Source organism: Brassica napus, chromosome C1 (assembly GCF_020379485.1).
Source record: "Brassica napus cultivar Da-Ae chromosome C1, Da-Ae, whole genome shotgun sequence".
NCBI classification, from domain to species: domain Eukaryota; kingdom Viridiplantae; phylum Streptophyta; class Magnoliopsida; order Brassicales; family Brassicaceae; genus Brassica; species Brassica napus.
The window spans coordinates 17,760,918-17,900,513 of record NC_063444.1 but is presented as its reverse complement, the minus strand read 5'-3'; the positions used below and the strand labels follow the sequence as shown (position 1 = coordinate 17,900,513).

Sequence of the window (139,596 nt, the reverse complement as noted above, 5' to 3'; positions counted from 1 at the left end):
CATTGTTTAGTGTTTTAAATCTACCAGAAATATAGAGCATAGAGGAAATCTTGAACTTCATATTCTGCCTTACTAGTTGTATACGTTTCCGTTATAATATGCAGCCTACATGCCTTAGAACATTGTGTTTCTTTCAGATTACGTATTCTAAACCGCCGTAGATGGCAGATATGGTTAACTAGCACATTTAGCTAAATTTTCAAATTATTATGTAAACATCTTTTGATGTCAAAAATATTTTTCTCACATGCACATAACTATTTTTCCATATTTTTTTCCTTTGTGAATTTTTATATACAAAAAAAGTAGTCACTATCCAAATGTATGAAAAGTTAATTTAGTTCTAAGGAGACAATATTTTATAGATTTAATTTCATATTGGCAAATGTCCTTTAAATGTAAAAAAGGGGACTATATTAGACTGAAGTAATAACTAATTAATTAGTAAAATAGCATAATAGCTTGGGCTACAAAAAAAACAATTCCGACAGGATTGATTACATATTTATATTATGTTAAATTTCTCTCATTCCTCATTTCATCACTAACTTATTTTCCCTAATCTCTCTCAAACACCATTCAGACAAAAAAAAAAAAAAAAAAAGAGAGAGTTGAGAAACAAAACTCAACCACAAGAAAGAGTCATGAGAAGTACTGCAGCTCGTTCCTCTTCACCGAGTTTCCTCCATAGCCTCTTCTTCTCCACCACCGATCTCTTCATCGCCGGTACTTTGAACCCTAAATCCAAAAATCGACTTGCCCTTTCCAAACTCTTCTTGTTAACTCTACTGATGAAATTCTCACTCTCTGTTGTCTTGATCTTGTTCTTGACATTTCCTGACTCGCCTTTTCTATTCTTGATCGTCTGGTGGTCGAGAGGAAGACTGTTGTTGGTTTTGTTCTTGATCTTATTATTATTATCCTCTTGTCTGATTCCAAGAGCTGCTTGCCTCTTCTTCCTGCTCTTGATCCCACACGCATTGCACAATGACTGCAGAAAATAACAAAACTTGATCAGACCAGAGAAAACAAAGTGATATCATCAAGCAAATCACCATTTATACTTCTTCTATGAGCAGACCAAAGAACCAACGATCAAGTAGCTCTGTTTTTTTTTGTCTATGATCAACACATTTCAGAATCTTAAAAGAGCCCTACACAATCCACACCTACTTAAATTGATCTGGTCACACTTATACAGTAAAACCTATACTTAAACCCACTTGAAACAGAGCTAATAACACAAGATCAACCAACATTTTTGAGTGTAGTGAAGTACACCTATGACTAGATCTACAGTTAGAAAGATCAAAAGGTTGATCTTACTTTAGGACCAGCAGGGCCACCACGCCAAAGTGGAGTCTTGTTTGTCCCGCAATCAACGCATGTCTTCTTCGTGTCGCCTCCACTTCCGCTACTGCTACAGTTTCCACTTTCCACATCGGAGGAATCTCCCGCCGTTTCGAGCTTCGTCGTCGTCTTTGTTTCTTCCGTCATTGACATCTATCAGATCAAAAGCAAACAAGACAACTTCAGTACAACAAACAACGCGATCGACCTGTAAGAAAGGATCAAGCGATCAAAGAAAACTCACATTGATTCACCTCGAGAATGGAAGCTCTTTGGCTCTAGGTGAAGAATCACAGAAAACGATAGAAATCGTCAGAGAAACGAGAAATCTCTGGCTTGTGAAGAAGAGAGAGAGTGTGATGGTGATGACGATAAGGAAGAGAGAGAAAGATGCCGCTGAGGAATAACGAATTAACCAAACGGAGATGGTTTTTATAACAATGGAGGAGGCGGGGACTATAAAACCCTAGATTTCCTTCTTCTAATTACTTCATCGCCCTCGCGCGCGGGATTTTATTACCACTGCGCCCACCCGCCAAAAATTAAACTAACAAGAAAAGAAGAGGGAAAATTGAATTTTACAACATTTATTATTAACTTTTTCAAAATTAAATCAAATTTACATTATTTTCAAATGTGGCGCTCAAATTTATTACAAAATTTACAGTTGTTTATGCAAATTGCCAAGTTGGGCTTCGAGATACATGCCTTCTCATCACCTGTCTTTTACACATTCTGTGTAAAATTCTTCACACGAAATGTAAGAATTCTTACAACTTGGTACAATTTTATATAAAAATAAACATTGGACACACCATATTCGATCAGTTTTTAAATATTTCAATTCAAATATAAGTATATATATATACACTTAAAAGTAGGATCTTTTTAATAATGCCTATAATCCCAGACTTTCCACTTTGAACAAAAAATATTGGAATACATATTTAACCCCTACTTAATCGAAGTTGACGATAAGCATTAATAACATCGATTTATGGGACATAATACTTTGAAAAAAAAAAAAGACATTAGTAATATAACATACAGAAAAGCGTGCTTATGCAGACAACAATAGCCCAACATGACTTGGACCGCACTGGAAAACAGATACATAAAAAAATATTAACAAAATAAAGAGACGCACCAAGTGGGCTTTTTTTGCCACCAATAAGACCAGAAAATGTTTGACCAACTTTTTTATGTTTTTTGACTTTGCAATGAGTGTTGTGTAGTAACTAATATAACAAAGCCCCCAGAGAGACACCAAACAACAAAACCAGACCACCCAAATTTTCCCATTTAGAGTTCATAAAATATACCCCCTCTCATTGACTCCTTACCCAACTCCCCAACAAAGCTTATTTTATGACTCAATCCCACCACCTGACCATACAAGATCAGGACAGACCAAGGCACCCCATCTGACTTTTAAACACAAGACCAGACTCTAATCAGACCCCATTTAAAACCAGTGCCCCCAAGACTCTTGACCTCCTTTGACTCTTCAATCATCATGCTTAGCTCCTGTTTAAACAAAACCAGACTCAAAGAATTACACACATGATTCACTCTACTCCCACCTACTCTATGCTTTGAGAAGCTCAGACATCTGGACAGTATTAGTTTAATCCTACAGTTAATTGAGTATTATTATACCTTCACTTGAAGTTGAATCCACCTGGAGGTGCGGCTGCATCGCTACCCCCAAACTGGAATCCCTGAGCAGATTCATCACCAGGTGGTAAAGTCTCGTCTTCCTCCTCCAACCAGTATGTTTCAAGAATCTTCACTGCCTTCTCATAAATCTCGCTGTTGTCATGACTCTGCAGATTCTCAATCTTTTCTAGTCCCTCAGCATCATCGATTAGCTGTGCATAATAGTTTGCATCCCCTGTGTTTCCCGTCACCTTCTCAGCTTCCCCGACTTTCAGAATGTTCTCTAGTCCTTCTAGACACACGGTGATAATCCTTGGATCCGGGCATACCAAAAGATCGCACAGTGGTTTCACGACTCCCTGATCCACCATGTACCTAAACGCACGCAACAAAGAGAATATTTAAGGGATCGTTTGAAAGAGAGCTAGCGAAGATTTTTAAAGGACGCGAGATCAACCAAAGATGGGGATGGTATCAAATAAGCTTACTTGATCTGGTCAGCAGAACCGCCCGAAGTGGCATTTGAGACTGCCCATGCAGCTTCTTTCTTTATATCGAACTCAGCATTTTGAAGCAGATTGACGAGAGGAGCAATCAAACCAGCTTCACATACAGCCTAAATTGCAGAAACGAAAAAATAGAGCAAGATAAACATACAGAAACTCTTTCTTCAAACAACCAAACCTCTCAAACTAATAATATTATTAAGCTGAACAAAAAAGTCAATTTTTCAGAAATGGATTACCTGAATCTGGTCCCTGTTTCCAGCAGTGATGTTTGAGATTGTCCAGCATGCTTCCTTTTTAATGCTCTTCTTATGGTTCTGAGTCAGAAGGCTCAGAAGACAAAGGAGTGCACCATGACTAATTACACACTGCAACAGACATTCTCATCAGCTCAGAATCAGCAAAAAGAAAAGAACTATCAAAGTAATCGTTATATATTTGAGTCACGAGAGCATTATACATCTAAATGTTTGAGAGTAACGAGAGCATTATAGGCAGGACACCAGAAATCGTGTGCACTATTTCAGAGATGCTTTGTGCTAAAGTAGCTATGTGAAAAGATGCATGATACTAGCGTCGACCAAATATTAAAAGAAAGATAGATATCATTCCAGAGTTACACCTAATATTCTCAATGTGATTTATCTGATTAGCAGGAAGCTATGCAAGTAACTTTTGACAGCCAATAGTCATTTATCATTATCATACTGTTCAAAATTTGGTTGCGAAGCTAGTGGTGTCACATTCTTCACATTACTGTTCTAGGAAGAGTGGAACATGCATGCTGGATATATATGAATGAAACTACAGAAGAGTAAGTCTACCTGCGTCTGCGCATCATCTCCAGTGACGATGTTACCAATACTCCGAAGAGCGGGTATAAGCACAGACGGTGACGGATGCCTACAGCAAGCCAAAAGTCAATGATATTCATTAACACATAATCATGTCCAAAGCGATGTAAATGAAAAGACTTACTGGAGAAGCTCGACAAGTCGAGGAACAACACCTGCCTCGATGACAGATTGGATTTTGTCGTTGGTGCCATCAGAAAGATAGGAGAGAGCCCAACAGGCATCCGTTAACACTTCCTCATCAGTCGAATGAATCAGGCGCTCAAGGGCTGGAAGTGCTGGACGGACCTGTTAGAGAAGCACAGATGTTAAAAATAATCTTCCTCGATCAAATAAGGAAGAGAATAAGACTGAAATGAGAAACAAACCTGGTCAAAAGGAGGCTGTGGCTTGCCCCTGCAGAAATTAGAGAGGGTCCAAGTAGCATTTCTGAGCATGGAGAGTTTAGCATGCTCATTCAACTGAGAGAGCAGCGGTAACAAAGCTCCCTTACTCAGTACAAGATCTCTGCACTGTGGAGAATCACCAGCAACGTTCCCTAATGCCCAAACAGCCTGACACAAGAACAGGTTAAGAAAATAAACTTTAAGAACATACTCTGCCTCGAGTATTAAAACCATGGAAACATATTTATACCTGCTCACGGACATCATCACTCTGGGAAGCCAAGAGCTGAACAAAAATGGGAACAGCATCATGTTGAATGACAACCTTCGTATGCTCAGAAGTCCCAGAAGCAATGTTCGTCAGTGCCCAAGCAGCTTCAAACTGAAACCACAACCACACACAAAAAGTATAAAGAATCTGATAATAAATGTAGTCAAATTTAAGAGATATACAAAAAGGATCCAAAAAACCTGAAGCTGTGGATAATCCTCCCTCATGAGAAAGTCCACAAACCTTGGCACAACACCAGCACCAATCACCTCTTCTATCGGAGGACTACGCTCTGCCAAAGCAAATCAAAAACCATGAATTCAATTCAACAACTTGTAGACTCGAATCAAGACTTTAGAGCTCAAAAGGTATATACCTATGGAAAGCAATTTACGGAACTGAGTAGTCGCTTCAAGCTGCAAGCTCCTATCATCTGACCAAACTCCACCGACCATAGAAGGCAAGCTCTCCAACTTAATCAAACCAATCGAAACGAATCTAATTAGTTCCCAATACAAACAAAAAAAAAATAAAAAAACCAAGAAATCGATTCCAGATCCGTGTAGATTATACCTTTTTCTCGACGGACGAAGCAGCAGAAGTGACTTGAGGCAGCTGCGTGGCTTGAAGACCCTCGCGACGCTTCTTCAGCAAGCTCTCTTCACGCTTGGTCTTGCGGATCTCCACCATGTTGTCTTCTCTCCTCCTGCGTCCTTCCTCTGCGTCCACCGCCACTTTGTAGCGGTTACGGCGAACCTCGGTCCTGGCGTTGGGTCTCAGAGACATGGCTACAACAAATCGGAATCTTCTTCTTCTTCTTCTTCTTCTTGCTCTGCGCGGGTGAATGAAAGTCACTAGCAGATAAGCCGCCGAGAGACTTTGTGTGTGTGTATATGTGAAAAAAAGTGTATGTATAGGATCGGCGGATAGAGAGAGAGCGTAAACCCTAGACGAAGTGGAGGGGTACGAGAAAAGAGGAAAATTATTGAATTTCCTCTGCTTCATTCATTGATTTGTAAATAATGATTCAATTTCGTTGCTTTATTCATTTGTTATTATAAATAACTTTCAGATTTTTAATAATTTTTGAATCTTACAAGTAAATTTTAATTAATATTTATAAATTTATAGATTTTCTTTTAAATTTGTGTATTTTATATTTTAACAAAAAAAATCTAAATGTACTAAAATTTACAATAAAGTAAATTAAATGAATAACATGTAATTTTAAGGGGTTTTTGCTAAAACTAACCCACAACTTGATTTTAACCTCAAACTTATACCCAAACTTGAATCAAATGCAAAACTAACCTAAAAGCCTAGTGAAATTACAGCTCAGCCCCTTGTGACCAAACAAAAAAACAGAAGTCATTTTTACGAATATAGCCCTAGTAAATCGTCTTAGTCGTCTGAGATGTTGGAAGTCGTCTGGACGACTGAAGTGTAAGTCGTCTGGTACCGGTTTATTTTAAAAATAATTTATAAATCTTGTAAAAAAATATTTTGATGCGTGAAAAATAAAAATCAAGTAATTATAAACAGTTTTAAGTGATATAAATTAAGATATGATAAAATTGATTTGTTTTGAAGATAGATGAGTGAAAGTAGTGAATCATGAAATACTTTGGTTTAGGAGTTTGGCAAACATATGTTGTAGTATTGTATGTATTGTTAGGGTTAGATTTTGGAAAACTAAAATGTTTTTTTCAAAAATTAGTTTTCACCTATATGTGTTTATTTATGTGTATAGTAAACACTTTTCAAGTTTGATTTGATTTTATGAAGTCTTTAATTAGATAATTAAGTTTAGGGGTTATGTTTAGGGCGTGGACGACTTATATTTCAGTCGTCTATTGAATAATTTACTCGGACGACGTATATTTTAGTCGTCTGTTGAATAATTTACTCGGACGACTTACATTTCAGTCGTCTGGTGAAGAAATTAAAACAGATGACTTACATGTAAGTCGTCCAAATATTTCTGCCTAAAATTTTTTTAAAAAATTATTTTCCCGCTTAAATAATTTAAACCAGACGACTTACTTGTAAGTCGTCTGGAAAGTCTTCTATTTTAGTTTCCCGCTAAAAATATTTAATTTCCCGCTAAAAATATTAAACTCTTCTGGACGACTTACATGTAAGTCGTCTGTTTTAATTTCTTCACCAGACGACTGAAATTTAAGTCGTCCAGGAAGTCGTCTAAGTAAAAAATATTTAATCTAATTGGATTTTTTGTCTCCCTATATAAAGAAAAATTTACACATTCTCTCTCCTCCTCTCAAATGGCTGCAACAAAAATGTAATGTTCATCATTCTAAAACTCTCCAACCTCTCTCTAATCTCTTAGACTTGAAAACACCAAACTTTATATGAATTTTTCAGTTTTGTCTCATGTATTTCTTACTAATCTATCTCTTTTACAGGTTTTTAATCAAATGGTACTCATCTTCCATTAATTTAAAGGTAAATCTATTAATTTTAGATATGTATTTTTGTGTGTTCTATAAATGTAGATTTATCTAATATTCCACTCATTTTCTCTATTTTTAAGTCATTTGAACGTTTTTGGATATGCAGGTTTTTCAGATCTGGATTTGATATGCAGGTTTTTCAGATCTGGAAGACTTCTTGGACGACTTACCTGTTAGTCGTCTGGAAGTCGTCTGGACTTCTTGGAAGTCTTCTGACAAAGTCGTCTGGACTTCCAGGAAGTCGTCTGGACTTCCAGGAAGTCGTCTGGACTTCCAGGAAGTCGTCTGGACTTCAGGGAAGTCGTCTGGACTTCCAGGAAGTCGTCTGAACTTCATGGAAGTCTTCTGACGAAGTCTCCCTTTCATAATAGATCTGAGCGTTTTGGTAAGTTCTTATGTCTGATTTTTCTTCATTTGGGAACTTCTTGTTGTATAAAGTTCTTACTTTTTTCCCAAACTAAAACTCTCCAAACCCACTCTAATCTCTTTGACTTGAAAACACCAAACTTTATATGAATTTTCCAGTTTTGTCTCATGTCTTTCTTACTAATCTATCTTTTTTGCAGGTTTTTAATTAGATGGTACTCATCTTCCACTAATTTAAAGGTAGATCTATTATTTTTAGATATGTATTTTTGTGTGTTCTGTAAAGATAGATTTATCTAATCTTTCACTCATTTTTTTCTGTTTTTAAGCCATTTGAACGTTTTTGGATATGCAGGTTTTTCAGATCTGGATTTAATATGCAGGTTTTTCAGATCTGGAAGACTTCTGGGACGACTTACCTGTTAGTCGTCTGGAAGTCGTCTGGAAGTCGTCTGGACTTCTTGGAAGTCTTCTGACAAAGTCGTCTGGACTTCCTGTAAAGTCGTCTGGACTTCCTGTAAAGTCGTCTGGAAGTCGTCTGAACTTCCTAAAAGTCTTCTGACAAAGTCGTCTGAACTTCTTGGAAGTCGTCTGGACTTCTTAGAAGTCGTCTGGATTCTTAAAAGTCGTGTGGTCTTGTCTACTCAAGTGGAATCTAAGCTTGTCTTTGTAGAGGAATGATCTATAATAGTTTTGTTTGTGGTCTGTTTTGTGAATTGCATGTCTACTCTTTTAGTTGTGAATTTTTTGTAAAATCAGTAATAATGTTTTCCAAGATTTATTAAATGTGCTAACAATGTGTTTACACATTTACAAATCAATGAAATAATAGACTTCAGTAGCATTTTTCTTATCTTTGGATCTCTCATATGCAATAATAAACTCCAATGGCCTTTTTCTCATCTTAATAAACAAGAATGTTGGTAGCTTTATATTGATACAACATTTTAAGAAGTATTTTAACCCTTTTTCCAACTCATAACAATAGTCATCATTATTGTCTATAACAATAATACTTAAGAGATGGAAACAAACAATAGTAACTAGTCAAAGCATATCATATTTTATTATAAGTTTGCGTTGAAAAACTTAGTCAAATTTAGTAAAACTAAGGGAGAGAACATATTTTGTAAATATGAGTTTTACATATCTTGAAGTTACTTATCACTCTTAAAAATACAAGTTATTCAAAAACTAACGTAGAAGACTTAAAAACTAGCGGAGAAGACGCGGACGACTTCAATCTAAGTTGTCCAGACGACTAAACTATACGTCGTCTGGTCAACACAGAGGTTATTTTTGCAATTGACTTTGAAATCTGTTATTTCGGACGACTGAAAAATAAGTCGTCTACTATTGTTTGGCTAAAAAAAAAACTCCAAAAAAGCTAGACGACTTACATTTCAGTCGTCATAGGTTAGTTTTGCATTTGACTGGATGATTTCAGAAGTTTGACTTTTCTGGACGACTTACATTTCAGTCGTCTAGTGAAAATTAAAATAATAATATTTTTTTAAAAGTAGACGACTTAAAGTTAAGTCGTCATAGGTTAGTTTTGCAATTGAAAAAAAAAACTTCAAGATTTAATTATATACAGACGACTTATAATTCAGTCGTCCACGAGACGACTGAAATGTAAGTCGTCCAGGATTTACGAGGTTTGACCAGAATCTCAGAAAAAAATCCTGGACGACTTACAAGTAAGTCGTCTCGTGGACGACTGAAGTATAAGTCATCTGTGTATAATTAAATTTTGAAGTTTTTTTTTTCAATTGCAAAACTAACCTATGACGACTTAACTTTAAGTCGTCTACTTTTAAAAAAATATTATTATTTTAATTTTCACTAGACGACTGAAATGTAAGTCGTCCAGAAAAGTCAAACTTCTGAAATCATCCAGTCAAATGCAAAACTAACCTATGACGACTGAAATGTAAGTCGTCTAGGTTCTTTGGAATTTTTTTTGAAACCAAACAAAAACAGACGACTTAACTTTCAGTCGTCTCAGGTTACAGATTTCAAAGTCAATTGCAAAAATAACCTCTGCGTTGACCAGACGACTTCCAGGTAAGTTGTCTATATCCAGACGACTTCCCAAGTAAGTCGTCTGACGAACAGATCTGGAAAAAAACTCGATGTCATACCTTTAATTGGTGAGATAAGTTCCTTAGCATACATAAGGCTTCTCCAAGCACACAAAATCACAAACGAAAGTAACCCACCCAGAATCGTTAGCTTCTATGACTCTATGAACCATAAAAAATTTAGAATCAAAATCTTGGGTTTTTTTAGCTCATTGTGGAGAGAAAGTGAGAGATATGTTGTGTTTAGTTCACAAGAATGGAAAAAGAAGAAGGGTAAATCGATTTTGGGAGCATTAAAAGCTTCAAATTGGTTGTTCATGGTGGTTGTGGTATTGATGACAATGGCAATCTTGTAATTACATGAAGATGATGAGGGTGAGAGAGTAAAAATGTCATTTTCGAAAAAAAAAGAAAAAAAAAATTGATGGCATTTTCGTAAATTATATAAACTTGTGGGGTGAATAGGGCAAAACCAATTTTCAAAAAAAAAGGAGGTTAGTTTTGTGTTTGACTTTAAGTTATAGGTCAATTCTGCAAAAAGCACTAATTTTAATATATAAAATAATAATAATCCATGTTGTTTAAATTTATATAATTTGAAATTAAAATAATAATCCATTTAGTTTAATCTTTTTGATTCTTAAAAATATAAAATTTCTAGCCAGCTTGGTTTTGCTTGGTATATAATAAGAATTTAAAAGTATATTCGTTTTTGGAGTAGATAATAAAACACAATCATTAGTAGCCGTAGGTTTTGAAGAAGTGTACACACATAATATTATGTACGGCTCAGACATCTGAAAGGAAAAAAAAAACATGGTTCTGATTGGGTTGGGGATATGGTCTTAGCGGAGGTCGAGGACTTCGTATTTGAGTTTGGCGTTGAGGAAGACGTGTGAGCAATGCTCATAGATTGGGTTACCGTCTTCTGATTCTTCGTGCGGGTGGAAGCCTCGCTGCTGGCAGTTTCGGATCACGGATACACCTGATGGGTCCGAGAGATGGAATATCCCGTGAGGTGTTGTTTCGTCTGTCGGAGCCATCACGATTGCTACTGCTTCCGGTAGCATTATCTGTCAGAGGGACAAACCCATATGGTTAGACATCATAAGTGAACATGTATATAGATATTGTAATGGGAAGTCTGTAACCTGATACGAGTAGTGTGTATGAAGATCAACTGATGACATGAAGCAAGTTTGTGTAGGGTGTGTCTGAAAACAATATGTAATTAGCCACCAGAATATTAACAACTAATCTCTGAAGACAATGATAGTGAATGAGAATTGCTGCTTGACGAGGCTAAGAGAACTTACATGAATCCAACCCAAGGGAAATAAAGAGAGTCTGTCCTGAACTTCGAATATTTCCTCTTCGTTTAGTGTTTGACACTGTACATTAAAAAATAAATAAAGATAGTCGGAATGTGAAAAGGCTGTCACTAATTGTTATTGATGTAAATGGTTAAGAAGGAACATACAGAATCTGAGGTTGACTCCTGCTTTGGGATTATGAGAGTAGTGATATGAAAAACCCTGTTTTTCTACAAGTGATGACAAGATAATCTCAGCTGATCATGAACGCGAGCACAATATAATATATGAATGCAAAGGTGTGTTCCGTCTATACTCACCAGAGAGCCAGCAAGCACTCCACAAGTTTCTAGATTCTTTTCTGTGTTTGACCGAGCTAGCCTTAAGAAATCTTCCATTATCCGCACAGGCTTCAACAGCAGATTTTAAAAAGGGAGTCGAAATTAGTAATGGTTTAACAAGACAAAAAAAAGAGAGCAGAAAAACAAGAGCGCCAATTGTAGCAAGTATATGAGATTTAATGGGCATGGATCCACTTCTTTTACTTAAAAATATATTCATATCCCAATGTTCCGTTCAATAGTTTCTGGATTAATCAATGAACTGATCCTTGAGCTCATACAGAGTTAGAATAATCATGGATATCGTCTCAATGTTTTCAACTTGAAATGCATGTCTTTTCTATTTTTCTCTCACAGACACCAATTGATGGAAATTGCAAAAGAAATAAAATAAGAAATATCTACAACATACCACATGCAAATGCTGATAAGCATTGCTGCCTTCTTTTTCTTCTAATGAAGGAAGTGCAGGTCCTGGTCTAGGATCAGCTACTTTAGATGGGCAGATTTGGGCAAACTCTTGATGCACTTGGGCAAGCACAGGAGGTGGGGTAGGTTGCTTCATACCCACAAACTGAAAGGGGTCTTCAGTTGCGTCACTGACAAACTGGGAAGTAACCGCCTCAGAATGTCGCTGCCATCGACCATCATCCAAGGAGAGCACAGAGTTCAACGTTTGGGAATCACTATTTAGTGATGTTGAGGAAATGCCAGGTCCAGCGTCAATCACACTGTAGATATACGTGGACATGGTCAAAAATAGGCATGACTTCTATAACGAAATTCTTAAAAGGTAACACAAGATCAGTATTTACCCTGAATTTTCAGCAGAAACCCAATCGGTATTACTCGGATACTGAACCTGTCATTCCATACAAGTTAAAGATTTTTCAGATCCTTTAGAACTAAAACTCAAATTAACATTGGATTATACCCACAAGGAAAAATAAAGGCTAAGAATATGAGAGGATAACAAATATCAGCACTTTCCACCTTTATCTCCGACTTGGGTGCAACCCATTGACTTTTAAGACCATTTGGACCTAGAAATGAATGTCTAGATAAGGTTGCTTGGTTTGCAGGCAGAAAATCAAAAGATCTGCAGGTTCAGGAAAACAATTAAAGTCTCAGTTACAATCTCGGATTGACACGGGCAAACACGTTAGTCTTCTATACTCATACATCTTCAAAATTATTATGATTGCACAAACAGACAGAGGTCATGCAAGAAAACCAGTAACATATATTGTCTTGCATGCCCCTATTTCTCAAGGTTTCCAAAAAAATAATAGCAAATGAGAATACTCACAACTTCTGGAATTGCTGATCAATCGGTGTACGATTTGAAGATGAAGTCAGACTATTGTTATACGTCGAGGATGGTTGAGATGTTGTCTGCATTCAAGGAAGGAAGAAAAGAAAATAGATTTGAAGTTTGAAGAGCATGGTTATTAAAGATGCAGATTGAGTCAACAAAATCTTATGTACTAAATGCAAATTTTAAAGTCTTGAACCTTGTTAATATCAGGTCTAGAGTATGGATCTCTGTGGACAGGAGGCCATTCAACAGCATCTGAACTATATGATACGACAGGGAAATCACTTCCAACCCGATGCAATTCATCGTCTTCTCGGTTCAGCTCATCCACTCGCCGGTCAAATTCCGGTTTCAGAGTCTCGAGCTCATTGATTACAGACCGCAACCTCTGTTGTACAAAACAAAAAGTTTGGCTCTTGAGAATTTTACAATGCCTGTCGAGATTAAAACAACACTTGAAGGCTAAAAATAAAGATACCTGACCTTCCTACTCCCAAGTCTTGCTTGTGGAAGCGATGCCTGGTAATCTTGATGGAAAGGAACGGTTTCAGAAATCAAACTGTAATTAAAAAAAAAAAAAAACTTTTAGCTAGAAGTCTAAAAAGTAGACATAGTGATCCATTTATCCTCACCTTGAATATCTAAGAAGCATGATATACAAATCAACAACATTCTTCTCTTCGCGATATATGCTGGCCTGAGCAATGAACAATCAATTAGCTGCTTTGCAAAAAGAGAATCATACAATTGTAACGCTTCATTACAACATATCTCTCTCTCTACAAGATCATTCCTGTTTTTCTTCTAATGACTAGGTTAAAATTGAAGTATGCCGATTCGAACTTGTGATCTTTTAGATCCAGTCCTAGAGTTTTAACCACTAGGCCAACTCCTTTGAAACAAAACACTTAGGACGATTACTTCGAGATATCCTAAGAAAACCACATCCTAGAGACGGTTAACACTGAACTCCGATGGGGATTGGAATCATCGGTTGCGATTATCGGGGCATACCTGACGGAGAAGATTATCGGCGATGCGGTAGTAGTTACGGAGAGGAATACGGTTATCCACCTCGATCTTACGAGCCACCTTGTTCAGATCAATCTTCATCTTCACCCGTAGCTGATTTGATTTCAATCACTTCTCCAGCTTAGGATCAAAGAAAGAAAGCATGAGTTATAGAAAATAATCAAACGGTGTCCTCTTAAAACACATGTCGACATGATTACCAACGAAAATAAAAATCCGTCTAGGAAACTTATTGGGCAATTTCCATGTTTGACTGAATTTCCAGGGGTGTAATCTTATTTTATTTTTGCTGTTATATTATTCATATTCAAGGTGGTAAAGGAAGAATGAAATAAAACAACCAACATAATATAATTTTCTACGAAATGATCAGAGCAGTTTCAACTAGAAAATCAGAAATTATATATTTGCCTTCGTGAAACATATGAAATCTTGAATGTCTGTAATCAATTTTGAAGAGTCTTTGTATCTTTCAGCCCAGTCAAAAAGTTTAGGTATGTACGAACTTCTTTAATCATTGTGATCAGGTTTTTACAATATGTCTATAAATTTTGGCAAGTCAAATGTTGCAGCATATTCTCCATCTCCCAAATAAATGCTTCTAATTCTGAATACAAAACTGATTTCGGCATCGAAGGTTCCTTGTCCCCAATAGTTGGTTTTGTCCAGAGATATCTTTTAAAACTTAACTGCAGCCACTGAATTGAAAGGTTTGATTCCATGATCCATCAACCAAACAAAGGTTCTCCAAGCATATGGCTTGTGAGTCAGTGTTACTTAATGGATGTGATGTGCAGGAACATGGAGAAATAGAAGCACTTATTTGGGAGATAGAGAATATGCTTCAACATTTGACTTGCCAAAATTTATAGACATCGAGAAATAGAACCTTTGTTTGGATGTGATGTGCAGGAACAATCACATTCGCTGAGAACCAAGCTTGACACTCTCCTTCTGCGTGTCTGGTTAGATCTTGGGGATCACTGTCTATCCCCTGAATAGTTTATCATTCCTACCTTTCTAAAGATACCAAATTATCGAAGGGCAAGGATCCATATCCAGCTCAGAATCCTCGAAACTGTTTTTCTCCAGAAAAATAATTCATATTGGCATAAATACTCGAAAGATGTCTGGTATTGATGGAGTTGCTGATATTTCCCATGCCTGTAGGGCCGGTGAACACTCAAAGATTTCATAAGTTACTGACTCATCTGAATCCCCAGATCTAGAGGAATAGTATCACAACGCATATGACGACGTGTCAGATTCCTCATTACCGCTACATGGCCGGTAATCAGCTGCAAAATAAGATGGCACATCTTTTGAGGAGCCTTTATTTTCCAAGTAAAAGCTTGTAGCGCGGTGATACTAGGTTCTGTATAGACTTCCTCTATCTCAAATTTTAAGACATGCCTTGCCACTCAATATCCAGACTTAACAATATATTGACCACTCTTTGTGTACCATCTTGGTGAGTGGTTCGACTTATGGCCAAACTACGAATTAGCGCTATATCCTCTTGAACAACAAAATTTTCAAGCATCTTAAAGTCCCTTCCTTAAAATCCCCATTGGTAAGATCACTGACAATCAATATCGGATGAACTAACGAGACATTAGGCTGTTATCTAGCTGGTATTGTAGGTATCCAAAAATCGTTCCACAATTTAACTTCATATCCATAATGAGTCTTCTGCCGAATCCCCATCAATAGTATTTTTCTTGCCGTTGAAATACTTGTCCATATCGAGGAAGGATCGTAGAAATTACTCGCAATGGCGAGCTAAGTCTGAAATATTTTTCACCCAGAACCCGAACTAAGAAAGAGTTTGGAAAATGTACCAATCGCCATAACTATTTTGCCAAAAAGCAAGACTGAATTTATGGATCATACATAATCTAATTCTACCCCCTTCTCTCGATAGACACAGGTTCTCCCATTTTGCCTAATGGATTTCTCTTTTAGGTGGATTCGAACTCCACCAAAATTATAAAATGGCACTTGCAAGACTCTCACATATCTCCAAAGGAACCAAGAAACTAGACATAACATATGTCGGAAAAACTAATAAAATGGATGTAATTAGGACTTTTTTTCCTCTTGATAACCACCTGCCTATCCGACCATTGACTTTGTTTCGTAATATGTCCTTTAGATGTACAAACAACTTGCATTTAGATCCGGTAATATATTCTGGTACCCCTAAGTAGGAACCCATTCCTCCCTCATTCTGAATCTTAAGTGTATCTTGTATTGTTTGCCTCACATTCCCAAGAACTCTCTTACCAAAGAGTAGAGAAAAGTTTTTGATGCGTTGTCTTGAAGCTTTCTCATATTTTCTTACTATTTTCATAACTTTTTCACATTTACGGGGCTCCGCCTTATAAAAAAAAAGGCTATCATAAAAAATAGAAGGTAAGATACCAAGGGACTAGCACGTGAAACACGCATCCCCGTTATCTTTCCTTGATTCTTTGCATGACTGAGAAGGCTGATGGGCGAATTCGTGCATAAAATAAATATGAAAGGAGACAAATGATTTCTTTGACGTAATCTTCTTTCAAAAACATTATTCTCTCTTGGTTGGCCATACATAAGGACTTTGTACTTAACCGATGATATGCACCGCATAATCCAATTTATACATGTGGACGAGAATCCCATTTTTTTCATTACTGCTCTAATAAAGTCTTATTCCATCCGTACGCTTTTCTCATATCTGTATTTATTGCCATCCTCGTGTTCCTTCTACCTGGTTTGTTCTTAGCGCATGAAACATCTCATGCAATCAATATATTGTATGTAATCTGTCTTCTAAGAACACAGTCTCACTAGGTTTCAGAGTTACGGTATGGTAGGACTTTTTTTTTTAATCTCTTACATAAGACCTTTGAAATTATCTTATAGCTAACATTACACAAGGTGATCGACATGAATTGAGTAATCTCATTAGGCTTGTCCTTCTTTGGGATGAGACAAATATTTGTATCATTAGTCCTTGTACCATAGTACCATCAAAAAAGAACTGATTAACGATAAAAGTTAAATCCTCTTTAAATATATCAAGAACTTCTGATAAAAAAAATTGCCATCCCATGAGGTCCCGGAGTTTTCTCCGAGTGCATTGCAAAAAGCGTTAGCTTTACCTTACATTATGTAACGAGTATGTCAGTTCTTCATTTATCGATTCAATGATGGTAGTCGATACATCGGCTAGAGCTTCATCAACTTCCTCCAGATTGGACGATTCGAAGATTTGTTTGTAATAACTGGTAGCCATTGCTATCAGACCCTCCTTATCATCTACCGTGTTTTCCTAGTTATCTAGTAAGCATGTAATTTGATTTTTGGCTCTTCGTTGCTTTGTTACGGCATGGAAAAACTTAGTTTTTATCCCTTTTCCATAGCCAAAAAAATCTATTATTTTGTCTCCAGAACATTTCTTCAGTCTTAACAGCCTCAGATAGTTATTTCAACGCCTCTGTTATCTCCTAAGTTATGGCCTCATCATTTGAATACAAAGTCTCAACTTTTTCTTTAAGTTCCTTCACATGTTTTCAGAATTTATGTCATTAAGCCTTCTCCACTGATTCAAAGCTTTACGGCAACTTGAGATATACTCCATAATATTCGCCTATGAGGGGATGTTATTATAAATGACACTTAATAAGTTGGTATAATCAACATTTTTTGTATATTGGTCTAGCACATTAATAAGCGCTTATCTGTGTTTTTTTTGGGGCTTAGTAGGCCGGTGTTCAATTAGTTTCTTAGCATGATCCAAAACCGATCCATACCATTTTTTCGGATTAGATCGAATTATTGGATTTGGTTTGTTTGCGCAAGCGTAGCTTAGTTTACTTAACTTGTGGGCCGGCTTGTTTTATTGTAATAAAGTTAATTAAGTTTGTTTTGTTAAGAAATAACTTTATAATTTATAGTATCGAAAAATTTAAATAAGAGTAGAATTTGATACCCGTAGAAAGCAAATAACACTAGTATAAGGGAGAGAGTTTATTATAAGGAAGAAGAAGAAGATGTAATGGTTCTTTGATTATAAACTCTTGTTCTTGTTTATGGTGTACAAAAGAGTGAGATGAGTGATGATATTTATAGTGAACAACAATACATAAAATAACAAAAATGGTGCTTAATTTGGTAAATGAGTGGGTGATCATAGTGTTTGATGAGTAGATGATCATAGTGCTTGAGTTGGTAAAGGAGTGGATGATCATAGTGCTTGAGTTTGGTAAAGAAGTGGATGATCATTTCAATGCTTATCTTATAACACTCCCCCTTGATCATCCATCTTGTATTACGTGGTGCCTCGTTAAAAACCTAGTCATGGAAAACCCAATGGGAAAAACCGTAGTAAAAGTAAAAAGAGTACAACTACGTAAGCTCCCCCTCGAATGAGTAGTCATAGACCTTTAGAACAATGATAGATTTTCATCTCTCAAATTGTAACATTCTCTTTGGGTGTCTATCTTTTGTATGTTCTTTGTTGCCTCGTTAAAACCTTGTCATGGAAAAACCCAATGGGAAAAAAAAACCATGATAAAGAAAAAGAGTACAACCACACTTACTATCATATTTCTTTCTCTGGAAATAATATCTTCAGGATATGCATTCCAATCAACTCTCTTCAGAGAATTAAGCTTAAGATAATAAACTCTATTCATTTCTATTATGATATCTAGGGCCTTTAGACTTCTTGTCCATAATTCTCTTTTGACTTAGACAATAGTTTATTGGTCTATTTGGATTTCAAACCAAATTTCTTACATATAATCGTATAGAAATTCGTCTCGTACATACGAATTATTCATTTGTAACTATAGAAGTTACTATTATGATTTTCTTTCTTTTCACATAAAATTACATCTTTTAGTAATGAAAAAGATTAATAATTTTCTTAAATAACACTCTTACGTATGATATTTCAGGACCAAACATATACGAGCATCTTAAATAAAATACTTTAAGGATCTTTATGATAACATCTCAGTTTTAGATCTCCAGTTTAGAATACATAAAAATAATATAGTATTGTCAAGAGTTTTCTTCCAAAATATAATTTTTTCTATAACTCTTCAGGAGTTTTGATTATATTCAAATCATAATTCTATTGATTTATAATCTCTTGATAAATACAAATGGATACATTTGTTAACCTTATAATATTTCATATATCCCATAAAATAGTTTGTTTCAATTCGATCGAATATGCAGAGTTCCCGGGAACATGATTTTGATATCATCAATACTTCATGGATTATACTTTCAGGGATTAACATTTTTCAAGTGGATTGTTTCATTCAAGTTCTTCCTTTATTACCAGACTATAAGGAACTTGAAACTAGTTGCATCTACCACATGAAATTATGTCTCTTCACAATTAATTTCATATTGATCCTTCTTTGTGTGCAACGGTTCATTTACATCTCACTTGTTTTACACCTTTTAGTGTATGGACTACTGGTCCAAATACTTCTCTATTTCACAAGAAGTTTATATCTTTGTCTATTGCATCTTTCTGATTTGGCCAATCATTTCTTTGTGTACACTTTTTTAATAGACTTTCTTTCATGATCCTCTTTCTCATTTATTATATCAACTGCTACTTTGCATGTATAATATCATCGACGTCAATTTTCTTATCGGTTCCATTTTGTTTCATACATGACATAACTTATTGAGATCTCTTCATTTGTCTCAGGTACCTGAATTTTCGTCAGTCATGTTTAATTTCTCTTCTGGAGATCATACAAAAATATATTGCCTCGTTTTGACCATTATCAATATATGCTCCTTTTCATTTACGAGGATTTATCTTGGGAACCAATATGTCTACCACGCTGCAGGCGTGACTAGCAGTTTGATATTGTTCTTGTAGAACATTTATTCTTATTGGAGCATTTACAGCTGGTATATGTGACTTGATCACTATATTTATATGGGTCGTGTCTGGCAACTGCTTTAGTAAGTTTTGAAATGAATTATCTTTTGGACTTATATTTCACATTGTGTTTAGCCCGAGGATCAATGATAATTCATTTCAACTTATTTTCTTTTCCAGCTGTTTATTTTCCCCCCCTTATGTTGGAAGTACTAACTCATTTTTAGAATTCATGTATAGCCTTACTTATATTTTTCGGGATGGCTCTGGATTCTTAAGTGTCAATAGAGATTTATATCCAACATATATTTCCAACCTCATTTGAAAACACATCTTCATTTGAAGCTCTGTGGCGGAGCAACATCCAACATTCTTAGATGAAAATGATTGGTTTTTGATCCTATACCAATGATGGGGAGAACTAGTGAATATTTATTGGCTTGATGCGAACCAGTGTTGCTCAAAATGTTTAGCACTTATCTCAGTGAATGTGCTATAGTCGTTAAAGACTTTAAGAAGTGAATTCACCAATATTATAAAAATGCATAGTGGGTGATCAGTCCACTAACATCTTCGTTATTTATGCCAATATCTTATTTTGGCTGGTGAAAACCATATTACCCTTTTATCTTATGGGTAAGCAACATATGTCAAATCATTCGGAAGAATCTTCTGGTTCTTATATGACTATGCATATGACCTTTAAGTATATATTCGCATTATTAATGAACCAAAATGGTCTAACTGATTCATGCCAAATGTAAACTTCTAGTTTACTATACATTTATCTTCATTATACTAATCTTTGTGTAGTACAATATATAAGAGGCTGTAGATATTTTCTCTAAAATACTTATACTGCTTTGAGAATTATTTCTGATTGAAATGTATATATCATTTCTTTTGCTTATTGTCTCAACATAAGTGTCTCAAAATCTTACGGATTTACTTTGAGAAAAATTCATCAATCTTAGTTTTAGTGTAAACATAATCTTCTGGATGTTTGACTTATCATAAAAAGTAAGATTCTTTAACTCTTCCCCTCGAGATTATAATACTACAGGTTTATCAATCTCGAATGTATCTCATTTCTTAATCAACAACATATCCTACATGGGTTATGTATTTTTCGTAGATCCTTTTAACTTTTGATACTTATAAATATACAATACCTTAAGAACTTTAAATTGCATTCTTAAGAACTTTAAATTAAATTTTTATGTGCAGTAATACTATGTATACTTCTGGAGCATCATATATATCCTCTTTTTAAGCATTCTATAAGTTTTTACTACCTTGTATTGTACACACAATAAATTTTCTTTCATCTTCAGATGAATTCATAATTTCTTTTATTTATTACCATGTTTATTTTCTCAACTTTAAGTGAGAGTATGAGTTCTATAAAGAAACTCTTTGGACCTTGACCTCATTTATGCTCACGTCTAAAACCACTATTTATGAGTTTTTTAAATTTCATATTCTCTTCAGGAGAATGAATCATAATCAACTAGACGTGATTTATCAATAGATATTTTTCAATATATATGCATCATAAAAAAATTTCTTGAAGAAATTTTACTTTTAAACTTAACATCCAACATAGTTGGCTTTATTTACAGACTTCAGGTCTTGTAATCTTTAAATGCAAAATACAAAATGAGCTTTAGGTAATCACTTCAGGTGATAATACATTTTTTATATATATTATTCTCCAAAACTTATGGATCTTTTAGAGTCAAGCTTTAAACTTAAAATCCTCAATATAAATGGTAATAAAATCAAAATATTTCAAATATATATAAATATGTATTAACAAAGGTGTCTTATTATATCAGAAAATAAATAAAACTTTCATAGTAATTATTATATAGACTATATTATTACTCTCATGCTTTTTAACAAAGTTTAACCTATCAATCAATTTAATGAACAAATTTATATCACTGCCAACTTCATGCAAATTGATTTATCTAATCAAGTTTGTTAAACTTGTATATAAAGCATAAAAATACTTATCTTATAAACAGAAGTATATCGGCGATGAAAGTTTCAGCTGTTCACGTTTCTGAATTGGCTGATAGCTTGTACAAATCTTTCCGAGAGAATACACAATCATGAAAACTTTAAATTTTGCTCATATAAACATGGCCATTACATTAGTAAATATCAACATATAATCCAAATTCTTTTATGATATTAGACCAAAGACTAATCGACTACAAAACTAACCGATTACAAATAATTTCTTTTATGATGTTAGACCATGAATCATAAAGTATGTTTCCTTAATACCATTAAACCATGAAGCATATTAAAGTATAATAAGCAAAATTTAATTCATCAAATAACTATTATTCTTACATATAGACAAGCGTTGATATATATATATATATATATCATCGTCTAAAATGACTATATATATATATATATATATTTTTTTTTTTTAGAATTTCGCAATTTTAAAATGAACCATTTATTATGAACTTCATAATTTAAAAACCGTTTACATTAATCATACAAGCAATAACAAGTAAATATAATGTAAACAAACATAAGGCGATGTTAATGCCAAAATATTCATCAGTGGTTCCTCCAACAAAAATAAAATACATAGCCGAAAAAATATAAATCGCACATAAAATTAAAGCTAAGCGACTCATCTTCATTGCGATTGAAAAAACGAAATATGGCGATTTGAAAATTTTGAGAGGAGATGAAATGTTTTTGGATGAGTGAATGAAGTGAAGAATGAGTTGTATTTATAGATGAAAATACTGTTCATAGCCGTTTGAAAAAGAGAAAAATTTTGAAATTTTTTCTTTGTGACCGTTGGGTTAAATCGAGTGCACTAAAAATCAGTCTGAAAATATCGTATTAAACGATCAATCAAATCTATTAAATTTCATAAAATTTTGATAAAAATAAAAATTATGGTGAATAAATATTTTTTTTTGTTATGATAATAAATTATGCGACGGCTCAGCCGGTCAATGCAGAATAATAAATAAATTATACGGCGGCTCGGCCGACCAATTAGCAATAAACAAAATATAAGGTGGCTCAGCCGACTAGTTATCAACAAACAGAAAATAAAGGCGGCTCGGCCGTCCAATTAACAATAAATAGAATATAAGGCGGCTCGGCCGACCAATAAATTAATTAAAATATTAATAAATAATATAGGCGGTATTCCGGCCAATATAACATAATATAAATAATAGTACATGCGGTATACCGACCATTATAGCAGAGTATATATGATACAATAAATTTTACCGAATTGCAGAACGATCGTGCTGATAACGTGTTAAGAAATAACTTATAATTTATAGTATCGAGAAATTTAAATAAGAGTAGAATTTGATACCCGTAGGAAGCAAATAACACTAGTATAAGGGAGAGAGTTTATTATAAGGAAGAAGAAGAAGATGTAATGGTTCTTTGATTATAAACTCTTGTTCTTGTTTATGGTGTACAAAAGAGTGAGATGAGTGATGATATTTATAGTGAACAACAATACATAAAATAACAAAAATGGTGCTTAATTTGGTAAATGAGTGGGTGATCATAGTGTTTGATGAGTAGATGATCATAGTGCTTGAGTTGGTAAAGGAGTGGATGATCATAGTGCTTGAGTTTGGTAAAGAAGTGGATGATCATTTCAATGCTTATCTTATAACATGTTTAATATTTGCTTATCTTATAACATGTTTAATATTGTTATCAAATTGATAAGTTCATGCACGTCCGCATAAAATATTTATTAAATAAAAACTAAAATTATTATTTTATTTTTTTGGCATTACTAAAATTATTTTTTATGTTATTTTTTTATGTACAATTCTCTCCAATGATCATTTTTCAAGTTTTTACCAAAAGAGTTTCCAAGTAAGAATATGAGCAAAACAAATTTATTAAAAAGATAAAATATTATTATATCCTTACTTTATAGATATTTAAATATTTATTATTATAATAAATAGATAAAAATAATTATTTGTTTTTTGAATAATACTTTTTGAATTCGAATTTTTTTTATTTTTTAAATTTTTATTTCGAATCCAAAAATTATTTTTAAAACTATTTAAAAAAAATATTTTGAAAATTTTAATATTTATTTAATTTTTAAAAATTCTGAACTCCACCTCTTAAATCAAATGATAAAGATGATTATAAAACATATAAAATTATCGGTTATAAAGTTATCTGATAAAAATTCTCATAATTCATGGGAGATAAATCAGTGTTAAAGATGATTATCTGTTCTAGAGAATTTTGTTAGAAAATTAAAATTCAGATTTTCATAGATAATATGGTATTTCTAAAAAAGCAGGAGCGACAACCAAAATAATATTAATACTGATCAAAATTCTCAAAAGATAACATGCTCAGTTGGCTACATTTAATATCAGTTTATCCACAAACTTTTCAAATTTGATAAATTCAAATTCGAATTTTTAAGCACAAGATAGACGCTAGTTTCATATAACTGGCTCATGAAAATGACTTATAAATACTCTAGACAAAGATGATTCAACAACCACGAGGGAGTGGAAAGTGTATTGATGGAGCCAAGAACTTATGATGCAGTTTTCACCATTGCAAACTAAGTTTGAAGTTTATTTGGAAAACGGATTGTATAATTTCCCTACATCAAACAAAATTTTCTTTCATGACAAATTGTATGGAATTTGTGAAGATGGTGTTCACACAAGCGGAACGAGATGCATTCACAATTCATCTGAAAGAGTTTCAAAGATTTAAGAAGTTATACATTTTTTTATCTCGTTTACACCGTACGCAAACGATATAATGACTGATAAGTTGGCAAAAATATGTTTGTATTCTTAGTAACATATTTTCATGTAAATTATATATTCCTTGTTAGGTTATATAAACATAATATAACTTTCTATATACATGTGAAATAAATTTCCATATACGAAATCAAAATGATAAACATAAAATTAGTTTGAGTAAATATGAAGGGGATAACCAAATGGTGGTAGCTAACTTACGGTATGGTGTAAATCCGTCAGCTCTCAGTTCGATTACTACTCGAAACAAAGTTGATGCTACTTTGCCGGTCTAGGTTTAGGGCTTGTTTTTTCATGGATAATAATGAACGAAGATAACACGATGATATCTATTTAAACATCACAATACTAAAAACAAGATATACTCAAATTTTAGCTATGCCACATCAGCATGGAAATTCAAACCAATCAAAATGTAATTAGATGCCATGTCATTTAAGCAAAACAAATCTTACCTAGCGATGGATTAACATTGAAGAAGCCCTCTCAGGTTCTTTTCTTTATTGATTTGCAATCCCTTTCTTCGTCGCCTTACGATTCCATCTTTAAAGTTTCCACCTTTCCGACGGAAACTTACGTTGACTTTGTTTTCATTTTGGTCATTACAGCGTCTTCTCTCCTTCTCCGCCATTCAAACTGATCGGAGCTATAGTTCGTTCGATCATCCCTCGTGGGTTTTCCTCTATCTGTTTCCCGCGCTAGATCTATGGCCGTTTTAGTCCAAAAATTTGCTCGCAGAGACGGTAGCGAACAATCTGGGTCGGTCGAGCAAGAAGCTTCCATCAATGGGTCTCCAGAGATCCAGTACGAGACGGTAACCGGTCGTGGGATTGAAGCCATCGTTAATAGTCTGGTAAGTAAAAGGAATCTCCTTGATGCACGCAGGATGTTCGATGAAATGCCTCTTTTTAAGTATATTCATTTCGTGTTGTGCATATGTTTCTTATTGAGACAGAGCACATGGGTTGTGTCTATTCTGTTTGCTTCCATCATTCTTCTGCGGCGTGATGGTACTGCCTTGTGGGGAATCATTGGATCCGTTTCGAATTCGGCTCTTTCAGTGGTGCTGAAGCGTATACTTAACCAAGCGAGGCCTGCTACAACCTCGCGTCCTGATCCCGAGATGTCATCTACTCACGCCCAGTCTATCTCTTTCATATTTGTGTTTGTTGTTTTGTCTGGTAAGCAATTAAAAAGAACTTGGAACTAGGGAAGCCAATTCTGGGTTCAGAGGCGATCTTTATGGTAAGCTTAATATTCAGTTACGTTTTACATGTTTTTCCTTTGAAACTTTAATAAGGCTCTAACCTCTCTGCACGTGACATATTTTGCATCCAAAATTTCAGATATTATCCAGCTAATCAATGGCCAGTCTGTCACCGACCGCCCCGTCGTCCTTCACGGAGTAGGAGCAGCAACCACTGAGCCAGTGTTAGTTTAAATTCTTGGGAAAAAACCATCTGAGGGAGTTTAGGCAACCAAGTGACAGTTTTTCTAATCTCTTGATTCCAAGTAGTAGTTCTACAAATTTTGAAAGCAAAACCCTCTGAGAAAGTTATCCTAATCTTCTAAATGTGTTCATTGCAGACTCTTGAGAACATAGCATTCAGCAAGAATACCGAGAAATGGTAGAGAGGCATGTGTTTACAAGCACAGATTTAAAAATCTGTTTTTCTCAGTTTAATCTCTTGAATCAGTATTAGTAATGGGTTCATGATGATCCTTTACCGTGTGTAGACAGTGGATAGATTGAAACTGGAGACAGTGAGCATATTTTTCAGAAAGCAATCATGGAACTAGGAAGAGGGCAGGTTGGTATTTAGTGCAAGAGAACAGCTGTTACGTGTATCTCAAATTAGATTATTTTCTGTCTCTATGCATGCAGATAATAAATAATTGGATACACTTGCTGAGATTCAGGAACTGCACGACACTTTCAGAGGCTGGACAAGAAACTCCTCCACATTGTAGGTTATAATAAAAATGATGAATCTGAAAGTGTCAAACAAGATGGTGAACTAATGAATGCTTCTGAAATCGGTAAGATGTTCTTCCCTTTCCACTTTTTTTTAATCTCTTCTGGGCACAACTTCTTTTGGTAATTAAGGCTTTTTTATGTGTGTTCAGTCCAGGTGCTACTAATGGCGAAGAGGTGGAAGAGTTTCAAAGCCAGACGAAAGGTAACTTTGTCTACATATGTGTTCTTAGAAAACCTTAAACCGTTTGCATCGAGTGAACATTAGTATATTAATCGTTCCCACTTTTTTGTGCAAGCATGCTCTACATTTTTCTTTAAGGAGTTGGTCACTATGGTCCTTACATAGTTGTATCTAATCAATCTATAATGACACCATTTCTAACACTAATAAAGGCTGCACAAAGAAAATGCATAAATATTATTATTACTAAAAAAACTACTTCTAACCAGGTCAAGCAATCTGAATACCATCAATAGATCAAGGAAAACAAGAGATGAGTGGGAAACAAAGAGTAGAGAAGTCTGAAGAAGAAGATGGTCGTGGAGAAGAATTAAGAAGAGACAATATTCAAGTGAACTACTCATAAGAAGAAAAGGTCGAATACATACCCTTTTAGTTCGTCTGACTCTAAAGCTCAAAAGATCCAATGAAAGTAGAAGAAACTAAGAAGGATAATGTGACATCTGAGTTGAGGTTGGTCTCTTCTTCTACATGTCTCTGTGTTCTTAGAAGTTTTTAGATATTCGTTCCATGTAACTTATGTCATTCTAACATGTAATACATTTATTTAATTGATTGTTTATTAAATAATACTATTCCTCTCCACTCTTTTTATAATCTTTTTTTAATTAACAGTCTCTAACATTTAATCTCAAATTATTCAATTTCATACATTTTAGATTATTTTGAAATGATACTAAAAACATCAATAAAATTGAGTATATTTCTATTAAGAAATTATATTTTATTACTACAATAATTCGTTTGTGTGATATTATTAGTTGAGTTTACTGCTTACACACCAATTATGACTAATAATTTATCGCTTTGGGTAAACAGAAAACATTCATATTTCTGAGTTAGTAGTGCAATCTTTTTGAGTTAGTAGAGCAATTTTTTCATGTTCTGTTCGAAACCTAAAACTACTATGTATTACATAATATATTATATAATACTATATATATCAGTTAACTCATATCTTGAATTCATTCTAATTGAAAAAAAATTAATACTATTTTTGAAAACAGCCAAACAATAAAAAATGGTAAAACAATGTAATTTATTTTCTAAACAATAGATTTACATTAAAAATTATATCAGTTACATGTAAAATATATTCAAATTATATATTGTATTCAAAAGGTCAATTTGAAATTGTTTGGGGAAACAAATATAATTGTAACAAGTCAAAATATATAATCCGCGCGAAGCGTGGAGAAAAACTCTAGTACTTTAGAGAGAAAAAACTCGTTTTGAACTCTTAGTTTTTATTAATGAACCATCATACACAGGGGAGTCCCTCGATAGAACTAAATGAAGCATGAATTTCGGGCCCCCACTTTTAAAAGGCTTCCATTTCTAAAATTTCATTATAATTTTTCAGAGAAAAAATAACATTGTAAATAGAACTAAAATCAGACCCACTATTAATATGTCACTGACAAAAAAAAAAAAAACTAAAATTAAAATGCATCCACAGTTAGATAGACCCCCAATTTTTTTTTTGTTTATAGCCTCCATATCTGCAGAAACGCTACATATTTATACATAAAGCAACAACATAATGATGAAAGCTATCACCTATCTCCACCAGTCTATTCTTCAATTGTGTTTACACAAATATCAAGCTTGAATATATGACTAACTTGTTCTGAACGGTACTTGACATGACCACTTGATTCTTATATACTTGCTTGTCTTTGATGTGATCTTGTCCTTCCAATTAGATAAGAGATAACTAAGTAGTAAACATATACTTTTTGGACACTAATTTTTCCCCTTTACAGTGTTGAAACATTTGTTAGTTTGCTGGTCGAACTATTTCCCTTCTGGTTCAGAGTTTGACCAAGTTGTACTTTCTATGTATTTCACCAAATTTCGCCAGAGTGACGAAGTTGTACTAGCTCTTGCACTTCGGATGGGTTGTGTTGTTACTCATTGGGATCTTCTTCTCTGAGTGATTACCACACTCAATTGATCCTTGAAGGCCTCCAATTTTATCCACACTTTGTTCCTTCTGGACTGCGAATAGAAGCTTGTCTCACTCAAGCTTATCCTTAGCTTAGATTGATTCACATTGTACCACCATAGGAGTTTTTCCTCCTGTCACTCAATTTACCTCCTTCGGATAGTTTTTTATCCTCATTTCAAAAGAAGGTAGAAAAAGGAGTCATTGCACCCAATGTATTAAGAAGATATTATCTGAATCTGACCAAGGAACATTGGTTTTGAAGCGTCATTTAGAACATTACCCAAAAAACCAAAAGTGATAAATAATAAACATGAGTGTGATCACAAAGGAGATCGCTTCATGATTAGAGATTATTATCTACCATGATCAGCTTTTTTGATATGTCGAGTATGAAAAGGTTAGGACTAGGTTAAGTGCTTTATCTAAGTCGTCAGCATATATGTAGGTAACCAACTAAAGATGACATATATAAAAGATTTGAAGAAGAGAAAGAAAATCTGAAAAATGTATTAACAGATTATACAAGATTTGAATATTCCTTACGTTAGATATGTGTTATATTAATGTGTAAACAATCTATGGTTTTTGGAGAGTTTGGTTATATTTTAGTTTTCTTTGTTTGCGTTCATTTTGGTAAAAGTGTCATAATTATGATTATATGTAAAATTTTGATTAGTTTTTGGTAAAAATCTTTTACAATATTAATTAATTAAAAAACCCACAAATTATAAGATTAAATATGAACTTGAAATCTGAGAAAATAAGAAAGAAACTCATGAAAAGAATAATAGAAAATTTTAATTAGATCTACCTGTAATCAAGATTAATTTAGTCAAAATTAATCACAAAAATAAATTAAAACAAAGAATCAGGGTAAATATGGATAACCTTAAAATTACATAGTTTCCGGTTTCTCCTACTAATACATAAGATTTTTGATTGTATTTTTATTTTTATGGAGAATTAGAATAGAGAGATTTTTACTTATGACAACATTTCAAATGAGTATTCCACTTCATTGAGTTAAATGGTAAAACTTTAAGGAATTTATCTGAATAAACCAACTCTGTAATTTTATTTCAAAAATGATAATCGAGTTGAAGTCAAAACTGAATTCTATAAAACTTGAATCTTATCGCGAATGATGAATATATTTTGAAAGAAAGCAATCTATAAAACTGAATATTATTGTGGACAACAAAAATCTACTTTCTGTTATAAAATTCTATAAAACTGAATATGCGGTTATCAACCAAGTAATAAAAGGAGGATATAAGCCTTAGATAGAGTGTCCACGTAGGTGAAAATAATCGGTCAATGAGAAACTATATTTTTGCCATGTCACCTCCTCTATTTGTTTTTACAAAATGATCCTTTAACTTTTTACTTAAACAATTATAACCGAAAATATTTTTTTAGCGAAATATATTACTTATATAAATATAATTATATTTTTTATTTACATAATAGTTTGTAAAGAAATATTTAGTATAAATAATATCATAATTTTATAAAATACTAAAATAAATTGGGTTGGTTTTCAACTTTCACAAATAACAAGTATTATTTGTAAACTTAGAAAAGAATATATCAAGAATATTCTTTTTCAGGAGAGAAAATAGAAAAATACATCGGAGACAAATCCATCTCTATTATGAAATTCCTCTATTTTAGAGAAAAAAATAGAGGAATACATTGGAGATGGTCTAAGGCATGGCCGACGTAAATGATCGACGTTGAGATTTAGCTTTTATGATTCTTACTATTCTAATGTTTCAATATAATTTGAATATTCCATTTGCTTTATAATATAACGGTTTAAGAGTATTTTTTGTTTCACTATATAAATTGTTTTTATATTTCAATGTAACTTATACTTATTGGATATTGTGTGGTCAATTAAATTATGTAAATTATTGTGTAAATGATTAAATTTATATATTAAATGTCAGTTTCCTAAGTAATAACTTTTAAATATTACATATTTTAATTAAAACTGGAGGATATAAGCCTCAGATAGAGTGTTCACGTAGGCGAAAATAATCAGTCAATGAGAAACTATATTTTTGCTATCTCACCTCCTCTATTTGTTTTTACAAAATGATCCTTTAACTTTTTAGTTAAAAAATTATAACCGAAAATATTTTTTTAGTGAAATATATTATTTATATAAATATAATTATATTTTTTTTTATTTACATAATAGTTTGTAAAGAAATATTTAGTGTAAATAATATCATAATTTTATAAAATACTAAAATAAATTAGGCTAGTTTTCAACTTTCACAAATAAAAAATATTATTAGTAAACTTAGAAAAGAATATATCAAGAATATTCTTTTTTAGGAGAAAAATAGAAAAATACATTGGAGACAAATCCATCTCTATTATGAAATTCCTCTATTTTGGAGAAAAAAATAGAGGAATAGATTGGAGATGGTCTAAGGCATGGCCGACGTAAATGATCGATGTTGAGATTTCAGCTTTTCTGATTCTTACTATTCTAATGTTTCAATATAATTTGAATATTCCTTTTTGTTTTATAATATAATGGTTTAAAAGTATTTTTTGTTTCACTATATAAATTGTTTTTATATTTCAATGTAACTTTATATTTATTGGATATTGTGTGACCAATTAAATTATGTAAATTACTCTGCAATTAATTAAATTTATATATTAAATGACAGTTTTCTAAAGTAATAACTTTTAAATATTACAGATTTTAATTAAAACTGATTACATTTTGAAACAGATAGAGTAATCTATAAACTAACTCTATATAGATATGATGACAAAATTGTAAAATGGTCTCACCTTGAATTTCTCTCATCCTGTGCATTCCTAATTGGAAGGAGATAATCAACATCTAATATTATGTTACTCTCAGTATATTAGAAATGGTCGAACCGTAAACCAATTAAGGATGATGTAAGGAAGACATAAAGATGTATTTGCAGTTATCACAAATATAGATTCAATTGACAACAACTTAATTATATCAAGCGTATGACAACAGAGAAGAGTTTCCATATCTTCTAATATTATAATATCTCACTATATTAGTGGCTAAATCAGTTTTCTCTAGCACAAATACTCACTTCATTCTTGGAGTTTAAGCTTTTCTATTTGATGATATTAGTAGTTTGATCCAAAAAAAAGAAACGGTCGAACTGTACATTGTAATTTGAGAAAGAAAACAAACAAAAATCAACCGAAGACTTTTAAGGTATATGAAACAAAAATTAGAAATATCAATTCTCTGCAATTAAAGAATAAGGCACTAAAATTGTAAAAATACAAAATAAAACAAAAAATATACAAAGAAAGAAATATTTAGTAAAATAAAATCATAATATAATTTTCATAATTGATAGTGCTCAGTTACACTAAAAAGTCTAAATTTACAACATACACAGTTTTATTTACACCTTTAAACCTATTATCTAATTAAAATGATTCTAAAAAAAGTGCCAGCATGAAAAGTTAGAAAATATACGATAAAATATAATACATAACGTTAAAAATAAATTATCACTGATCACTAAAAAATCATGTTAGTAGTAATAAAAATGAAATGACAACACATTTATTAAAACCATTGAACGGCACGCAACAAGGTGTTATTAAATATACAAACTACAAATTAAATATGCTCAACGCAAACACACATAAAAATGAGACATCTTATTTGGATATATTTAAATAAATAATTTTAAATATATTATATTCTTGATAATTTTAAAATTACTTAAAAAGAAACTAAATTATTAAAAAATTAATATACAAATAAAACTAAAGCAATATTTTGTAACGTCAAAATAATAAATGAATAAAAATATATTATGTTAATAAAATAGATTTTAGATTTTAAAGACTTCTAATTCATGTAATATTACAAAATTCAAAATTTGTTTATTACAATTAATATTTTACCATTAGATATATTAAAATAATATTCTAGATCGATATTCAATTGTCAGTTTTCAACTATTACATGTAAAAAAATATTAAAAAGTATGATTTTTTTTTATAAGGGGGTTTTATATTTTAAGTAGGTTATTGGAGTACTTTTCTTTTTGGTGAATTTATTCGAGATGAGATTCCGATCTTTTAAACTAAGATAATTTATGTTCTATACATAATTATATTTTTTTTACATAACTCTAAAATCTCGGACTTGATTCTTCATATTTTATTAGTTAATTGTGTTACATATAATAGAAATACTTACTTCAAACTAAAAATATAAAAAAAAAATCAAATTTAAAAATTAGTTATATATAATTTAATATACAAAAATTCACATACAAATAAAAATGATAAATGTAACAAATTTAAATATATTATCCGTAGCGCGGAGAAATAATATAGTATATATAATAGAGCAAAATAACGTTTTCCATTATATCGGAGAGATTTCTTCACAAATATATTTTGAAGTTTTAACTGATTTGATTTTTTCAGTTATAAAGTTTCTCAGAATCCTATGTCTATATTTTTACTTGACAGTTGATACTAAGAAAAGGGTCGAACTTCTGTTTAAGTGCAAGCAGAGTTGACTTCAACTGATTAAGAGATGCTCGACAATAATTTTCTTTGTTTTTTTTAAAATAAAAGTAAAACTAAACCCCCACCAAGGTTTAGATATTAAAGAGAAAGAAAATAAAGAAGCAGCAACAAATGTCAATGTCTGCATCATTTATTGAAACGATAAACATTTATAACCAAGAGCCAAAACATAACAACTGCATAAGAGCTTTTATGGAAACATGAAACAGGTGAGTAGGCTCACACCAAACGAATCACGTTCCATTTCCACGTCAAACCCTTTTTGCGTTGCACCCTAAACGCTCGAATCTGTCTGCAAATTAAAAGATTTCTTTTCAGTCACTCTTAAATATAAATCATGCTTACATATACAGTAATAGTTTCTCACCTGATTCTCTTGTCCATATGCAAAGGTAGGGGGAAGTTCCTTGCTAGGTGTTCTCTGAAAATATTTGGGTTTCAAATTCTCAATTCCCGCTATTGTTCTTTTATCTGGGCTTGCTTCTTGCTGTGTCGTATTTATATAAATATATGTTTTAATTACTTTCACATGCCAAAAAGAAAAGTAGATGTATCAATGATTTCAAGTTAGGTAAACTGATAAACCTTGTGTAAAGCCCAGTCTGCAGAATCAAACCAAGTACGTTTAGGATCCTACATTGTTTAGAAAAAAACTCTTTACGACTTAAATCACACGAATATATATGTACATATGAAAATTGTGGGTTACTTGGGGATATTCACCTGCGAGATAAGAGGTTTTTTCTTTAGCACAAGTCCACGGTATTTGTTTGCACCAGAGGCAGACTAAGGACACAACAAATACATTCAATCAATTTTGATATTAAAAATCTATAGCTTTTTCTTTTGTTAGATATTAAAATCTATTGTCACGTTTAAAATCTAATGAGATAACAAATACATTCAATCAGACTGATAGTGATAGTTTGCCGACAAATACTAAACCAAAAGCAATTTCCACAGTGGTGTTTGGGTATATACCAATAGGTTAAAAAAGAATTCCAATGTCATAAACTGATTCTCAAGAATCCGAAGGTCACAGTCGGATAACAAATCATTTTCAAAAACAAAAAGAAAAAGACAAATAATTTTCAAAACAAAAAAGAAATAGACCAAAGCGAAATATGCGGACCGGATCAAACTGGGGACGAAGATCCGGATGCAAACACAGGTGTCCGAAAACGTACCACGTGATAATTCAAGAGTTTATGAGTCTATCGTTTAAAGTCGTCCATGCTATGAAAATACCTCAATCTAAGATTTTTTATTAAAAAATGGTTATGTTCTTGTAAGAAATATCACCCATCAGACAAAACAACAAACACACTCCAGTTTCTGACCTATTTGACAGAATCTATAGTTTAAAGATTTTAAGACATATTTTAATATTTAATTTTGACCAGAATATAAAGTAAAACAAAAATACTGTTTGAATGGTAAACATAACATGAAAACAAACGTGTACGCTGTCGTCAAATCACCGACGATTAGGTTTGATAATTCACCAAACAAATATTTTTGACTTGTTGACTACTAATCCGACCTAATTTCCATAACAACTATGATATTGTAGTCAAAACTATTCTTAATATTACAAAATAATGGATTTACATTTCATAAATCTTTGTTCATTGATACCCAGATTTTATTATATCTTTAGAATTGTAAAGATTTATTCAAAAGTGAATAATATTGCACAACATCATGAAACTATATAGCAAATCAAATAATTACATCCTTAATTGAATTGATCTTTATTAATTACCTCTTCTTGTTGAGTGGATAAGACATCATCGACTATGTTTTTCTTCGTCGCCATTTCGCTCGAACCTTTTGCCTTTATTTCGTCCTGATCGAATCAATTTAAGAAAACAACAATCAATTAAGCTATTAATCTCAAAACAAAATCTATATTTGTGTGCACAAAACCCTAATTAAGTCTAACGAAGAAGATGGTTAGAGTTAGAGACATAGAGACAGAGACCTTAAGAGAGTTTCAGAGACATGGAAATATGAGGAAGACGGTGAGAGATAAGAATTATATATACACACACAACACACACACGCGTAGTAATCACGCACATAAACCAAGCATCATCCACATGTGGACTTGTTAGATTTTTTTGCTCTTGGTAATTAAGTTTAACACACTGTTTTTATCTTATCATTTAATTACATTTTGTAATTGGTTCTTGTATGGCCATCTGGACTTAATCCTGATTATTTTATCTAAATATTGTATTCATATCCAATCATACGAGGACATGATAACATAAAATCTATCTATCTTGAAACCAATTAAAAAAGTTGAGTATATATTATGATATTATTATGATATCTCTAAATGGTTAAACGCATTTACATTAATGTTTTATATTAATATATTTAAGTCAAATTTCATGCATGTCATTAGTTTCTTTTAAGTACTTTGTACATTAAGATGAGGAAATCTATCCTAATCTTTATGCAAATGTCAATACTTGGGTTTTGATCTTGGTATGCTTTAAATGTAGTGGTACTTGTGGTTTGGTGTGCATGTTTGGTTAGTTTAAGCCAACGCATGGTATGTGGGAAAGTTACATGATGAAACTCATCAAAGTGATCAGGTAAGGTACAAGCCTACAAGTACAACTAATGCTTATCTGATTACCGAAATGCTAATCCAGACAATGTGTTTTTTACTAGGATGAAACTGAGAGGTATAATGTAATGTAGCATTCACAATCATTTTCAGCTTGGTGACCATTCTTAGACAATCTATTGTTTGCAGAAATGCTTAGTTAGACTCTCTTCTCTTAGCAGATCTTCTCGGTGCTTTCATGTTTGGTCATCCTACATGGTTTGGTAATAATATATATTTTAAATTTCTTTTGAGTACATGGTTTAAATATGTGAACAAGAGAATGAGTGTTTATCTTCTTGTTTTCAACAAGATTGGGTGGCCCTTTTAAGTTTAGAGTGTAATGAGGGTTTATCTTGGTCTAAGAGATAAAAGTTTGTGGGAGCTGTGTGGAATATTAGAGGTTATCAATGATGAAGTTCTATTTTATATTTGGAAAGGGCTTTTAGTTTCACTGAAAGTTTAAACGAAGCAAAAGCAATCAGTCACATGTAGGCAATGGAATGTTATGAGAGTAGTCATCATATTGATAAGACTATTTTCTCAACAGAAGATTTGGAGCTTGTGGGGGCTGTTAATCATCCTTCCGATTGGCTTGTGTTTCGGGCTCAGACGTTTGATTTGAGGAATAGCTTTGCGGAAGTTTAGTGGTGATGTTTTCAAATAGGCGTGCTTCACTGGTCGTGAAAATTGTTTCTAAGGAGATGATATCTCAATTATATGTTGCAGTGGGAGCACTAGATTGGCTCAAGGATTTGATAAAGGCTAAGAAACCTCTCCCTTGATGTGAGAGGTTGGTGTTGTTGGTTTTGTGTTTTACATTGGAGTTTCTTTCGATTACCATGGTCTGTTTTCTTGGATAGCTATGGTTTTGGTATTGACATTTTTGGCATATATATCTTGTACGGTTTTGTACAAGGTGGTTGATGGAGATCAATCAAAAACTGAAAGGGTGAGGCTGACTTGACATGGGCAAAGGAGGATCAAACCGGATCTTGTTAGTCAAAAGAAGATAATCAATCTGGAAGATCAAGTGGAGATGCAATGCTGATGGAAAAAAAAGTCAAGGAATGGATCGAGGAGATGGAAGTGAAGAGACAAAGCAACCAGACTTGGCCAACTTACTCATCATTCCAAGGAATGTAAAGGAAAGTATCCAAAACTAGTTGAATCTGGTTTGATATGTCTTACCTTGTTGAACTGTTACACTTGTGTTTTTGTTTGTTGTTGCTTGAGAGAGGAAGAGTTTGGAGCACAAAGTTGGTCATGAATCACCTTTGAAGATGGCTACAAAGTCAAAGAAGAGTGGAAGAACAAGGACGAGCTTAGCTATTGGAAGCTTCAAGCGACATCAACTCAAGGTGATGGTTGAACAAAGCAGAATTCTACCTTGCTACACAAGGCGGCCATGATCAAAGGTCTAGGACTCCATTAAGATGATCCTAAGATTATTGACCTATTCGACCAATCCTTAAACCATGGAGTATATACTGTACTAGTTTACCTAACTTGTTTTATTTCAAAAGTTTTTCCACACTTAGGTTTTATTGTTTTAATAAAGTAGATCTTCATGGTTCCAAATTTGACATCCGGATTTCCTAGGTCAAACTTGAAACAAAATTTTGAAATAGATGAAGAGACTTTAGTTCAGCAAAATCTGCCAAGAAGTTAGCAAATACTACACATTAAAGCTATAAAAATGAATACATCAAACTAATTTAGTATTTTTATTTTAATAATACCATTTTATTGTTTCTTAAAGAAAAGAAAAATCGTCTACCAAATCATCATCTTTGATTTTCTCTACAATATCATTTTCAATTGATTATCGGTAGTCCGTTTTGATAACTAGTTGGTGAAGAAAATGAATGTGTCTCTCAATATTTACAACAAAACTAATAAATAACAATTTTGTAAACATAATGAAATTGGAATAATAAATTCCTAAAACAATATTAAATATTAGTAATAACCAGTGTTTTGTGAGGAATGAGATATTTTATAAAAATATTTGTTAAATAAATCTGGTTTTCTTTAAAATATATTAAATAATAATAAAAATATAAAATATATATTTAATGATTTAAATAAGTTATAATTACATAAGTTAAAGAAGAAGATTTTTTTGTAGATTATGAACTAATATTGTTATAGTTAGTTTAATGAGGATTATAACATATGGTTGGATGGACCAAATTATGAATGACATGTATTGTAATTATTCTTCTAATTTAACCATATTTTTATAGTGATTTTAAAAATCATTCTAGTGATAAAACATTAGCATAACTCACATGTTAAAATGATTCTCAATTAAAATATTAAAAAAAAATAAAACATCCAGCATCTACTTTCCACAGATATAAGTGCTGTTTAATTAATTTTTTAGTTTATTTCAAAAATTTAAAATAATATAAATATATTAACATTCATAGGTTAATAAAAACAAAAATCAATTATATATAGTTATTCTTATTTTCTGTTATAAGCTTATGATGTAAATCTAAATTTATTAATAAAATCTAATACGTTTTAAAATTTTGGATTAGGTTTGACAGCTGCATTATTTGCACGTATAAAATGGCTTCGCCTGGGCTACTGACCATATATATGGTTGGATCCTTCTAAAAATAACTAGGGTTTGAGAAATCTCGTAATAGTTAACAAAATACATCATTATATTACAAGAAACGATTTTGAACAGATCCAGTATTATAATAAAACTAGGGGTTTAGCCCCCGCGCAAACGCAGAACTGAGTACGTTGTCGATGCATTGTGTTGTTTTGTGCATGTAATTGTATTGTTTATTTTTTTGATAAAAGTTAATTTTGTCATGTTGTCTATAATTGTCTACGAATGGAGGATCGAAAGTTATACATGTTGATTAGGTAGATCTAAAAATAATTATAGTATTCATTTCGTTGTTATTTTTTTTTATTTTATATTAGTATTGATTTGATTGACCTCTAGCGTAAAAATGATCAAAGATAACCGAACTTTTGTAGTTGTTAAGTTACGGTTAAAATAGTGTAAGTAAAAGGGTTTAAATTTTGATTTTAAAATTTTTAAATGTATATGTACAGTAAGTAAGGGTTATTGGTTGTTGTATTTTAATGGATTTGAAAATTCGAACTAAATCTAGTGTTATTGGTTCTATGATTTTCAAATATGTATTAAAATCATGTGTTATTGGTTTAATGATTCATAAATTCTATATCAAATCAAGTGTTATTCAATCGTACGGATTTGCTAATATATTTGATTTAATAATGGATTTGAATGGATTTTTTAGTTAAAAATATAAAGACTCAAATCCGAAAAAAACCTCCAGATTTGCATATTTTACTTGGATTTATAAATATTACATGGATTTCTAAATCAATCAAAATATATAAACCAATAACAAGACATAAATAAAATAGTTTTCTTAGTTTACACGGATTTTAATGTGAAACTTCTCAAATGTAGTCTTTTTGTAAAATTAAAGTAATAAGTGAGGATATTTATATATTTATAATGTTATATAAATATTTAGTACGGAGGTTTTAATAAAAATGGTTTTGTGGTTTTAAAAAAAAATTCAATCGCAGACCAAAAAAGGAACTTGGTATAGCTTTATGTTTCAAGAAAATAAACTGGGTTTAAATTGTTTAGGTTTGAAATTTGGTGGGCCTTGGAACATTAGCTTTCTGTGCTTCTAACTCAACCGTTAGGTCGTTTTATTTTTCATCGTCTGGAGAGCTTCTAGGTTTCCAATTATTATTTCAACCCAATGATCGTCCACCCCGCCATAGGCATCTAGGAGCGTAGTCCCGCGCTTCCGAAAATATTTTTTTTTCAATATGGAACATTATTGTATCAAACATGAGTAAATGTATATAAACTGACCAAGGCTTTCGACTTGTGGTTCCTTGCTGCAATTGTTTTAAGTGACTTTGCGCAATGGTTAATATGGTGTCATGAAATTATTGAAATACTTTAGATTTTGTATGAATGGTCACTAAAGCTAATTTTTTTTAATTAAATTAAACCCTACAATTCACACAATTTATGTAAAATCAAATTTTATTAACACAATCATATATAGATCACAAGATTTTCTCGTAATATTAACAAAAGTCTTAAGACTCCAAAAAGATTGACAAAAGTCTTAAGACCCAATTGACCAAAAACAAGGCCAAGTCAAATCTCTGAATAAAAAACATTGAAAAAGCTCAAGAAACCTCTGCATCTGTAAGTAAACTTACTTCGTTTTTTTCTTAGATTTCTTGAGAAGACTGGAAGTTCTGAACTCAGCATCGTCTCTAATAAAGCTCCACCAGAGAATGGTTAGAGGAACTGTGGCGAGGTGCCAAATAGAGTGAGCATCGAAGTAGCCTCCATACGGAGGGAAGTCATATATCTCTAAAAGCATAGCTAAACCTGAAGCTATCACAACCACACACAGTTTCCAATTAGAAGGATGCCTAGAAACAGCTGCCCATCTTGCCCATAGGAAAAGCTGAGCGACTCCCATGGCACACACACAATCATGTTCCAACCTGTAAACAACATTGAACTCATAGAGAATGTGGAGAAAAAAAATGGAACTGGTTTCAGATAGGGGATCTGTATACCATAGTAAAGTTTGTAGAAGTTAATGTACAGTACGTGGGTGGTGACTAAAGCTAGTACTGGAGCGGATACCATGACTCTTGTAGCCTCCACCCGAACATCAAAGGTTCTTAGGATGTATACGATGAGTGAGAATCCGAGAACGGCTATTCCAGATGAGTAGTCCAACCTCTTTGTGATGTCAACATCCCTGGGAAACCATAGAGACAGATCACCAGAAGATTGTGGATGATAAAAGTAATGTGTAGATGATTACCGAGTGTGGAAACCTGCACTCCATAACCAAGAGTTCATGGACAGAAACCAACATATTCATAGTAACCCGTCCTATCTTGTTTGAGAGGCAACTTATAGTATAGTGTAATGAAGAAGGAGAGCCAGCCATTGAAATACATCGCTAGGCTTAGCACAGAGAAAGTAACAGAAGCAGGATCCTGACAATGACCATGGGCTCTTCTCATCATGGCTACCATGTTCGTTTCCTGAACAAATTCATTAGTTATTCCAGTTCTCTAAACATAACATCTAAATGTTGTAGCTTCTCAATCTTACCATGGTATTCTCCACTGAGCCAGACATGCAATGCGTGGCCAACGTTAGAAACTCTAATAGTAGGCTTGCCTCCTTTATTCTTAAGGTCACTGTCATCTATCTTGAACCTATAATATAGAAAATTAATCAGATAAAATTCTTATGTTTCTTTTTGATGTTTTCTTCTTGAAATTCTAATTCATAAAAAGAAATCAGATTTGTACGCTTACTTTGTTGTGTACCATCCGTAATCAGACTTGCTTTTGGACCGGTCTCGATGAACACCTTGAAATCAAACTTCTTATTTGCCTTCTTTGACTTCATATAATTCTCTACAGTGTGATGAGAGACAATCAGAAACATATAGCATCAAAAAAAAATGAAAGTAAATAATCTCTTATTTTTTTGTCGATACAATACCTGAGTAGAGTGGTTCCCATAAATTCACAATGCTTCTTGATGTTTTCCGAGTTCCAAAAATGGGGGGAAGTCGAGCAACAATGAACGTTTGATAAAGAAGATTAACTAACAGAGGTTCTGAAGATTCATCTATAATTTATAGGTTTAGCGTGAAGGAAACAGAGAGGTCGACATCGCTTCTAAATTAAATGACGAAAACATTAATTGGTAAATCAAGAGACATACGTTGAACAATAGAGAAGATTAATGTTTTGTGTTTGCAGATAAACTGAACGGAGACGGCAAAGGTAAAGAGACGAAGAACAATTAAAAAAACCCTAATCGACAAAACGCTGTGTTTAATAAAATAATAAAACATTAATTGAACGGGAAAACTCAAATAATATCATATAAAAGTGGTATAAATGTTGTATAAATGTACAAAGTATTCTTTAGTTTAGTGGTATAAATGTTGGTGTTTATATTTCAATAACTCGGGTTCGAACCACAGGCCTGACACTTTTTTCATACTTTTTAAAAGTGGGATCCAAATACCGATGACGTGGCGGCATAGGAATGAGGCAACTGCTTCATTATATTATAGACTAGACTTTTTACTCACGCTACGCGCGAATCTGCTTTAATAATTTAATTTAATTTTGCAATATTTTTTAAGAAAAAGATGAATTTCGTAAAAAATATTTTTATTAATATTATTAAAATATTATTTGATTTCCTATTTACATTGTTTTTATAAATTTGTTATTTTTGAACTTAGCTATTTATTTGTTTGTATTATAAAAGTAAAATTACTGTTACTAAAGTATTTATAGTTTCTTATAAGTACATAATTTTAATATCACATAGATTTCTCAGTACATATACACTACTATACTATGCTATACACTACTATGAATACTTTATTAATAATTAGTTTTATTTTTTAATAATATTAAGATAATATAATAGAAAATTGTTTTATATACATTTTTCTATGAAATTTATTTAAAGTGTGCTCTATTATTTTTAATTAAGTTTTTATACAATTTTACCATTTAAATAACTAATATTTAGATATCAGTTTGTTTGTATACGTAAATGTATAAATGTATTTATAAACATGTGTATATTGTTTCTTAATAAAAAAATTAAAAGCGTCATATAAATTGTTCCATGCTTATTAACTAATACAACACTGTTATAAATATTTTATTAAAATTTTATATGTATTTCTATTTGAATGACATAAAAGATTAATCCTTATGCAATATATCTAACTTTTTTGTATTTACCAAATTTTTAGAATGAATGTATTATTATATACTTATTTTATGCATATTTGTATTTAAAATACTCTTATTTAATTCTTTTAAATGCATATCTAATAGTTTTATATGTATATTTAGGTCTAAATCATAATAAATATTTTGATGAAATTTAAATAATAGTAACTATCTGTTTGTTAGATATAAGAAAAGGAGAATATATATATATATATATATATAAAAATTTATACTAATATTAAGTAATATTTTATTTATTAAAATAAAAAATAAAAATCTAAAAAATTAAATATATCTCCTACTTGATATAGTTACAATATAAATTAGTGGTGGGATTATGATGTTTTAGCGGTTCACCAAATGTTTTCCCCGATTGAGAAGTTACTTTTCTCGGAAAAGGGTTACCATGTACTTCGATTTATTATTATTAGTGACCTAATTTAAAAAAAAATATTTTAGATAATAAAAAAATTTAGGTATGTTTCATAAAAATATGTTTGGTTAGTTAAATGAATATTTGGATTATTACTTTTAAAAAACAATTGTCTCAAAATTTATTAAAATCTAATTGTTGATGAGTAAATAACTATGTTAATTTATTTAATTGATAAAAGGTAATTCAAAAGCATATAAACAAACTGTTTAATCAACAATATGTATATTAATTGTGGATTATTCTTACCACATTTTATTTTTAAAAGAACTTTGTAAGCTTATTATAAGCCAAAACTGAATTGGTCCGGTAAGAAAGAAACGAAAATTGACCAATGTTTTTAAGAACCTTTTATAATCTATTATAAAATTAGATGATTTTGTAGTCAACACCAATATAAAAATACTAAAATTTTATTTTTTACTTATTTGATTAGGTTAATTATTTTAATATTAATTATATATTTTATTTTTATGTATATGCTATTTTATGTTTTGACATACTTTATGAATTTTTTAAATAAATTTTAGTGTTATGTTTTAAGATAGTTAGCATATATATCAAGTTTGTTAATTTTAGTTCATATTTTGAAATTAATTTATAGATTTACTTTCGAAATATTAAGATTTATAAAAATATTAAACAATGATACTGATTTGGAATATTTTTTCGTATTTTTATTTATATATGAATATTTTTAATAGTATATAGCCCTTATCGTAATATTGGCTGTGGACATAATTTGTTTTTTTCTTGTTAAACTCTTTTTATGTTAAGTTTTCAAGAATTTAGTATAAATACCAATCTAATTTTTAAGATAATTAATACATTAGTTAATTTATCATTTTTGTAATTTTGTATTTATTTTTATTTTACTTTCACATACATGATTATTAGAACATTTTTTTATGTTGATTTCTTTTTTAAAATGTTATTTTTGTTCGATAAAATTTTATTTTTAATTTTCAAATATTTAGTTTAAAAATAAAGTTAATTATTTCTGGCAAAAAAATTTAAACTTATTTAATTTTATTTGGAGAGAAATAAAATATCTGAAATTTTATATTTAAAAATATCAAATTAAAATTTTGAGAATACATATTATTAATAATAATTTTAGCTTCTATGTGACCACTTTAAATAACATATAGCCTCAATTTTAAAATCATATGTGCTTTAGATTCATATTTTCTTTATTATTTCAAATTCTTTTATTTTTTAATATTATATTTTATACGTAAAATTTATGTTATTCTTCCAAATATTTAGTTTATATATCAATATGATTCCTTTAATGATTTTGGCTTTTTCTAAATTTTACATTGATTATGAAAGAAACAATTTTTGAAAGTTCTATAAGTAATATATAAAATGGTGATTAACATATTTTTCTTGGTGTTTCAAGATAATATATGAATATTTTCAATAATTTACGGCATCAAATTATATATAGTATATGTTATTTGTGAATATTTTCAGTTATTTCTGTTTTTTAAAGCATATAGTCCATATCATATTAAAGGTTACATACATAATTATATTTTTAGTAATAATATGCGATCAATACCAATTCCTATAAGGTACGTGAACAATCTCTTATTATAGCTACAAATATCAATCTAACTTTAAAGATAAGTTTTACAAATTTTAATTTATACTTTTATATTTTTGTGCTGATTTTTATTTATTTTTACATACGTGATTATTCATAAATATGTTTTTTAAAACTTTGTTTATTTTTGAATATTTTTATTTTTGTTAATTTTTTGTTTAATTTCAAATATATAATTATTTTATATATCAAGTTAATTATCTTTAATAATATTTTTATTTACTTTATCAAATTAAGATGCTGACTTTTATATTATTATAATGATATTTTTAAATTCTATGTGAACACGTAAATAATATATATCCTCAATTTTAAAATCATATGTTATTTAGATTCATATGTAATGAAAAAGTGATTTAGATTTACATTGTCTTTATTATTTGAAATCCTTATATTTTTAAGATTATTTTTGTTACTTAATTTGATGTTGATCTTCCAAACATTTATTTCTAATAATAAACTGATTCTTTTAGTTATTTGGAAATTTTGCTTACAAAATTTATTATTGATATTTTTTTGAAAGAAATAGCTTCCATTTTGAAATCATATTTTGTTAGATTCATATGTAATGAAAAGTGCTTTTGATTCATATTGTTTTTATTATTTTAAAATCTTGTATTCTTTAAGATTTTTTTTGTTAGTTGATTTTATGTTGGTCTTTCAAAGGTTTACTTTATATATCAAATTGATTCATTTAATAATTTTGCATTTTCACTAAATTGAATAGTAGTTTCCTTTTTATTTTGAAATAAACATTTTTTGAAAATCTTGAAATTTTTAAAATAATAATTAAAACGGTAATTTGACATATTTTGGTGCTTTAAAATAATATGTGGATATTCTCAATGATTTATTGTATAAAAGTACATATAGTACATATTTTTGTTAAATATTTTCAGCAGTATATAACCTAAATTTTGTAAATCATGTGTTTTAGATTTATATAGTTATAATTGTTTGAAAGTATTGCATTTTTAAATTAACTATTATATTTGTTTGTTATTTTTATGTTAATTTTCGAAACTTTATTTTATATAGTATAGATTTGTACATGATGTTTTTAACTTTGTAAGTTTAACTTATTTGATAATTATTTATATTTTATTTTGAAATAAAAAATTTCGTAATATTAACATTTTTAGAAATACCAAATTGAAAAACGATTTGGTATATTTTTGGTGCTTTAAAATAATATGTGAACATTCTCAATGATTTATAATATCAACTTATATATAGTATATGTTAGTTTGAATATTTTCAATAGTATATAACCTAAACTTTGAAAATCATGAGTTTAAATTTAGATTTATATAGTTATACTTGTTTGAAAGTCTTGTATTTTTAAATTAATTATTCTTTTCGTTATTTATTTTTTAATTTTCAAAAAATATTAAACATTATGTAAACTTAATATAGTATTTATATTTTTGTAAATTTACCTTATTCGATATTGATTTATATTTTAGTTTGAAATAAACATTTTTTGGTAATATTAACATTTTTAAAAATAGTAAACTTAAATAATAATTTGTCATACTACGATTGGTCGTTTAAATCCTACGTGGAAGATCTCGATGGCTTATAGCCTCAACTTTTATATAGTATAGATTATATTACGAAATAGAGTTTAATATTCCAATACGAAACTGAACCAATTTTATTACACAACATAAATACGAATGTCTTAACTTAGCTATTGTATTCTAATTTTCTGTAACTTCCTCAAGGCAATCAAAGAAATGATTGAGGTTCAATTTCTCCTTTCTGTTGTAGATCGTCTCTTTAGACCTGCCGTCTCTTTGTGCTGCCATCTCGATAAGAAAGTACAGCTGCTTGATTGGAATCTATGTGAGAAAAAAAAATTCACAAAGATTAGTGATATATCATACTTACGAGTTTTATTTACTGATACAATATAAAATGAGACTGAGCCACATACATCATTAAGGGCTTTGGAAGCTTCTTCCATATCATCATCTGAGAACACGTTTAGTTGCTTTAGCACCTGAAGCATGCAAGAACACGGTGGGTTGTTTTCATGCACCATTTACATATTATTATACTTTGGCGTAAAATAAAAATCAAATATAGCCTCTCTTTTTAACTTGAATATGAATAAACTTGTTTAAAAATACCTTCTTGGCATCCTCTGTCCTAAGTAAAGGAACATCATATGTGACAGAAAAAGCTTTGCGCAAACCAACAGCTTTCAAGAAAGTTAATTCACTTGTTGTACCAAGTACAAGAAGTTTGCTCCCCTGTAGACAAATCTACCATGTTAGTGACATGTTTCTTTGTAACTTAAAGATTTAAACTTTTTCTTGTGTAATTAGGAAACAAACCTCTTTGGGAAGGTGGTTGAGATATATCAATAATGTTTGAAGGATCATGTTTGAAAATCGTGGTCCAATTTCTGAATATTCCAACAACCTACAAATGTTATAAATATTCAACTTGAGTTACGAAACCAATAAGTGTAAGATACAAAGAAAATAATATGCACCACCGACCTTTCAATATTGTCAAGGATAACAATACTCAATGGTGATTTGTATGCATCCTCAAAGACCTGTTCATTCATACCAAACACAAGTGTCACTAGAAAACAATAGAGAACAAAAATATACGAGTGTCAAGCTAGTACCTTAGCAATGCGCGCAGCTTTTGTGCTTTCCTGAAGACCGGCCATGGTATCTGCTGAGACCTGAACAAACACAAGAGGCAACATTTTTATAAAGGTAAAAAAGAAAAACTAATTAAAGAACGAGCTTTACTTACTATTTTAACATATGGGAAGTTACTGTCTATGCCAATGGTCGCAGCTAAAGCAGTTTTCCCACTGGCCAAGAAGCTTAAACATTAGAAAACGCATAGCTTGGATAATCTACTTTTAAGATGAAGTATGGAAGGTACCTTCCACTAGGTCCCTCAAGAAGACAAGTGACTGGAGGACCAGTTTCGTTGGAAACTTGGTCAACAAGAAACATGATTCTTTGGTAGATAAGATTTTGCCGATCACCACAGTCCACGAATCCCTTGGGCCTATAATACATGTAAAGCATTAGCCTATCAATATAAAATATGCATGAAGGGAGATTATCTTTAACATCACAAGAAATTTTACCTGCAGTTTTGAAGGGCCTTAGGAGAGGCTCCAAATGCAGGTTTAACTTCACGTAATGCTTGAAGAAAATCATCCATAGTAACTTTAATATTCTCTTCATCCACTGGTTTGGAAAGGTCTTCAATGTCCAGATGTCTGTTCAAAGCATATGATGTTGCACTTTTCACAACACCTTCAAGCTCAGCACCACTATAGTTCTTCGTCTGAGCAGCTTTCCAATTACAAGATAGGACAAATCATGTCAAGACTCAGAATTTATACTACCAAGTAATAATATTCCTATGTCCTAACACATAATGCTTTGTTTTGTTAAAACATGCAGAAATCATACCAAGCTCTTGGAGATTGACATCAGGAGCAAGGAAAGAATTTTCCTTCATCATTTTCGTATGAATATGAAGAATTTGTACACGTCCAGCTTCATCAGGGAGGCCAATCTCAATATGAACTTCTAACCTTCCAGACCTGTAAGCATGCAAAACTCAAAACATTAGTCCAGTAACTCAAATCTAAAGCTAATGTACATGCAAAAATATATAAGAAAGTCAGAATATAAACTACTTTAGACTATAATAATTGGATAATATAAATGAAATGATGACACTACTAATTAGCAAAAGGATGCACAGACCTTAGAAGAGCTTCATCAAGCATATCCATCCGGTTTGTCATTCCAATAACTAAGACATTGTTCAAGGCCTCCACACCATCTATCTGGAAATTAACAAGTGTTAGCCTTATCTTAAAAGACTAAACAAGTACAAGAGCTTCATCGTTGTTGGCTAACCTTTGTCAGGAGCTGGTTTACAATACTGTCATGGACACCTGTACCATCCCTGCTTGATCCTCTTGACTGAAAATTTGTACAACTTAGTTTTATCTCAATAAACGAACATTGTTCACAAAATCATATGCTAGGATTGATATTTTATTCTACAAAATATGACTGTGTTAAATTTTAGTTGTCCAAATTGACAACAGCTTGAATAAAGCAGATTACCTTACAAATAGCATCGATTTCATCGAAAATAATGACATGGAGCTCACTATCATCACCTGAAAAGTTTAATAAGAGTTGCCAAATTATCACACTGATGGTAAGAAAAGGAAAACATAAAAGCACAAAGCAGGGTAAACAATTCTTCCGCACCAAGGGTTCTCTGGTCATTCTCAGCATCAGCAAACAGGTCTCTGACATTCTTTTCTGTCTCACCCACAAACTTGCTTAGCACCTCAGGACCATTCACAATCTATCATGTCAAGAAAAGATAAACGAAGGCTTTTAACACATGTATACTTCTTGAAGAAACCCAACAAAACAGCTCTATGAGGTAAGTGTGAAGTAGATTAGAACTATACCTTCGGCTCCTTTCCATTTAGCATTTTTCCAATTTGGCGGGCCATCAAGGTCTTGCCAGTACCGGGAGGTCCATAAAGAAGAATCCCTTTCACGTTCTTTGCCCCAATTCTGTAAGATCAAAAGAATAAACTTCAAAGGGACGCACATAGCAGTAATAACTGTCAAAAACTGATTGAAGAACGAATCAGAAGAAGACCTGTTCCTGACGTGAAGAGGATATGTCCGATAAGCAAATGCTCTTCGGAATATCTCAACAAACTCTGCATTTAAGCCACCAATGCCCAGAGACTCAAGGTTGAACTCCTTTTCTTTAAATATTTTGCGAGTAGCAGCCTCTCGTTGGTTCATAATCTGTATACCAAGTTACACAAATCAGATTTTGAATTGATGGCATTGTCACAATCAAGTGATGAGACAACCAAAAGAGTTGATAAGAAAACAGACCTTTATACCACTTGCATTTGATGCTTCAAACACAAAATATGTATCGTTACAGATCATCCCTCTTCCGATACCACTTTTTTTGTTCCAATCAGCCTCTACAACCGCTTGGTCGACGGTAAGAATGTAATTAGTTCCATGAAACTCAAATGTAACTCTCTGTCCTACTGTGAAGACCTGCATATAAGCATGCATAGTTTCAATAAATCTTGACATAGTGACATAGCATGACCTCAGAGTATACAAATCATACATTAGGAGACAGGACACATAAAGACACAGAGAGCAAGAATCCAAAGCGTTTTTACCTGATACATGAATTTCTTCTTGAGTTGGGTTGAAAGAACCACAGCATCAACCTGAAAAGTAATATCCATCATACATAGATGTTCACAGCTCACAAGAGCTGTAACAGCAAAAGAATGAGTTACCTGTTCATTTTTAGTACCCTTCTTCACAAATTGTAAATCAAGTGCCAGCAAAGTCAGGTCAAATTTTTCAGGAGGAACGAATCTGCAAGAACAGGGTTTATTTAGGGTCTATAGACCAACATATAAACAAACAAAAAACTGTGGGAGAGACTTACCTGGCGATGGTTACCATGTCATCAGCAGAAACTCTAGCATGTCTTCGTTGAACAGCATTAAGAGCAATGGTTCCATCTTGGATGCTCTCATGTCCAGTATTCAACAGTTAAGTTAAAACTCTAAACAAACAAAGTGATCCGACAAAGCAAACAATTCAAAAACTAAAACTTGGTTCTAATATGTGACAGAGGAGAAAAGAAACAAATGATCCGACAGAAACAAAAGCTTGGTTTTGATTTCAACAACCGGTTCCGGGAGGAACAAGTGAGTAAATAATGTTACTTGTCAAAAAATAAAACAGAGGTTTGTAATGAAAAAAAAGGATATGACAAAGAAAGAGTGAAGACGTCAGCGACGTTGGCGAGGAAGAGATCGGTGCCGGGAATGGCGAACTGAGAGAGATCAGAGGTTGAGCAGTAAGCCAAGTTGGTGAAAGCTAAATGTGCCTCCGGCGTGGTGGTCACCTTCATGGTTATGTCGACAGAAGATTGTGATCCGGAGCGATCGGCCATGGAAAACTTGAACAAGAATAAACAGCGAGTAACGATGAGTCAAAATATTTTCCCTTCGGACAATGGGATACTCGTGTCTTTTTTTTTATAATCCCAAATAATTTATGAAGAAGCACAATAAAATAAAATAAAAATAGGTAACAGAATATTTAATGGAGAAACTGGCTAATAAGACCATATTCAGAATATATTTTTCCTTTTATACCTTTCACTTTATACTTTTGTTGTCTTAAGAAAAAGACTTTATACTTCTGTCTCATTATACCTTTGATTATTTTTAATACGAAATTAAATTTAATAGTTATGCATGTATATAGTTGATACTTTGTTTATTTATTAAACTAATAATTTATGTAATTATTACAATATATTTTAAATATATTTAAAATACATAATCAATTATATATTTAATAAAATTAAAAGTAAAAATATATTCATCCAAATATAAGTTAATTTCCTAATTTTATTTATGTAATTTATATAATACTTTAAATATATTTATAATATATAATCAATTCTGTCTCTATTAAAATAGTACAAAGATAAAAAAAAAGATATTTCATTAAAATTATTATTAAATTTCATATTTTAATTATATATAAAAAATTATAATAAATGTAAAACATATAAAAGTAAAATAAAACTGATGAAATTAATAAAAGTAAAATTAATATATATATATATATATATATATATAAACTTATTAATATTGTATATAACTTTAAAATTTTGCAATACATATAAATAAAAAGCATAACAAAACGCTTTTAACTGTAACTTATTAATTGTATATCAGTCGAATATAAATATTAATTACATTATAAACAATATCAAAATTTTAACAAAATAACAACTACGTATTTTATAATAATTATATACTAAAAACAAAAAATATAAAATACATGTTCTAACGATAACATATGGTTAGAATATAAATTATAACCTGTTCACAACTTATTGTTTATCTAAGATAGATGGTAGAGTACAAGATAGAACATAAATTAACGTTTTAAATATTTTTTCTAAAATACAGTGCATTGCTTACAATATGTATTGGATGTGGTTAGAACATAAGCTAGTGTATTCTACATTTAGATAGATCATAGAGAAAGCATTACATAATGTATACTAATCTGCCTAAAACGTAGAGGAAAGTTAGAATATACATTATATCTTTGTAGAAATGGTTGTAATATATATTCTAGAAAACCTAGACTAGCAAATACAATTTTTCTAAATAGTTTTTGTATAGTTAAACATGTTAAAATTCACATGAGTTTATAGATTTTTATATTTTTCAGAGTTATATATAATATTTGATAATTATTTTCATTTAATATAAGGGTAATTGTGTTCAATATTGACAAAGTGATACAAAGATATATATAGACAAATATATTGTGGGAATCGAGATTCACACTGTCAATTTTAGTGAACGGAAGAAAGCAAAGAAAACCCTACTTTCCTTAAGGTCCCAGAAATCTACTAAGCCAACAACAAGTAATCAAAATACGAAAGCGAACGAAAGTAAAATAAATAAATAAAAGAGCAAAGCTGGAATGATCTTATTTCGAATCTGAGTTTGCGCGTTACAACAGGTGAAAAATCCTTGGTTACGAGAGCTGTCAGCGTGTTCTCTAGTTATAACTTCCTAAGACCTTAAGACCTAGTTGAGTCGCAACTCGATAACAACGACGAAAATTGCCTAAATTGTTCTAAGTGCTAAGTTTCTGTGAATTTTTTTATCTCTTGTACTCCTTGCCTTGGCTCTCCTTATATATGCTCCTAGGTCGGTGCCCTTTTCCTCTTCTGCCCTCGATTTGAGCTTATCGTTTCGTGAAATTTTTTATTTATCTTCTCGATCTTCATGTTTATCTTCGGAAATTTAACATTTATCTTCTTTTCCTTTTATTCATTATCGAGACCGAATAGACCGATTGCTGTTGGGCAAATTCTCGTCGTAAGTCGTAAGTGGGCCTTTGCCGTTTTTAGATCTTCTCGGACCGTCTTTCGACTTAAACATTTTTACGATTTATTTTGGAGAAATCATCTTTTATACGACGTTGGTTAACATACTGTTGGTTCTATGGTATTATGAAAACTAATCGTATAATCAAGATAATGATGTCAAACTAACCATTGTTGGTTCATACGATCGATTCGAACTTTTACGAGAAAACAATTCTTTGCTATTTTTATCGTAAAATTTCAACGGAAACTCCAATCGAGACGAAACAAGATACAGTTCGATCCAGACTTGAAAGAGAGAATTACGAACCAGCTATTAGGGCAAGACAAGTGAAAGATCACGATGTAACCTAGTGCAACATGAGCGGAGCGGTGCAGTGTCGCATGTTGGTGACATGGGCGGAGAGGCGTGGTTTCACATGTTGGCAACATGGAGAGAGAGTGGTGGTGTCGCCTGCTGGCGACATGGAGAGAGAGTTGTAGTGTTGACGTGATGCGACATGGAGAGGAGTGGTGGTGTCGCCATGAGGTGAAATGGAGAGGGAGTGGTGGTGTCTCCGTGAGGCGGCATGGGCGGCATGGAGAGGAGAAGATGGTGTCGCCGTAAGACGACATAGAGGAGAGGGCGGTGTCGCCATGAGGCGACATGAAGCGGAGGTAGTGGTGTCGCCTGTTGGCGATAGGTATGTCAAATGGGCAGGTTTTCTGTGGGCGGCCCGTGTCCAAATTCTTATGGGTTAATATGGACACACCCATATTAGACCACATTTAAATGGGTATAAATGGACAAGTCCAATTGGGTTCATGGACAAGCCCAACTGGGCTCATGGACAAAACCGGACAAGACCATCTCGACATTGGGCAGCCCAAATAGCTAAAATATCGAGGTTTAGGAAATTAGAAAAAATTACAATTTTAATTTGTTTTACCAAAGTCATAAAATCGAGTTTTCGCCAAAACTGAAAAATCATATTTTCCCGTAAAAATTGCATTTTCTCCATCAAAACCATAAAATCGTTTTTTCCGCCAAAATTGATAAATCGCAATTTTCAGTTAAAATTACATTTTCTCGGTCAAAACCGCAAAATCACGTTTTCCTGAAACCGAAAGTCATATTTTCCATCAAAATCACAAAAATCTCAAAATCAAATTTTTTCGTAAAAATTTAAATTACAAAATAGTAAATTTTAACTCTATAATTTATACGAAATTTAGTATATTTCCATCTTTTACACAAAAAATTAAGTTATTTATATTAAATGGGCGTCTGGACCCCATGGACAGCAGCCCAACTGATCATGGTCCTTTTTCGGTATGATCTTATTTGAACATGGTCCTATTTGGGTGTTGACCAAAACTGTCCAGCAAAAAGACACGTTCATATGGCTACGCAGATAGGCCCAACCCGCCCATTTGACATCTCTAGTTGGCGACATGAAGAGGAGAAGGTGGTGTCGCCTCATGGTGAGACGAACCAGAGACAATGAGACGACGAGAAGTTCGGACGTGACGGTTTCTCGTTTTATCGTATTTTTGGAAGTCGTTTTGTAAGAGATCGAGTATATCTTTTGCGAGAGCTCGTTACTTTGAATCTTTTTCAAATCATACGAAGTTTTAGTTCTCACTCTCTTTTTATTTTAAAGAGAGAAAATGTTTCTTTGGTAGTTTCCAAGCATCGATTTCGTCGTGACCGATTTTTGACTCCAACAATTAGCCTCCCAGCTTGCTAGAACAATGTTCTAGCGAGGGTAAAATGATTTTCACCGAAAGGTATAGTAGGTTTCCCTCATTTTTTCCTTTTCTACAAGTATAGAGTGAAAATTTTATTCTTACTTGCTCATACTCTTTTCTCCAAGGAACTTTCCTTAAGGTAGAAAGTCTTTCTCTCTCTTTTTCTTCAATTGTTATTTTCATAATGTCTCCAAGCAAGAAAACGTCTGAGGAATGAGGATGCATTGCCCTCTTCTTTCGATCCCAAGAGTGGCGAAATTGTTTTCGTACCGCATTACATTGACCGTGAAGAAGTCGCGGAGTATTGGTTTGCCACCTGCGGTTTGGAAGCACCTCCACCCGAGCCATGGTGCCCGTCGACTTGTAATTCTAATGTGACTTGTGCTATGTAATATAACTACGTTTTGCTGGATTACTCAGAAATTGGTTCACCATTTTACAAACGTCGTTCATTTTCCTCAATCTGCTCAGCCTCTTCGGGAGGTTTGTTTTTGCCATTGACTTAAAGTTCTCTTCAAGAATTTTTTCGGTTTAGTAAAAGAAAAAAGAACTTTTCTCTTTTTTTAAAAACGACCATAACAGGTTTCGATGAGAATTGCTGCGATGGCGGCAAGTCTGTGGGCTGATATGGCTATGGAAAGTTGGTTTGCATCCGAAAAAGAATAAGGCTGGTATAAGGTTGGCTCGTTACACTTCACAAGCTCATCAGGTTCAAACAGACCAGATAAAGCCCGTCTAGGCCACCATTGAAATGGCAGCTCGATGAGATGGCAGGTCTAAAGAGACTATCTTCTTGTCTTTAGCAAGCTGCAGAATACTAACATCTATCTTAGATTCTTACAGGATCAACTAGAGCAGCATACTCAGCCACTGAACCAACGATAATATTAAGCAAACTGGCCCCAAAATAATATTTAGTCTAATCGGCTCAGAAGCATATGCTTCACCTTCTTTTATCCAGAACCGGCTCTGCCGATGAAATATATATTTTGTACTGATGAGATAAAAAATAAAATCTAAAACAAAAATGACTCAAAAAATTTATTGAAGCAACATCATGAAAAATATATGAGCATTACCTAGAAGCTTAAACTGAATCAAAAACTCGTTAAAGCAAAACAACCTTTAACTGAAGCTTCATGTCACTCATTGTAGGGGTAAAATCTCTCATACTGAGCTTCAAGCCCTCAGTAGTCGGAGCACCCTCACTTTTAGCAGATGTGCGGTCATTACCTAGCTTGTGGAAGTCAGAAAATGAGAAGTATGCCTTTGGCTCCTTTCCATTAAACATTTTTCCAATTTGGCGAGCCATCAAGGTCCAAAAAGAAGCATCCTTTTATCGTGCTTTTCTCCAAGTCTGCAAGATCAGAAGATAGACTTCAAAGGGATACAAAACACATAGCAATAACTGTCAAAAGTTCTTGAAGAGAGAATCTCAATAGAAGGAAATATTCTATAAGCAAATGCTCTTCGGAATATGTCAACGAACTCTGCATTTAAGCCACCAATGCCTAGAGAGTGAAGGTTAAAAGAGAATTACAAACAATGAAGATTGTAGTTCCTTGTCCGAGCAACTGGCTATAGAAAAGTAGAAAAAAACAAGAATAATGTGTCATAACAAAACATAAGATAGATGCATGTGTGGCCATTGCAAAATGAATAGTATCTTAAACTGTTTATCATATCGAAGTCCAAGTTAGAAACCGTTGCTGACCATTCCTCATCTTCTATGTAGCTCCATGAAAATGTGTAGCCTCTATCATACTCAACCAAATCATAACCTATTAAAAGATTCAATATAATATGACATTTAAGTTATATTATCTGGTCTGGAGGCGTGAGATTTCCATAGAGCGTCTTGTCGTTGGTCCTTTTTTTTGGGAGGATCGTGGTAGGTTTATGAAGAATAAGCATTATTTTACAGAGATTATGCGCTAAAGTGATTCCCAACTATTTTCTATTTTGGATTTCTGATCTATGGTAATAATATTTTAATTATGTGTCTCTGTCACAATCTGCTTGTTATTCTGTAATAATAATGACCGAAGATATAAAATAAGAAAAAGAAGGAAAAACATTAGAACAAGCATAAGTGGATACATAGCGAATGACGCTAAAACACAAATGTCTTGGAACACAAAACTTTTGTTACAGGCTGTTGATCTCAAGATTCTGTTTATACAGTAGCTTTTACACTTTGTGGCGTTGTTGAAGCTGGACTTTCGACCTGAAAGGAGATAACAAGAGTTTGGTTACTTAAAGTTTTGATTTCTATGGATAAGGGAACTGCAAATCTAAATCCTTGTATTTTTTTTACCTTAGCTGCTTTAAACAGTTCGTCTACAACTTCAGACAAAGTTGGATGTGCATGAACCGCAAGTTTTATGTCCTGCAACCACATCACAAGAGCCACAATAATCTCACAATCTAAAGATGAATGATGAAAACGAGGAACAGGTTAGTTTGCAAGCAAGAAGATTGCCCCCTGACCTGAATGCGTGTTCCTAATGCGATAGCGTTGGATGCTTCATGGATAAGATCAGCTGCATGCAACCCGAAGATATGAACTCCTAGGATTTCACCATTGTCTGGTCTGTATATCATCTGTTGCACATAAAGAGAGCGACTTCTCGGTCACTCCATGACTACAAAACAACTTTCTTTACAAAAATAAAATTCAATTTAGTTCTTCTCTTTACCTTAGCGAGTCCTTCTCCTTCATTTTCGGCTAGAGCCTTTGTGTTTGCCTTGAAACTTGTCTTGGCAATACTTACTTTAAATCCCTCTTTCTCAGCTTTCTCTCTCGCTTGAGGCTGTGAATTGCAGAAATGGTTACCCACAGACAAAAGGTTAAGTTTTTACAAATCCACTAAGGGTGTCTAGCGTTACCTCTGTCAATCCCACCATGCTGATTTCAGGATGAGTAAAACAAGCGGCTGGGATGGTAAGATGATTCAGCACATGATCTCTACCTGTGACTTGCTCCACCACTAGCCAACACCAAGTAGATTGCACACAGAGTTTAATAAGAAGCTGGTCAAACGTAATGAAGTATTAATAATGAACTCACCAGAAATTCCTTGGGCACTGGCTGCATGAGCGAGCATCAGTTTACCATTGGCATCACCGATGCAGTACAGGTTTGGAACCTATCAACCAAGAATGTCTCGGTAAGAACTGGTGGTAAGACATACTAAGATGTGCATATGAAAAGAACACTAACCAGCTTTCCGTTTCCGTCGATAACACGCATTCGCTCATCAACTGGTATGAAACCTCTCTGCGTAGCTACATTGATCTGTGTGGAAAACAAAGCGTGACGGTTATTTCTTTCATAACCAAATAAACTCAGAGAACCAGAAGATGTGGTATATTGTTCACTCTTACGTTTTCAAGGCCAAGACCATTGGTGAATGGAGCTCTTCCTGTAGCAATAAGAGCAGCGTCCACCTTGAAAAAAGGGAACATAAGGTCACACTTTCAGTGCAAGAGAAGAAAATAAATAACCCATAAAAGACATTTGTAGGGATCCACTGAAAGCATGTAACAGGTAGGACATGAGATTAAGTCGCATGTATGAGTACTAAGCAGCAGCAAAATCATTCTCTTTTGCACCATCATTAATCCTTCTTCCAGAAAATAACTTTATAAAACTAACAGAGGTTTTTAAAACCTCTATTTTTATATGACATTTTCCCTACCTCCAAAGTATCCTTGGGTTCCTTGGTTTTAGCATCAATCAGCTCAATCATCACTGGTCTTCCATCTTTTGCTGGAGTGATCTGTAAACAACAAATGAAAGATCCGTAAACATACAGTATAAGAAAGAAATTATACATAGAACGCCGTGAGATAAGCAAACTTACTTTGCTTGCAAACACTCCAGTATGATAGTCAATTTTTCTTGGATTTATCAGAACCCTTTGAGCCAGCTTACTGATCTCAGGATCAAATCCAGGCATCAGCTGATCCAGCGCCTCAATAAATGTTACCTGCAGAAATAATTTTGTTACTATTTAGATAAAACTTACTTGAAAGCAACAAACAAACACTACTTGCTCATAATCAGAGTACAAAATCAACATGGTACCTCACTTCCAAGGGCGGTGTAAACATCACTGAACTCAAGACCGATATAACCACTTCCTACTATCGCAATCCAATCAGGAACAGACTCCAATTTCAATGCATGGTCACTTGTGATAACAGTCTTTCCTACAGAACCAAAAACATAAGCAACTTTAAGTCGCTTGCTACGTTTTAGGTTTCGAGAGGCTCCTCCGCTCACATACCATCAACTTCTATTCCTTTAGGGACAAACGGTACAGATCCAGTTGCAATGATTATATCTTTGGCGGTGATAATATTGTCCTTTCCATATTTAACCTTTTGTGGCCCCTGAACAAAGAGTACAATTAGGATCGCCAATCAAATCATACCAAAAGGACAATAACATACTAACCAGAACAGAGCCAAACCCTGTCAATATGTCAACACCAAGCGCCTTCATAGAATTGGTAAGATTATTCCTAATTTTGGTAGCCAGGTTATTCGCATGGTCAGCCACACCCTGACGGTCATAACCGGCAGCTGAAACCTGTTGTCCACGGTCGAAAGAGAAAGCAAGATAGAATCAAAGCCAAGGAGATAGATAGTACTTGTTTCACAGTTGACACAATAAATCAAAATCAAACTTTTCAGCATCTACAATTATCATTTCATAGGAGACCAAGGATCTCATATGAGGCAAGCAACATCAGTTGGTGGTATTATTTACCTGCAGACCAAAGGACTTCATGTGATGTTCGTTCTGAAGTTCCCTCATCCGACCACTAACAGCAAGAAGAGCTTTCGAAGGCACACATCCTCTGTTAACACAAGTCCCTCCAACAACATCTCCCTCAATGATGGCAGTTTTGAGTCCCTATAAGAAAAAACACCTTTATCTATTACACAACTACTTTATTCTATTACAGAACCCAAGTGAGAGCTTCGCATTTGGCATAGACTAAGAAGGATCTGTGGTAAGAAAGAAAGGTTAAACCTTCTCTACGGCGTGCAATGCAGCTCCGTGGCCACCAACTCCAGCTCCGATAATGACCAAATCATAATCGAACGACTTATTCGAAGGAGCTCCATTGCCACCTGCAGCGGCGGAGACTTCGATCCTTCTACTTTTGACTTGGAAACGGCAAGAGGTTAACTGCTTCGACGGTGAGAAACCAAACGCCTCCCGCCGGAGATTTCTCGGTGAGGCATTCGATGAACAGAGCGGACGATTGGGTAGAGTAAGAGAGGACTGTGAGAAGGAGAGAGAGAAAGCTGATTGCATTGTTAGACTGTGAGAGAGAGATCTGAAAAATGGGAGTGACGGAGATGACGAGTATAGCTCGCGAGAGATATCAAAGATGGGACACGTGGCACTTTGTCGTCTTTAGACCGGAGATTTTACAACCCCTGTTTAGATCCTAGGCCCATTGGGCTTTTTATCTAATCCTTTGAAGTTAGTAATTAAGAGACACGTCACGAATCAGAAGGGTGAAGTGAAGAGTTCAAAGGTCAGACTCCGACACGTGTGGGGAAGAAGAGCACGTGTCGAGAGAGTAGGAAAGCTCTTTCTGTTCGGTTCCACATTCTTCTCCCTCCGTTGTTGTGAAGAGAGAAGTGTTTAACACAGAAAGAAAGAAAGAAAGAGAGAAACAACAAAAAGAAGAAAATGGAGAAGAGTGGAGGAAGAAAAGTAATGGATGAGATAAGAAGCTTTGAGAAGGCGAGTTTATTCGATCTTGGCCATCCCCTTCTCAACCGCGTCGCCGACTCCTTCGTCAAAGCCGCCGCTGTAAGTTCTAAGTTTTCAGATATACGTGACAATATATGTTAAAGATGATATATTTGTATGAGGAATTAATATATGTTTAAATGGGATTAAAATATTAAGGTCGGAGCTTTGCAAGCTGTGTCGAGGGAAGCTTACTTTACTGTGGTTGATGGTATAAATCTCCTGCCACTTTCTTATTCAGTCTAAAAATCTGCCAGGAAAATAACAGAAGCAGTGAAAATAAAACTTTGATTTGATTAATGATAACTCAGGGACAGGTTTTGACTCGAGCAGCATGGGTCCACCGTCTGAGGACACCGGCAGCAAGAAACATAGGTTCCCTAATCTCAGAGGTCCGTTAACTATCTCATGCACTCGCAATTACAGTATGTACCGTATTTGGTTAATGGCATATATTATTTGCGTTGTGTCATATATATAGTACTTGTTAGTTATAATTTGTATTGTGTTGTTAATAGTATTTGTTGTTGCATTTTCAGGGGAAAACAACAGCAAATCTCTAGAGGCATTGGTGAGTTTTTTTCTTTTTTTTTTGCTAAAATTTGGAGAGGCATTGGTGAGTTTTAACTGAACGTTAATTTTTCTTTTCTTTTTAAATGTATATCTAAAATTCGTCCGCATGTATATACATATTATGTACGTGTATGATGTGCATGTGCCATATGTGTTTTGTGTGATATGTAATAGAAAGTTTGGTAAGAAGAAAACAAGTGTGGTCATAGGCTTGTGAATTACACTATAAGTTTCTAATATGTAATTACCGTTTATATTGGCTGGTACTTAGGTGAAGAACACAGGAAAAGAATCTCTCCAGTGGGGTGAGTTTATATCTTTAACTAACTGTTGTAGTTTAAAATCAAATAGAGATTTAGCTACGGTTGTGATGTTGATTGATGTGATATGGTGTGGTAGGGCTAGCAGCTGGATTATACTCCGGTATAACTTATGGTATGAAGGAGGCTCGTGGAGGAGCTCATGATTGGGTGAGTCTAATCAACATTTGTCTTTTACAAAACAAATGGTTGTTACCATCATTGTATTGTCAATGCGATGCTCTTTACTTAATTTGTAACCATACGTATATCGCAGAGAAACAGTGCAGTGGCTGGAGCATTGACAGGAGCGGCAATGGCTATGACAACCTCGGAGAGGACAAGCCATGAGCAAGTGGTTCAGTCTGCTCTTACCGGAGCAGCCATTTCCACTGCTGCTAATCTCCTTTCCAGCGTTTTCTAGATATTTTTTCATTTTAAGGTTGTTATTTGTGTTAGTTTTAACATAAATATGTCCGTCTCCTCTCTACGTGCCTGTGAAGACTAGGATTTGTCTGAAACTCTCGAAGCCACACATCACAATAATATCACATTTTCCTCCGTTTTAATTGTTCTATTTTCGTTTGCGTAAACTGCGTTGGGAAAATTAGTTGGCATTTCTGAGTTTAGAAGAGAAAAGCCTTATCCTATGGAAGTATGCTCGTTTATATATACTTTTATGGTCGTTTACCACAATCTTTTTTTTTTTCTCCGGAAAATCCATATATTCACGAAACTTTTAGCCACCAGATACAACTTTTTAAACCAACAACTCCTAAACTCGTTATCTCTCAAGTCCTCTGTTTAACAAAAACAGAACGTAGCAAAATACAACAAGATAGCCACTAACCTCAAGTAACTCCAAAAAATTAGAGACCACGACTTTCATTTACAAAAAGCTCAAAAAGCCAACCCGGGTGACCACTAGCCATATAAGATTGCCATAGGTTTTGCTTGATAACGCTCTGTGCAATGAAAGTTGCACCTCTGTTCTGATCTCTAGACACCACCTTCCATCTAGACTCCATTATAACTCGAGCCTGCAAATTAATTTCATCAACTTGAGCAAGAAAGGAAGGTCAAGCTTCTGGACGATTAATCGCACCAAACAGCACTACAAATTCTCCAATCTCATGCTCCTCATACATTCTACAGTCCATAAGATTGTTTGCATTTTAGCCATGTCTTTGGATTTGATATTTGAAAAGGCCCTTCTACTATGAAAAAGAACCACCCCTCTGTCATTTCTAACCACCCAAGCTGTTCCCAAATTACCTGAAGACTTACTCCAATCAAAGGCTATGTTACACATTAGCCAGCCTGGTGGAGGAGGATACCATTTCTTTTGCTTTGTAACCCTTACCTCCTCGCCTTACGAGGTGACAATCTTTCCTCTCCTTGACCAGAGCTCTTTCTCTTCTTACTACCCAACTCCTGCTTCCCTTCTCTTCTCCCACCTCAGCCAAAAGGTATCTTCTTTAACAATTTTTGGCCTTCCTGTGAGTGGATCAATCCCTACTTGCGACTCATTCAGCACACCAAATAAAGGATCATCTTTAGCCAAGACTGGCTTTCTTTGGTGCAGTACTTGTTGCCTTGTCTCTCTTCTTAAAGCCGCTTCTTCATGCCTCTGTCTAATCTTCAAAGGACAAATCTGTTGCTCATGATTTAATCGCTGACAAGTGAAACACCGTTTTTGCACCTGCTCATAGTGAAAACGAATAGTAGTAGTCCTTCCTCCACCAAAAGTACCTGAACTCTCACAGAGTCTTGAGTAATTGGTTTTGAAGGATCAAAAGCAAACCACTTTCGTCTTCCCAAACCAGATCCCCCAACGCTGTTAAAGCCTCCCTCGTGGAATCTGGCCAATCTGAACCCATATAGGAACGTACTCGTTATAAGTCTAGATTCCCTTATCCAAAAGATCATGCTCTGACTGGAAAATGAATTGAAATCTCTCTTTCGACAGAGCTATACCTCTAACTCTTCCCTCCTTTTGCCATTTTCTAGGCATCGTTAGAATGAGCCCAGACATTTTCTGACACTCTGGATTCAACGCTCTTCCCATGATACTTAAGCTTCCTCTTCCTCATCCAGAGAAAGAGTCATCAAAGCTCTATCCATAGCAACTGACATGGAAATCTTCGAATGAACAGCTCAACTTTATCAAGAAATTTTATCCTCTCCACCAACTCAGACTTCAAAGCGGAAGAACAAAGAGGAAGAAACACTAAAATTTCTCGAGATAAGAGTAAAGTAAGGTAAAAAGAAAGGAAAAAAACTCAGATATTTTTCCGAAAGACGTTGGCCGTGTTCGTTTACATGTCGCGCGACCTGCGACCTGCGATTGGTCGCAAGTCGCAGGTTGTTGTTCGTTTTGATGTCGCGCGACTGATCGCACGACCAGTCGCGGGTTCCCATCTAAGTCGCCCGAAAAAACAGCAACTAAAAATTAAGAAAATTTTGATCGCGCGACTGGTCGCAGGTCGCAGATCACAGGTCGCGCGACACGTAAACGAACATAGTTTTAGTCGCAGGTCGCAGGTTAGTCGCAGGTCGCAAATCGCAGGTCGCGCGATACGTAAACGAACGTAATCTTAGTCGCAGGTTACAGGTCGCGCGACACGCAAACGAACATGGTTGTTAAAACCACCGCACACTCTAACAAGATAAGATTATCTGGCCCACACTTCAAGAAATAACTTAAGCCCACTAGGGGACACTTGAGAGCATTTTCTCGCTCCTCTCACTAAGTGATCTGTTTTTTTGGCTATATATGAACAATTTTCCGTTTACCACAATCTTGAACAACAAAATAACGGTTAATTCGTAGGAAAAGATAATTCATCTCTCATGCTTATTGTTTAAGCAAACATGGTGCTATAGTTATATAAATCTTGTCTAGTTTAGGTTAGTGAGTATACCCGTCTGTATATATGCTGGACATGGTACTAAATGACTTATTCTTGGGTTCACCCCTCTAGGATGAACTTCTAGGTTCACCAACCAATAGGATTGTGTTATTTTATATTTGGTATCTTTTAAAAATAAAATAAAATATTATCAAATTATATTATGTTTTTAAAATTAAAAGGTAAAAATAAATAAATAAAAAAATAGTAGTAATTAAAAAAAAATATTTTTAATGTCGTCAGCAAAACATTAAACCCTAAATCCTAATCCCTAAATCATAAATCCTAAACCCTAAACTTTTGGGTAAACCCTAAACTCTAGGATAAATCCTAAACTCTAAATCAAAATCACTAAACACTAAAACACTCAAGGGTTTAGGGTTTAGGGTTTAGGGTTTAGGGTTTAGGGTGTTAGTGTTTTTTTATTTAGAGTTTAGAATTTATCCCATGGTTTACGGTTTACCCAAGGGTTTAGCGTTTATCCAAGGGTTTAGCGTTTACCCAAGGGTTTAGCGTTTAGGATTTAGGGTTTAGGGATTAAGGTTTAGGGTTTAGTGTTTTGGTGACGATGTTAAAAATATTGTTTTTTTATTTTTTTTCCCGTAACTACTATTTTTTTTTACTTTTTTATTTTAAAAACATGATATAATTTGACAATATTTTATTTTTTTTTTAAAAGATATCGAATTTGAAATAATGAAATTCTATTGGATAGGGGATGAACCCAAGAATAATTCGTACTAAATCCAGTTTTCTCTAATCTTCATAGGAAGGAGTGTATTGGAAAAAAGAAAGAAAAACGAGTGTGTGTATTAGGGTGCATTTAAACCTAAATTGTTTAGCAATCTCGAGTTCGATAACCGGAATGCATTCAAACCCAAATTGTTTAGCAATCTGGAGTTCGCTTTTCAGTCAATCAAATGAAATATATTTATGTTCATTTACTCTTAAAAAGTGGAAAATATATTAGTAGTCATTTATCCCAATTTTAATGAAATGGAATCTTTTTTGTTTTTTTTTTTTGTCAACCTTTCAATTTCATTAAGTAAATTTGAGTTTACAGTGGCTTAGTAACAAGGTCAGAAGATTACATATGATTGATTAATTGTCCTGGCATTTTTAGCTAAGCTATCAACTACATTAATAAATATTCGAGGAACATGGTTGAAGGTGTAATGGTTTTTCATAGCAACCACTTTGATGTCATTGATCGTGGAGCTAGCTTCTGATATGTAATCTTCTATATGCTGCTTATCTTCCATAGCACACTCCAGCTGCTGTACAAGCTTCAAACAGTCCCCAACGAAAGTCACATTTTTGTAACAGAGTCGATGTAGTTGACAGACAGCTTCCCACATTGCCACTGCTTCTGCTACTAGAGGGGTGCCAGTAACATCCATTGCAGAACTCCCTTGTAATCTAAGAGTGCCTTCTTTGCTATATAAGGACCACCCAATACCAATCTTCTCAGATGGTGATTTCCAAGAGGCGTCTACAATGCAATAGAGCTGTACTTCATGTGGCAGAGCATCCTGGATAGTCACTGGCGCTGGTCTGGAGACCCTTTGCAACACCATCTCATTTTGCGCTTTGGCCTCCGTCCATATTCTAATATCCGTAACTGCCGCATGAATAACTCGGATGATATGATCTCTTTTGTTTTCAAATACTAGTTTATTCCGCATCTTCCATATTCTCCAACCTAGAATCAGAGCAAACATGCATTTTTGATCTTCTCTACGACTGTTGAGAATATAGAATAAGAGGTCAATGACAGTACTACGACGACAGAGGTGATTCCCAAGATCATTAAGTGCCATAGACCATATTTCCCAAGCAACTCTACACTGCAGTATCATATGATCTACAGTTTCTATCTCTTCTCCGCACAACTGACAAATGTTATTAATCTTGCATCCCCTTATTCTTAAATTTTCCGCCACAGGGAGGCCATTATGGAGAATTTTCCACCAGAAAATCATGATTTTTGGTGGTAAATTAATTCTCCATAACTTGGTCAACATACTGTTGCGGAGTTGGGAGTGAGGAGTATTCGTCACCTGATATTGTTGCTCAGCCATATCAAGAGATCTCTGTACATGGTAGCATGTTTTAACTGTGTAAATTCCCCTAGAGCCAAACTTCCATCGAATTTTATCCTGACCACCCATTGTACTTGATCTTATGCTTAGGATTCGTAGCACGTCTTCAGGGGTAACCAGATCTTGCAATTTTGCAAGGTCCCAAGCATTGGTACCTGAAATGAAAAGATCTTTAACCACTAGATCATGATATAAGTTAGCTCCAGAGCCCTAGGAGTTAGGTTAGTTTCACCAGGAAGCCAAATATCCTTCCAAACTCTTATGGATTCACCATTTCCTACAATCCAACTTATACCCCTTCTAATTAACGGGTGAGTTTGGATGATGCTTCTCCAAGCATAGCTTGAAGTCTGATAACTTATGGCTTCGAGGAAACTAGATTTTCTAAAATATTTTGCCTTGAAAACCCGGGCCATAAGAGAAGAAGGATTGTTGATCAAACGCCAGGCTTGCTTAGCAAGCAGTGCTTTATTAAACGCAAGCATATCTCTCAGCCCTAATCCTCCTTCTTGTTTAGATAACGTTAGCTTATCCCAAGCAATCCAGGGTATTGCTTTTCTATCCAGATTGGCTGACCACCAGAATTTCCTCATTGCTTTTGTGATATCCTGCAACATACTTTTAGGAAGAAGAAAGCACGACATAGTATATGCAGGCAATGCTGTGATAACAGCCTTAAGAAGGACTTCTTTACCAGCAGGAGATAAAAATTTTGAGTACCAGCTTTCCAGTTTATTATTGATTCGCTGGGTTATATACTGAAAAACCTCTCTTCGGTTCTTGCCTATGTACTCTGGTAAGCCTAAATATTTACCAAATCCTCCTATCTTTAACTATACCAAGTTTTTTTATAATCTGATCTTGAAGATGTTTAGATGTATCTTTGCTGAATGAAATTGCGGACTTGGAATAGTTAACTTCTTGATCTGAGGCTTTTTGATATGTGTTGAGGATGCATCTCAGGTTAGCAGCTTCTTCTTCTGTTGCTTTGCAGAACAACAGTGAGTCGTCTGCGAATCAGACATCTAAATGTGTAACGACTTAACTACTTTCAGACAGAAACGAAAGTATAAACATATCTACTGTTTTTAAATCATAATAAAAAAAGAGCCGCTCGTGAAAATAAATTTACATTCAGCAGAAAAACATGGATTCATATCTCCTTTTTGAAATAGTTATCTACGGCGTTACAAATTGATCTTTTTTTTTACATCCGGCGTTACACATTGACAACAGCATTGTATTCAATCAATCTATATGACTAAGTCTGGGCAAAATTAACCGAAACCGAAAACCGAAAAACAAACCAAAATTATCCGATCCGAAATCGAAGTAGAAAACATAATAACCCAAACAGTTTCTATCTTAAAATGTTACGGGTATCCGGACCAAACCGGAACCAAATTTATAACCGAATGGGTACTTTTGGGTATCCAAAATATAATACATATTTAAAAATATAAGGTGATGATTGTTTCAGTAGATTTTGGTTTTAGTTTCTGGTTTTTAGATTTTAGTTTTTGGTTTTTAGATTTTGGTTTTTGGTTTTCAGCTTTTGGTTTTTCGTTTTTGGTTTTTGGTTTTATATTTTGGTTTTTAGATTTGTTGTACTTTTTAAAAATTTTAAAAATTAACTAATATGTTATTTTCAAATAATATAATAAAATAGCAATAAATATTTAGATTTTACAATTAAAATTTATCAAAATACTGTGATTATTATTTTAAAATAAAATACAATAAAAAATTTTAATTATTAGATTTTTATAAAAAATATATTATAGTAAAATATAAATCATCAAATATATATAAAATTACACAAAAATAAAAATATTAAATTTTGAAACTACTTAGAAATTTTTCTTATATAAATTATTTTTAATTTTTAAAATTTGAATAGAAATAGTTTTTCTTATATAAATATTATAAATGTTACAAAAATAAAAATACATAAAATTTTGAAAATAATTATAAATTTTCTTATATAAATTATTTATATTATCTTAAAGTTGAATGGCAATTTTTATAATTCAGGATTATACAATAAATTTTATTAATAAAACATATTATGTTTTTATAATTTTTTTTTGTTATTTTTAATGTGACTAATAATTATTAAAATAATTCAATTGTTTTATTTATAGAAACTAATAACTAAGTTTTAAAATGAAATAATATTATTTATAAAATATATAAATTTAATTACAGATATGAAACACAAATTAAAATATTTCACATTATTGTTTAAATGATATCTAATGTACAAAATATTTTATGATAATTTTAATTTTTATGAAAATATTATTTATTAATTATTAATTATTTATAATGTAGTAGTATCTACAAAAAAAATCAAAATTCGTTTTGCTTCATAAAAGTTCACAAAAGTTGGTTTTTGGTTTTTTTTCATAAATTGGTTAAATTTTTCAAAAACTAGTTTCCCTAAATTTTAGGGAATCTATTTATTGAAAATCTTGATTGGCATCTCAAATGGTTTTTACAAAAAACAAAAACAAAAACCAAAAACTTGATTGGATGAAAAATGGTTTCTACATAAACAAAAACCAAAAACTAAAGTAAAAACCACAAACAATCAACCTCTAACTTATATTTAGATTTTAAATAACTAAAATATTTAAATTATGTTATAAATCCAAAAAATATTTAGTTACATTTGAACTAAATAGTAAATACTAAAATATTCAGATTTCATTAGTTATAATTTTAAAATTAAACAATATTTTATAAACCTTAACATTTTTTTTATAAAAAAATAAATATTTCAAGTTTTTTTGGGTAATTCAAATACTTTTTATTTGAATAATTGGATAGATTGGTTACTTTTGGATACTTTTGGATAGATTGAATACAAAAGTAACAAGAACCGAACCGGAACCGATAATTTTTGGGTAGTTACCGGTTCCGACCGAAATCGAACCGATCCGAACCAATTTGTAGGCGGTTCTTGTTTGGTTACATCAAGTCCAAAATCGAAAAATCTGGAACCCGAATTAACCGAAAAAAACGAATGCACAGGCTATGACAATCAATATATCGACAACGCATAACAGGAGTAGAATTTAGATGGAATTCTTTTATTTTTTGTTACTAAAATGTTAGCAGTTGTAATTAGGTTTAGTCAACATTAACTAATGATGATAATATTATTTTAAAAGAAATAATGTTGAGTGGAGATCACATGGAGGAGGAAGATAATATAACAAAACGATTCCTATTTCCTCATTACCTTTCCTTCCTCAGAAAGGATTTTCCTCTTCCTCCACATACGTGTCTCACCTTGCTAATCTCCTTTCTCTGTTTCTGTCTTCAGGTACTGTCACCGGAGAAGCAGAGGAATTGACATGGAGTATATTTCTCCACTGACAAATCATCCAACGGCTGGCTCCAGTTATGATCAGTCGCGGCGTAAGCGTAAGAAGAAACCAACGTCACCATCACCGTCGCATTCTTCGTCTCAATCTTTGGTGCAGAAATGGAGATCCGAGAAGCAGCAGCAAATCTACTCGACCAACATCATTCAATCTCTAAGGGAACTACGTATTAGCGCCGCCACCGATGCATCTGGTAAGCTCTCTCCTCGCGGCGGAGGTATAGCCGTACGTGACGCCGCTTACAGGTCTCTGGCGGTTACGGCGAGAGGCAGAACACTGTGGAGCCGAGCTATACTATCTAAAGCCGTTAAAGTGAAGCTCAAGTTTAGGAAACATAACCGGTTAAGAACTTCGAATCCTCCTCCCACGGTGGTTTCGATAACCGGGAATAGCCGGTTAAAGAAAAAGAGAGCAACGGTTTTGAGGTTGAAGGGGAAGGGGTTTACAGCTGTACAGAGGAAAGTGAAATTGCTGAGCCGGTTAATCCCCGGTTGCCGGAAACAACCATTACCGGTGGTTTTAGAAGAAACTACTGATTACATTGTTGCGATGGAGATGCAGATTCGTGCTTTGAATGCCATTATCTCCGCCGTTGGCTCCAGCTCGGCTGTGCCGGAGACAGGTAATGATGGCGAAGAGACACACATGCTCGATTAGCTTGGCCCAGCTGTCTTTTTGTATTGTTTTCTGTATTAAAAAAATATTTGTTTATTTGATCATGATTTCTGTCTGCTATATTGTGACTTTATATTCAACTCTTCTTCATTTAAATAAATGTATGTCCATCGTTTTTGGTGAATCTTTGGAAATGTAAGAAAGACTAATGATGTGATTAGAACATCTCTAGCGTAAAACTCATATTTTTTCCTTAAAAAACAGTAGACTTCAAACTTACTCTAAAATAAGAGCATTATAGAATAAATATGAATTTATTCTATTATAAAATAAAAAATATAATTGGGTTAAAACATATTTTTTGCTTCAAATTTTATTTTAAAATAAATGATTGTGTTAAGTTGGAGATGCTTTTAGTAACAAAATGAAAAATAAAAATAAAATGGTGTATATGATGTAGAATGTGATTCTTTGGTATTTTTAGCGAGAACTTTTCAGCTGAAAACATATTTACTCTCATTTCCACTAGAACTATACCAATCAGGTGAAAAAATATTTTACTTATTTTACTTATTTTACTCTAATTACCGTACATTCAAATGTAAAATTATTTATTTAATGTTTACAATTTTGGTGGGGAAAAATACTGCGCTGGTTTCCACTTGTTATTTATACTTTTATTACTTAAAAAAAATATTTTATATTAATTTAGAACTAGTGTATTACATAGTTTTGATTATTGCATCTAGCAATTTTAGCTAATTGATCCACTAAGGTCAACCTATTTCTAGGAACATAACAGAAGGAAAAGTGGTAATACTTTTATTACTTTCTTATTCTATGGTTCTAACTGTAAAGTATTTCTACAGTAAAAAAAATTAGGTGAAAAATATTTTATTCCTAGTTACCCTACAAATTTACCAATCAAGTAAAAAAATTATTTATGTCTTTATTCTCTCACATATAAAAAAAAAGTAAACATATTTAGTTTAGTTTCTTCTCTTTTCCACTTTTATTTTTCCTTCTTACCTATTTATTATTTTTCCATTTACTCTAAGAATATCCAATCACACTCTACAACTTTTACTCTCATTTTTTCTACTTTTTGTTACTCCAGGTTCAGCTATAATTACCAATCACATCTGTAGAGTAATAAGTGAAATAAGAATAAAAGAAATTAGTGTAAAAAGAGTAAATATAAAATATTTTAATTTATAAAGCGTGTTTTTGGTCCACAAATTTTTTTCTCTAAAAGATTTTATTTTTACTAGTTTTATTAGAATACAGTAATACACTAATAAAAATAATAAACAATAAATTGAGATTAAAATTAATAATTTATATCACAAAAGAATAGGTAAATGATATTAGATCTACTTATTCGTATGAAAATGATTCATCTTTTGAAGTTTAAAATTTATAAACAATGATGGCTAAAATCTTTAATGTTGACGATGATGTTGAAAATACTACTACAATATGTAGTTATGCAAAACCACGTTGAAAATTCTCACAAGTCACAAGTTTTGAAATCATATGGAATAACAAACAACACTAGAAATTTTATGCAAAAATAAGTAAGAGATTAGAGATAAGCACTAATGCCATTTAATAACAAGTAAAATTAAACAACACAAAAGTTATATTTTGATATAATTATAGAGAGTTATATACGCATATAACTTTATATAACTAGTAATTTATGATATTACTAAAATAATATGTCAACAAACTTCTAGTCACATGAATTCAACAATAAACAACCGTTACAAAATCTATGACCCTCAAAACAAGAACAGAGGTCAACGAGCAGGAGGAGAAGAGAAGAAGATGACAAGGAAGTACACAAGAAAACCTGCAACAAGTATCCCTCCGTACACCAATGTCTGATAAGATTTGACTCCAACTGTGTATTTGTACTCTATCTTACAGCATCTCATGTTCTCCCTTTCTGTTTCTAGTACATGTTCTACGTACCTACAACCAGTGTTTATTTTTTGTTTGCCTGTTAAATTTTATTTTCTCAGAAAAGAAAAATGTATGAAGGAAAGTAAATAGAGACTTACTGCTGTGTAAACATGGTGGTCTGAAGAATCTCTGAGCTGTTGAGATGAGCATCGTATAGTTTATGGTCGTATAGCAAAGAAGAAAGATCCACCAGTTGCTCCTCTACACTCTACCAGAATAAAAGAGTGAACGTAAACAATCCATCAGGTGGAGAACTGAAATCTCAGAGTCACAAAAGGTGGTTTTCTTTTTCTAACTTACGTCTAGATATTTCTCTAATCTTTCGACTAGCTCGTGTGGGAAAGGCTCGGGCAATGTGGTCGTCTTTTTGTAGAACTTCTCCACCCACAGCTCCGTTCTTGTTTTGTTCTTTTTGTCTTTCACTGGCTCTCCTAATGGAGTCTTGAGGTATTCAGATGCAAAGTTTTGTACTGCCTGTTCACATGATAACAACCACAAGTATGAACTCTCTGCAGGAGAAACGTATTTTCACTAGTTGCAGTTAAACATACCTCTGATGTTTCACGGATTTTGCGTAGAGCAGAATCAACCCGCGCATAGATAGTATTCCTCTGCGAATTGAAGAAACCATATCTCACGTGAGATTCAGAAGAGTTGTCAACATTATATTAAGCATGATAATGATTGTTGGACTCACCAGTGCAACATCTTGAAGCATTTGACTCATCTGAGAGACGTTTGAGAACGGTCCAAACGGGTGACAACCGGCTGCCCAAAGCCAATTGGTGACGGGTCTTTCATGCGCGTGAGAGGTCTTTTCATACGGTGCACTTACACCGCCTAAAGCAGAAGCTATACCCGCAAGTATATGCCGCTGCACTTGTGATGGAATGGCGTGCTGTCTCTCTGTTTCAGACACATAACTGCAAATGCCAGAAATCAAAACCGATATAATGACCAGAGTAGCAAGTTTATCATTGTTTTCTAGCTCTATTCTTGTTACGTTTTGCTCACCTCAAAGGTATTTTCTCATTTAGATGCTGAAGCACAATGACCACATCACTGCTCGCCCACACGAGACTCTCATCTTCCATCATGAGCATTGGGTCCACATCGGCTAATGAGAGTATAAACCTACATACAGAGTATATATTTATATCAAGTGCTGTTTCGGTTGAAAGTGTAAATTAATCACTTAACATATGAGCCTTGCTTGGACAGTGTACTGAATATACTAAGCAGCTGGTTTGTATAAATCAACTCACACTGGAATTACTCTTGTTCCGTAAGTTCGGTAGAGATCTCCTTTTTTCTTAACGGCCTTCTTTTTCTTCCCCTTTTGATGTTTCGAGCTGTAAGGTGACCAGAGAGGTTTGTGTTTCACGATGGAATCATTTGAACCTTCGGATTCATCTTCCCAGCTCTGAGTACAAAAAATATGGAATATTTTCCATGAGAAAAAAACAAAACTTGTGAAAGAAATTTGAATATGATTTTTTTAAGATTTACCTGGCGCAGAAAGTATTTATTAGAAAGTCCAGGGTCAGATACATCGAGCAAACCAGCAGCTAGAACATCAGTAGACCTTTCCATTTCCTGCAATGGTTAATAAGAATAATGAGACTTCACTGGTTGGAGCAGTAACAGAAGGTTAAAGACCTATTATTTTCCTCTGTTAATACAAGATTTCCTTAGCTTAACCTAACACGGAAACCACCATCTATTGAAACTCACTTCTTTGAGAATAGCACCATCTAGGTATGTTTTGGTATGCACATGGAATCTTCCGTCCGTCTTAGTTTCCTGAAGGGAATGCCCACGCATGGCTTTTGAGACAGCAATAGCTAACTTCTCATGGCGATGTAATGGATGAGCCCCTCCAACGATGACTACTTCTTGCCCATGATGAATCATTTTCTTTACCTGCAAAGACTCTGGACAGTTAGCATGTGAAAACCTATAGTGTCAAATCCTTGTGTACTTTGGAAAATATCATGGGTGCCAACTCTCTGATAGCAGTAAATTTGGTTAACATGTCTTTTTACTAATCACATTGACTCAGGGATCAAACCACCATTTAGGGAAGAAAACAAAAGATCAGAGCGTCACATCACTCATTTAATGCAAGAAACCTTTACCTCGGATTCTATCTCTTCAATATTTATGCTGTAGTTTTGTCCTCTTTCCATGATATTATATCGATTGTGGTTTTGGAGCACAATGATAGGTACCAGCACTCTAGTCGCAAGATCAACTGTTTCAAACCTGGTCGAAATCAAAATGAATCACCTAAGCATTATTTTTATTGATAGAACTAAGTAATGTCTCGGGTATGATATTACCTGACATCAGGAGCTATGACGTGCTCAATTGTAGTAGCTACTAATGCCGCTAACTGACCAGAAAAAATGTCATGGGTAGACTGATGACCAGCAGGGCTAACTTCTCCTGGAAGCATAATGTTTCGTATCCTTGGCAATGTTCTAGGACTGACACTTCCCTCTTCAGTTTCAATCTTCCCGTATGTACAAGGCCCCGCAGACAAATCTATGACAACATATCTATCCAGGAGAGAAAAATAAGTTAAAAATAAAACTAAATTGAGAGCTTCGTGGAAAATATAGCAGATAAGAACACAAATAGCAATGATACCAATATCATGAATATTAATTTCAGGTAAAAAGGCCGGTTGTTATTACATATATGATTACCAAAGTGAAATGAAGTAATAGTAAGTGCCAATCTTTTTGTATTCCTCTAGAGTTTTTTATGGCCTATCTATTCTATAATCAACAAAAAGGAAATAATAGTACATATCTTCTTTTTTCATAATATGATGATACCTAGATAGATGCAATGCTTTCATAATAGAGTGGTAATTCTGTTTGATCACATCTAATGGCAGAATCATATCACTCATAGGGATACCAAGGAAGAACCCACCGAGTAATTTTATTCATATTTTACTGCCACGAGGGAAGATATAAGAAAGACAAAGATGAGTTTACCTGCCTATAAGAAAGACAAAGATGAGTTTACCTGCCTGATCCAAGCCAAACTTGGGATGCTCCTCCACCATTGTATCTATATCGATAAATATAATCTGCCTCCTGTTTCTCCTTGTCTGCATCACTAAGCTCTGGTAGCTTTGCAAACATCAAGCTGTCTAGATCAATATCTGTATTTCGAGGATCCATTCTTACCTGAATAATGATTTAAGAAATAAAGGGGCAGATAAATAACGGAACAGGATTTAATTAGTTACCGAATAAATGCACATGTGAGCAAAAATAAAGATCTTCAAGAACAAACAGAAATATGAGTGTCAGCAATCCAAGAAGGCAGTAAATATCTTTCATACAAAAACAAGAGCAGGTAAAGCATTTGGACATTCTGCAAACTATATGCAAGATTCAAGAAGTAAGAAGAGCACTGCAAGCCATACCTTATCAAAATTAACTACGAATATGGCACTTGGTATCGGTTTATCCGCCGTGCCAGCTGATCCAGCTCCCACTTCCATGTCAAATATATAAGAGTAAAGGCGGTTAAAGGCGGACTCAACTTTGGTTGCCTCTACGTCATAGGCAGGTAAGTGTCTTCCAAAATCAGCCTAAATGAAAAAACAAAAAATTCAGCTCAATGTTTATATACATTAAAATGTAGACTTTACATCACAAAAATTACATTTCATCAGCATATTTATATATGTACATGTTTGAGTGTGTATGATAGAGATTTAAATTAGAGATGATAAGATCACAGCAACCTCTACTGCAGTCCCAGCAGACACCATGGCTTCTTTCACTGTCTTCTCCAGAGCAATTAGTTCAGGTTGCCCAACCTAAAAACCAGAAAGAAACGATGAATATTTGAATAGTAAACTAATGGAAACACAGTTAATCTTGCATCAGAATTCAGAAGTCTATAACAATCTGACTCAAGATGCAAAACCCCAAACAGCTCAAGCAATAATAAGATTCCACAACTCGCATAGCTTAGTTTGTTAACAATCCAAAACGACAAATACAATATTTCAATACTGATACAATAATACAATATTTCAATATTTCAACTCGCATAGCTTAGTTTAAGATGAATAAAATACTCACAGGAAACACATTATAAACCAATCGATGTTCAATGTCAAGTGGCTCTCCCGTCTCTTGGCACGAGGGTCTATGGGTCGAGAAGCTAACTCTTAAGAACTCCTCCAACTTGTGAGGATCCATAGCATATCTGTATCCCCCATCCCCATTCATACCAACAAGGACTATATTCACTTCTAGAGGAACCTGAAATGGTACCTGCAAACGAAAAAAGTAGATGCGAAATTCATTCCCGATGTGTCACCCTTAAATCAGCCAATCTAACATATAAATCCTCAAAGATGCAGATCATTTGAGTGTAAACAAAATTCACAGCCACAAGCACGAACAAAGTTCTGATCACACGTGCGAAGCCACAAGAACGAGAGTGTCATGATGATTCCTTCTTCTAGTTAATCCAGATGATGATGATTAGCATACTATAAGGTCGAGATTTACCTCGGCACGGGAGTGAAGCATGCGGCGGACATCCGATCGCACGCTCTCTCGTACGTCGAGGAAGGCGCTGTGATGCCAGTGAGTGTGACCCGGCTCGCGGCGGAAAGGTTGCTGAGCCGACTCAGACCGGGAAACGAGTCCGCTTAAAACAGTGAGAATCAAAACGAACAGGAGAGAAGAAAACGAAGTCGATCGTAAATCCGATCTCACCTCCATAACTGAAAAAAACAACCGGAGATATTTTCAGTCACACCTCCGATTTGGACTGGAGAGAGTCGATGCTAGTCGCCGAGGAGAGAATTTTGAGAATGATAAGAGTAATTACGAATTTACCCTCACAACATTTTGCTGAAATTACGGTAGACAAAAATATCGTCATAGCTGACGAAGACGAAGATATTAGAAGCAACATGCAACGTGTCACATCCACTGTGGTCGCTAACATCAATCAATACAGCTAATAATCTCACGCCACGTGTTCTTTATCAGTCTATTTAACAAGCTTGTCCCAAAGTCTCTCCTTCCTTATCTCTTGGGAAAAAAGAATGAGTCGTGTGATCTTCTTCCTCCTCGTAGCAGCCGCTTTGCTCGTCGCCATCACCGGCGAGGTAGTAGAAGACAGTTTCGATAACCCGATCATCAGGCAAGTCGTCCCGGAAGAAAACGATGAACAGCTACTCAACGCGGAGCACCATTTCTCTCTCTTCAAGTCCAAGTACGACAAGACTTACGCGACTCAGGCGGAGCACGATCACCGCTTCCGTGTCTTCAAGGCTAATCTACGGAGAGCTAGGCGTCACCAGCTGCTCGATCCGTCGGCCGTCCACGGCGTGACGCAATTCTCAGATCTTACTCCGAAGGAGTTCCGCCGCAAGTACCTAGGGCTGAAACGGAAGTTGCGTCTTCCCAGCGACGCTCAGAAGGCGCCGATCCTTCCGACTAGCGATCTCCCGACGGATTTCGATTGGCGTGACCAAGGAGCCGTAACTCGTGTTAAAAACCAGGTAGGTGAAAAGATCTCTGTTAGCTCAAATACTAAACCGAACTAGACCAAGTTTTAAGTTTAGTTTTGGTTTTATGCACAAAGATTGAAAAAACAATTAATTTTGTATATTTCATATATAAAAACACAATTAGTTATACCCCTAAAAATATTTCGATTAATAAATTTTGCAGTAAAAAAAATGTCACTTTCGTAATGAATTTTTTTAAGAAATTTCTCTACAGTTAGGGTGTATGTACAATTGAACCGATATCAAACCGGTTCCACCTAACACAAATTTCAACTGCTAATACAATAACTGCCATAAATAGACGGTTAGCTTTCCACTTTTGTGAGTTTCGCTCATCATCAAGTATTGAATTGTGTGTTTTTGATTTGGAAAAGGGTTCTTGCGGATCATGCTGGTCGTTTAGCGCGACAGGAGCTCTTGAAGGAGCACACTTTCTGGCGACTAAAGAGCTTGTTAGCCTCAGTGAGCAGCAGCTCGTGGATTGCGACCATGAGGTTTGTTTTCTCTCTCCCTTTCCATCATTCATTCTAGGCATAGGCGTTTGGATACTTCTTCGGGATGGAATTTCCGGATCAACCCTCCTAGATCATATTCGGTTTGGTTAGCTCCGGTTTGATTAGATTTTGTAGCTCTGTCTAAAATTTATTTTGGATCCGAACTCATTTCGGATTCAGTTAATGCTACATGTTTTATAGATTGAATCAAAATGAATATGAAATTGATTATTTGAATTTTTTATTTAGTTCGGTTTTTATTTGGGGTTTTCGGATATTGGTTCTGTTACAAATTCTCAAACCTAATTCTTTGTTTGGTTCTTCGGATTGCTTCAAGATTGTGATCCTCACTGACATATCCTTTTTAATGTGTTTGGTAAAGTGGTTGTAACTAATTTTGTAATTGAAAATCTTCCTTTTACTGCAGTGCGATCCAGAAGAAGCCAACTCTTGTGACTCTGGTTGCGGTGGAGGACTAATGAACAACGCTTTTGAGTACACTCTCAAAGCTGGCGGCCTTATGAAAGAATCAGACTATCCTTATACAGGACACGACAATTCCGGCTGCAAGTTCGACAAGAGCATGATCGCTGCCAGAGTGTCTAATTTCAGCGTTGTCTCTGCTGATGAAGACCAAATCGCTGCAAATCTAGTCCACCACGGTCCTCTTGCTAGTAAGTTCTTTAACCAAAACGCTTTTCCTTTTTGCAAATTCAAGAATCAGATAATTAATGCATTCTCTGTTTTGCTCGACAGTTGCTATCAATGCAATGTGGATGCAAACTTACATAGGAGGAGTCTCGTGCCCGTATATATGTTCTAAGAGCCAAGACCATGGAGTGCTCTTGGTTGGGTTTGGTTCATCGGGTTATGCACCAATCCGTCTCAAGGAGAAGCCTTACTGGATCATAAAGAACTCGTGGGGATCGACGTGGGGCGAGGATGGTTACTACAAAATCTGCAGGGGACGTCATAACATTTGTGGTATGGACACAATGGTATCTACAGTTGCTGCTGTTCATACCTCAACTCGGTAGAATTATTAGGACGCTACTGAGTTTTACCTGTCCTTGTATATATATATATATATATATATGTATCTGAATAACCTCTATGGACTGTTATTGTTAGCGTTATTGTCTCTTTGTTTCAGTTTTTATGTAAAATAGCCTTGGGGTATGATATTTGTAGCATCGAATGCTGAAGAAAAGATGATATGATTAAGTTTTATATTATGTTTGAAGTTCGTGAGCCATACAGAAGACAAATACATACATTCTTCTTGGTTAAATCTTTGTCAATACAAGGACTTATGATTCCAAAAATAACAACGATCAAACTGCTTAGTTGCATAGTTAAACCTACCTAAACAAGGTCCGGTTTTGTTTAATCTTGTACAAACACTTTTTCGTACCACTGTACCATTTATCAGTATCACTAGCACTATCTCGGTGGTGTTTATATATGTCTAACGAATACCTTCCATTTGACAATACAAAAGTACAGAGAAAACAGTCTAAACGGCCACGACTCACCCAGTTGCAAACCCCGGTTACCAAAATCAACGTCTTTTGATTTACAATGATACATCAACGTTAGTGTACTACCTAGATCGTTGATGATTTCTGAAGTTATTTTTTTTTTCCGAAAAGAAAAAGATATTATGTGTATGATGGACTCGTTTTTGAACTGGAATGTTGTGTTTTAGGTCGGCAAGTGATTAAGTTTTAGTAATGAAGACAACGATATGAATAGTGATAGGTCCTGTTTTGGAATATCCATTTTCTTGGTTAAGACGACGTTGTTTGTAATTGATGAATGAGTTTCAGATATATATAAAGTAATACGACGTTAATCATGGTAACATTTAGATTGAATCATGCATTTCAATTATGAGATAAGGTGATATGATATCTATATACTAATCATGCATTTCAAAGCCTTACTCAGAGGCGAGGAGTGAAGAGAATGAAGACGACGGTGGATTGCCCCCAAAAAGGGAACGGTAGGTACAACTAGTCCATGAACAGTCACTCTAAAAACTGGATAGTCATTGGGTCTTCTTAAAAAGATCTACTAAAGGAAGCTCACTGTGGATTCTTAATTTGAAGTATCTTTAGAGCATGATTAATGAGGATTTTTAGAGTGAGGTTATTAACGGAATATAAGAAACTATCTCTTAACTTTTAACCAAAAAGATAAAAACCGACTCTTAAATAAGAATCTCACCCTAAAAACTCTCTATTAATCATGCTCTTGGAGACTCGAAGCTCACTTTGGATCATTTGAAGAATTGTAGAGACTGAAAGAGTTACGGTACAAATTTAAAATTTCACATGATTTTATAGTACAATTTCTAGTTTCTACTGACCTTATGATGTATTATGGCTCTGTTTGATCATCACTCTGTTACCATGTTGAACAAAGCCGCTCTTTTTTCATAGACAAACAATTAAATTTGTACCAAGCAGATATATACTTTTAAGATTATTTTACAAGACGATGCATAAACTGAGTTTCAAGCACATGTACAGTATTCACATTCTTAATATTTGATGAAACATCCGGAAAATAGATTTTTCGTGAAATTCAGAATGTGTTGGTTGCTTTTGATTTAAATATTGATTATGTAAAAGAAAATGAATATGATAATGGATCCAATATAAAAGAAAAATATAGATAAGTACAAAAAAGATTTTTTGATGTTTACCGACGTGCATTTTATATGCGGTGTGGTTGTCATATCTTCTATCTTGCAATTTGTATTATGGCAAGCACTTTTCTAAAAGTCACTTCCAAAAAAGTAATTTCACATCTGATGTTAATCCAACTACCTCTTGTTGTCTATGGGTGATTTGGTACAAACTTTTATTTGCTCTTAACACATTAAACAATCAGAAGTGAAGAGATACATGTTTCGACAAAATTAGATGTTAAACAATTTGTAGAAGCCATGGAGATTGAAGAAGCATTCCCGACGAAATCAGCATGAAAATCTTTTAATTTTGAACTAACAGTTCGAAGAGATGCTTTGCCACAACATTACAAAAGACCGTTGAAGGTTTAAACTTTCTCAAAACAATGGAAGAGTTTTGTCCAAATTTCATGGATTATATATCAATAGCGTAGCTTTTCCAAGTTAAAGTTGATAAAAATCTTATATGCGGTCAATCGTATTACAAAAAGGGTTGAATAGATTAGCAATTATATCTACAGAAGGAAAATTAGTTAGGAATCTAGATTATAAAAATTTGGTGAAAAAAGTTTATTGAAAAAAGGAAAAGAAATTATGTTAGTTTTTCAGATTATCGTATGTTTTTGTATGTTGGCGGATGTTGCTCTTGAGGGCCTTCGGGCCCAATACGGACACTTCCAACTACGCTGGCCACTGGTGGGATTTACATGGGGTGATCACCAGCCCTCCTGGAGACCTCGGCGGGCTCCCCGGCTTAGCTCCGGTGGACGGTCATTGGTTGCTAGTCGGAGCCTTACGAGGTCTTCGGATACCAGGATTATCAAAAAAAAATATACATTACATTCTTTTATAAAAAAATGCTGAAGACCCCAATTTATAGCTGCTTCAAGCCTCTGTAGACCTTCGCGCAGCACTGTATCTACGTCCAGAGATACCGACGATGACTCCAATAATCCCCTATATATTAATTGAGAAGCATTTGAAAAATTAGAACCTTAATTTTGTATTAATTAAAAAAACTTCAAATCCTAGGTGGCACTCTAAATGATTTCTAAATTCCATTTCAAAAAATTCTAGAGCATCTAATATAAAGTATAGTTTAATCTAATGGTGTCACATTATTTCATAATTATATAACACTAGAGAACATTATATTAACCTAAAATATAGGAAGTGTATATTCTTTCCTTAAATAAAAACTACGAAATTACCTAATATGATTTACATATATATGACAATTAATGATTATGAATAATAAAGATTTGATAACAATTTTTGCATTCTTCTTCATTTTTTGTTTAAATTTATATTATTAAAAAAAAATAAACAATCACATTAACCATATAATAAAAAAATTAGATTTTTTCTTATATGTTATATTTTGAATTTTTTAAAATTACTTTAAATTACAAAAATGAGGAAATCTTATATGTTATATTTTTTTTATAAAACGACTTTAAAATACAAAAATGAGGACACCTTATATGTTATATTTTTCTTATATGTTAGAATTTTCTTATATGTTATATTTTGATTTTTTTTAAAACGACTTTAAATTACAAAAATGTAAGTTTTCCTTAAGTAAACGACTAAAACATTAAAATGACATGTATCAATTCGAAGGTTAATTTGAAAGCTTTCAAAACCATATGGAAGATAAAAGTCAAAATAATTTAACTGTGGAAACAATACTGTTCACTTTTTTCAAGAATGTGTTCGATGGAAAAAATAAGGTTTTTATGTCATAATTTGTTTAATGTTCACTAGAGAACATTATATTAACCTAAAATATAAGAAGTGTGTATTTTTTCCTTAAATAAAAATTATAGAATTACCTAATATGATTTACATATGTATGACAATTAATGATTATGAATAATAAAGATTTGATAACAATTTTTGCATCCTTCTTCATTTTTGTTTAATTTTATATTTTTTTTAAAAAATAAACAATCACATTAACCATATAATAAAAAAGATGTTTTCTTATATGTTATATTTTAAATTTTTTAAAATGATTTTAAATTACAAAAATGAGAAAACCTTATATGTTATATATTTTTTTTAAACGACTTTAAAATACAAAAATGAGGACACCTTATATGTTATATTTTTCTTATATGTTAGATTTTTCTTGTATGTTATATTTTGAATTTTTTAAAACGACTTTAAATTACAAAAATGTAAGTTTTCCTTAAGTATACGACTAAAAACATTTAAATGACATGTATCAGTTCGATAGTTGATTTGAAAGCTTTCAAAACCATATGTAAGATAAAAGTCAAAATAATTCAACTGTGAAAACAATACTCTTCACTTTTTCAAGAATGTGTTCGAGAGGAAAAATAATGTTTTATGTCAGAATTTGTTTAATGTCTACTAGAGAACATTATATTAACCTACAATATAAGAAGTGTGTATTCTTTCCCTAAATAAAAGCTACAAAATAACCTAATATTATTTACATATATATGACAATTAATGATTATGAACAATAAAGATTTGATAACAATTTTTGCATCCTTCTTCATTTTGTTTAATTTTATATTATTAAAAAAATAAACAATCACATTAACCATATAATAAAAAAATTAGATTTTTTCTTATATGTTATATTTTGAATTTTTTAAAATGACTTTAAATTACAAAAATGAGGAAACCTTATATGTTATTTTTTTTTTAAAAAAACGACTTTAAAATACAAAAATGAGGACACCTTATATGTTATATTTTCTTATATGATAGATTTTTTCTTATATGTTATATTTTGAATTTTTTAAAACGACTTTAAATTACAAAAATGTAAGTTTTCCTTAAGTATACGACTAAAAACATTAAAATGACATGTATCAATTCGATGGTTGATTTGAAAGCTTTCAAAACCATATGGAAGATAAAAATCAAAATAATTCAACTGTGAAAACAATATTGTTCATTTTTTTCAAGAATGTGTTCGATGGAAAAAATAAGGTTTTTATGTCATAATTTGTTTAATGTCCAATCCGATCAACCCATGATGTATTAATTATAGTTTTGTTCCATTATTTTTAATAAAAATTGATCCGATCCATCGGAAAGAAATTATATAATAACAAAAAAAAATATTTTATATATATAAATAAAATGATCAAATATATAAAATAAACTATCAATAATATATATACAAATAAACTCAATCCTAGTTACTTTTAGGGTTTAGAATCTGTTTTTTTTTATATGAAAAATTAGAACGGAAACTAACATAACTCGTTATTGGTCGAATCATGTTAATAGAATAGTTTTGACTTTTGACAATGTTACTATTGAAGATTTTAATAAGTTTGCGTAGTTTCACTAACAAAACTTATTGTTTTTTTAGCTATTTTCCCCGACTTAATAACCAAAATTTATTTTCCATGCATATTAGTGGATTATGATATATGATATTTTTTCAAAGGAATCATTAGCATCGCATAGCTTCATATTTTTGTTAAGTATCATTTATTTCATTCATAATAAAATCCCAGCATTTATAATCTCATTCTTTTTTGGCGTGGTACACAAGTAAGTTGCCCTAAAAAGCTAGATTCAAAATCCACCACCACCGCCTCCTCCGGCACCACCACCAAACCCTCCACCAGCACCACCACCGCCAGCATGGCCTCCTCCTGCACCACCGCCAAAACCTCCACCAGCTCCTCCACCGTGGCCTCCACCAGCACCACCGCCGAATCCTCCTCCAGCACCACCACCGTGAACTCCACCAGCTCCACCGCCAAATCCTCCTCCAGCACCACCACCGTGACCTCCACCAGCTCCACCGCCAAATCCTCCTCCAGCACCACCACCATGTCCTCCACCAGCACCACCACCGAACCCTCCACCAGCACCACCACCATGTCCTCCACCAGCACCACCACCGAACCCTCCACCAGCACCACCACCATGGCCTCCTCCAACACCACCACCAAATCCTCCTCCAGCACCACCACCATGGCCTCCTCCGACGCCACCACCTTTGCCTCCACCAGCACCACCACCAAATCCTCCTCCAACACCACCACCGTGACCTCCACCTAAACCTCCACCTTTGCCTCCACCAGCACCACCACCGAACCCTCCTCCAACACCACCACCTTTGCCTCCACCAGCACCACCACCGAACCCTCCTCCAACACCACCACCGTGGCCTCCTCCAACGCCACCACCACCACCAAGACCACCACCTTTACCTCCACCAGCACCACCACCGAATCCTCCTCCAACACCACCACCGTGGCCTCCACCTAGACCACCACCTTTGCCTCCACCAGCACCACCACCGAACCCTCCTCCAACACCACCACCGTGGCCTCCACCAGCTCCTCCTCCAAGACCACCACCACCGCCTTTTCCACCACCAAACCCACCTCCAGCACCACCACCTCCTCCAAAACCACCACCTCCTAAAGTCTCCTTCTCAAGTCTCCTACATTCTGCTACTCCAATAATGAGCAACACAAGCATCAAACCCAATAACCCTAATCGCTTAGAAACTTTCCCCATTTCTTTTCGTTCTGCTTTTATTTTACAAAGTGTTGTTCTTTGTTCAGTGCGATTGGTTTACTCACCGTACTATACTTACTATGTTTATTTATAGGAGCAAAGAAATAATGAGCATTAATGAGAATTAGTTGAGGCCTTCATCATACACTAACTTGAATTTTTCATACAATTTCGCTATCTTTGATGCTACGATTTTCGCCAGTGTAATCAATGAGCGCTGAGCAAGTGTTCCTTTTTCAAATTGTAGCCTTGTCATGCTTTTCAACCCTATCAATTTGTTTAACTAATCTCTACAAAAAAGGTTCATGTGTCGAGAGTATTTTTTTTATCACCGACTAAGTCAGCCTAATGAAAGATATACCTTGATCTTATCTCCTTCTCCTATGCAGAATTTTAAATATGTTCCCCAACATGTTTTAAAAGAACATATTTAAAATTAAGATTAAGCTTGTTTATGTTAACGCAATCTAATGTTGCAACCTTGATTCCATGCTGACACATGCAATACTAAACAAATGTTTACAATCCAAAAGTGGAGTGGTTTTTAAACATTGATGAAAACTAAGATTGTAGGAATAACATCTCAAAATAAGTCACGATCTATAGTTTGGTTGTTTCATTTCTATTGTTCTTATCCATATTTATATACTGTATATGATTTTCTACGATGTATGAGTAATGAGTTGTAGGGTTAGAAATATTAGAAGATTGTACAGGATATTGAGTAGTAGAAAACGAATAAAAAGAGCTTTCCACTGTGAAAATGGGTGACGAGAAATTCAAAGTAGGTTCGAAAACTGTCGGGTCAGGGCTGGTGGTAGAATTAATTAAGATTCGTCTCTGTTTTCAGCGTCTCAACCACTTTACCACTTGGTTTACATACATTTCGATCTTCTTTTATCATAGTCATGGAGTTTATAATCATCCACAAATCGTTATCATTATGATCTGCCGACAAACTTTAATATTCATTTTGACTACAGACTGAAAGTCATGACTATTGTAACCAAACTGGTGTGCAAATTTTTGAACTTTCGTTTGCGCGTACCAAATTTTTTATTTTTTTTAATTTGAAATAAACAATTTTAGTCTTTATTTGGGTTGGTTGCAACTGTTTAGTAAAGATATTGGTTTTATGGCTTCATCTAATCATATCTTGTTATAATGCTGCCACTCCACCTTTCACATCATTACAATGCTGAGGCTCAAAAAAAAAATTTACTATGGGTTCGATTTGTTGACATGTAGTATTAAAATTAAATTACAATAAAAAATTATAAATTGATGTAATTTGCATTAAAAACTATGTGGTAAAAACTGTAAATTTATGTAGTGAATTTGTTGTAAAAATTTGAGTTACAATTTGATCAAAAAATTGATTGGTACCTTTTTTACGTATAAATTGTAGTATGTATTATTTAAAAAATAAATAAATAATATATAATATAAATTAAATAAAAATAGAAAATTAAATTAAATTTAAATAAATATATTCAAATATATAGAGAATAGTTAATGAACATAGATTTTTAATTAAGAAACAAAATTGATAATTAACAATTAAAATCATAGGCTATAACTTTTTAATTATAAAAAAAATTAACAATTAAACTATAAAAAAAATTAGATTAACTAACTAGAGTGAGATTTGTTTTTTAGAAAGTCTTTGGCTAACAAGTAGGTAGATTATTAAATTACCAAAATATTGTATTAATTAATAATAAGTAAAAATACAACCATATCATCATGTATTATAAATTTTTTTAATCTATTAAAAGGGATAGAAAAGGACGTGGGGGTAGTTAATAGAAAACCAAAAAAATATTTAACTCAAGTCTTAACACATGAGATTTTTGTTGATGTTGATTTAAGATTTGATTTATCACTTTTACAAAGGATATAACTCAAAATAGTAACTCAACAATAATACATCATAACTCAAACCTAATATCAAAAATTCAAAACTAATTCATGACTGGTAATATTTTTGATTTTTATGCGTAACTCAAACTAAATCAACTCTTACACATGTTAACCCAATCTTTTTATATGATGTTAGTTTAACTTTTGAGTTATCAATTTTATAAAGAGTATAACTTAACCCTAATATATTATAACTCACTTATAACTTAAGCCATAATATATTATAACTCACTCATATTAAAAAAAAAAAAATTTATTCATTAGTAGTAATATTTTAGAGTTAAATTAAATTAAGTGTAAGATATATTACCAATTAAAGTCATTATTTTTAGCGGTGACACAAAACCCCTCATAGGGATTGGAAACTTCTTGACAATCTATTTGCACACATCATCTAAGTTTTAATTCAACTAGTAAAAATTCCTAATATTCGATAAATCATCTATATTATTATTTAAAAAGTGATTTTGATGATTGTCATATTATCCTTGAATTTAGTCTGTTTCATTATTTTTAATAAATAATTTTAATGATTTAGATGATAATTTATCATTTATATATATTTGGGATAATATATAAATGAATATTATCAAATTCTGGAGATAATATCATAGTTGAGTTTATTTTATATTTAGTTTAGTAAAATTTAACTGAATAAATTTTAATACATATATATTTGTGTCATTATACTATATGAGCAATACATGTTTTGTAATTTATTTGTTTTTTAGTTTTTGTCATATTATTTATGGTCCAAATTGTTGATAATATATGATGTTTATTAGGTATTGTTATTTTGTTTATGCTTTATGTGTTGTGAATGTTTCCGATGCTTTCAAATTCAGTGATATTCTTTTTAACCCACAATTCGAAGAAGTGATTGATTTTAAATTCAAGTTGACTAATGATAGTTGGATTATTACTAAAGAAGATTTTGATTCAAAATATACACCTCTTTAATAAAAAGCTGAAACTTAAACAAAATTTAATAAATAAAATGCCAATATGGATAGTGAAGTAATATAATTTATGATATTAATTTATAATTTATATCTAATTTAATAAATTTTTAAAAAAATATATTCATATAAAAAGTTATTAGGCATATATATTAATCCGCACAAGTAATATAAAAAATTTATTGTGTGGACCGACACCTAGTTAAAAGTATTACAGAAATATCCTACGTGCATGGTTGAGAGTATTTGCAGCCGTGCGGGGCAAAGCTTAAGCTGTAGAGTATATTTCACCTGATTTCGAGTTAGCTTGTTTACTCACATGTTAAAATAGTAAAATAGTTGGTTGTTACTCGCACGATAAGATATTACTATCTTGCATTTAGTTGGTTGGGTTTATAAAAATTCTAAAAGGCCGTAAAAAGAACAAGAGATGACAAATGAACTTATATTATCATCACAAGACGCGAAGAACAATAAAGAACAACTGTTTGAACGCCGTACGGGCATCGCACACAGCAATACAGCATCCCCTAAAGCAGCTGCACAAGGATGTATTGCAGCTGGAGAGTTGTTCATTTTCTAATAAATGTTTGTGTTATCAGTGGCTTGGTTTGTCGAAATCAATTAACACAAAACAAATCAGAAAGAAAAAGTTTTTAGCACACTATCAAACAAACTCATTTAGTATAATTAATTACTTATTTCTTCATTTAAGTAATAGATACATATGATATATAAATACTTCCAACTTTTGATGCTTTCTTCGTCCACATCTCCCAATCTTTGAGTTAAGCGTTCACGACTCATCCATAAACAGAGCGCCATGACCACTTGACCTTACCAACTTCTTTAGCAAAAGAACCACTATCGCAATCGTGAGTCCAACCGCTGCCCACGTGAACAGCCTGTCATCACCCCTTCTCTGAGCGGCCCTAACAGCAACAGTCGCTTGCTCCCTCTGCCTCACCAAACCGTTTCTGTTGTCTCCCGCTGCAACATTTTCCCCTGCATTTGCTCCAGGAACAACTGTCTGACCTGCCTCTTCAGCGATTTGATCGACTACCTTCTCTTCAACAGCTGTAACAGGTTCGGCTGTAGCAGCTTCAGTGTCCTGCGGCTTGGTTTGGGACTGATCATCCGAATCAGCAGAAGAGGTTTTGTTACATTCCTCAGGATTAGGTTTCGGAGAAGGTGTCTTGCTGAGCATGTACTGATGAATCTGCATATACCAATCATAAACAATATAACGTTATGCCCAGATTCTTTATCAACCTTACTTAAACCCATGTCAAAGATGTAAACACGTCGCCAGGTCTCTAAAATCAAATGAGATTCTTAAAACTACTTTTGGTCAACACTTATATTTATTCCGGCAATGATGATTTTTCCAAGCTACTAACTTTCAACTAGGCCTTGCTTGCTTCAAGATCAACAATTCTTGTTGTAGCATCATCTAAAGTATACATATCTAACAAAATTCTAACCGTAACAAGTTTGCATAGTTGCAATCCAAACACACAATAAGTAAACTGAACCCTTTTAGGATGAATAATCATTCACTTAGTCTTACACGGGCCAAGAGGTGTTCATGTCGTTTAATTAGAAAAAATATAGTCAGATGTTCAACTAATATGTTGGGTAACCAAAAAGCACTCTAAAAATGAAGCTAAATGCTCCTTCAGAATAATGTACATTGGTGGATCAGAAGTTCAAATAAAATGCTCTCAAGGAAGGGTGATATAGCGGGGACATACCTCATCAATAACTTTTTGACGCTCAGGAGAACCATATTTGGGTGGTGACTCGCGTGATTTAGTGGCAAGTGCGCGTCTCTCCTCCTTGGGGTAATCTACAGAGCCTATTGCCCCACTGGGGTTTGAAGGCATGAACGCAATGAGAGCCACCAAAGCAGTCCGAACTGACAAACAAGCAAGAACAAATTCTCAGAAGCTTAACAATAATAGTATGCATCAGTAATCATTTGCTTAGCATGGTCGACATTAAAAGAGTGTAGAGTTTTACCACTCCATGATGGCTGCCAATGCTCGGGATGGTAATTAGAAATACTCAAGCAAATCTTGGTGTTAGTTTCAAAACGACCACTAGGCTGAAACAAGAGCATAAAAAGATTCAATCAGAGATCATAGATAGTCTCCCTGAAACACATGTGCGTGATTGATACAAGAATCTCTTACGGTCAATAAGAGGAAGGAAGGAGGTTTGAAAGGATAATCTGAAGGCAACTGAATCCTCCCATGATAAATCCCTCCTTCAAATTCAGTCTCGCTAGGGCCTCTGATGGCGAATTGCCACTCAAATATATTCTCCTGCGTTCACAACGGATCATGTTAACTATTTAAACATCACAGATCGAAAGAATGGATATAACATTGCATACAACCATAAGAATCGGAGCTAGAAAGGCTAAGGTTAATTAGATCGGAGCTTGTTAGTTCGATTTCAAGAGCTGTGAATGAGAAACAACGCCGATTGATAAACCCTAATCGAAACAGAAACGTTGGAGATTACGCATCGATCTATACCTCGAGGGGAAGAGACATGAAATCGTCAGAGGGATTAGCTTTCATCTCCTTAACCTCCTGGAGAATCCTCTTCACCGCCGGGTTCTTCCGGTTATATCTCTCGTCCGCCATGTTCTCGCCCAAGATCTGATTCAATCCACCGCTTAAGGTCTCGATAATGTCAACAACACAAACAGAAGATATTATATTTTGAATTTAATATGAGTGGGAGTTGGTAAATATCGGAGTCGAAAGAGATTACATTGTTCACCACGTCATCGTCTCGCAAGAATGATTACGTGGCAACCGTTGATTGGACGAAAAGAAAGTATGATTAATCGTTATTTTAAGTAACCAACGATCTGTAGTTTGCCACATCATCACCGAACTATAATCGCTCATCCATCTTCACATTGTGTAAAGACTTTACTGGGCTTATTCTATAGACACTAAGCCCAATAACAATGCGTCGACGATGGCTTTCGGTCTGTAGGGAGCTCTCGCTGAAACTTTTATATGTCCATGTAATTTGTTCTAGGGATGGGAATTATTATTTGGGATTCTCATCCGATCCGAGCTACGCTCTGAAAATAGGATATTCAAAATGTCTGGATCTGGATCTACGTAGTGAAATTTTGGATCTGTCAAAACCAGACTTCAATCCGGATATTTGTTTTTAAGTCCGGATCTGGATTCGAGATTTTAAATATATTAATTTTTTAGTATTTTTTAAGTCATAATTCCAACTGATCGGCCGGATACCCAGATTTTTTAGAGTCATCGGTTACATAATTTTAATAGATTCTACTGTCTCTGTTTCATTATAAGTGTTGTTTTAGGTTTCGGCACACGTATTAAGAAAACAATTAATTTTGTACATTTCCTATAAAAAACACTATTACCTATACACCTAACCATATTTCAACCAATAGAAAAATAAATTTTGCATAAAATTAATAAATTTTGCATTGAAAATCGAAAACGACATTTATTTTTTAACAAAAAAGTTTTTTAAAACGACACTTAATATGAAATTGATTGAGGGAGTAGCATTTGTTGCAATTTCAGTGTTATTAAATTATTAGTTTCAAACTTTAATCAAATGATACATCATACTATTAATTGAAAACAATTTAAAAATAATAATAATTTGATTGACCGAAATATGATGTGGCAATGACGTGTATTGATGTGTCAAATGTGATTCAATTCTGATTGGATTTGTAATTGGACAAAAATCTAATTTAAATAAATAAGATATTTAGAGCATGATTATCCTAAAGACCCATTTAGGGGCACTTATTTTTTTTAAATACTTTTAAATAGTAAAAGTAAGTTAAGAGAACAATAAGAAACTCAAACTTTTTTATGTTCCATTGCAAGACTCTTAATTAAAAGTTCTTAAAAGAAAATTATTATAAATTTTAATTGCATGAATGTACCAGTTTTAATTGCATGAATGAAATATGATTCACAAAAAAAAACATCATGATGTTTCTGAATCATGAAAGAACATAACAAATGTTTTTTTTCCTGATGAAACCGATAAACCAAACGTTATAATTAACAACTGTACCATGCCAACCTGAAGATAACACTAACATATACCTTTTCTAATCTATTTTATTACTATCTTTCATGAAGATGGCTAATAACTAAGTCACAAGCTGCTTATCATCGTGCTTCATCACATATCTTTTTAAGAAGGCTTCATTGGTATATGCCAAGACACATGGAATCGAAGGGGATTCACTTCCAAGCAACCCTTTGGCGATGAGAGCTTTGATTACGTTACACCTAGGCACAATCCTCTTCTCCATGCTGTATCCAAGTAGCTGAGGAAACAAAGGCACAACCTTTAGTGGCCAATTCATCTGATTCAAAGCAAACTCAATCTTTTCCTTCACCAACCTCAATCAATACATCAAGATGAAACAACAAAGACGTACCCTTTTTTTAATTAAGCTTTGGCCAATGTAGGATCCAACTCAATAGCTTTCTTTGTATCTGACACAGCTTCTGCTCATCAAGAACTTGTGACACTACCAAACGAGATTTCACACAGAAGGACATTATTTTGAAAATCAATATTCAAAAATCTAAACTTTACTCCGCCTTCAAGAAGAGCTCAGAGAAACAGAGCACAAGGAAGACAACTCAAACAAAAAAAAGCAAAGACTTTCATCGGAGGAAATCAATCCCACAAACAAAAAACAAAACTTTACTCCTTTATTGCTCATAATTCAGAGAAACTATCAAAACCCCTAATGCATCATTCAACGCTCAGCAAAACAGAGCCAACAAAGACAATTCAAACACACACACAATAAAAACAGTGACTTTCGTCAATCCCACAAACAAATCTCTGAAGGGTAACACTCACCTGTATCGCAAAGTCGGTAAAACTCCTGAACATCTGCCGAAAAAAGGCAAAAAAAAAAGTTGAGATTTTTAACGACAATGGAGGAAGAAGAAGAAACAAAACGAAGAGCGAGTAACCAAATATTACCAGTGGTTAGAGCCTTAATCATGCCATTCCTACGACCCTTAAAATCCCTATAAACCTCCTCCACCGTGTGTGGGTTGTACGCGGCACCACCACCGTCGCCACCTCCTCCGTCCATAATCTAACACACAGAAGAAATATATTTGACTTGCCCTGAAGAATTGGGGAGGAATCGTCGCCATCGAGTATCATTTGAGAGATTTTGGAGGATGGTCGACGAGAGGGAGAGAGACACGGAGTGGGAAGAGAGAAAGAGATGAACACTCTTTAGCCAACACGTGTCTCAAAAGACCATCTCTTCTAAACTCCTAATCAAGCAACATTTCTTCCTATTTAACCTAATTTTCTTTTTTTTAATTGCTATTAATACTAAGAGACGGGAGTTGCATACCCCGTTAATGATGCTCTTATATGGAACATGTTTCGTAAACAATTCAAATTATTAATCAAATGCTATAAAATAGTCAAATCAACAGACTATTATTTTATAAAAATATAATCATTATTGGTACAAAATTATTAACAATCAATTTTATATTATGAAATGACATATATAATTTTATTATATTATTATACATTGTTCACCTTCCAAGAACAGGTTCTTTAGCGTTACCCACCCGTCCGCCACTGGAAACATATACAATTTTATCATATTATAAGAATATATATATATATATATATATATATATATGATAACATATCAAATTTATATAAACTATGATAAAAAACATATCGAAGTTAAATGAACAATACATTTTCATGTCAAAAGAGTTAAAACATAACTTTAGTACTACTCCCTCCGTTTTATATTAAGTGTCGTTTCAGAGAATTTTTTTCGTTACAAAATAAGTATCTTTTTCGATTTTCAATGCAAAAATTTATTAATTTTATGCACAATTTATTTTTCTATTGGTTGAAATATGGTTAGGTGTATAGGTAATAGTGTTTTTTAATAGAAAATGTATAAAATTAATTGTTTTCTTAATCTGTGTGTCGAAACCTAAAACGACACTTATAATGAAACATATGGAGTATTATTTTATTAATAATTATCATATAACTAATCATATTTTAAATTGTATATACGATATATATTAGATTTATAAGTTATAAATTTACTACTTTATTAATGTTAATATGATATTTGTAGCATTCTTTATATGGTCATTTTGTTTATACGTAAGTAACAATGGAAATAGGTATTGCTCCAGCCAAGGCACTTGAATGGAGAACCCTAAATCATACAAACATTCGAGCAATCATAAGCATTAGATGAGAAAAATGGTAAAATACGCAAAGGACTAAATTTTTTTTTTTTTTACTATACTTGAGTTCTTTCCACTTCTCTGTGAAATATGGAATTGTTCCTATGAAATGGTTGTCACTTATATGCATGTTTAAAGTACCAAGATAAAAACAGAATCACAGTGTGTCTACAAGCTTAGAAAAATATAACTTGTTTAAATGAGGATAAAAACAAGTTCCTTAAGCTGGTCAGTTTTGCAAATGAAGATGGAATCTTCCCACTGAACTTGTTTGAGAAACTCAAACTTTAATATAGGTTCATACAGTTGAAGGTCCGATAAACTCCTGAGCGTTGAAGAAGCTTTACTCACAATCTTTCTAGAGAAGTAATGTTTCCAATCTCTTTGGAGATTGTACCAGCTAACATGTTTCCCAAAATTATGTTGCATTTTGAGAAACGAAATCAAACATAATACACATATATATATATGCACAAAAATGATTTTTTTACTGAATTTTTACTATTTTTTACTGATTTTTTTTAAAAAAATGTCATGTTTGCTTATATTTGGAAAGAAGTAAGACTCAGTTAATCGATCCATATTAGAAATTTCTGGCTAGATTACTGCAAAGTAGGAGTAAAATTTTGAATTAGTTTGGAACGGTATAAAATTATATTTGTGTTTGTGATTTGCTTATTGCTCTTGGAGAAAAGGAAGACCAACAAGCTCTTTTGGAAGAGAACCTTAGACGACCATGTGTCGTTAGAACTCTGTTTAGAGCCCAAGATTCCATGTTATTAACAATAGTACACGAAGAAAGAGAAAAGACTTACATTCATGCGACATGACAAAAGTACAATTCCAACTAGGCCTGGGCGTTCGGATACCTGTTGGCGTTCGGATCAGATTTTTCAGGTTTTCGGGTTTACGCTCGTAGGTCCCATACTAAAATTTTATTAGTACGGATCGGGTTCGGATAATAACACTTCGGATTCGATTCAAAATGGTATTGCGTCCTAAAACCCATAAATTAATCATATATCGTACGAATTCAGGTTATATCGGTTCGGTTCGGATATAACCGAAGTAAAAAACAAATTTTTTGAACCAAAACATAAAGAAAAACATCTAAATTAAATAAAAATTAATATATCACACATAAAATTGATAAAATAACAATAAAATGTTAAATCAAGCATGAAAACAAACATTATTTGTAAACAATATGTATTGCTTTATAGAGAGTAGACTTTTTATTTCAATGAGCAAATTATAAAATACTTATTTATTACTAATTGGTACTTAAACCATTTATTAAAATTTTAATATTGATTATTATATATCATATTACCACAAATATTGAATTTAATAATTGAAATACTTATATATATTTCAAAATATTTATATTGACTATTAATTTCGGATTTTTCGAGTTACTCGTTCGGGTTCGGTTAATAACACTTCGGGTTCGTATATTTTTTGTACCACCCTAGAAGATCCGTTCGGGTATTTTTACATTTCGGATCGGATAACGGGTCGGATTTTTCGGTTCGGGTTCGGTTCGAATTTCGGGTTCTGGATTTTATGCCCATACCTAATTGCAACTCACAAAATCTTCAGAACAGTTTAAGTCGCTTGGTCAACAAAGGTGATGTTTAAAATGGACAATTTTAAAAGTTAGAGATTAAAATGATTAAAATGATTTAAATGAAAGTTTTTTATTTTGTTTTGTTGAAAGATCTGAGTTTATAACAGCTTTCTCTATTTGAATTAGAAAAATCTAATTATTTTTTTACTTAGTTACTTCTTCAAGAAAGCCATTAAATTAAGTTAATTGCATCCTCTCTTTGAGTTCACATTTTTTTTAATAATGAATTAAAAAATATTCATAGTAGCAGACGAATATGATTTAGATATATTTATCAAACTAGCAGTTAGATGAGTTAAGAATCCGGTTGCATCTATATTATCAAAGACCAAAAGTTGTACTTGCAAATCCAAATGAAAATTTTACATCAATCATTATCTTCTTTTTGTGAACTTTAATGTTTGGGCTTTAATTTGTATGATCTTTCGAACTTAATCTCGGATTTGCTGTAAGCATTTGGTCCTTTAGCGACTTTACTAATACCAAAGCCGACAAAATAAAAGTAAAAATATATTATATAGGAGACACTAGACCGCGCGAAATTATTTCATTGTTGTTAAGTATGATATTTTGGATAATCTAATTATGTGATTTTCTTTATTTGTTAAGAGAATTGTTTTTTCAATAATGTGTTATTATGTGCATAATATTAATTGTTAGTGGTGAAGTGAGTCTCTGATGATATTGAATTTCAGTAACTTGCTTTTATGAATTTGTTGATTCTAAGATTAACGATTTTGACTTCAAAATTATATTTTTTATATATATTTTGGAACATTATTCTTTTAAGATGTTTTGTGCCCTCTCCCATATTTTGATCGCGAGCCGTCACTATCTATGTATTTCGTTTATCTTTTAGGTGTGCAATGCTTCTCACCATCACCAAAAAAAACTCACTTTCGCGATCTTGTTCTTCCTCGCCTTCTTCTCCTGTGAGATTATCTGATATTTGTTGTAAATCAGGTTTATGAGTTCCCATTTGTACGGTTGTTTCTCACGCATTGTAGGTCAATATTGGCACTCTTCTTCTCCCTTAGATTTTGGCTTATGTTAGGAGCTGCATCCCCTTAGGTTGGGACAAAGTTTAGTCGTCTTTGATGTTGTCTTCCCCGTCGTTGGTTTGCCGTCAAAAGTCCATGCTCGTCTTGGTTTTCAAGATCTGGTTTCTGGTGATATGACATATATGCTCTCTTTCATAGCTCGTGGACGGTTCTGTGGTTCGCTGATTTTGTTTCGTCTCCCCTTCCTTCTATGTTCTCTCATCGCAGCTTTTATCACACTGCTCGCATCTCTGGGGGCTCTCCCTTTCACTATGTTTGCCAATCCAGGTTTGGATAGTGATTTCCTATGTGTATGCTTTGTTGGCTTAGATGGTTGTTTCTGGTGTTAAGCTTAGGCTTTGGTTTCTCGGTGCTTACCTTCCATCCTCCCTCTTTCAGTTTGTTTATCTTGTTCCCATCCTTCTCTTGGTATAGGTGTGTGAAGTTAGGCTCTTAGAGTTTTCGTCCCTTATATCCAGAACTTTGTGGTTATTTGTTGGCAGGGACACCTTGTATATGCTTTTTTAGTTTATGAGATGGTTCTTAACTCTTGGCTGGTGGTTGTGATTCCACTGATTTAGGCATGTGTCTCTCTGCTTCATGGTGACTTTAGCCTTCCAGTGATTATTCTTCTTCTGACCTGCTTTCTTGTTTTTTTGCGTTAGTGTTTGTTCGCGTTCCTTTGTGTTCGGGGATTGCTTTGTCTCAGATTTTATGTTTCTAACATTCTCTAACTTCTGCTTGTTCTGGCCAAGATACTCTATGGTAAGGTGATGTAAGTTAGTTTTCGTTCTTGATCTCCTTTCAGCTTATTGAGTTAGTGTTATTATGACATTTTCAGTTTTTTTTTTTGTGATTGTGGAGGTTTTAGGTTTAGATTATATGTATGCTTTAGTTTCTTCTTCTTAGTTTGGTTATTTTATAATTTTTAATAGTAAAATAAAAATATAATTTGTAAGTAAAATATTATAAAATAGTTAAAAATTAATAAAATAATGAAAATTTATGTTATTTTTAGTTGTGAATAAATTAAATATTCAAAATATATTTATATTATTTTATATATTTATTTATTCATCTTGCATTTTAATGACAAATAAAATAGATTATTAGACTTTATGTGATGATGGTTAGTGCAAGAAGGATTAGATAATACACAATTAGAAAATGTTGGGCTAAATTACAGTAATCTAAGAGAATAAGGACTTAGAATGTAAAAAGAAAAAATATGAGGACACATGTCATCAAACCTCCCTTCCACATGTCAAAAGAAGAGAAAAAAGTATACTTTATATATATAGATATATGCTGGAACTGGATTATCCTTTTTTGGAATGGAATTAAGTGAAATGATCAATTTCATTAATTCAAATTTTTTTTTTACCATTTAACATGAAAAGAATGAAATGCTCATTCCATCAACTCATAAAGAATTTAAACAAAATATAAAGCAGAACATTCCATGAAAATTTTGATTTACCAGTTACGAGCTTTTGATTACACTACATTCCATTCATCTTATTTCATTCTTCTTAATTCCGTTTATTCCCTTTTGATTTACGAGTTACAGGCTTAATGCCCTAGTTATTCAGTGATTTTGCCATGAAATTTTCTAAGGGTGTTTTATTGAGAACTTATGTAGGTATTACTCATACATAGTAATATGACATATATATATATATATATATATATATATATATTTAGATAGAATCGGTCTAATATTACTAAAGGTTTTTTTTTTAAATTAGTAAAACCACCGAATGTTTTGCTATTATTGAACGAATTCCGAGTTCAGTTGGTACATTTTCTCCAGTTTCGCCTTCCATACAAGATGAATATAACTATGATATTATCGCTATAATTTATTAATATCCATTTATTAATGATCCAGGATGTAATGATAAATAAATCAGCAGCCAAATTATTAAAATTATTTATTTATTAAAATAAAAAAAGGTAATGACTGATTTCAGTTACTATAGATTTCGATGTACTTTTTTTATAGAAAACAAGAGTAAACCAAATCCTAGTCTTTTTACAAAAGAATTCGATCGCATGTCTCCCTCTATCTGGGCTTGTCGCAATATATTTTCTTGTAGTTAGGTTTTTGGTCCTTTTTGTCCCAGGTTAGAGTGTGTAGGCAGAGTACTTATTCAACACGGCCAAGTTGATTCACTTTACCCGCCGCATCAGGGACCATGAATCAGTTGAGAGGCCGAGAGGAACATCAATTCTAGCTACCGCAGCTGTTTCTCATCCAAAGGAGAAAGCCAGAACTCATTGGTCGTTTTCCAAGGTAAATCATTCTTTTTTTTCTTTGTGTGAATTTGTGGTTTTCCTTGTTTCAGGTGTGTGATTGCTTCTTGGTTTTATGGGTTCCTGCGACATTCCGAGTGTTTTGTCTGGTTTAGTTGTTTGGCGCATTTTGCTTATATAACAGTCGTAATCTGTACATCTCTTAGAATCCTTCACTCTGTTAAGGTTTAGTTTCTGTAGAGGTTTTGCTTTGCTACAATCACAATGGGTTACGCATGGTTTAAGTACAATAGAAGGGTCTATATATATATATATATATTATATAGTCTCGTACACAATGAGGGAATCGATAAGTTAACAAACAAACCGGATGGAAGAGCTAAGTTCAAAGCTGAGCTGCAACATATAGGAGAGCATGACACTCCAAGCCGAAGTTTGCAAAAGCTCAGCTCCAACTTCGTATTTCATTTCTGGTCTAGACAATGGCTGTTTAACAAACGTCCCCCCCCCCCCCCCCCCCCCCCCCCCCCCCCCCCCCCCCCCTCACTCATCTTCATCTTCCCATGCAATTAGCCAAGGTTCGCCGTTAACGGAAGAGGCAAGTCACATCACATCTTCTCTCGCTTATGAAGTCAGGGATTTTATTACATTTGCTTGGAAATGCTTTGGTTGCTCTTTATGGCAGCAACCAGATATCAACCATCTCACGAGGACAGCGTCAAGTGATGAAAACCTGGTGGTGATGAGGAGAGAGTCGAGTACATGAAGCAACTGGAAATGTCGTGTGTTGTAACATACATAATTTTGTGAAGCATCCATCCGTTGAATGAAACTGCAGAAGTTGAGGCACTTGAAATGTTTGAACTCCTATTATTTTTTTTTATTTTTATAAAGGGATAGACGTAAAGGAAAACATTCCACATTTCCTTCCCAACCAACCAACACTTATCTTATTAGATTTATGTGGTCTTGTATGGCTGGAGAATTTACCTTATCAAGTTACGCGGGACATTTACTCTAGAAAGAATTCCATTAAAAATCATCATCGTCAGATTAAAAATATTTTTACCATTAAAATCTTTCATAGTTTGAAAAAAGTTGAGTAAAATGCTGCTGATGTTCGGAAGTCCATTAGAAAACAATTCATTTCTGCATCCCATAAAACGAAGCAAAGCCTCAGATGATTTTGATAACAGCTCCCCCTTTCCCCACTCCTTGTTCTCACCTCCGCCATTTACATGTCCCTCCTCGTCCTCCGCTTCGCCATGAATCAACTACGCATCGGAGCAAAAGTTCCCGTTTCCGAAGAAGCGTCTCCGCTGCCTCCTCTTTGCTGCCGCAACCACCTCGTAATCCGGATAAGGCGTCGGAGTTGAGGGCTCTTTGGAAGCGATTCTGGAAAGTGGCGGCGCCTTACTGGTTTTCGGAGGATAAAGACCAGGCCAGGCTGCGTCTAGCCGCCGTCTTCGCTCTAACTCTGGCCACCACCGGAATCAGCGTCGGATTCAATTTCCTCGGCCGTGATTTCTACAATGCTCTCTCCAGTAACGTTTATCCTTCTTCTTCAAACTCTCCTTTTTATCTATCTATCTTCCTTAACGTTTCTTTCTTTCTTTTTGTTTCAAAGACAAGGACCAAGAGCAGTTCACCAAGCAGTTGCTTTACTACCTCTGTGGCTTCGCCGGCGGCATCCCGGTGAGAACCCCCTTTTTCTTCTTTTTCTTCTTTTTCTTCTTTTTAAAAAAAAAAAAAAAAAAAATACATGTTTTTGCCAGTTCTTTGTGCTGAGAGATTATGCGAAAGAGACTCTATCACTGAGATGGAGGTCTTGGATGACCAAACACTACCTCCAGCGCTATTTGAAAGACCAAACCTTCTACAAGATTCAGTCCCAATCCATGATCGACAATCCTGATCAGCGCATTGTTGACGACCTGAGCTCCTTCACTTCTACAGCCCTGTCTTTCTCCCTCACTCTCTTCAGCGCCACCATCGACCTCATCTCCTTCAGCAACATCCTCTTCACAATTTACCCTCCCCTCTTTCTCCTTCTCTTGCTCTACTCCCTTGGCGGAACTGCCATCAGTCTCTTTCTCGGCAAGGTATACTTTACACTTCTTTCTTTCATCATTTTGCTTGCTTGCACTATTAAACTAATTCCATTTCCCTTCTCTCTCAGGGACTAGTGAATCTCAACTTTATGCAAGAGAAGAAAGAGGCTGACTTTCGCTACAACCTTGTCCGCGTCAGGGAAAATGCTGAATCCATTGCTTTCTACGGAGGCGAGCAGAATGAAATGCAGCTTCTACTCGACCGTTTCAGAAGCGCTTTTGATAATTTAACTGTAACCTTTACCCACCCCTTGATTCTCTTATCCCTATAGCTTGGTTTGTTCATTCGTCTCGCGTGCTGCAGGAATTGCTTATAGCATCTAGAAACCTAGAGTTCTTCACGGATGGGTACCGCTACCTCATTCAGATTCTTCCTGCTGCTCTTGTTGCCCCAATGTTTTTCTCTGGCAAAATTGAGTTTGGTGTTATTAACCAGTCTGTCTCTGCATTCAATCACATCCTCGGAGACTTCTCCCTCGTTGTTTATCAGTTTCAAGCTATCAGCGCCTTCTCTGCTGTCATTGACCGACTTGGTAATAAGACTCTTTTTTTGCACCTTGGGATTATTAGCCTTTTTACGCATCAAAGACTTGTTTACAACTCAGGTGAATTTGATGATCTTTTGGATAACAACATCACCTCTCACACCATGGACGAGATTGAGCTGACGTATCAGAGTGCGGAGAGGTCTTCTTTGCTAGTAGATTCCAATGGTTCTTCACTCCAGTCTCGACCTGAGAACCAAAAGCTTCTGGAGATCCAGGAGCTCACTCTTCAGACACCAACGAATGGAACCACATTAGTTCACAACTTGACTGCACATATATATGACAAGGATCATCTACTGGTTAAGTTTTCACCTTTTTTGACTGACTATTTTCTGGTTTCAAGCATAGATGCTAAAATAAGGTAGGTATTAAATGGCATATTTTAACAGATAATGGGTCCTAGTGGGAGTGGTAAAACTTCTCTCCTAAGAGCAATGGCTGGTCTTTGGAGGTCAGGGAAAGGAAGAATCACCTTCTACCTCAATCCTCAAACTCTGGAAAATTCAGTTAATACAAGTCCGGGAGACGTTTTATTCCTTCCACAAAGGCCTTATATGGTTCTAGGAACTCTGCGTCAGCAATTGCTTTATCCTGCCTGGACTACTACTACTACTATGGATGGTGGCAGTGAAAGAGACGATGGAATGGATGAGCTTAAGAAGCCAACAACAGATGATCTGATGCGGACGCTAAAGAATGTTCGTCTTGGACATATAGTGGATCGCTTTGGTGGTCTTGATTCGTTTCATGAGTGGTCCAGTGTGCTCTCACTGGGCGAGCAGCAGCGCCTTGCCTTTGCACGGTTATTATTGTGTCAGCCGAAGCTAGCTCTCCTTGATGAATCCACCAGTGCTTTGGATGAAGCTAATGAGGTACTTACTTGGGTGCTTTCTCCTCTCATTTTTAGAATAATATCTCGTATGTAACAGTGCCAATTCATTTCTCATGATGCGTGCGTAGGCACACCTCTACCAGCAAATCCAGTCAGCTGGGATTACATACATAAGCATTGGCCATCGGCAGACGTTGACCAAGTTCCATAACAAGATCTTACACTTTTCAACGGCAGACCCAAAGAGCATAGAACGGAACTGGAGAATAGAGGACGTGAATGCCAAAGAAGATTCTTTGTTGAATCAATAAGAGTTGCGGAATGGAAGCCGATCAAAACCTGATTAATTATTTTTTACATAAGAGACCGAGAAGAACCTGAAACATGCTTTGTCCTGAAAGAGACATCGTCTGAAACACCCTTTTTGTACATAAAAATTACAGCAATCATAAAATTTTAGTGTAAAATGGCAAAATATGTTTTGTTTGATTGATGTTTCTCTCTTCTATATATTCACCAAAACTTAGATCACCTCTGTTTCTTGGATTCACCAAAACTTAGATCACCTCTGTTTCTTGGATTCTGGTCAAAGAGAACCATCGGTTTCTTAATACTACTTTATGAATGCAGATTTACAGCAAGCTGAAACAAATTACACACGGATGGAGAACCCTAAATCATACAAACATTCAAACAGTCATAAGCATTAGATGAGAAAAAAAGTAAAATAAGCAAAGGACTAAAAAAATTAAACGGTCTTACATATACTTAAGTTCTTTCCACTTCTCAATGAAATCTGGAATTGTTCATTTGAAATGGTTGTCACTTATATGCATTGTTTAAAGTACTAAGGAACAAAATCAGAATCAAAGTGGGTCTACAAGATTAGAAATATATAACTAGTTTAAATGAGGATAGTAACATGTTTCTCAAGCTGATCAGTTTTGCAAATGAAGATGAAATTTTCCCAGTGTTATTGGGATTAGAAAATTACAATTAAAAAAAAAATTTAAATATTTTTTTAGCAATAAAAATTATATAATTACAAAAATTGAATTAAATAATATTTTGAAATTGTAAAATGTTATTATATTTGTATTTCAACTATTATATTTTTTGTTAATTATTATTATAGTATTGATGATCTATGAGTTATCATCATATTTTTAAAAACTTATGACAATATAAATCAACATGTAAATGTCAATGTCACAATTAGTTTTTAAGCTATGTCATCATTGTTTATACGTCATGTCATTATTTTTCTATCAAAATCATTGTGGTAATGACACATGGAAATCACTTCTTGAATAATGTCTCAGAGATAACTAATCATATTTTAAATTTTATATATTAAATTATTCATAAGTTATACTTTTACTATTTTATCAATGTTAATATGATATTTGTAGCATTCTTTATATGGTCGTTTTGTTTATACGTAAGTAACCATAGAAGTATGCATTGGTCCAGCCAAGTCACTTGAATGGAGAACCCAAAATCATACAAACATTCAGGCAATCATAGTCATTAGATGAGATGAATGGTAAAATAGACAAAAAGACTTAAAAAAAAAGGTCTTACATATACTTGAGTTCTTTCCACTTCTCGATGAAATATGGAATTGTTCCTTTGAAATGGTTGTCACTTATATGCGTGCATGTGTAAAGTACCAAGAAGAAAACAGAATCACAATGTGTCTACGAGATTAGAAAAATATAACTTGTTTAAATGAGGATAGTAACAAGTTTCTTAAGCTAATCAGTTTTGCAAATGAAGATGGAATCTCCCAAGTGAACTTGTTTGAGCTAAGATATCTCTCTCGGATATTCAGGATCTTCTTCCCTTCCGGTGTTCTGATTTGGAAAAAGCTTATCTCTGCAGAAATGTTCTCGAGTGCGAAATCAAGGGAACCATTTTCTCTATGCCGCTAAACAAGAGCCCATGACCTGATGATTATTCTGTGGAGTTCATTAGAACCTCTTGGGACACTGTGGGGAGTGATGTAGTCGCTGCAGTGGGTGAATTCTTCAGGGTTGAGAAATTTCTCAAAGACTTGAACACAACATCCATCGCTTTGATTCCTAAAAAACCAGAAGCGTGCTCCCTTGGTGACTATAGGCCTATCAGTTGCTGCAATGTGGTTTACAAGGTTATCTCTAAGATAATTGCTAATAGGCTGAAACCGATCCTTAAGAAATGTGTTAGCCCAAACCAAGCAGCTTTCTTGAAGGGTAGGAGCTTAGGTGAAAACGTTCTGCTAGCCTCGGAATTGATCAGGGACTATAACAAAAATACTTGTTTGAAGAGTGACATGCTGAAAGTGGATATTCGAAAGGCTTTTGATACCGTTTGTTGGGACTTCATCATCAAGCTTCTCCAAGCTCAAGGTTTTCCGCAGATGTTTACTACTTGGGTTAGAGAATGTATCTCCTCCCCGAGGTTTTCAGTCGCTATAAATGGAGAGCTGGCTGGGTTTTTCCAAGGAAAGAAAGGGTTAAGGCAAGGTGACTCTATCTCTCCTTACCTGTTTATAATGGTTATGGAAGTCCTTTCTAGGTTATTGAACAGAGCTGAGCTACATAACTCCTTTCGGCTGCATCCATTATGTTCCAGTCCCCGTCTTACTCACTTGCTTTTTGCGGATGATTTATTGGTTTTCTCTGATGGCTCTCGGTCTTCTACCAATGGTATTAAATCAGTTATGGCTACCTTCAAATCTTGGTCTGGTTTGGATATGAATAATGCTAAGTCTGAGATCTTTTTTGGAGGATATCCTGATATTCAAGCATCGGTCATGGCTGACTTATTGGGTTTTCGGAGAGGGACCTTTCCAACGAGGTATTTGGGGCTTCTGTTAGACCCAAAAAAGATAAACATGGCTACTCTCCAACCTTTTCTAGAGAGAATCACTTCTAAGCTTCATTCATGGACTGTTAAATGTCTCTCTTTTGCGGGGAAAGTGAAGCTCATATACTCTGTCATCTATGGTATGCTGAACTTTTGGAGTTCGGTATTCGTCCTCCCTAAGCGGTTCTACGCAAAGGTGGATTCCCTGTGTGCATCGTTCCTTTGGAAGAATTCTACTTCTTCCTCTGTTGGAGCCCGAGTTTCTTGGACTGATATATGTAGGCCGAAAACGGAGGGGGGTCTTGGCCTCAGGCAGCTTGAAGATTATGACTTGGTTTTTAGACTGAAGAGACTGTGGAACTTCTTCTCTAACTCCGGATCTTTATGGGTTGCGTGGCTGTCCCATAACCGGTTTCGTGATCAAAATTATTGGCTTGTACGAGACTCTCAACGTTTTTCTCCTACAATACGTGGTATGTTGCAGCTCAAGAATCTCATACCCCAGTTTCTTAGATGTATTGTGGGTGATGGTCAATATGCATCCTTCTGGTATGATTACTGGACAGAATTGGGTCCTTTAAGCACTATGTTTGGCTCATCAGGCACCCGCCAACTCCAGATTCCTATCTCTGCTTCTGTATCTGAGGCAGTGGTAAATGGTAACTGGTTCTTTCCATCAGCCCGTTCAGAAGAAGCGGTCATGTTACAGGTTGTCTTGTCAACCACTAGTGTCCCTTCTCCTTCCAATTGTTCTGATACCTACCGCTTGAGGGGTCAATCTGGTGGTTTTACTTCTGAGTTTTCAACTCGTTTTACTTGGGACAGGTTGCGAGTTACTTCTCCAACTGTTTCTTGGTTTGAAGTGGTGTGGTTCAAGGAGGAAATTCCTCGTTGTTCCTTTATTACATGGCTGTCTATGTTGGCTAGATTACCAACAAGAGATCGATTATTGTCTTGGGGTTTACAAGTGCCGGATTCTTGTGTTCTTTGTGCTGATGGTCTTGAATCCCACAACCGTCTGTTCTTTGACTGTCCGTTCGCGGTTCAGATATGGAACAAGTTCTGTAGGCTTTTTATCTCATCACCTCCTGCTCATCTCCAAGCAGCAGTGCTTATGTCCTCACAGTTTCAAGATCCTTATTCCTCTCAGGTTAAAGTGATTTTCAAGCTGATTTTGCAGGTGAAAATCTACGGTTTGTGGCGGGAGCGTAATGCTCGTATCTTTAGAAATGTGTCTCTTCCTCCTCCGGCCTTTTTCAAGTTGGTTGATCGTTCTCTGCGTGACAGGCTACTCTCTTTTCCCCGGGATCCCTCTCAGGCACATTCGTTGCTCGAGTTGTACTTTTGGTTTGTTGATCCTTTTAGTTAACCTCCTTGTATGATTTTTATTTCTCTATTTTATTTCTGCTCCTTGTAATTAGTTGCTTTGCAACATTTTAAAACTCAAAAATGGTATGAATTTTAACATTTGCACCAAAAAAAAAAAAGCAAACGATCATTAACATTATATCTAGACTTTTAAAAAATTTGAAAAACTCAAATTTTGATATAATATAGTCGTTGAAGTTCCGATAAACTCTTGAGCGTTGGATGTAATAACCCAGAAAGGCTGTTTGTTTTCAAAGATATATAACTATAGACCAAGAAAGAAAAGCTCTACTTAAGATAACATGAGACAAAGGTTGCAACAAAATCTAAAGAATTAACTGAAAATAAAAGAATAATCAATTTTCTCCTAAAAAGTTGTCATATTACCCAACATAAAGATAGTTCCTCAAGCACATTTTGTTCTTGCGTGTTTGCAGACAAGCTCAAATTACTAAACTAACAGTTTCAAACAAAAACTAAATCAAATGAAACCAAAATTAGATCAATCGAAAGAGATTGAAGAAGCTTTATTCACATTCTTTCTAGAGAAGTAATGTTTCCAATATCTTTGGAGATTTTACCAGCTAACTTGTTTCCCAAAATTATGTTGCATTTGGAGAAACGAAATCAACATAATACATAAATATGCACAAAAAAATTACTTTTTTTACTGAATAAGGTCAGCCCGGGCTACGCCCGGAATTTTCGTATAATTTTTGTTATATGTTTGGTATTTATATTTATATATATATATATGTGTAATAAAATATATGCCTTTAGGCTATTTTAAAATTATTTTCATTATTAAAAGCTATGTATAACACAATAAACAAAATGAATAAATAATAAATTAAATCTTAGTTATGGTCTAATTTTTTTTATCTTGCTTATTTATGTTTAATGTAAAATAATTGTTAAAGATACACAAATTAAATTTTACTTTAACTATAGAACCAATGCTTTTATAATTTTAGAACATTTTTCTTTTGAAGTTTTTTTTTCTTCAACCTGTCCTACATATATTTTGATTTATTTGTACCATCTATATTTTCCAATATATATATATAATCAATTTTGAAAAATGGTCATAATCGTTTTTACATAATACTGTTTTTTTTCTTGAACAAAATAGTTATTAACAAAGTATAACAAATTATATATTGTGGTTAAAATTTTATATTATAGTTGTCATTGGATGTCATATGATAATGCATAATATGTACTTTGACATTTTTTTTAAAAGAAAACAATGCATGATATGCAAGTGAGGCTTTTTTTCTCATAGAATAAAAAAATATTGACACCAACAGGACCGTCTAATAGCACGCGCAAGTAGAGCGGTCGAACAAGACCCGAAATATAAAAATAAAAAGCTTAAGAATTTTTTAAAATATATAGATAAATTATGGTAAAAGACTATTAAATTTTAGAAATAATGCTAAATTTAGAAATTATAATTAAAAAAATCAGACAATGTTATTAAATTTTAAAATTACTTGACAAAATATACGATTAATAATTTTTTTGAACATGGTCTAAAATTAATTTGAGACGACCCTGGACACTAATATTTTTTGGTCAACAGATAACCAATTTGATCCATGTTAAATATGTCAAGCTCCTTTATTTATTGTTCTAATCTCCTGTTCTTACTTATTCTATTATATCAATCTTGAATAATCTTCTTTACTAAATAGGATTTCATCTTTTTCTTTAAGTTCTACAACATTCTTATCTTTTTATCATTAATTTTTCTAGAACTTGAACACAACGGATATGAGAACCACATTTTCAACATGGAAATTTGTATTATTGAGAAACTTGGTTTCGAAACCACATAAGACTTACGAAACATTGTACTAAAGTTATTTGTACAAAAGAACTTGACAAATAAACTTTCAAATGAACATATAATTTTTTATATACTTGAAAAACAGGCTTGAATGGCATCTTACAATGACTTTACTAATGAACATATAATTTTTAAATACTAAACCTATATCGTTTTTATTTTGAATTTTCTTTGATATATATAAAAATAAAGGCTTCATTGTTTTAACTGTCACACAAGTTGCTACTAACTATAGTAGGATCAATACTACATGTGAGTTGTCTAAGAGTTTAATATGAATATATAGAGATTTAGTGACATTTTGGTAGGGTATACCATGAGTCGTATAGGCTTAATTACCAATATCCCCCAGCTTCGCTCTTGATAGGGCAAGTTTCATGAATATATAGACACAAAGAAATTCTTAAAAGAAAGAAAAATTCTTTAAAGTAAAACATCAATTAGATCTACGTAATAGGTGAGCTTGCATGGTCATTATATCATCCATCTATTACGCAGGCTTATTGTTCTCAACCTGATAGAAGTATAGAATAAAGCATTGTCACACGCCTTGATTTTCTTTTTCTTACTCAAGTATGGTCAATTATAACCATTAAGCAAAATATATCTCTCATAAATTATGTATATAACGTTAACTATTTGCTGTAGTGGCCTACAATATAATTGCTCTTTCATTTTTCGACTACTGTCTAAGCCATGTAAGCGACAAACTCATAGAGATTATACAACAAACAGAATCTAAGAAGCCATGTATCAAACTAAAAGCTGGAAGGAAAAAAAATATAACTCCTAATAACATATTGAGAACTTGATTGGCAATAAAACAAAAGCGGCTCTTCAAGTTCTTCTTCCCAAAAATATCCTTTTCTCTCATATGTTGTGCAACTGATAACTTTAAGTGATCATTACAATGACAACTGAACGTTATCAACTATGGCAGATTCTAAATCGTGTTCAACGTCTCTGACTTCTACACCAGAACATGAATGCATGTGGCAGATGTGGAAGGAAAATCACCTTAGGTGGTAAGTGATTTGAGAGCAATGCATTGCTTCTAAATTCGGTTATCAGCCGTTAAACATCCCCACACCTCTACTAAAACTCTGAATAACTTTGTGTTTCAGTTTGTGTGAGTAGTAAAGTAGATGACCTGCCTTGAAATCAGAGTTTCTCCCGGATGTAATACCAGAAAACAATATGTTCCATCATGTTCAATCCCACTACATGAAGTACATGAAAATGGTGAGTAGCATATCTATAAGACACTGAGAAATAAAAAATAATGCAGAAATGACCAAATTAAAAAAAAAAATGAATTGTTTCAGCTGACAAAAATTCATTTCTAGAAAAGGCACATAAAGAGCATTGAAAAATCCTTGTATTGTCAAAACCTCAATACCTTAATCGTCCATGGACTGGTTCCGGGGCATGCACCACATAATCTCCATAGATATAACCCAGTGCCTGTCAAAGAATGTTGTCTTGGTTGGTTCACAAAAATAACGGAGAAAGAGAGAGAGATAAACTACTCATTTTCATGACTGTGCAAGAACTAAGCCAAGAAAGCTAATAGATATTAGCAAGTAAGAAGACATAAGTACCTGATGGCCAAGGCAAACGCCTAGAATTGGAATATCACGACATTCAAGCAAAAGGAGAAGACATATTCCTACAGAGCCAGAGCCATGTTCAAAATGAGACAAACAAATGTGGATCTATAAGGGGACATAAAGCAAAAACTCAATAAAAAGTTAGGCTGGTGCCTATATCAGTCAACAAAGTCCTCACAAAGTCAAGCCTTTCCATAGAGTCTTTTCTCGGTAGACTCTTGTTAGCAATGGATGAATCTTCCAAGTGCCCTGGCACAATATGTTTCAAGATCGCTTGCCAAACCCAACACTCCAGCTGATCCACCATGACTCTCTCCATCCTCCACTCTACAACCCTACAACCCGCTCGACACCGTCCCCGACGTTCTCAACGCCGCTTTCTTCCGTTCAATCTCCCGTTCCCGTCTTTACCCAACCAAAATCGATCTCAAGTGCGGTCCAATCTCAAACGGAGGCGAATACTTCATGAGTATCTCAACCGGTACTCGACAAACAGCCTTCAGATCGTCAAATAATATAAGAGAGTTAGACAGCACTTGGATTAAGCCGCTTCTATCATGTTCTACGCTTGGACTCAGACAGAGTATGTCGACGGCGAGGACGACTATTTCTTATCAATACATACAGGCCCAAACAATTCAAACTCAACAACTGAGCCCAATAAGAAACTTCGAATAAATGAAACGATGAGTTTCGTAATACTGGCACACGTGGCACAATGATACGAAGTGACTTTCCTAGCAGGAATCCTATGTGTCACAATGAGGAGGGAGTAAAACACTCCTTTATATAATTAGATGTTTTACCTTTTTTTACTGATTTTTTTAATAATGACTTGTTTGCTTACATTTGGAAAGAAGTAAGACTTCCAGTTCTGCCAGTATTGATCTATATAAGAAGTTTCTGGCTTGATTATTGCAAATTAGGAGTAATATTTTGAATTAGTTTGGAATGGTATCTAATTATATTTGTATTTGTGATTTACTTATAGCTCTTGGAGAAAAGGATGACTAACAATCTCCTTTGGAAGAGAACCATGACGATCATGTGTCTTGAAAACTCTATATTGAGTCCAAGATTCCTTGTTATCAACAATATTACATGATATTATTGTTTTAAAGAGAGAAGACTTACATTCATGTGACATGACATAGTGTATTGTTGACAAAAGTATAATTGCAACTCACAAAATCTTTAGAACCGTTTGAGGCATTTGGATTTCTCCATCCACCCTATGTTGATGTTGTATCGCATGATCGATATTGAATTTCCGTTTAAGCTATTTTAATTCTCAATTTTTAAAAATTATTCTTTATAAACTTCAGCTTTTGTTCACCAGACTATTTTAGATACCATAAAAGTCAATATTAAAATAAAAGTCAACATACAATCTTGAACTATTAAAACAGAAGTACATTTAGTACTTAGCCCTGAGTTTTTCTAAATAATTACCACGAAATGCCACTGACCTATCTAAACTATTAAAACAGAAGTACACTTAGTACTTAGCCCTGAGTTTTTTTAAATAATTACCACGGAATGCCACTGACCTATTAAACTGTCGTCTTAAACTTTTCCTAAACCAACTAAAATAAATTGACTTTACTTCACCTTAAATTACGTGTATCTTAAACCTAAAATCAAATCACGGGGCATAAGTCGCCTCTTTCTTTCTGATCACATCTCTATCTTTCAAAGAGAGAGAGAAAGAGAGCGATTCTGGTACATCGTAATTTCTTCCGACCATAGCCCGACTGTTTTTTCTTTTATATATTTCGATCTATGATCGACTTTATGTTGTGATTTTCAATATTCCGATCAGTTCCTTCAAGTTTATATTTCTTTCATCGGTTGAAGTTGATTAAATAAAGTTTCAGTTTTTTTTTTTACTAAAGTTTCAGTCTTTCGGGATGGGTTTTGTTTGTAATATATTTCTCACGGTTAAGACTGATTTTTAATTCCGATCTTAGATTGGATTTAATGGCGTCTCACCGGTTTCAATTGATTTTATTCCTTCACTTACTTTTCTTGGTGAATCTCTTCTGTCTTCTGTTTCTAGGGAGTAATATCAGCAATATCCTTTTGCCATCAGTCCTGAGTGGGCGGTCTTAATATCCTCGCGCTGGTTTTCCGATGAAGAGGGGTTGCGCTTCTCTAGCATCTGAGCATAACCGATGAAGAGGAAGATTAAGGCGACAAAGGTGAAACAGCTGGAGTTTTGGATCAAGATCAGATGCATGAGATTTGAACGGCGGACATTGACGGTGGTGATCGTCGGAGTCGAAGACTGTTCGGAGCGGTGGGTGACGTGTCCAACTTGCTTCCTCACGAAGACATGAATGTATTTGTGTTTTCGTTTTGGGCATTGGTCCAATTGTGGTATAATTGACCCAACACATTAATAAAACTTCTATTGCAGGTAAAAAAACAAAAAGAAAAACTCAAAATCACATCATTCTCCCCGCAACACTTTCTAAGTGAACCAATAGAAGGGAAACATGTTTCTGTTTTTTTTTCCAGAAAAAAAATAATATATGGGCTTGAATCTATTATATAACTATCCACAAAGTAATTGTAATTGTAAATTATGATGTACAAAATTTTAAATCATAACAAAATGACCCAAGTCACTTAACTAAATTAGGCTTGCTAAATTAATTTTTCAACAAGCTGTACTTATTTTTGAATTTTTTTTTTTTTGCTAACTTGCTTTTTACTATTTTATTTATGTTTCTGTCTAAGTAAAGAAAACAAGGCCTTCTTCTACTAGCCTATTCCCAATCCCCAAATTTTGAACTTTATATTCAACTTTACATCAAAATATTTATAGTATAATTAAATAAAAACTCACAAGTATAATTAAAACTCTAATATTTGACATTTTAATATATAGTTTACCAAATAAAATGAATATGAGGACAGTAAAAAACAATCTCATAGTTTATAAATAGAGGTTAAACACATTGAACAAGACAAACCAATAACCTATGAATCTATAACAAGAATTTAAACAATTAAATTTATGGTATTGTCAAAAATTTAAAACATATAATTATAAAAAACAAAATCCGCGCGGGCGCGCGGATCAAAAGCTAGTTGAAGTTTAAAATGAAAACTAGATCTCGATCCGCGCAATCGCGCGGGTTTTTGTTTTATTTATTTTATATAAATATTTTGTTTTCAATTCTAAATTGGTATATATTATAATATATGTGTCTATCAATTTTAAAAACATAATAAGTTTACGGTATATATTTTTCATTAAATAAATTGTTTTAAACTTTCACATGTATTTGTATCTTCTTCTATATATATATTTTCGGGTTATTATTTCATTATTAAAACCGTAACTATATATATATAAAGATTAGTAAAATATTGTTGTATTGTCATATTCAAAGATATTGTAACATTTCACAAATTTAGAAAGTTTTAAAAAAATTAAACTTTTCGATTCATAGATTTATATTATCGAGTAAATAATTAAACATTTAGTTTTTGTTTAATTTTTAAAATAAACTATATAGTTTAAAATTTGTTTTCATTGGTTTAAGGTAGTAAAAATTAATCATTGTTAGATAATATGATTTTTAGTATTTAAAAAAAAATCTTTATAATTTTAAAAGTTAACATCGACAAATATTTAATATATGGAAGTATAGTATTACAACATTAAATTATATCTATTTAATTTATACTATATATAAATCCAATGAATTATCTATTCTTTAAATCCAATTATTGATAGCCCAATAAAATTTTCTGGTAGACCCAAAATTTAAATGATATGATTAGAGATTAAATGTTACATGACTTTCTAGGAATATGTTCATTAGGTCCATTTTTAAATAATCACACATGAATCAAGGTTGTAACTTCTGTTTTAATATATAAGATTTTTAAAAGCTGGAAATTAAAATAGCTTAAACGCAAGTTTTTTGTTGTTGTTTCGTTGAAAGATCTGAGTTTTTAATTATTTTTATTTAGTTACTTATTTAAGAAAATCATTAAGTAAGTTAATTGCATTTTCTCCCTTTGGATTCACATTTTTTCTTTGTTTTATAATGAATTAAAAAAAATATTTATAGCAATGACAAGTATGATTTAGATACATTTGTTAAACTAACAGCTAAATAAGCTAGTATCCGGTTGCATCTATATTATCAAAGACCAAAGTTGTATTTGCAAAACCGAAGTTCAAAGTCATCAATCATTATCTTCTTTTAGTGGACTTTTAAATGTTTGGGTTTTAATTTGTATGATCTTTAGCACTTAATCTCGGATTTGCTGTAAGCATTTGGTCCTTTAGTGGCTTTATTAATAACAAGGCCGACAAAAAAAAGAAAGATATAATGCCCTAGTTATTCAGTGATTTTGCATCTAAACTATAACATTTTTCCATTCACCAAGTTTACAAACTAGAGAGCTTGATTCTTTCCACAGAAATTGGAGCACGTGCCTAGCAAAAATTGCTTACGTTGTAACTTAAAACGAATACAAAACCAATTCCACTTTCTAATACGGTTGAATTCAACGCGTGTATATATTGCATCACAATCCTATACATTGGCATCACAATTCACAATGTTAATACTGTCTAATTCAACAAGCTAACAATTCGGCGGTAAGATTGTGAACAATGAAAGGGCTAGCTTGATAAAATTCAACGGTATTTATCAAGAGTAACCAAATGGATCAAGGTACTTCTTATTTCAAACAGCCAAAAAAAAACAAATTTATGATCTCTGGAAACTCTTTATTATTTGAGATTATTTATGGGATTATCGCTGACGCTCCCCCATATTATTTCAAACATTCATAGAAGTCTCATATACATGGTGAGATCACATATTATCATCATCTCGATTCAAACCATCACTCGACCGCCGTACCCTCCCTCACGCCAGCGAATGCTATCGGAAACTTTGGCTGTTTATTAGGGAAAAACAAACCGAAGTTCTTCTCGATCTCAGGATTCTTCTGATTCTCATCGAACATGGCGAACAAATACGTCTCCACACCTCTCCCAGGTCTCTTTGGCGTCCCTTTGTTCTCTCTCACACGTGCCGCAAGGTTCGTGTAATACGCTCGCGCGTTATCAAAAGTCGCAGCGTTTCCGCCGTTTGAAGGCCATCCGCTCTCCGAAACGACGACGGGAAGAGATCCACCACCTGAACGTTCTACGGCAGAGTAAACGACGTCGAGCAAGGCGTCAAAGAGGTTTTGGTAGCCGCGAGATCCGTCCCAAACTATGACGTTAGGAGAAGTGAAGAGAGCGTAGGAGAGGGAGATGTCTCGTGGGTTGCCGATGTAGCTGAAATAAGGGTAGATGTTGGCCAGTAACACCGAGTTCGTGCTCGTCAAGAACCTGATTAGTCAAAGAGAGTTATTTGGGGAAAATGAACCAAATACACTTCTTGGTTTGGCTGGTTTATTTGGGTCAATTGAACTTTTGTGAAATCAGGTTAATTACTCCAGTAAAAAATTATTGCAAAATGATAAATTGAGTGATAATCCATCTATCCAGTTAAAATATTTTTAAATGTACTATTTTCTATGCAACTATTTTAAAATATCAAATCCATAGTAATTAAACAAATTCATTTAACTTTCAAAATTTGCAGTTTATCATTTCTAGCTAATAAACTGCGAAATGTTTTAATATATATATATATATATATATATTAGAAAGAAAATTTTAAAAAATTTATTTTATAAAAAAAAACTAATATACTACAGTAACGTGCTATAAATTTATAACATGTTATTTAGAGGAACATTTGTTTGAATTAAATATTTTGTAACAAAAAGTTATAGCTATCACTATCTAGTACGTAACCGAAAACTGATTAAAAAAAAACAAATACATGAACTTACCCGATGATGGGATCGATATACCACCTAACGTCACCACGAAACTCTCCAGCGGAAGGAGGGAAAGAGTTTCCAATCAAAGTCATATCAACGGCCGTAGAGACTTTGATCCTATCTTGAAGATTCGCACCTCTTAGAGCATCGTATACGTTACGCATCGCAGGGAGCACATCGCCGCCGCCGTTGGACGGTACAACTTCGTTACCGACGGCGATGTACTTGAAGTTAACGGCGGGATGATGGTTAAGAACGTTGTTTTGGAGCCACGCTCTAGCTGAGGAAGGGTTAGTGAGTGAACGGAGATCGGAGTTGGGGACGCCGACGAGGACCTCGATGCCGGTGTTTTTAAGAGCGTTTAAAGCTTCTTGGTTTGGGTCGTAGAGACGGACTCTTCTGATGTTGTTTTGTCTGAAGAGAGCGATGGTGTCTGGTTTAGACGGAAGGTTGTTCCCCATCATTCCATAACATACACCTACTGGTTCTCCACCTGGTTTCATCATTCAAATTAAAACATTAATGAGCCATGTTGTTAATTAAGTTTATATACCATAATTAGTAATGATAATATAATAGCCATGTAGAAAGAGAGAGAGATAGATACTTGTTGGAGCGAGGATGGTTGCGAAGAGAGCAAGAAGAAGATACAGTGGGATCATTTGTGACATATCGAAATTGATGTGTAAGTCTATTGATACTGTGGGTTATCGATAACTCATTGTCTAATTGGGTTTATGCTTAAGCTTTTTTATATGCAAAATATGGTGCGTATACTTGAGTTTATTTATTTATTTTATAATTAAGAATATGGATATGTTCGTATAAATTGTGTATTATGTAGAGTTGAGTGAGAATAAAAAAATTACTGTTTATTAAATGAAATTTAAAGTCATTAGTCGGGTCAAGTAATTGAGTATGTAAGGTCGGCTCGAGTGTAAATACAAGATGAATGTATGTAACAATGAGAAGATCATGTCGAAAAATGGGTAGAGAAATGTCCCTTTCCAAATCGAGAAAGTAGATAGGAGATTGCTTATGTTTTCCAACACTGTTAAATCAATCCTAATGTATTTTTTCTGTCTTTACCTATACAAAATTTGATTTTATTTGACTCCAGGTGTATTTAATCAAATATTTAGTACTAATATTAAACGAATGACGAGAAACAAATTCGATTAAGCACGTAAGAGATTTTGAATGACTATTTAACTTTTTCTTTTTAGTAAGAGATTTTGGGTTTGTACATTCGGTAGAACTAAACTCTATACAAGTTAAACTTTTATTTGTAGAGTGAATCCTTTCCAATAGAATTTGTACATGTGATCTCTCAGATATCTATTAGATATAAACAACTTCACCAACAACAAATATAGACATTTGAAGTTTTGTCTCTTACGTGCAAGTTGCAACAACTTGTAACTTGTGAAATTAAGATAAGCTCTTATTCAATGTCAATGGTTCTAGTATAATTCCACTCATGAGGTTATTACTGATTACTTGACCTTTGTGGTGGTCCAATTTGATTTTTTCTAAGCAATTGTTAATTTTCTTATTTGATTACATATTTAGGAAGAAGGAATATGCTTTGTCAAGTTGAGTTGAGATAATGTCATCACTTCAACTGTGGATATTATAATTTGAAAGCAAACAGCAGCCCACGCGAAACTTTCAATCATCTTGTAGAGACTCCAGTTTCTATACCTAACCATCCATAATCGTGTATTATATACAATGATTCGTTTGAAACATAAACTTCAATAAAAATAAATTTGTTGACAATTTCAACATACATAATTCAATACGGTAACGTAGGCTTTATCATTAATAGTTCTATCGAGAAGATTATACTCATCAACTTTTTATGATATCACACAGCAGCCGGCGGCTAAAGATGACAATTTTCAGTTTCCACGTATTCATAGACAAGAACGAGTTTTCTGAACGGCCCCTCAGAAATCAGCAAATTCATAATTAGACTAGGTAAAAACTAAAATGATCATAAAAGACCCTGAAAATTCAAGAACTCGATAACGTGTAACACGAAAGGTTCAAGGCTGCTGGATGGATGGATCACGTTAACATAGAAAATCAATCACGTCATATAGTTCCAAGCGTTTGACACTTAACAGCAACTCTTAACTGATATAAGCATTGATCTAAAAACAAGGACAACGAGAGCTGGATTGTGGATCTAAAACTCGTTAATTTTCTCCTTTTCTCGGTTTAATTTCAAGTTCTAAGCTTCGATTCTTAACCGTGTAAGCCATAGCTCTGTCTCAAAAGCACATTAGAAACACGAAACCCTAGTTTTGTTTCATAGCACATAAAACACACAGCTTCGTTTACAAAGCACATGGAACCCTAATTTGATCAAAGAAAGCAATGTATGTACCTGGTGATCACAGTTACGACAAGCGTAGAGGAGTATCGATTGCTCCTTGTCTTCCTTTGGGTATAAGATGTTATTACTGCCAATTTCCAACAAGAACAAACACACAAAATGAAAAAAAAAAAAGGGCGAACGATGGGGGAAAAGATTGGAGCTTTACTCGAATTGACAAACACATACGAAAACCCATCAATGCTAAACTTCAGACGGAACTTAAGTGCAAGTACAGAAACAGATTCAGACAAAACTAATGAGATGAGAACCACAAAACTAAAAAGAAAAAGAAAAAAAGAGCAAAGAAGAGGTTCGGTTTTACCATTCGCGACAAAACTTCATTGTACTCATCTTCGCTGGATCTCTTCAGCTCACTGATTTTCACACACAGTCTCTCTCGAGTGTCTTTGGCGGGATCGTTCAGAAGAGAAGGTCAAGCAGCTGCCCTCTAGAATCTAGTAAAAGCTCTGTATTGTTGGGGATTAGCACAGTTGCTGTCCTTAAAAGCCCATGGGCCAGCCCATTTACAAGGTTTACTGTTTTGACTTTTTTAACTTTAGTTTTTATTTGTTCCTCGAAATATTTTACTAATCAACAAAATATTATAGAATGATAAATAAATTTTATTTAAAATAAAATAAATAAAATTTCACCAAACAGTTAAATGAATGTTGAGTAGATTTATTGTGTAGTGATTTAATTAAATAAACCATTACCTTATTTATCTCTATAATTAATACTATATTTGAATTCTTATAACTAAAAATATTTGATTTTTATGAAAAAAATGTATATAGTGAATAAAATTTTATTTATGGTGTTTATCAATATCACTAGATTTTTTTAGTATAGATATATGAAAATAAATCAATAACAATTATAATAAAACATGTTTTCTAATATTTTTTATTATGTTATTTTTAATAATCATTGCTATATAATAATATAAAATAGTTATATTAAATATTTTATAATTTATATATGTCATTCTGCAACACTTATTCAATCACAAAATTTTCAATTTTTCATTTTTTATTTTTCATTCTGCAACTTAATTTTATTTTCAATCATTCCATCGTTATCTAATGTTTGATAACTTATGTGGTCGACAAATAGATAAAAGGAAAAAGGACCACACGAAATAAATTTGACTCTTTCTTCATTGAAGAGTAATGTACCTTTTCAACAGTAACCACCACATGCATATTACCATGCACCTTATATCATTCTGTAATAATTTGTACATACATATACAATATTTTAATAACTATTTTGTCCCCATGAAATAAATAACCATAATGTTCACAAAACCAATTATCCCAAAATAGAAAACAGACTTCCTAAAGATTCCAAGTATTGAATTGGTCCGACTCTGAACTACTCCTGACTCTTTAGTCTACACTGCACACCGACACATCCTTTTCTCTGTGTAGAAGCAACATTTGTGATTTTCTCTTCATTAATTCATTACAATGTCAAGCTCTTTTGTTCCTTATATTTGTAAATCGTATTACATGAATATGTAATCATCTGCATCATTTTGTATATGTTACATTTTCTTATACAAACACACGAACATTAATTTACATACATATATGAATGATTACTAGTGCATCATCCGTAATTGGGTTGTTGTAGTGCACATGCAGCCATGAACTCATACATATATAGTAGGTGTGTTATGTACCATGCATGCATGTGTCTATACATGATTAATTGTTTCTATAAATATGGACACACATAGATACTAGCTTTCTAAAACAGTACAAATTCCACTGAATGTTAATACTCAAGAAGAAAGTGGAGAGAGATCATATAACGATGAAGAATCTCTTTAACTTGTTCCTTATTGTGCTTCTCGTTTCTATGCCGGTTCTCTCACTCGCTGCCAACTTCAGCGAGACTTGTGAAGACGGAAGTGGAGAACCCGGTTCAGGTTTCGGTATAGGGTTCGGTATAGTTCTAGAATTCGGGTTATACCGGAATAGCTGCCCTGAAGCCGAGTCTATCGTCTATTCATGGGTCGAAACCGCGGTTTTACAGGATCCAAGAATGGCTGCTTCTCTTCTCCGTCTTCATTTCCACGACTGTTTTGTCAATGCAAGTGCTCTCATCTTATATTTCGTTTTAATTATCTTGGTTAAATAGCTAATACAAACCATTAAACCGGACGAAATCCAAATCACTAATGGTTAAGTAGAGGAGAAGTTTAAACCGGGATGTGTTTTGTATTACATTACAGGGATGTGATGCTTCGGTCTTGTTGGATGACACAGAAGGATTGGTCGGTGAAAAAACTGCACCTCCGAACCTCAATTCTCTACGAGGATTCGAAGTGATAGATTCGATAAAGGCTGATCTTGAAAGTGTATGTCCAGAGACTGTCTCATGCGCAGACATTCTTGCCATGGCTGCTAGAGATTCAGTCGTTGTGGTAAATACTTTCTTCATTTTTTCTAATTATAATAAGAGACCTTATAATAATGTATAAACCGGTTATGATTGAACACTTTAAACCGGGTTTTTGAAGTCGGGTGGACCAAGCTGGGACGTGGAAGTAGGAAGAAAAGACGGTCGAACCGCGAGTAAACAAGCAGCAACGACTAGCTTACCATCACCAAACTCAACCGTACCAACTCTCACCTCTATTTTTCAAAATCTCGGTCTTTCGCAAACCGACATGGTCGCTCTTTCCGGTACAGTCTCTAAGTATTCTTCTTTTACTTAACACTAAACCGGTTAATCACACTTAACCGATGTAAACCAGGTGGGCATACATTGGGAAAGGCAAAGTGCACTTCATTTACAGCTCGGTTACAGCCACAGCAAACTGGACAACCAGCTAACCACGGAGACAACCTTGAGTTCCTTGAGTCACTACAACAACTGTGCTCGACAGTGGACACTTCTGTAGCAATCACTCAGCTTGACTTGGTGACACCGTCAACATTTGACAACCAGTATTATGTTAACCTTCTCTCGGGTGAGGGATTGCTTCCATCAGACCAAGCTTTGGCTGTTCAGGACCCAGGAACAAAGGAGATTGTTGAGACCTATGCAGCCGACCAGTCAGTTTTTTTCAAAGATTTTAAGAATGCTATGGTTAAGATGGGAGGGATAACCGGTGGTAATGAGGGGGAGATTAGAAGGAACTGTAGAGCGGTTAATTAAAATAAAAGGATAGAACCAATTATGTTCAAGATCAGACTTGATGATATCTATTATATAAAATTAAAGAAGTCTACATAAGACTTTGGTTCATAGAATAATCTATGGAAGAAATGAACACAGATAGAAAAACAATTCCGTAATGAAAATATGCATATCCTGATTCATTCCAAAAAAAAAAAAAAATGCATATCCTGGGAAGTGGGTGAGTCGAAGAGTAGAAAAGATAATAAAAACAACAAAATTACATAAACATAGACATTGACTTGACGAAACAAAAAATTTGATGTTGCAACATAGAAAACATGTTGACATGGCACTAAACATAAAACAGTAAAAAACGTGGTATAAGTAGATTGAGCTGAAGCCACACGACGAAGACAAACCTATAAGAGTCACTAAATGAAGATATAAAAAGGGAAGAAGGAAGTTTTGTTATGGTTAGCAATCCATAAGAAAAACGCGAAGAGAGGAAAGACTACTAGAATGGAGAGGGAAAACACAGATAGGTACATGAATGTGTCTGTTTATACTACACCCTATAAATCCAAGGTTGCAAGCATAAAAAAAGTTGTTTTAGATTGTGTAATAATTCCTAGCAAAAGTGTTGTAAACATCTTATAGATTTTTAATAAAAGGAAAACTCAGTGCACAAGAGTTTTTTTAGGAATCTTGTGTTGAATTCAAATGCGTTTTCAATTGGTATTAGAGCGGGCATTTGAACCTTTAAACATGTGAGTATCCTACTGATAGATAGCTCGTTATATGAGCGTTGTTCATAGAACCCTAATTCAAAAAAGGCAACAAATCATTGGAAAATGAAGATGAGAGTTGTTATAAGAGAAATTAACAAGGATGTTTGGACTGCATTTGAAAATGATTGGAAATCACCTGAAGGTAAAGACAATATATATTATGGCTAAAGACAAGTCAATCTGGACTGACGATGAAAATCATTTGGCAAAATACAATGCAAAAGTTTTCTGCCATCTTATATGATGTTAGCAAAAATCGGTTCATACACATTCTGTATTGAGAGTTTGCTAAAACAGTATGGGGTATGTTAAAAGAAAAACCCTTCTTGGTTCAACTTGAGAAAATGACTAGGATATCACTAAAAAAATATTTGTCACAAATATAGTCTATAAAAATAAAAATGTCCAAAATAACACTTAATGTTTTATCAGAAGAGATAAATATACACTTATACTCCAATGGTAAATTAATTTAGACATTAGTGTTTAGAGTTAAGAGGTGGATTTTAGCATTTAGGGTTTAGGGTTTAGGGTTTAGGGTTTAGAGTTTAGGGTTTAGGGTTTAGAGTTGGGGAGTGGGGTTTAGGGTTTAGAGTTGGGGAGTGGGGTTTAGGGTTTAGGGTTTAGGATTTAGGGTTAAGGATTTAGAGTTTAGGGTTTAAGGTTTAGAGTTTAGGTTTTAGGGTTCAGAGTTAGAGAGTGGGGTTTTGGGATAAGATTTCAAATTTTGAAAAATAAAAAAAAATTAAATTTTTCAAAAGATGAAATACTATTTTGGTCATTTTAGTTTTTGAGGGCTATTTTTGTGACATAAACTTAGAAATGTGCTGCTTTGGAGATTTGCCCGTTCAACTTCATGAAAACATTTAAAATTGAGTGTTGCATTGGCGTCGGGGCAGTTTTTTTTTTTTTTTTTTTTTGTCGACAACATTACAGACTCATATAGACTCTGTAAACCACACCGAGAGATATTGGTCCATGTGAACGACGAAAGACGGCTGTTTTCTGACACTGCGTGCTAGATTATCCGTCTTTTTATTTTGCGTCCTTGGTACATGTATTATCTCTGAACGTGTAAAACTCTCTTTCAGATTCTTGATATCTTCCAAATAACTTGCAAAAGCTGGCCATTCTTCTGGTTCCGAAACCATCTTCACCAATTGAGAACAATCCGTTGCAAACGTAACCTGAAATTGTCTTAAGTTCTTCATACATTCCATTGCCCATAGTAACGCCTCGAACTCTGCATGCAGAGGAGATAGAGACGCTCTTACGTTCCTAGCTCCCATCAGACCCGCAAATCCAATTAAAGTACTGAACCAGCCTTGGCCAGAGAACATATCTCCCTCTTTCCATGATCCATCTGTAAAGCACCATCTGCCGGGAATCGACGGAGGAAACGTAACCTGAGTCTCCGCTCCCATCTTCTGATCTTTCAGTAACTGTGCCTCAGCCCAGAGTATTGATTCCGTCTCAGCCAATTTAAGAGTATCCCTAGGATCTATCTCCAGATTACTAAAAACCTTATTATTTCTTCCTTTCCAAATGTACCAAAGTATCCAAGCAAATTGATGATCTTCCATCGGTGGAGCGACTCTCCAGAATAGATGATCCATATTTGTAAATAAAGAGTCTGTCGAAAAATAGCTCGATTTGTTGGAATCTTTGACAGAGCCCACACCTGAATAGCTGGAGGGCACTCAAAAAACACATGGTTAATCGATTCCTCCTCTGCTCCACATCTTGCACAGCATATCTCCCCTTGCATCCCTCGTGCCTGCAAATTCTTCTTGACTGCTATACATCCTGAGATCAATTGCCAAAGAAAATGTTTTATCTTTGGTGGGCACCGTATTTTCCAACAAAAAACCTTTAGAACATCAACCGTAGGACCAATGAATAACGGTATTCTCTCCCTATCCGGGTAAATTCTCTCCACTTGATATCCTGATTTAACCGAAAAGTTTCCATTATTTGTGAAATGCCATCCATCACTATCTGCCATCTGGTGTCTACTCAAAGGTATACTTTCTATGATTTTCACATCCTGTGGATCCACCAAAGTCCGAAGAACCTGCGAATTCCATCTTCGCGAAGTGGAATCAATAAGGGAGTCCACTGTAAGGTCGGGAAACAAATTGTGTTGATTTTTATTGGCTGGTCTCGGGCGAGTGGTTGGTAGCCACGGGTCATTCCATACTGATATAGAAGATCCTGTTCCCACCCTTTTGATTAGTCCTTTGCTTACCAGAGATCTAGCAGAGACAATACTCCTCCAGCCGTATGACGGTGATCGAACCGGTTCAAGTGGTGAGGCATTCCTAAAATACCTACCCTTAAAAACCCGAGAAAATAACGTGTGTGGCTTTTCTATTAGCCTCCATAACTGCTTACCAAGCATTGCTGTATTGAAATCGGTTATATCCTTAAAACCTAATCCCCCTTCTTCCTTGCTGACACATACCTTATCCCAAGATTTCCAATGTAGTCCTCTTGTACTACCTCCAGGACTCCACCAAAATTTGGCTACTGCACTCGTTAATTTTTTTGCGGTGGCCTTAGGTAATCGGTAACAAGACATCGTATGGTTCGGCAATGCCGTAATCACTGATTTGATGATCACCTCCTTTCCTCCTTTTGTGAAAAATTTAAAAGTCCATCCATTTACCCTATTATATAAGCGATCATGAACAAAACCAAAAATTTGAATCTTAGAAACGCCAAGATTTTTCGGTAATCCTAAATAAGATCCCATTCCTCCCAAATTTTGTATTCCCAAGACATCTCTTAACTCCTGTCTCATCGATTCTTCAATCTTATGTCCAAATTGAATTGATACAAGAAAACAAAATTGTTTGTATTTTTAGTAAAAAGCTGTGGAATTTCTAATGACAATTTTACCAAAAAAAAAAAAAAAAAAAAAAAAAAACTTCTAATGACAAAGAGCAATGGAAACATGACATCACTATTTTTTTGTTATATCGAATCAACATTAAGAAAACAAAGAGTGTATTAGTCATATTTCATTGTTATATAAATTATTTAGGTTGCATATGCATTAACTTATGATATTATTAAAATTAATATTTGCAATGAGAAATTTCCTATGATAGTCATTTTTAAGTTTTTGTTACAAAAATAGTGTTCAATAAAAAAATGACTAAAATTTTTTTTATTAAAGGGTAAGGTTAACTAATTTAGACTTAGGGTTTATAATTAAATGGTACGATTTTGGAGATAGGGTTTCAAATTTTAAAAAACAAAAAATAAATATTAAAATATTGAAAATAAAGAAGAGCTATTTTGATCATTTTCTTCCTTAAAGACTATTTTTGTAACAAAAAATTAAAAAAAAAACTATTTGAGAGAATTGGCCATTTGCAATTGCCTTTATAAAACCTAGTTATTTTAATATTCTATTGAATTTTGTTTGTTTTTATGTTGAAACCCATAAATTTTATAATTGTACCATAATTTTGATTTATCGAATAAACTTATAGATAGGAACAATTAAGATGAAGATGAAAGTTTAGAATAGTACAAGAAGAAAGACACAGAGAACGAAAAGAGAGAGAAAGTAGATCTGTGGTGGTTTCGGCGTTCGGCCGGCGCGTGAGCGTGCGTGCCGATGCCGGAGTCCATCATCCTTCAGTTTAATTGGTCCGGAGTTCTCTTCTCCTCGTCTCTTTCAGTGGCCGCCTTGTCTGACCTCTGGCCAAACACCTTCCGCGGTGGTTCTGTTCTTGGAGTGAAGACGCGGTTGCTTGGAGGGTTGGCGCGGTGAAGATGATAGTTGTTTGGGTTCTGTTTCCGGGAGGTGGAGGCTTCCACAGCTTCGCCGCCGCCGGTTCTTGTCGCCGCGAGGTGGAAGCTTCCTCAGCTTCGCCGTAGTCGGTTCTAGTCTCTGGGGGGTGAAGGCTTTCACAGTCTTGCTTCGCCCGCCTTAGTTTGCTTCAGTTAGTTTGATCGGTTCTGGTCCTGGTGGTGTTTTGAGTGTGTGGTTTGGCTCTTCGTTCGAAGTGGTCCGCGGTGTGATCTGTCGGATGAGCTCTCGATTGGATCGATGAGGCTCTCCGAAGGTTAGACAAAGCGGTGAAGAGAAGAAGAGGTCTCGGGGGTGACCCTTTGGTGTCTCTGGCTTCGAGGGCGGGGGTGGTGAAACTCCGGCGATTCTTCGACACGGTGGCGGTCAAGTCGAGACGGAAGTGGCGCGTGGCGTGCTGATGGGTCCTTATCCTTCCACGCGTCCGGTTTCCTTGATGCGCAGTCCGACAGAAATCAAGCGAGTTGGGTTTGGACCGCCGACGGGTTAAGGTTGTAATAGTGGCCCACTAGAATCGGGCTTGGGTGTGGGTTGTTTGTATGGATGAGCTTGGGTCTTTGTTGGGTTTTAAAAACTCTATTAATAATAAAATAATTTGGGAAAAAAAAAAAAAAAGAGCAATTAAGATGAAATCTCAAACCGTGCTTATTGGTTTAAAGATGATATCTGAATATGCATTTATATTACTCTTACCAAGTTTGGATCAAAGTTCTGTTTTACCAGTTAAATGTATACTAATACTAACACTACATGTGACATGACTTGCGCTATCTATGTTACAACAGACGTGTTGATTGTCAACTCTAGGAATAAAAAAGAAGAAGAAATCTCTGATTAGAGAAAAGATAGAATTCAGCAGGTAGGCGAATTGCCTATCTATTATACCTGAAGGGGTAAACTAAAACTCAGAGACCAAGAACACTGCCGTTGCTGCTTTTCCTCTGCTTGACTAATAATTAGTTCCACACCTTTCTATGTCTAGTTACTGAAAGATTTCAGCTCCTCCTTTCATGTACCTGCGCAGTATCAACACAGGGAATTAGATGCAACCTCAAAATAAAGGAAACTCATAAAGATGGGGATGTTTTCGGTAAGGGAGAATGTGATGCAACCTCACAAACAGTGCATGTGATGTCAAAGGAAGAATTATGAACAGTGAGAAGTTTAGGATCATTGAATAAAAACGATAGCAACCTGTTGAGTTCGTGACGGATTATTGATGGAAGCAACCCCCACTGGTGTATCTGTCCGCCCAAATTCCTAGAAAATTTTAACACATTAGAACATGAGCTCTGCCTTAACCATTTCCAACCAATACAGTCATATCGATTTTGTTTCTACTGGAATCTCACGTATGTTTTCTGATTAAATTTGAAGTTAATCAGAAGATATGATGCATGATATAATATGTACCTGAGCATTTTGACCGGTGCCTGACATAGGAAACTGCATGTTCCAGAAAAAAGAAATATTCAACTAGAGAATATATGCATATCGTTTTCTAAAACGCTACCAAAACGACCACTCATCAAATCTTCACATTTATGAAATGCATATCAAAATCGAATTTCAATTAGTCCCACGTGAAATAAGGTTCAAATATGTACCTGGCTATTTTGACTAACTCCCAATGGCGGCGGATACTGCATTGAAAAGGGAACTCGATGATCAAATTTTGAAATGATCAAATTTAGATGTTTGTATCTGTATATTCAAAACGCTTGTAAAACCATGGTTTATTGCATAAAGTGGCCCGTCTCCTTATACCACTAGATTGGTAACTCAATGATCAAATTCTGAAATGAAAGATAAGCAAATAATTTAACTAAATATACACCTGAGCATTCTGGCTGACCCCTGGAGTTGGATACTGCAACTCCAAATGGAAAAGAATACATATTCAAGTTAGAGACCATGTGAGAAAACTATATGGATGTAAGCAGCAAGAAAACAGAACCAACCACTGAAGAATAAATAGGCTGCTGTACATATTGGCCCTGATATTGCTGGTGAACCTGTTGTGGTTGTTGCTGCATCGGCTGGGAATAAAGAGCCTGCTGTGATTGGGTCTGGGGCTGATTTATAGTTGGCTGCTGTTGCTGACGTTCGAACAATACCATTTCCTCAGGTTTTTCCCACTGCAAAAGTCAATTATATTACGACACGTATTGATGAACTTCAAATATGAAATCTATACATATACATGTTCAAGGATAATAAATAGCACAGCAAATACAAGGAATCCTCCTGAAACTCACAAGAGAACATAACTAAAGAGGAACCACGTTTCTCACCTTGCTTTCACCGGTTTGACCGTTGTAATAATACTTAAATCCATCAGGCGAGGTATGCTCGGTCCAGTTACATTTGCGAGAAACAACACTCTGAGTTGCTGCAGGTGCAGCTGTTTGCATATAGCTAACTGGTGTAGAAGCAGTGGTGCTAACAACTGTCGGAATTGCAGATCCAGCCCACTGATAGAGAAGCAACCGAGAAAAACATAATAAAAAAGAGGGACTACTAAAATATATGAAGGATTGAATACTTAGACATCAGGAAATAATTGTAAGTTAAAACAACAAAAACAGCTGAGGAACTGGACTGGACAGATGCAACAGGGAACTATGTTTGTACCTGCTGTTTACCATGGCCAGTCTGTGAGCCTGGTAATTTTTGGTTTGGTTGCTGCATGGACTGCACCTGCTGCTGCAGTTGAGAAAATGCTTGCTGAGATGATTGGAAGGTTGCTTGTAGAGTCTGAGTCTGTTGTGACAAGAGCTGAACTAGCTCAGAAGGAGGATGTTGCATCTTTTGTGGCGGTGGCTGCTGAGCACGAGGGCGCAATTGATCAGTTGCAGAAGATACAGGTGTTGGCCGTAGGTTGATGTTCAAAGGAGCTTGAGGAGCTGTTGCAGGAGTGACGTTTTGTTGTGGCCGCAGCTGAGAAGTAGGCAACTGGCTGCTATAACCATAAGGATTCTGCAAGGATGCTTGGGCCCCAGGGAAATTAGTTTGTGGTCGAAGGGGCACATCCTGTGGACTGTGAAGAGGTTTTTGTAATGGTGACATATGCTGGCCAGCTCCCCGGTTTTGCTATGGAATAGAAACAGTTGAAATTAACTGATCAACACAACATTTTCAGATTTTCTTTATTGGAAAAATTCAGCTGAAGTACCTGTTGCGATGTGGCAGAGGATGAGACTGGTAGAGGGTTAATGGCAGGAACAACATAACCACCCAATGGACCTCCCTAACATTATAGAATGCCACAAATAAAGCTAACATCAGAAGTAGAAATTATTGAAGAAAAAAACTCCTTAGAAACTGACAAAATGCAAATCAAAGCCATATCATTTCAATGCAAAACACATCAAGTTTGCTGCATCATATGAAAAGCTGGAAGGTCGGAACTTCATGCTTCTTTTCAAGAGTCCATACGCTCATATATGTGCAGCATATAAATTATGTTCGTCCTACTCACACAATACATGTAAAACCTTATGCCCGATTACTTTATGTGTGATTGGGTGTGTACATATAAGATAATATACATGATCATCAAGCTGTTCTTACCTGATTTGAAGGTAATGTGGCTTGACCTGGCCTAGGAGCCAAGTCACTTCCGGTACCACGGATCCCAGTGTTACCAGGTGGCCCCATGTTTGGTGAATTCATAGGACGCCAAGGATTTGTGTGGCTCACATCCACACTAAGGTCACCAAGGTTAGATGTAGGCCTAACAAATGAAGATAAGGAGACCAGGTTTAGTCAAAATATATAATTAATTGATGACAAAAACAACGATCTCCTTTCACCCCAGTCACCTTGGTCCTGAAGCTTGAAAACGAGGCCCTGAACAAAGTCCAACAGGATGTGCCACTTCCCTGGAAACAGAAACTAGTTATGGATATATAGAAAGAAATTCATCGCATTCAAGTAATAACTGGAGAAGGAATAAGGTTCGCAGCTCTCCTCCACCCATGCCCCAAAAGATTCTCATAAATGTAACTCAATAGAACAAACAATGACAGTAGACACAATTTTTTTGATATTAGCATTATAATGAATTCAAAATATAGTCTCCAAGGCAATACCTTGACTCGCCCGGTTTAGGCCTCTTTGGATCAGCAAACCGAACAATCAACGGCTGATTGCAACCCTGGAGAAGGGAAAGAGGCCAGTAAACAAAACAGGTCTAGAGGGGATAATGAGAGAAAGTGAGATACTCATGTGATTCACAGCTTACTCTCATGGTATAAGTTCCATTGAGACCATCGATAGCTGCCATGGCCGTCTCTTTGCTTGAATATTTAACAAACCCGCATCCTAAATGAGTGTCAAAAACAGTTTGACCATATCAACACCATCAAACAATTTATAGAATCTAGTAGCAGTTACCAGACATACCACGACTCTGTCTATATTCATCACGCATGAGATAGACATCCTCCACGCGACCAAATTGCAAAAAGAGCTGTTAAAGCAACAACAGGACAAAGTAGCCGTTCACATCTTCATCATATTTACTGAGAAAAGAAAGCTGACAGCCAAAAAGTTACATCCATTTGGAAGAAGAGATCACTCAGTCAGTCCATTTGAAAGAAGAGATCACTCAGTTAGTAAAATGTGTAAGCGCTCGAATAGTTGACACAAAATTTCAAGCCGCTGACCCTTCCAAGAGGACTACTAAATTGTCATATAATCACTAAAATTACCAGCTAAGGCGACAGGGGATACTGTAATATCTAAATTTAGAACGCTTCCCTCTTTGTAAATCAGACATAAGTAATTACTTTCCATCAAAAAGTAGGATATGAGACATACCTCCTCAACCTCGTTTTCAGTGGCTTGCTTGTTTAAGGAACCAACAAAAAGCTTAAACTCTACCGCACCTTCAGAAGAAGTAAATTCAATCAGTTAATACTTGAGAGTGAGGCAAGGACCACAGAAAAAAGGATCCACTTCCTTAAGATTCATATAGTTTCCCACATTATCTCAATTCTCGTAATTTGAATTTGTACAGCGTATGGTCACCCTATGTATACCAGACAATGAAGGCCAGATTCAGATAATATGGCGCGAAAGTTGATTACCTATGCGTTCTCTCTCCCCATCAGCATATCGAACTTGAACAAGGCCAGTTCCCTGGGAATCAGCAAATTGTAAAAGATGAGTTAACCTGTATTTTCCTGTCCTTGATAAGAGAAGGCATCAATGGTAGTTACCCCAGGAAGAGTGATCTGATTGTGCAATGCTCTAATGGCCCTATCCGCATCTTCAGAAGTTGCATATTTTACAAAACAACAGCCTGCATTAAAGACTGCTACATAAGCTTCTGTTCAAGGTTCCACTTGTCCCTCCATCAAACATCAAGAGATACTAGTAAATAGTTTCTTTACAAATGTACAAGCCACGACCACATTGAAAGCACATAAGTTTCAGTACGAAAATCATAAGACATGTCCTGACAGCCTCGACTTAGATTACTGTAGTAGATTTGATGGAGAGAATAATAAACTAATGTCTTCAAATAAAGCATATGCCTTTAAACTATTTAAAAAGAACACAGTCGGTATTTGCAAATAAAATATATATTACGCAAAAAGATCCAATCACTGCAAAAAAAAATTAGATAAAATTACAAGTTAAGAGTTCTCAATCACTGCTAAGTAACAAATGATATAATTAAAACTAGAGCCATACATCACATTTTCGTCACCATACACCATACAACATACACCACACATTTGACGACATTCACAAAAAGAATTACAGTTCTGAGAGACATAACCACAACCCAACGTCAATTCATTGGTAATAGTTGCATATAGAGAAGAATGACACTTGCTTCATTAAATACATACTAAGGCGGCTCATGCCTGATGCTGATCGAAGCAATGAGAGCGAGTGAAAGCTAAGACGTATTTCTAAGAAATTATAATAATCGTTGCCTTCCATATCTTAGCACCATCTAACATTTCAAACCAAGGAATGTGTCAAATCTACTACAGTCAAACCGTGATAACGGGATGAGTAAAAGCTTTTATGTCACCGTACAATAACTTCTTGGAAAGTCCCGAATTATTAAATAATACATCACTCATCATCTAGTAATTCTTCACACTTGCATCATAAAGACAGAACTTTGATGGAATTTTTCAAGAGCAATCTCAATATATAGAATAAGACCACTAAAAACTGAAACCAAGCTCTATATAGAATAAGACCACTAAAAACTGAAACCAAGCTTTTGAGCTTGGTTGGTGAAAGGTACATAGAAAAAAAATATCATTAGACATATGATCTCTTCCACATAATGTAGATCAGCAGTGTTAGCGTTACCATACAGAACAATAGAGCTACTCAACGAAACAGTCATTCATCAATGAAAGTGAGAACATACAAGAAGTCCACATCCCAGGCCATTCAAAAAAAGCGAAGAGAACATTCATTATAGTTCCTCGGCCATCCACAATAAGAAAAAAAGGAAAGATCATTCATTAAGGCATCAAGCATCCAAAATGGTAAAAAATAATTTCATCATCAACCAATAGAGACGGTACATCCAAAGTTGATATTAAAGAAACTAAAGAAACAAAACATCCAACATGATATAATCACTAAGAAACTGCCAAATATTGACTAGCAGGGGTGGTTTATCAATCAAACCATTTTATGAACGTTGTAAGACTACCAAGTAAAAATACATTCATCCAGTCAAGACCATATACACCATTTTCATTCATCGAAAGGAAGAGTAAAGAGATACTGAATTCAATAGGAAAGGAGAAAACAACGTTCTTTAAACCAGTGCCAACTAAAAGGCAACAGTAAAACATCTGTTCAATTTTATGTACATTAACTCCAACTCTAAAACATGATAAAGTCTGCTACACTGTTCAAACACAACTAAGGTTCTAGGATGGACACAAGTCGCAAAAACTATTTTACCAAGGTCAATACAAAAACCCTTTCTTAGTAAACTAAACAGGCAGCCTTCTTCTGTGCCAAACGAACACAGATAAGACGCTCGCTAGCATAAGCAAAAGCCCGAAAATTGTTGAAAACTAATGGAGGCCAATGATGAGACTGGGGTTGCTTCCCATCAGCCTTTTCAGGAGACCTGAAAAATTTAGAAGCATAAATCACGACTGATTCCTAGTAAAATGGAGATAAACATACCTTGCTGCTGTCCTGTTCTCTTGTCCTTGATAAAAGCAACCTCAAGAACATTTCCGTGTTGTTCGAAAAAGGGACGGACCTATGAAAACCAAAATGATAAACAAGAACGGCTTATGAACAGAGTCTACGAGCTTCGTGGTTTAGATTGCCTCAACAAAGTGCATATATATTGAGAAGAAATTAGGAAAATAATCAAAAAGATGAACTCACTTCTTCTTCTGTAGCTGTCCTTGGTACAGAGCCAACAAAAAGCTTCACCATACTGCTACGATCAGTAAAATCTGCAAAACGAATGATCCAGTAAAGGTAATTTAGTTTGGAAATAGCTCTGATTATCACATACAAGTATAAATGAACCACTGTTAACTCTAAACAACTCGATTACAGTAGAGTGAGCCCAAGCTTACCAGTTCCAGTAAAGCTACTCTGCTCCGAGAGAGGACGACCTCTTTTCTGACCAGAAAGAGGCTGCTGGATCGGCGGTGAAGTCAATCTCACAGAGTAATCAGGCCCCGTTGATTGAAATCCCCTGCCGCCGGAATATCCCCCTGCATCTGGACTTTCCGATGGCGGAAAATTCACTGGCACGTTAGGCCGAAATCCTCCGTCGCGACTCATCGGCGGAAAACCTCCGTCGAAGCCATAACCCATAGGCTGAAAATCTACTCTCCCTGGAGGAGCGTTCATCGGCCGGAAACCTCCTCCAACGCCTTCTCTGTGAAAATTACGATCCGTGGGGCCGTCATCTTCCCAGCGTCGATCGCCACCTCCTCTGTCCCCAATTCCAACTTGATAATTGCTAGGGCTGTTTCCACGGCGACGACGGCGGCTGAAACCTTCGTCATCCTCGCCGAAACGTGACATGGAGGGTGAATCTGAGAGTCGAGGGGGACCTCTAGGGTGAGCTCGGTGGTTACGGTAGGAATCGTCGTAAGCGCCACTCTCGTGGCGATCCCCTCGGTGCCTATCCAGCTTGACGAATTTGGGGAAATTCGGATGGAAATGCAATTCAAGTCGAAGAAATCAAACCCTAGAGAAATTGGATTTGTGAATTGGAGGAGAGATCAATGGTGGTTTGCTGGAAGTAAGCGAAACGTACTTTGCGATTTGAGCGGTTTAAATAGCAAAACCGGTCTGGATTATGGTTCGACCGGTGGAGCGGTTAACATTTGTACCCGTTGGTTTTTTTTTGTGTGCAACTTACAAATTCTACCATGGTTATTCTTCTAAATGTGCTATTGTCTCGGTAATGGAATTTGTAAGTTAAATCTCATTCACATACTAGTTGACTTGACTGTACTTAATTTAACTAATACTAGGTTCTTAGTATTTTGATTTTTTTTTCATATTTTTGTACTATTATGTCAATTGTTTAGTTTTATAAAATGTTATGTTTTTACTGTAAATCTGGAATAAAAAATCTAATTTTCCCTTACTGTAAAGTAAGTTAATTTTTTTGAATCTTACCACTACACATTATACATGAAGAGAATATAGTTGGTCTTTATATTTTTTTTTGGTGTAATATTCAAAATTTTGATGGTTTGTTTAAATGGTTTTTTTAAATTATATATTTTAGGATTGATTTTCGTGACTATATTCTATAATTGCCTAAAAAAATTGTTTGTCCCATATAGACATCCACATAAATATGGATTTCTGATAATTTTGTTCATTGGGATATTCAGTTTTACTTTCGACTTTATTCTCTTTTTTGGCACCCTCATGCTAGCTTGTGGGGCTAGCCAACTTGGTGCAAAAGGGTTTACAAAAGCTGATCGTGATGCGCGTGATCGGACACCTTTTGCTAGGCTATTCGTACGGAATTTTAAAGATCTAGGAATATAAGCAATAGAAATTTCAGAAAATTCTTTGGATACAACTTGTATTTCGTCGAGCTCCGAGTCCAACGCAGGCCAATCTTCCTCCTTTTGAATGAGTATAACCAGTTGTTCATAGTCGATTGAAAGACCATCACTCTGCGTCCAAACTTCAGTATCTCTTGCATTGCCCATAGCAAACCTTCAGCTTCCGCTTGCAGTGGTGATTTGGTGCGTGTATATCGGCCGTTGATACAAACAGTATTGGGAAGTCACCATCCATTAACACAAAGCCAAGTCCAGATATGTTTCTTTCATTTATCCAGGATGCATCAACTTGACATCTCCATCTAGTAGGAGCGTTTCTTTGCAGAGGAACAGTTGTGTCCGTTACGTCAACTCCCATATCAATCTCCATAATCTCGCCTATACGTTGAGCTATCCTCCAACACTCTGCTTCAATTTTATTCGCTAATGGGAAATACATAATTCCTACGACACTATTAATGATTTTTTTTTTGTAACACCGATACGGCAGACTTATGTTTGATTTAAAAAAACTCTTATTTTAATTTTGTATTAAAGAATCAATCATATTTTATATTATCAATAATTTTAGTAAATTTGCTTATTTGTCATGTTTTTATTAGGTTTTAGCTAAATCATTGATTTATTATTTATTTTTAGCTAAGTCACTAATTTATTAATTTAAAAAATACCCTTAATGAATCTTATATATATTAAAAATGAATTTTATTTTAGTAATATTAAATTTATATTTTATATTAAAATTTAGTTAATTTTTCTTATTTGTCATATTTTATTAGGTTTTAGACTTTTAGCTAGGTTATTGATTTATTATTAATTTCTAGCTGATTCGCTAATGTGTTAATTAAAACAATACTCTTAATGAATTTTATATAATTAAAAACGAATTTTATTTAATCATATAAAATTTATATGTTATATTAATATTAAATAATTGATTCTTAAATAATATAATAAAATTATCAAAAAATTTAAAAATAAGTTAATTCTTATATATATTTTGTTGCTATCTGAAAACAATATTTTTATTATAAAAGTTAAAAAACATTTATATAAAGATATTTTCTAAACTATTTCTAAGATATGAGTGTTTTAAAAAATTTAACACAATAATAAGTATATATTTTGATAAAATATTTGACATATATAAATACTTTGATGTTTGATTTAACTATCTGAAAACATAAATAATAACTTATCATGCTGGTTTTAGATTAATAAGATATAAACTAATAAGTATTGATGAGAAAATTATGCTCGCATGTGCGGGCAAAACACCTAGTTTTATATTATACTGTGTGATCTCTAATGTGAAAATAGTTTTTATTTTCTTTAAAGTTATAGAATTACATTTATGTAAATTTATTTTTATTATAGTAATGCAAAATATTAATATTCAGAAATTTTATAAACAATCTATAGATTAGTCTATTATTTTGTTATGAGGAATGTCTAGAGAGACATAACAAAGAAACACATAGCTTTCAACCAATTCACGACATGCCTTATCACTTTACACCAAAGAGTTCCCACTTCTCAGCGCAAAAAAAAAGAGAGTAAAACAAAGTTAATCTTCTATATTTCTTTATGGTTACCCCTAGCCGGAAGTAAATATCTCTGTTGCTCTGCCTTGTCTCATGAAGCAGCTGATCATTCAATCCTTATCATAACCATAAACGAAATATCTATAAGCACAATTTCTTATAGTTACAAAGTAGTATAAACTGATTAAGCCTCCCCAGAACCTCCTTCATTCTACATGTTTCCTCCTTATCCTCGTACAATCCAACAACTTGCAAATACTGAACAAACAAACATAGTATAAATCAGATCGAAAATAAAATACAATTAGTTCAACAAACAACTTAAGCATGTTAAACACACAAGCTTTAAGAAATCAGCAAACCTTCTCGAGTTCTAGTGTTATGATTACATCAAGCTCTGTGTTCCTCCCAGAAAGAGAGATATAGATTCTAATAAGCCTTAGCAACCCTAAGGCACGCTTTTTAAAATCCAGGGTTCTATAATACCATACATGTATATCATCATAAACTCAACATTCCACAGGTTCATGTCACTGAAGAATCTAGTTTGCAGTTCCGCAGAGACATCATTAAGGCCATACATATGTCGCTGAAAGATGATTGCTTACCATGAGGATGAGCTATGTTGTGATGATTGATGATGATGATGATGATTGAAGATGATAATGATTTCCTCACCAGGTTTTTTTTTTGTTAATATAGAGGTTTAAGGTTGAGAGCTGAGAAGTCTCTCTGACTCATCGTTTGCTTCGGCCTATAGTTTACATTTCTGCATCGCATACAACAAACACCAAAGTAAAATTAACACACAAAGCAAGTATGCTTTCTTTTGTCCCAAATGAACTGGAATATTTCACTAAATATACATTTGATTTGGATGTAAAGTAATTTTAGAATTGTATACATCTTCAAGGTTTTCGAGTTCCAAGATCTGCTCTATATGTTGAGCAATGCTTTCCTGTGGAATAATGGAGTTTCTACTTAAGCCTCAGACTAAATATTCATATGTAAATGTTAGAGAAAAAACATGGTATTGTTCAGTGCCTCACTTGTCTGCAAACATGTTATGGAACAGCAAACGCAATTGTCACTCTTTCTTCTTCTTGCATAGGGAGCTCAGCTGTCTCAGCGCCAAACTGGTGCGTTTCTGCTGTATCCGAAGGTGCTTGTACCTGAAATCCATTGCAACGGTTAAAATTTTGTATCTAACTTCATTCTTTTAATATTAAGCTGTGTTTACGATGGGAATTTCACCACTATAGAGTGCATGGAAGAGGTGACTTTGTTCTTCTTTATCTGGATTAGTCTTTAGCCCTTTTTCCTACGAAGGAACGTATTTGCTGCGTTCAAAAGATTGTGCTCCTTAGAATAAGTGAATATTTCAGCATCAAAACACCACACATCTCAGTCTTTTTTAGGTCAAATAACGAAACACAACCCACTCTCTAGAACCAAAATAAGCTGCATCACATAGACAATCTAGGAACATACGAAACATATTTAACAGTTAAACTTGTAGAAAACGCTTATCACTAATTGTCGATCGGATGGGGACATCGTTACCTGAACTCCATTCTGGGGTTGTGGAACAGCAATGCCAATCAAACAGCTCGGACATCTCACAACTTTACCAAATGGAACCTATATCAATAGCAATGTATTCAATATATCATGCTCTCAAACATAACCATTTGGTATATGATTATATATTATACTTCAAGAGAACGTTTAAACATATCTCTTAAACCACACATTGAACATCATAAACTTCTAGCGTGATAAGTTTTCCTTCTTTATATTTCAATTAAAAAAATCAGAAATGTTCTAGATTCGTGCCACTATTTCTACGGGATTTCGGAGGGTTTAAGAACATGAAAATTCTTTCAAAAGCGCATTTTCTTACTCTTCATCATGATAAAACCTAACCCATTTGCTGGGTGGGTACACCAAACACAACAATTATATGTTAAAAAAGATAGAGCATGGTAGATAAATGATTTTATATGAAATACCATGATTCTTCTGATCTTAGGCTTGATTTGTGAATTGTGTCCTCTAGATCCTCGATTGCCATTTTTCTGAGGACCTGATCCAGATGCATGACAGGCATAAAGTGACAGTTTTGAGTCACAGCTTGGAATTTTATTTCCTTGAGAGATTGAAATATTTTTCGGCGAGACGGGTAGGTC

At 34.0% G+C, this 139,596-nt stretch overlaps 17 protein-coding genes, 4 long non-coding RNA genes and 1 pseudogene across 22 annotated transcripts; 6 read left to right on the top strand and 16 right to left on the bottom strand.

Annotated features, from left to right (window-relative positions):
* Nucleotides 1–416: 416 nt before the first annotated feature.
* On the bottom strand, nucleotides 417–1,824 carry LOC106402872 (GATA transcription factor 17-like). The gene is made up of 3 exons (XM_013843684.3): nucleotides 1,595–1,824; nucleotides 1,327–1,503; nucleotides 417–991 (listed from the first exon to the last, which is right to left on the bottom strand). Exons 2-3 carry the CDS (start codon nucleotides 1,501–1,503, stop codon nucleotides 626–628), a joined length of 543 nt encoding a protein of 180 aa, XP_013699138.1. The 5' UTR covers nucleotides 1,595–1,824; the 3' UTR covers nucleotides 417–625.
* A 537-nt stretch (nucleotides 1,825–2,361) lies between these two features.
* On the bottom strand, nucleotides 2,362–6,050 carry LOC106406228 (importin subunit alpha-2-like). The gene is made up of 11 exons (XM_013846850.3): nucleotides 5,600–6,050; nucleotides 5,403–5,499; nucleotides 5,227–5,318; nucleotides 5,006–5,137; nucleotides 4,738–4,923; nucleotides 4,494–4,657; nucleotides 4,340–4,418; nucleotides 3,755–3,883; nucleotides 3,498–3,625; nucleotides 3,010–3,384; nucleotides 2,362–2,877 (listed from the first exon to the last, which is right to left on the bottom strand). The coding sequence occupies exons 1-10, from the start codon at nucleotides 6,029–6,031 to the stop codon at nucleotides 3,012–3,014; spliced, it is 1,812 nt and encodes a 603-aa protein (XP_013702304.2). The 5' UTR covers nucleotides 6,032–6,050; the 3' UTR covers nucleotides 2,362–2,877; nucleotides 3,010–3,011.
* Nucleotides 6,051–10,886: 4,836 nt separating this feature from the next.
* Nucleotides 10,887–14,143, bottom strand: LOC106402943 (AMSH-like ubiquitin thioesterase 3). Its single transcript, XM_013843764.3, is given in 14 exon segments — nucleotides 10,887–11,020; nucleotides 11,099–11,161; nucleotides 11,264–11,312; nucleotides 11,315–11,338; nucleotides 11,428–11,490; nucleotides 11,581–11,670; nucleotides 12,014–12,332; nucleotides 12,417–12,463; nucleotides 12,595–12,700; nucleotides 12,911–12,996; nucleotides 13,116–13,307; nucleotides 13,403–13,478; nucleotides 13,552–13,616; nucleotides 13,934–14,143. Coding segments are annotated over 13 exon segments (1,254 nt in total). The 5' UTR covers nucleotides 14,033–14,143; the 3' UTR covers nucleotides 10,887–11,020; nucleotides 11,099–11,123.
* Nucleotides 14,144–23,425: 9,282 nt separating this feature from the next.
* Nucleotides 23,426–30,250, top strand: LOC125580942. Its single transcript, XR_007318660.1, has 3 exons — nucleotides 23,426–26,710; nucleotides 26,798–26,850; nucleotides 27,099–30,250. It is a non-coding gene; the product is annotated as an uncharacterized LOC125580942 (long non-coding RNA).
* Nucleotides 30,251–33,403: 3,153 nt separating this feature from the next.
* On the bottom strand, nucleotides 33,404–35,483 carry LOC106405159. Its single transcript, XM_013845753.3, has 6 exons — nucleotides 35,397–35,483; nucleotides 35,178–35,261; nucleotides 34,136–34,198; nucleotides 33,998–34,045; nucleotides 33,780–33,899; nucleotides 33,404–33,704 (listed from the first exon to the last, which is right to left on the bottom strand). Exons 2-6 carry the CDS (start codon nucleotides 35,229–35,231, stop codon nucleotides 33,687–33,689), a joined length of 303 nt encoding a protein of 100 aa, XP_013701207.1. The 5' UTR covers nucleotides 35,232–35,261; nucleotides 35,397–35,483; the 3' UTR covers nucleotides 33,404–33,686.
* A 4,793-nt stretch (nucleotides 35,484–40,276) lies between these two features.
* On the bottom strand, nucleotides 40,277–41,120 carry LOC106404370 (post-GPI attachment to proteins factor 3-like). Its single transcript, XM_048743739.1, has 4 exons — nucleotides 40,970–41,120; nucleotides 40,904–40,916; nucleotides 40,679–40,837; nucleotides 40,277–40,574 (listed from the first exon to the last, which is right to left on the bottom strand). The coding sequence occupies exons 1-4, from the start codon at nucleotides 41,118–41,120 to the stop codon at nucleotides 40,277–40,279; spliced, it is 621 nt and encodes a 206-aa protein (XP_048599696.1).
* Nucleotides 41,121–46,487: 5,367 nt separating this feature from the next.
* On the bottom strand, nucleotides 46,488–51,086 carry LOC106404873 (vesicle-fusing ATPase). Its single transcript, XM_013845526.3, has 21 exons — nucleotides 50,745–51,086; nucleotides 50,417–50,512; nucleotides 50,262–50,343; nucleotides 50,139–50,189; nucleotides 49,834–50,007; nucleotides 49,586–49,740; nucleotides 49,389–49,497; nucleotides 49,180–49,279; nucleotides 49,030–49,085; nucleotides 48,817–48,882; nucleotides 48,661–48,743; nucleotides 48,361–48,494; nucleotides 48,030–48,240; nucleotides 47,819–47,947; nucleotides 47,684–47,744; nucleotides 47,550–47,609; nucleotides 47,416–47,474; nucleotides 47,248–47,335; nucleotides 47,041–47,163; nucleotides 46,845–46,910; nucleotides 46,488–46,749 (listed from the first exon to the last, which is right to left on the bottom strand). Exons 1-21 carry the CDS (start codon nucleotides 50,927–50,929, stop codon nucleotides 46,609–46,611), a joined length of 2,229 nt encoding a protein of 742 aa, XP_013700980.1. The 5' UTR covers nucleotides 50,930–51,086; the 3' UTR covers nucleotides 46,488–46,608.
* Nucleotides 51,087–56,604: 5,518 nt separating this feature from the next.
* Nucleotides 56,605–60,040, bottom strand: LOC111213442 (dihydrolipoyl dehydrogenase 2, chloroplastic). Its single transcript, XM_022715197.2, has 15 exons — nucleotides 59,673–60,040; nucleotides 59,406–59,552; nucleotides 59,091–59,225; nucleotides 58,921–59,026; nucleotides 58,719–58,843; nucleotides 58,495–58,620; nucleotides 58,330–58,410; nucleotides 58,016–58,078; nucleotides 57,852–57,926; nucleotides 57,699–57,777; nucleotides 57,518–57,618; nucleotides 57,328–57,441; nucleotides 57,119–57,232; nucleotides 56,946–57,017; nucleotides 56,605–56,855 (listed from the first exon to the last, which is right to left on the bottom strand). The coding sequence occupies exons 1-15, from the start codon at nucleotides 59,958–59,960 to the stop codon at nucleotides 56,805–56,807; spliced, it is 1,677 nt and encodes a 558-aa protein (XP_022570918.1). The 5' UTR covers nucleotides 59,961–60,040; the 3' UTR covers nucleotides 56,605–56,804.
* Nucleotides 60,041–60,205: 165 nt separating this feature from the next.
* LOC111202270 (outer envelope pore protein 16-2, chloroplastic-like) lies at nucleotides 60,206–61,840 on the top strand. The gene is made up of 7 exons (XM_022694883.2): nucleotides 60,206–60,467; nucleotides 60,567–60,618; nucleotides 60,719–60,799; nucleotides 60,947–60,978; nucleotides 61,252–61,285; nucleotides 61,380–61,450; nucleotides 61,557–61,840. Exons 1-7 carry the CDS (start codon nucleotides 60,345–60,347, stop codon nucleotides 61,701–61,703), a joined length of 540 nt encoding a protein of 179 aa, XP_022550604.1. The 5' UTR covers nucleotides 60,206–60,344; the 3' UTR covers nucleotides 61,704–61,840.
* A 1,047-nt stretch (nucleotides 61,841–62,887) lies between these two features.
* On the bottom strand, nucleotides 62,888–64,215 carry LOC111202271. The gene is made up of 2 exons (XR_002655194.2): nucleotides 63,257–64,215; nucleotides 62,888–63,149 (listed from the first exon to the last, which is right to left on the bottom strand). It is a non-coding gene; the product is annotated as an uncharacterized LOC111202271 (long non-coding RNA).
* Nucleotides 64,216–69,350: 5,135 nt separating this feature from the next.
* LOC106404609 (transcription factor bHLH147) lies at nucleotides 69,351–70,475 on the top strand. Its single transcript, XM_013845318.3, has one exon. It carries the CDS (start codon nucleotides 69,656–69,658, stop codon nucleotides 70,340–70,342), a length of 687 nt encoding a protein of 228 aa, XP_013700772.1. The 5' UTR covers nucleotides 69,351–69,655; the 3' UTR covers nucleotides 70,343–70,475.
* Nucleotides 70,476–71,983: 1,508 nt separating this feature from the next.
* On the bottom strand, nucleotides 71,984–77,180 carry LOC106405313. The gene is made up of 16 exons (XM_013845876.3): nucleotides 76,816–77,180; nucleotides 76,381–76,575; nucleotides 76,038–76,112; nucleotides 75,714–75,881; nucleotides 75,308–75,471; nucleotides 74,611–74,829; nucleotides 74,407–74,533; nucleotides 74,003–74,191; nucleotides 73,778–73,864; nucleotides 73,534–73,691; nucleotides 73,283–73,402; nucleotides 72,966–73,191; nucleotides 72,820–72,879; nucleotides 72,569–72,742; nucleotides 72,367–72,476; nucleotides 71,984–72,277 (listed from the first exon to the last, which is right to left on the bottom strand). The coding sequence occupies exons 1-16, from the start codon at nucleotides 77,029–77,031 to the stop codon at nucleotides 72,103–72,105; spliced, it is 2,463 nt and encodes an 820-aa protein (XP_013701330.2). The 5' UTR covers nucleotides 77,032–77,180; the 3' UTR covers nucleotides 71,984–72,102.
* A 131-nt stretch (nucleotides 77,181–77,311) lies between these two features.
* LOC106405314 (probable cysteine protease RD19C) lies at nucleotides 77,312–79,565 on the top strand. The gene is made up of 4 exons (XM_013845878.3): nucleotides 77,312–77,819; nucleotides 78,203–78,322; nucleotides 78,750–78,996; nucleotides 79,079–79,565. The coding sequence occupies exons 1-4, from the start codon at nucleotides 77,361–77,363 to the stop codon at nucleotides 79,357–79,359; spliced, it is 1,107 nt and encodes a 368-aa protein (XP_013701332.1). The 5' UTR covers nucleotides 77,312–77,360; the 3' UTR covers nucleotides 79,360–79,565.
* LOC125580941 lies at nucleotides 79,396–82,007 on the bottom strand (annotated as a pseudogene).
* Nucleotides 82,008–84,480: 2,473 nt separating this feature from the next.
* Nucleotides 84,481–85,639, bottom strand: LOC106404368 (glycine-rich cell wall structural protein-like). The gene has a single exon (XM_013845090.2). It carries the CDS (start codon nucleotides 85,539–85,541, stop codon nucleotides 84,585–84,587), a length of 957 nt encoding a protein of 318 aa, XP_013700544.2. The 5' UTR covers nucleotides 85,542–85,639; the 3' UTR covers nucleotides 84,481–84,584.
* Nucleotides 85,640–89,062: 3,423 nt separating this feature from the next.
* LOC106405315 (ubiquitin-conjugating enzyme E2 32) lies at nucleotides 89,063–91,188 on the bottom strand. Its single transcript, XM_013845879.3, has 5 exons — nucleotides 90,967–91,188; nucleotides 90,619–90,750; nucleotides 90,446–90,530; nucleotides 90,178–90,341; nucleotides 89,063–89,642 (listed from the first exon to the last, which is right to left on the bottom strand). The coding sequence occupies exons 1-5, from the start codon at nucleotides 91,075–91,077 to the stop codon at nucleotides 89,220–89,222; spliced, it is 915 nt and encodes a 304-aa protein (XP_013701333.1). The 5' UTR covers nucleotides 91,078–91,188; the 3' UTR covers nucleotides 89,063–89,219.
* A 1,227-nt stretch (nucleotides 91,189–92,415) lies between these two features.
* Nucleotides 92,416–93,836, bottom strand: LOC106404566. Its single transcript, XR_001281022.3, has 4 exons — nucleotides 93,455–93,836; nucleotides 93,329–93,361; nucleotides 92,895–92,987; nucleotides 92,416–92,780 (listed from the first exon to the last, which is right to left on the bottom strand). It is a non-coding gene; the product is annotated as an uncharacterized LOC106404566 (long non-coding RNA).
* A 6,831-nt stretch (nucleotides 93,837–100,667) lies between these two features.
* On the top strand, nucleotides 100,668–103,622 carry LOC106367468 (ABC transporter D family member 2, chloroplastic). The gene is made up of 8 exons (XM_013807250.3): nucleotides 100,668–101,186; nucleotides 101,270–101,337; nucleotides 101,418–101,744; nucleotides 101,822–101,986; nucleotides 102,058–102,286; nucleotides 102,359–102,600; nucleotides 102,691–103,173; nucleotides 103,262–103,622. Exons 1-8 carry the CDS (start codon nucleotides 100,823–100,825, stop codon nucleotides 103,442–103,444), a joined length of 2,061 nt encoding a protein of 686 aa, XP_013662704.1. The 5' UTR covers nucleotides 100,668–100,822; the 3' UTR covers nucleotides 103,445–103,622.
* Nucleotides 103,623–115,504: 11,882 nt separating this feature from the next.
* Nucleotides 115,505–117,552, bottom strand: LOC106363311 (probable glucan endo-1,3-beta-glucosidase At4g16260). The gene is made up of 3 exons (XM_013803073.3): nucleotides 117,289–117,552; nucleotides 116,691–117,174; nucleotides 115,505–116,181 (listed from the first exon to the last, which is right to left on the bottom strand). The coding sequence occupies exons 1-3, from the start codon at nucleotides 117,350–117,352 to the stop codon at nucleotides 115,689–115,691; spliced, it is 1,041 nt and encodes a 346-aa protein (XP_013658527.3). The 5' UTR covers nucleotides 117,353–117,552; the 3' UTR covers nucleotides 115,505–115,688.
* Nucleotides 117,553–118,402: 850 nt separating this feature from the next.
* LOC125580940 lies at nucleotides 118,403–120,701 on the bottom strand. The gene is made up of 2 exons (XR_007318659.1): nucleotides 119,390–120,701; nucleotides 118,403–119,152 (listed from the first exon to the last, which is right to left on the bottom strand). It is a non-coding gene; the product is annotated as an uncharacterized LOC125580940 (long non-coding RNA).
* Nucleotides 120,702–120,818: 117 nt separating this feature from the next.
* LOC106364743 (peroxidase 40) lies at nucleotides 120,819–122,328 on the top strand. The gene is made up of 4 exons (XM_013804262.3): nucleotides 120,819–121,167; nucleotides 121,310–121,501; nucleotides 121,598–121,763; nucleotides 121,835–122,328. The coding sequence occupies exons 1-4, from the start codon at nucleotides 120,847–120,849 to the stop codon at nucleotides 122,236–122,238; spliced, it is 1,083 nt and encodes a 360-aa protein (XP_013659716.1). The 5' UTR covers nucleotides 120,819–120,846; the 3' UTR covers nucleotides 122,239–122,328.
* A 5,145-nt stretch (nucleotides 122,329–127,473) lies between these two features.
* On the bottom strand, nucleotides 127,474–135,093 carry LOC106367467 (flowering time control protein FCA). 2 transcript variants are annotated; one of them, XR_007318658.1, is made up of 20 exons: nucleotides 134,403–135,093; nucleotides 134,206–134,276; nucleotides 133,996–134,074; nucleotides 132,039–132,121; nucleotides 131,907–131,958; nucleotides 131,638–131,705; nucleotides 131,221–131,287; nucleotides 131,060–131,139; nucleotides 130,908–130,972; nucleotides 130,638–130,697; nucleotides 130,387–130,549; nucleotides 129,989–130,063; nucleotides 129,448–129,906; nucleotides 129,108–129,287; nucleotides 128,775–128,951; nucleotides 128,651–128,683; nucleotides 128,421–128,517; nucleotides 128,227–128,259; nucleotides 128,008–128,073; nucleotides 127,474–127,829 (listed from the first exon to the last, which is right to left on the bottom strand). XR_007318658.1 is itself a non-coding variant. In XM_013807248.2 (20 exons), the coding sequence occupies exons 1-20, from the start codon at nucleotides 134,857–134,859 to the stop codon at nucleotides 127,809–127,811; spliced, it is 2,325 nt and encodes a 774-aa protein (XP_013662702.1). In that variant the 5' UTR covers nucleotides 134,860–135,092; the 3' UTR covers nucleotides 127,474–127,808. The 2 variants fall into 2 exon arrangements, 1 of the variants encoding a protein (XP_013662702.1); XM_013807248.2 differs by having other exon boundaries at nucleotides 128,421–128,456; nucleotides 134,403–135,092.
* Between the last annotated feature and the right edge of the window lie 4,503 nt (nucleotides 135,094–139,596).

Excerpts from the sequence above, each read along its gene's own strand:
- LOC106402872 (XM_013843684.3), bottom strand. The coding sequence starts at position 1,503 with ATGTCAATGACGGAAGAAACAAAGACGACGACGAAGCTCGAAACGGCG. Across the intron at positions 992-1,326 it reads GTGGCCCTGCTGGTCCTAAA|TCATTGTGCAATGCGTGTGG; the intron begins GTAAGATCAACC and ends TATTTTCTGCAG.
- LOC106406228 (XM_013846850.3), bottom strand. The coding sequence starts at position 6,031 with ATGAAGCAGAGGAAATTCAATAATTTTCCTCTTTTCTCGTACCCCTCC. Across the intron at positions 3,884-4,339 it reads GAGATGATGCGCAGACGCAG|TGTGTAATTAGTCATGGTGC; the intron begins GTAGACTTACTC and ends TGTCTGTTGCAG. Across the intron at positions 3,626-3,754 it reads GAAACAGGGACCAGATTCAG|GCTGTATGTGAAGCTGGTTT; the intron begins GTAATCCATTTC and ends TCTGCAATTTAG.
- LOC106405159 (XM_013845753.3), bottom strand. The coding sequence starts at position 35,231 with ATGGCGACGAAGAAAAACATAGTCGATGATGTCTTATCCACTCAACAA. Across the intron at positions 34,046-34,135 it reads AAAAACCTCTTATCTCGCAG|GATCCTAAACGTACTTGGTT; the intron begins GTGAATATCCCC and ends TAAACAATGTAG. Across the intron at positions 33,900-33,997 it reads CAGACTGGGCTTTACACAAG|CAAGAAGCAAGCCCAGATAA; the intron begins GTTTATCAGTTT and ends AATACGACACAG.
- LOC106404370 (XM_048743739.1), bottom strand. The coding sequence starts at position 41,120 with ATGGTAGCCATGATGAGAAGAGCCCATGGTCATTGTCAGGATCCTGCT. Across the intron at positions 40,575-40,678 it reads TTAGTCACCACCCACGTACT|GTTGGAACATGATTGTGTGT; the intron begins GTACATTAACTT and ends TGTTGTTTACAG.
- LOC106404873 (XM_013845526.3), bottom strand. The coding sequence starts at position 50,929 with ATGGCCGATCGCTCCGGATCACAATCTTCTGTCGACATAACCATGAAG. Across the intron at positions 49,280-49,388 it reads TAAATGGAAAGGAGCCGAAG|ATTGTGAATGGTCCTGAGGT; the intron begins GTATAGTTCTAA and ends TTGACATGATAG. Across the intron at positions 49,086-49,179 it reads GAATGACCAGAGAACCCTTG|GTGATGATAGTGAGCTCCAT; the intron begins GTGCGGAAGAAT and ends TAAACTTTTCAG.
- LOC111213442 (XM_022715197.2), bottom strand. The coding sequence starts at position 59,960 with ATGCAATCAGCTTTCTCTCTCTCCTTCTCACAGTCCTCTCTTACTCTA. Across the intron at positions 59,226-59,405 it reads TGAAGTCCTTTGGTCTGCAG|GTTTCAGCTGCCGGTTATGA; the intron begins GTAAATAATACC and ends CGTGGACAACAG. Across the intron at positions 58,844-58,920 it reads TAAAGGAATAGAAGTTGATG|GAAAGACTGTTATCACAAGT; the intron begins GTATGTGAGCGG and ends TTGGTTCTGTAG.
- LOC111202270 (XM_022694883.2), top strand. The coding sequence starts at position 60,345 with ATGGAGAAGAGTGGAGGAAGAAAAGTAATGGATGAGATAAGAAGCTTT. Across the intron at positions 60,619-60,718 it reads TTACTTTACTGTGGTTGATG|GGACAGGTTTTGACTCGAGC; the intron begins GTATAAATCTCC and ends ATGATAACTCAG. Across the intron at positions 60,979-61,251 it reads GCAAATCTCTAGAGGCATTG|GTGAAGAACACAGGAAAAGA; the intron begins GTGAGTTTTTTT and ends GCTGGTACTTAG.
- LOC106404609 (XM_013845318.3), top strand. The coding sequence starts at position 69,656 with ATGGAGTATATTTCTCCACTGACAAATCATCCAACGGCTGGCTCCAGT.
- LOC106405313 (XM_013845876.3), bottom strand. The coding sequence starts at position 77,031 with ATGGAGGTGAGATCGGATTTACGATCGACTTCGTTTTCTTCTCTCCTG. Across the intron at positions 73,192-73,282 it reads AATGAGAAAATACCTTTGAG|TTATGTGTCTGAAACAGAGA; the intron begins GTGAGCAAAACG and ends TGGCATTTGCAG. Across the intron at positions 72,477-72,568 it reads GATTAGAGAAATATCTAGAC|AGTGTAGAGGAGCAACTGGT; the intron begins GTAAGTTAGAAA and ends TTATTCTGGTAG.
- LOC106405314 (XM_013845878.3), top strand. The coding sequence starts at position 77,361 with ATGAGTCGTGTGATCTTCTTCCTCCTCGTAGCAGCCGCTTTGCTCGTC. Across the intron at positions 77,820-78,202 it reads TAACTCGTGTTAAAAACCAG|GGTTCTTGCGGATCATGCTG; the intron begins GTAGGTGAAAAG and ends GATTTGGAAAAG. Across the intron at positions 78,997-79,078 it reads CCACCACGGTCCTCTTGCTA|TTGCTATCAATGCAATGTGG; the intron begins GTAAGTTCTTTA and ends TTTGCTCGACAG.
- LOC106404368 (XM_013845090.2), bottom strand. The coding sequence starts at position 85,541 with ATGGGGAAAGTTTCTAAGCGATTAGGGTTATTGGGTTTGATGCTTGTG.
- LOC106405315 (XM_013845879.3), bottom strand. The coding sequence starts at position 91,077 with ATGGCGGACGAGAGATATAACCGGAAGAACCCGGCGGTGAAGAGGATT. Across the intron at positions 90,751-90,966 it reads TCATGTCTCTTCCCCTCGAG|GAGAATATATTTGAGTGGCA; the intron begins GTATAGATCGAT and ends TTGTGAACGCAG. Across the intron at positions 90,531-90,618 it reads CTTCCTTCCTCTTATTGACC|CCTAGTGGTCGTTTTGAAAC; the intron begins GTAAGAGATTCT and ends CTCTTGTTTCAG.
- LOC106367468 (XM_013807250.3), top strand. The coding sequence starts at position 100,823 with ATGATTTTGATAACAGCTCCCCCTTTCCCCACTCCTTGTTCTCACCTC. Across the intron at positions 102,287-102,358 it reads TGCTGTCATTGACCGACTTG|GTGAATTTGATGATCTTTTG; the intron begins GTAATAAGACTC and ends TTTACAACTCAG. Across the intron at positions 102,601-102,690 it reads ATGACAAGGATCATCTACTG|ATAATGGGTCCTAGTGGGAG; the intron begins GTTAAGTTTTCA and ends ATATTTTAACAG.
- LOC106363311 (XM_013803073.3), bottom strand. The coding sequence starts at position 117,352 with ATGTCACAAATGATCCCACTGTATCTTCTTCTTGCTCTCTTCGCAACC. Across the intron at positions 117,175-117,288 it reads AACCATCCTCGCTCCAACAA|GTGGAGAACCAGTAGGTGTA; the intron begins GTATCTATCTCT and ends TGATGAAACCAG. Across the intron at positions 116,182-116,690 it reads TATATCGATCCCATCATCGG|GTTCTTGACGAGCACGAACT; the intron begins GTAAGTTCATGT and ends TTGACTAATCAG.
- LOC106364743 (XM_013804262.3), top strand. The coding sequence starts at position 120,847 with ATGTTAATACTCAAGAAGAAAGTGGAGAGAGATCATATAACGATGAAG. Across the intron at positions 121,168-121,309 it reads TCCACGACTGTTTTGTCAAT|GGATGTGATGCTTCGGTCTT; the intron begins GCAAGTGCTCTC and ends ATTACATTACAG. Across the intron at positions 121,502-121,597 it reads CTAGAGATTCAGTCGTTGTG|TCGGGTGGACCAAGCTGGGA; the intron begins GTAAATACTTTC and ends GGGTTTTTGAAG.
- LOC106367467 (XM_013807248.2), bottom strand. The coding sequence starts at position 134,859 with ATGTCACGTTTCGGCGAGGATGACGAAGGTTTCAGCCGCCGTCGTCGC. Across the intron at positions 128,684-128,774 it reads AGCCTATTTATTCTTCAGTG|TATCCAACTCCAGGGGTCAG; the intron begins GTTGGTTCTGTT and ends TTGGAGTTGCAG. Across the intron at positions 128,260-128,420 it reads GAGTTAGTCAAAATAGCCAG|TTTCCTATGTCAGGCACCGG; the intron begins GTACATATTTGA and ends TGGAACATGCAG.